This window comes from Bufo bufo, chromosome 5 (genome assembly GCF_905171765.1).
Source record: "Bufo bufo chromosome 5, aBufBuf1.1, whole genome shotgun sequence".
NCBI lineage: Eukaryota > Metazoa > Chordata > Amphibia > Anura > Bufonidae > Bufo > Bufo bufo.
The window spans coordinates 129,250,532-129,394,710 of NC_053393.1; the positions used below are offsets into that span (position 1 = coordinate 129,250,532).

Here is a 144,179-nt window from a genome sequence, read left to right on the forward strand (position 1 = left end):
AATCTATCCATGTTCCACTCATGAAGATGTCCATGAAGAATCTGCATGTCATCCGTATTCCACATACACTGCTCAGCTGAAAATACATTTCCAGAGCATCTCCTACCAATGTTCCATGAAAACCCACTGACAGAACACAGATGCCATCTATGTTGTGTCAGTGGTTTTTCACAAACCATGTGTGAACACGTTAAAAAATCGATGGGTACGTGTGCTGTTCATGGAGAACACGGACAGCACACACCTGTGATTCACTGGAGTGTGAACAAGGCCTAAGTTCCTATGCACATCTATGTGTCTCCAGTGGAAACAGGCTACAAGCAGGCCCTGATAAGCCATAACATTTTTTTCTGTGGCATCAAAAATAAACATATATGAAAATAAAACAATAGCTAAACGCTATATAAACCCAGTTTTTTCACCTATTGTATCTAATAAAATATGGTGCCCTAAATGATGTGAATTAAAATTACAATCCCTCTCAGTTAATTTATTATAGTAGTTAGTAATGGCCAAAACTATAATGTGGGTGGCAGGTATAACTGTTTATACCAATTGTGGCATTTATTTTGTCGTGATTACCAGTCATAAACAGTTTGTCGGTGGCTTTAAGTGATATATTTTTACTGTAAGTGTTCGTCCATCATAGATCAATCTCAAAGATTCTAATAGTGACATTTGACTCTCACTAAAATAGTTAAGCTGTTTTTTATATTGATAGTATATTCCCCTGTATACAGATTGTGTGAATATACACATATGTATAAATTCAGCCAGAATCATCTGGACCTCCTGACAAGTCATATACTGGGGTGGTCTTCCATGCTGCTTATACTGGTTATATCAAACCACCAATAGCGACATCTGTGATCTAATGAATTTGTGGAACAGACTGGTTATCAGAGCATCATGCTCATTCATATTTCAGGATTTTCACAATCCTTGATCCCAAGCAATGTGAAAACAAAATCATCATGTAAATGCAGCACTTAGTAAAACTAGTACAACATAAACTCTTCTTATAGCCCAGGTAGAAGTATACAAGCTTGTCTAGAATGTAAAGTGTATATATATATATATATATATACACTGCTCAAAAAAATAAAGGGAACACTTAAACAACACAATGTAACTCCAAGTCAATCACACTTCTGTGAAATCAAACTGTCCACTTAGGAAGCAACACTGAGTGACAATCAATTTCACATGCTGTTGTGCAAATGGGATAGACAACAGGTGGAAATTATAGGCAATTAGCAAGACACCCCCAATAAAGGAGTGGTTCTGCAGGTGGTGACCACAGACCACTTCTCAGTTCCTATGCTTCCTGGCTAATGTTTTGGTCACTTTTGAATGCTGGCGGTGCTTTCACTCTAGTGGTAGCATGAGACGGAGTCTACAACCCACACAAGTGGCTCAGGTAGTGCAGCTTATCCAGGATGGCACATCAATGCGAGCTGTGGCAAGGTTTGCTGTGTCTGTCAGCGTAGTGTCCAGAGCGTGGAGGCGCTACCAGGAGACAGGCCAGTACATCAGGAGACATTGAGGAAGCCGTAGGAGGGCAACAACCCAGCAGCAGGACTGCTACCTCAGCCTTTGTGCAAGGAGGAGCACTGCCAGAGCCCTGCAAAATGACCACCAGCAGGCCACAAATGTGCATGTGTCTGCTCAAACGGTCAGAAACAGACTCCATGAGGGTGATAGGAGGGCCCGACGTCCACAGGTGGGGGTTGTGCTTACAGCCCAACACCGTGCAGGACGTTTGGCATTTGCCAGAGAACACCAAGATTGGCAAATTCGCCACTGGCGCCCTGTGCTCTTCACAGATGAAAGCAGGTTCACACTGAGCACATGTGACAGACGTGACAGAGTCTTGAGACGCCGTAGAGAACGTTCTGCTGCCTGCAACATCCTCCAGCATGACCGGTTTGGCATTGGGTCAGTAATGGTGTGGGGTGGCATTTCTTTGGAGGGCCGCACAGCCCTCCATGTGCTCGCCAGACTGCCATTAGGTACCGAGATGAGATCCTCAGACCCCTTGTGAGACCATATGCTGGTGCGGTTGGCCCTGGGTTCCTCCTAATGCAAGACAATGCTAGACCTCATGTGGCTGGAGTGTGTCAGCAGTTCCTGCAAGACGAAGTCATTGATGCTATGGACTGGCCCGCCCGTTCCCCAGACCTGAATCCAATTGAGCACATCTGGGACATCATGTCTCGCTCTATCCACCAACGTCACGTTGCACCACAGACTGTCCAGGAGTTGGCAGATGCTTTAGTCCCGGTCTGGGAGGAGATCCCTCAGGAGACTGTCCACCACCTCATCAGGAGCATGCACAGGCGTTGTAGGGAGGTCATACAGGCACATGGAGGCCACACACACTACTGAGCCTCATTTTGACTTGTTTTAAGGACATTACATCAAAGTTGGATCAGCCTGTAGTGTGTTTTTCCACTTTAATTTTGAGCGTGACTCCAAATCCAGACCTCCATGGGTCGAAAAATTTGATTTCCATTTTTTTTATTTTTGAGTGATTTTGTTGTCAGCACATTCAACTATGTAAAGGACAAAGTATTTCAGAAGAATATTTTATTAATTCAGATCTAGGATGTGTTATTTTTGTGTTCCCTTTATTTTTTTGAGCAGTGTATATATATATATAAAAATCACCACATTGCATATTGTGCCTTTAATTCACGTTACAACTTTGCTCATACAAGGAATTTATTAAATAAAACAGGATAAAATACAAGCATGTAGGAAAGGTCCTTCAGTAGGGAAGATTTTCAAAAGACGCCAGTATGTGCTTTCTTTCTTCAGCAGTGGGCATTGCAGGATTCACGCCATCTGCTCTTCTTTTCAACATGATTGTTTGCTGGAATAAAAGAAGTCAGAGATTAACACTCTCAACAAGTATAAATGCACTAGCACCTAAGCCTCCGGCCTCTTCACATTTGCATATGTTGGTCAGTAATTTACATCAGTATTTGTAACCAAAAAATCTGAAGTAAATCTAAAACATGGCAAAGATGCAAGCCCTTTCATTATACCTTTTCTCTGCTTAAATGCCACTTCTGGTTTTGGCCTAAAAATACTGTACTGATGGTAAAATACACAATTATAAATGAAGCTTTAGGCTGTATTCACCTCCCTGTAATACAGGTGGGCTTAAAGGGCATCTGTCAGCGGATTTGCACCTGGCCGACCTGCTACATGTGCACTTGGCAGCTGAAGGCATCTGTGTTGGTCCCATGTTCATATGTGCCCGCATTGCTGGAGAAAAATGATGTTTTAATATATGCAAATGAGCCTCTAGGAGCAACGGGGGCGTTGCCGTTACACCTAGAGGCTCAGCTTTCTCTGCAACTGCTGCACTCTCTCCATATTGATTGGCAGGGCAGGAGGGATGTTTGTACTGAAGTTAGAACAAGATAGTGTGAAGATGGCGAGCTCAGACAGTACGGAAAAAAAATGCACTAAATATTTCCTCATCCCTACCCTGCAATGCACATTTTGTATATAATGTTGTTTTATCTTTTTAAGCACGGAGTCAGACTTATTAATGCTATATAATATTAAGGCAGCGCAAACTAAGAGGAGCCAGTCAGAGGATGCACCAAATCTATCACACAGTACGATCGATTTGCCACATCCTGCAAGGAGCAAGACAAGTTTCTATTCCTTAGACCAGCTTAAAGCTTGGGTTACTTCACAACATTATGTTGCACCAAAAACCATAATAATAATAAATATGGTGTATTTTTCAAAACCATATAGCCATGACACCTAGTCAGAATGACATAATACAAGATGGCAGACCCGGAGGGCACTGTTATGCCTACATCTGCCATGACAACCCCTTGGCACCCTGGTATCATGTCCGTGCGTGCGAGGGGTAGGGGAGCTGCGGAGAGACAAAACACCTTCCTTAAACCACTTGGATGGAATGATGTGGTCACTACTGATTGCAGCATTTAAGGCAGGGGTAGGCAACCTCTGACACTCCAGCTGTTGTAAAACGACAACTCCCAGCATGCATACTTGCTCTGCATTTCTCAGAACTCTCATAGAAAGGAATGGAGCATGCTGGGAACTGTAGTTTCACAAAAGCTAGAGTGCTTAAGGTTGCTGACCCTTGATCTTAGGGGTTAAACTGCTGGGGTCAGACTTCTCTCCAGTTCCTGCAGTTGCACCAGAAACAGGGTTATGCAATACAGCCCAGCTCCTGCCACTGATCTCATAGGTGTACTGACAGCACCTGCAAACTTAGCATGAGAAAAATGGATGGCAGAGAGTGGGATGCAGCACCCATTCATGAAGTTGATTTTCGTTGCTGGTCGGGAACCAGTTAATTCATGTTACACGTCCTCATTCGCAATAGAATCTTGCCAAAAACATCAGTGGAGTCTCACGAGCAGAGTCCAAAAAGCGTAAATTAACCTTACACACCCCAAAAATCTGTATGGTATAGTATCACATACATATGTCTCCATGTCTTACACATGTATTAGCATTTTCTGATGTCATCACGTATGCACTTCATATAATGAAGCACATGTCAGTATAATTGCTTGAAAAAGGTCCTGTGATAGGACTGAAGCGTTGTGTTTGTTAATATGGGTAAAACAAGGTTTTTTTTATACTTTTCATAATTTTGGAGTGCTGTGGATTTCCGTTCCGTGGCCCCGCAAAAAATATAGAGCATGTCCTATTCTTGTCCATTTTGCGGACAAGGATAGGCATTGTTACAATGAATCCGCAAAAAAAAAAAAGGATTCACACAGACATCATCTGTATTTGCAGACCACAAAACACATAAGGCATGTAGCCTTAGTGTGAAGATTTTACATCGAGATTTGTGAACATTGGCACCCATTACAGTGCTGCTTTTTTCACATTGCTATATTTCCATGCAGATAGCCAAAAAGGGAGGTCGCGTTATCGCAAAAACTGTAGCATAATTTCCAAACTGCTTCATACTTGGAGTAGGAGTGTAACTCCAGGTGGAAGAGCTCCAACCTGGACATCTGAGCTATATTCCGCAACCAGGTGATGGAGAAATGGTGGCGGCCCAGTAAAGTAGGATCAAAGATTTGGCCACAGTTAATGAATGGAACCACAGAGCTTTAAAGAACTTTCTAAGGAAGGTCGGCCATAAATTCAGGGATATTAGCCTGTGAGCGATAACTATTGTGGCTGGACATATATTGGCCATAACAGATTGAGTGGCAGGTTTCTTCAAGGTGGCTTGTGGTGGTTGCATACTAGTAGTGACTAGGGATGAGAGAACTTCTGTTTTCAAGTTCGGCGTACAAGGTTCGGGTTGGGGTTATCTAAGAATTCCATTATGGAATCTGTACCACGGACCATAAGTTATGGTCCGTGGTAGAGGAATCTAGAACAGAAACCTTAGATACCCCGAATCTTGTACGCCGAACTTAAAAACAGAAGTTCGCTCAACACTAGTAGTGACCTCTAATATGTGCAGGGCTCTCCATTGAGAAAACACCAACTAAAGTATAACAGATCCCTGGCACCATTTTCTAACATCTAAGCAGCCTGTAATTGCTGTTTTATACAAAATAGGACCTTATTTTTTTTTTTATCAAATATGTTTTTATGACGTTTTGGCAAAGTTAACGAGATAAAAATAGCGGCAAATCAGGCAAGCACCGTCTATGGGTATCTAAATACGACACGTCTGATGGTCACATTTTCATCACTTATTGGATTCAGAGTTTCTAGATGTTATTCATTCACATTTCTATTACCGTTAAAAGAGCTGAACTTACCCAAAACTTTCTGCACTGTTTATATCTGTAAAAGTATAAAGCACACATGTCTCTTTGGTAGTTGTTGACATCCAAGCATTTTGCTGCAGCATCACTTTCCTTTAAGAGAAAATGGAAATATTATTCTTATCCATAATGTATATGGGTCATTTCAGATAGTTAAAGGGGTTGTCCAGTTTTAAAAAAATTATCTTTACATGTGCTAAAATAGCAAGTTATAACACTCAAGAATATGCTTCAGTTATTCAAGGTGCCCTAATCCGAAGATATTCAATCTGGGCTTGGGACCTTCACTTCTGACAAGAGCTAACCGTAGGACTGCTGGCTCAGTGGCTAAGACAGTCCCATTCTTGGTCTAGTCATTGGATGGGACATATGACAGAGTTGGCTTAGCTGTTACTCTTCACACAGAGCACTGATGACAGGACAACAAAGGAAATGCTGTCCTCTGCCCAGCACATGCCAGGAAAGGTGTCGGGACCAGGACCAGAACAGATATCTCCAGATCGAGGCACCTTGGATAACTGAAGTATATTAGTATGCATAAGTATCTGTTCGGTGGAGGTATGACCACTGGGACCCCTGCCAGTCCCAAGATAGGTGGTCCCGTTCCCCCATATGAATGATGTGGCTGGTTGCACTCCATTATCTCCATTCATTCTTTATGGTACTATGAGAGATATGCCAGTGCAAGCACGACCTGCAGCTCCATATGGGGGAAAGGGACATTTTTTTTTATTTATCTGGACAGCCCTTTTATCTTTGTACATAGAAAATGTTAAGGCCATTCAGTAACTAAATAGGACACCTTCTATTGTATCCAACATCATTAACTACCTCGGATCTGAATTTTCCTAATACAATACGGGTCCAGCCATATGGTCTGGTTTCCTGATATTTTGGAGGCTAAAATCAGGAGTGGATCATAAAAGGAGAGAAAGTATTATAAGACGGATAAAATGTATTTTTATTTTTTTATTTCGATCCTGGTGAAGTCTGAGAGGAAATCTTACTGTGTGTCAGTCCCCTAACATTTCTTTAATCAGGCATCCATTGGGCCAGAAAATAAGATATTGTGGATTAAGGCTAGGGTTACAAGACAAAATGTGTCGCACCAATGTCACGCAACAATTTTTATAATGATAGTCTATGGTGTCGCACTGCGACATGCTGCGACTGCGACACAACAGTAGCAAAAAATCTATCCAAGATGGATTTTTCTGTGACTGTCGCGTCGCAGAATGTCGCATGGTGGCACCATAAACTATCATTATCAAAATTGTTGTGTGACATATGTTGCAGTGTAGTTGTGCGACTTACTGTCGTCGTGTAGCCCTAGCCTAAATAGTCAGTTAAAAAAAAATGCAAAAAAGTGAATTTTTCTGAAAACAGATTATACAAATTTCACTGCACACTTAGGCTTCATGCACCTGACCGTTCCGTTTATTGCGGTCTGATAATTGCTGATTCGCAAAACACGGAAGCCGTCCGTGTGCCTTCCGCAATTTGCGGAACGGAACAGGCGGCCCATGGTAGAAATGCAAAAGCATAACAGATACAAAAGGAGATTAATGAAATTTAGGGTATATGCAATAATCGATAATGTACTACTACTATGTGGAAGTCCCAGCATAAAGCATCTACAAGGATCTCAACATTGCACATGTAATCAACCAACCTCTAAACATGGATTGATATCAACATCTCTCATCTTCCTTTGTGGGGGCATCTTGTTTAAGAACTAGAACATATAAAACAAATATAAAATCACACTTTCAGTCATCACATCAATATCTATAAAGTTTTATTATATGGTATTATCCCACAAATTTAAATGTTTGTTTTTTGTTTACTCAATCTACTTAGGCAGAAGCTCAAAGTACCTGCATCTCCCAGGATGCACTGCAATTAGCTCATTCATAGAACATAGCCCCAGAGATAGATACTTGATGCAATGTCCTGACAATCTCCGCTTCAATGCATGAACTGCAGGAGGATATGCCTAATTTTGAAGAGGTGTGTGCCCCCGGCATAAAACCCTGCTCTATGATAAATTCACCACAATATTTTATTACATGTATACTGCAATAATACTTGATTTAAAATGCTCTATTTATGGTTAGTAATACCTTTCATGGGATAACTCCTTTAAAGAAATAAACACAACACAAAATAAAATAAAATAAAAATTAGGGATCGACCGATTATCGGTTTGGCCGATATTATCGGCCGATATTGAGGATTTTGAACGTTATCGGTATCGGCATCTATTTTGCCGATATACCGATAACGTATTGGGAACACAGAACGCGCTGCTCTCAGCGCGTTCTGTGTTCCCTCCGCAGCACAGGGGAGAAGGAAGCAGTGTCTCCTCCCCCTGTGATGCTGCTGCCGCTGCCGCCAATGACAGGAGAGAAGACAAGAGGAGGGGAGGGGCTGTGGCCGCTGCGCCACCAATGAAGATAAGCCTTTCATTCATTCATATACAGGAGGCGGGAGCTGGCTGCAGAATCACATAGCCGGCTCCCGACCTCTGAGCGATAGCTGCGATCCGCGGTAGTTAACTCCTCAGGTGCCGCGGATCGCAGCTATCGCTCATAGAGGTCGGGAGCCGGCTATGTGATTCTGCAGCCAGCTCCCGCCTCCTGTATATGAATGATTGAGAGACTTATCTTCATTGGTGGCGCAGTGCGCCCCCCCCCCCCAAGCCCCCCAGTATTAATCATTGGTGGCGCAGTGCGCCCCCCACCCCAATCCCGGCCAATAGTAAAAACATTGGTGGCGCAGTGCGCCCCCCCCCCCCCCCACCCACCCAGTATTACTCATTGGTGGCAGTGGCCACAGGATCCCCTCTCCCCTGCTCCTCCGATCGGAGCCCCAGCAGTGTAAGCCTGGGGCTCCGATCGGTTACCATGGCAGCCAGGACGCTATTGAAGCCCTGGCTGCCATGGTAAGCTCCATGCTGCTGTGTGCACTATGCACAGAGCAGCAGGGACAGTGTGAGATCCTATTCACCCTGATAGAGATCTATCAGGGTGAATAGGACAAGGGTTCTAGTCCCTAAGGGGGCTAAAAGTTAGTAAAAAAAAACACAAAAATATTAAGTATAAATGAAAAAGATTTATAAAAAAATACACATTAACAATAAACAAAAAAATACACATTAACAATAAACATATTAATTTTCAGCAGATTTGTGTAGGAAATTTTTTTTTTCTCAAAAATGAAAATTCCTAGAATATCGGTATAAATTATCGGCTATCGGCCTGAAAGTTCACAAATTATCGGTATCGGCCCTAAAAAATCAATATCGGTCGATCCCTAATAAAAATGCCATCATTTAAAAGGTGAAATCTACACAAATATGAAAATATTCAGTTTACACCAAAATTCCTCAGCCTATATCCCTCACTCACAGGGGTCCTGAAGGCGGAAGTATTTGAGCTGTGGAGCATTTCCTCAATGGCAGGCACAAGAACAGGTAAAAAAAGAAAAAAGAAAAGAAAATTTTTCATTGCGAGAATGGCGATATACCACAGATCATGGCTTTCAGGCTCCATTTGAGTGTGCATGTTGGGGCTTAAAGTGGTTGGCAGCGGTATACCAGGAAACAATACCAAGCATTCATTCATCTTTATTAGATGTTCAGGGCAGTTTTCATGCTTTTCCTGGCTTCTGTCAGGTCTAGACTGGGATGCCATCCATAGCTTGGCCGCTGATGGAGGGACATGTGACCAAAACATCATCATGTCTCCGCCACCGGAACGCAGCGCGCTTGACTCCCAATGCATGCACTCCCAATGCATGCGCAGATGGCAAGAGCATGAAGACTACCTAGAATTTGTAAGAAAGGTGATTGAGTAAGGCTGGGTTCACATTGTGATACATGAACAAAAAATAGAAATAAATTACTTTAAAGTTTAAAGGAGATCTCCAGGCCCCAGTCTTCTCACCTGTGGGCGAAAGATCCTTAGCTGCAGGCCGGCTGCACTCCAGAGTCCTCCTGTTTAGAGATACCGTGTATATATATATATATATATATATATATATATACACAGCTGAACAGAAAGATGGGAAGAAATCCAGTCAGGACCTGAACGGAAGAGCCTGCAGCCAGCCTGAGCACAGCAAAGATGGTGGCATCAACGATGCAATGGGCGGAAATGATCTTTCACCCACAGATGAAAAGATTCTGGAATTTTCTAAAAACAAAACCCCAAAAAACTCAGAGGACCCTTGTCTTTATAATAATTCTCCAATTGTAATAGTTTTTCTTAGGGCACCTGCACAGCAAATCTGCACAGATTTCTGTGCTTTTCCACACCAAAATGGAATGTGTTATTTGCAGTTTTTGTTGCCGATTTGCTGCAGATCTCACCTTTGCAGATTGTACAAAAATAAAAAATAAATTAATCGCACAAACAATGGACAAGTCAATTTAGCATTAAAGGAAAAAAGAGTGAGTGCTTATCGATATTTGTAAGCCAAAAGTCTTTCCATTATTGTATATTTTCGCTGTAGGTTCCTCTCCTGGTTTTGGCCTAAGCCTCATTCACATATCCGTGAGCAGTTGGTCAGTGATGTATCCGTGAAGGATCTATGTTTCACTGACACTGAACTGCTGAAAAATAAACACTGAAACACTGACGTGTGAATGAGGCTTTACAAATACTAATGAAAAATACTGACCAAATACTGACCATGGTCAAGTGGCCAAAGTAGGTAAATCTTTTCTAAACCCAAACCAAGTTGCATTTGCGCTGCTTTGAGGACCATACTCCTTTAAGCCTATCACAAAGTAAAGAAAACATTTTCTGGAAATCTATTCTGTGCCTCAACCACCTCGTCTTGGACCTGAAGTGGGACACTAGGGTTAAAGGGTTGTCTCAAAGTCAACCCCTTTACAGAATCTCAATTTGGGCATATGGATGTCATAGAGGGGAGTTTGTGGGACATGTCTCTATGGTACAGAATGGACAGGTGCTCCTCAAGAACAGCTCTCAACCAAACCACGCGTTACATAGACAACCATTCCAACATAAAAGAGTCCTAAGACTCCCAAGGCCTGGCCAGTAACCCTTCCCCATCAGAAAACATTCAGAGTATTCAAAAGAAGCTTTTGAGTACCTTGCTTTATCTTTCTGGCTGAACTGACTGAAGGTGCACTAGAGAAGAAGGCGCATTGGCCAAGTCTTGCCCAACAATGCAGTCACACAAATGGTGGCACCCATTTATGATAGATACTGAAAACACTCCTAAACGCACAACGCAACACTCGCCTACAACTCTTCCGCAAAATCACAGTTCTAATACAGCTGCACATATTTATGTGGCTTCAACTTCTCACACAGCGACCTATGACACTCCGATTGTGGTGAAACTACAACTCCCTACATCCATACTTGCTTGACTGTTCTCAGAACTTCCAGAGAAGTGAATGATGTATGCTGGAAGTTGAAGTTTCACAAGAGATGGAGTGCCAGAGGTTGCAGACTTCTGCATTAAAGGGGTTGTCCACCTTTTTCTTACTGATTATCCATCCTTTCTATGGGTCATCAGCAAGGTCCCCATGAAGTGAATGGTGCTGAGTTGCACCCAGGCCACGTGACCTATAGTCGTGATGTCACTGGCCTCTGGGGAGCTGCAAGAAGGCCACGGCACTACTGCGAGCCCCGCTGCCTTCTCAAATAGCTGATCAGCAGGGGTCCCGGGTTTCGGACCCTGCTGATCAGATGCTGATGACCTATCCAAAAGATAGATTATCATTAAGAAAAAGGTGGAGAACCTCTTTAAAGAGGACCTGTCGCCTCTCCTGACATCTCTGTTTTCGTAACTACTTGCATCCCCCATGTAATAATAATTCTGGAGCATCAGTTCTAATGAACCTATGTTGTGCCATTCTTCTACTATTCTTGCTAGTTTATGAATATTGGTACAGATGGGTGTTACCAACTGGGGGGTGTCCCTGCACAGTCTGACACTATACAATCAGTACTGCTAGTCTGAGACTGTGCAGGGACACAACCCCAACTGGTTACTCCCATCAGGTACCTTTTTCCATACATTTTTAGCAGGAATAAGAGAAGAATGGCACAACATAGAGTCATATGAATAGATGCTCCAGAAATGGTATTACATGGGGGATGCAAGTAGCTACAAAAAAAAACATTTTAATGAGAGGTGACATGCCCTCTTTAAAAAGGGTTTTCCGAGATTTTATAATCCTCTGGATAGGTCATCAGTATGTGATCGGTGGGGGTCCAACACCTGGGATCCCTGTCGATCAGCTATTTGAGACGGCACGGGCACTCGTGTGAGAGCCGCAGCCTTCTACGTGCTTACCAAGCACACTGTATAGCGTCGGTATCGCAGCTCAGCCACATTCACTTATATGGGACAGAGCTGCGCCTAGGCCACGTGATTGATGAACGTGTCATCATTCAGCCTAGGAAAAGCTGAGAGAAGGCTGCAGCGCTCCTGTAAGCACCGCTGCCTTCTCAAACAGCTGATAGGCGAGGGTCCCGGGTGTTGGACCCCCACAGATCAGTAATAAAATCTCAGAAAACCCTTATAAATGTATGGACTTAAAGGGAACCTGTCACCGGGATTTGGTGTATAGAGCTGAGGACATGGGTTGCTAGCACATCCGCAATACCCAGTACCCATAGCTCTGTGTGCTTTTATTGTGTAAAAAAAACTATTTGATACATATGCAAATTAACCTGACATGAGTCCTGTATGCGAGATGACTCAGGGACAGGACTCATCTCAGGGTAATTTGCATATGTATCAAATCGGTTTTTTACACAATAAAAGCACACAGAGCTATGGGGACTGGGTATTGCGGATGTGCTAGCGGCGATCTAGCAACCCATGTCCTCAGCTCTATACACAAAATCCCGGTGACAGGTTCCCTATAAGTCACATATTAAAGAAATAAGGACCCTTAAAACACAATACTTTATTTCTATTTGGATAAAAAAAAATATCCCAAACCTAAATGTCAGGCCTCATGCACACAACCGTTGTTTTGGTCCGCATCCGAGCCGCAGGTTTTGCAGCTTGGATGCGGACCCATTGCTCCGTTCCGTAGTCCGCAAAAAAATAACCTGTCCTATTTTTGTCCGTTTTGCAGACAAGAATAGGCAGTTATATCAAGGGCTGTCCATGCCGTTCTGGAACGCATACGGACGCCATCCGTGTTTTGCGGAGCCGCAATTTTCGGACCGCAAAACACCCAACGGTCGTGTGCATGAGGCCTTAGGCTAACCCCAGTGTTTACTGGAGTTAGCCTAACATTTAGGTTTGGGATATTTTTTTATCCAAATAGAAAGTATTGTGTTTTAAGGGTCCATATTTCTTTAGTATGTGATTTATATTCATATTTGGACACCGCGTTATTATTTCTGTATCATTATATATTCCTTCTCTGGTATGTATGGACTGCAGCAATTCATTCTCTGGGAGCCGGTATGGCACCGTGTGGGTGCCACACATGTACAAGTATGTGTACAGAAAGCAAGAGATGGGGGGACGCCAATGCCCCTGTAGAGACGGAAACCTGGGGCACATTACCAGGAGTGATCACGTCCAATGACCCTTCTTTACACTGTGCTCACACAGGTGCCTATGGGACGGCGGAAGGAAAATGCCATTTCTGATTCTCCTAGACTATGGCGACATGGTGGGAATTCTGCCCAAGGCTCCCTGACACAAGAACCCTGCAAAGTGGAAACAAGCAGTAAAGAGATCACAGTATCAGTTCTGCACTGGGGGCAGCAGCTTATCTCCTGATACAACCCCAATGTCTGCAGTCACCTGATGACTGGGCTGCAGGGCAAAGGTCAAGCAGTGGAAGAAAGCTCCTGTGCCGTGTGAACAGTGACAGGTCACCGCCTGAGTGACAAGCCATCAGTGCCACAACACCCAGGAGCCGTGACCCTGACACAGGCAGCAAGGGCAGCAGAGTGACTGAAGGAGACATGTGCGGCAGGCTGCACACATGGTCCGGCCGGGTGTCACGCTGTGTGCAGCTCGTGTGCTTGTTGTGGAGGAGCCGTGCAGAGGCGCGTCCGCACTCACCTCCCAGCGGCCGTGACACTAGGACAAGAATGGTGACAATACCGTCGGCCAGGAAGGTGACAACTACACCCTCTCACAAGCCGGACAAGTCCAATTCGAAATACGTCAACTTCTGGCCTCGCACACCTTTAAGTAGTTGGACAGACTAACCTGCTATCTAAGCCCCGCCCATGAAGTATCAACATATCAGCCACCCTATCACCGAACACGCTACCCTAGACTGACGGCAGCAACGTCCAATGAGTTTAGGCACCGCCCCCATCCTCTCTCCACCTCAGCACCGCCTCAAAACAGCGCTCACCGATGACTGACGTCCGCGTCGGCCAATCCAAGGCACCGACGGTGACAGCACTGCAAACTGGATTGGTGGACGCTCTGAAGACATCCAGCCAAGGGGCGTGGCGCGGGCGGAGAAAGAGGAGGGGATAGCGGTGGGCGCGTCTCCCGGGGCAAGTTGGGCTGCATCGCAGCGCATACACTACAATGGCTGCTGGAGAGAGGGGAAAGCAAACAATTTCCAGGCCCGCAGCGTCCAGGCAAAAATATGGGAAAAAAATTATTAAAAAATCGGAAAGGCACCTAAACCCCGGAAATCGACCGCAGGAAGGATGTTAAGGCTCCAGCGGTGAGTTTGCAGGGGGTTTGGACTGGCGCAGCCACCTCTGAAGCATAAAAAATCAGGGTTATTTAAATTATGGGAAAGGGGGGGACGAGGAAAGGAGGAGGAGGAGGAGGGGGGGGAGAGAGAGGAGAAAAAGTTATTGGAAATCACCCCCTCCTCTCCTTCTGGTGCAGGGACTTTATTGGGAGCAAAATCCGGGGGGAGAGGGGAAAGTTTCTGAAGAAAAGTCCCATTTATCTGTTGTAATCAATGTCTAAATAAATTAATGAGAGCTGGCATGCTGCTCTGGAGATAGGGCTCAGGTCTGGTCATCACTGTCGCTTTTTGGGGTCCCTTGCACTTTTTTGGGGGGGTTGTTGGAGTCAATTCAATGTCGTTTAGCAAAGTTTGCAAAAAAAAAAAAAAAGTTTGCTGGGAAGTTTTCGTTTTTCTTTCTTTCACTTAATATTGTGACAGGAGCAGAGCGGGGAGAGGAGGGAGGGAGAGCAGCCGGGCGAAAAAAAAATCACCAAAAATCACCCGTTCACCCCAAAGGCTCCCGACTTCCCCCCAGAGTAACCCCGGGGCTCCCACCGTCCCCCTGTGATGTCTCAGTCCAGATCCCACGGCTTCTTGCGTTATTTCCATGCTGTTGTAAGGAAGTGGGTATGTGGAGCTAAGGTCAGGAAAGTTGTCTCCCCCCCCCCCCCCCCCCCCCTTCATGTATAATAAGAGGGGGGTACGCTGATTTCAGTGATACCCCATAACCCCCCCTTGAAAGTGGATTTGTGCCTGGATTCTGGCAGAGGGGGGTGGGGGTGGAGACGGGTTACTGGGACAGCTTGTTGTCAGTATCATAAACAACCAAAATGGAGGGAGAATAGAGGCATAAACCAAAAAAAAAATCCTCAAAAATAGTTAGAACCCCCCCAGTCGGGCTCTGTGGGTGGTTTTGTGAATGGATCAGGGTCCTGAGTGATCCCATGTAGTTTAGGAGTCATTGGAGATTTTTCCTTTTTTTTAAAAAATATTTATTTGCTTTTTTTTTTCCCCCTCTCACTCTCTTGGCATACTTTATATAAGTTCCTGACCTGGCCAGCAAGTTGCTGTATTGGCTTGCTGGTTAGCTCTGAGGATCTGTTGTTTTTTTTTTTTATTGGTGTTTTTTTTAGTTTTTATTTTTCTTCTTTACAGTCTGTACCCAAGTGTTTTTTGTGTGTTCTTTTCTTTTTTTAAGTGGTTTTGGAGGTGATGTAAATTATCTCCCTTGTCACTTTTCTCCAGGCTTAAAATAAAAACAAAAAAAACTTATCTTTGCAATGCAAGCTCTTGCCTCCCCCCACCCCCCTGCTGCTGTGAAACACTCAGCCATTGCACTGCTGTGCTGCAGCCTGGCCTCTTGATAGTGGAGGACTGAGCTGATGTGAGCAAGGCTTTGAAAGTGGCATCTTGCTTCAGGGTTCTACCCCTGCTACATGTCACCTGCTGTAACCATCCTCTGCTGCTTGTGCCTTCCTGTGTCTGCAAGGAGATGGCGTGTTGCTGATGTTGCTCCCACATGGGGTGGGGGATCTGCTGCTGTGGCATACCAGATAAGTTACCTGGGTGCTCCAATGATGCCAGTGATTTCTGTGTCCCCAATGAGGGGGCAGCATACCCTGTGCCTGCTCACAGCATGATTCCATAGACTCTGAATAAAGTTCCATTGGACTATTTATTTATTTATTGTCCTTGTATTTTTAGGGGTTGCATTAATCATGGATTAGGTGCCACTTGAGGGATGCCCAGTTTGGGGGGGGGATGCTGTATTGTGGTGGGAGCCTGATGAGAAGAATATGGCCTCCATGTTTTAGAGAAAAGCATGCAAAACTAGTCAGATGTGCTGCTTATAATATTTCAAAGTAAAACTGCTGAAATCTGACCCTGTAGCTGTTAGGAGCCATGACATTGGTTAGCAGTGCTACCCTGGTGACTTCAATCACAGATCCATTGTACTTCCTATATATGTAAACAGCAGTGGGACTTTATTTTTTAGACCTTTTTTTTTTTTTTTTGTCCAAAAAAAGGAGTCTGACCTATACCCAGTAGTCAAGTCCATAATCATCTAAAAGTTGCTTGACTCCATAGTTTTAGTCCACTAGTTGTTGTCTATTATGCTATTCAGTAGCCCTTGCGCTGTGTTGGATGCCAGGGATTATAGTTCTGGGCACAGATTTGTTCATTTTTAATACTATAAAATTCTTATCGTTGTGATCAGTGCCTATAGTGACGGACTACGCTGGCTCCGCTCATTTTGTACATCCTACGTAGGACTGACAATAGCAGCCATTTCTATGTAAGGAATAGTCTATTTGCAAGGTCATTTTGTTTGTGTAACGATCTTGCTTTGAGTTTTTCTGCCGTTTTTAAACTTTTTTTTTTTTGCGTAGTCGTGGTGTGCACATGGGTCTCTTTTCTGAGCTTTGTGTTGACTGAGTGACATGTTTTAAATATCCATGTAAAGTTGGGCCTGTTCCAGTAAGTGTAATCCCATCCATTTATAGGCGACCTACATTATAGACACCATAGCCGATCAAGAACGTTGTTGCAAACCTTTTTGTTTTTATATTGTTGCAGAAAAAAAATACATTTGTTTTTGTGCTTTTATAAAAAAAAAAATATAAAGATTATTTTGCTGGAGGTTGATGCATTTCCTTTTGGTTTTCTGGGTAGGAAACTCATAAAGGAAATCTAGAATCGTGTCTATACTCTAGAACTTTGAATTGATCACAATAGTCTGCAGCAGTGACCACTTTGAAATCTGCAATCTTTGATCCTCTAACCATGTATGATTCCCATTATTCTAGGCAGTGTATGTAGGTTTTGAGATACTTTGCGAGTAAATGTTTATGGTTTATCCACTTCCTATGGAAAGGTTTAATACCTGCATCAGATAGTTTATGTATTTTGAATGGGGGGGGGGGGGGGGGGGGGTTCTCTTTATGCTATGCTTATAGTTGAAACAAATAGGATTTTTTTTTTTTTTTGTCGAATGTACACTTTTATTTTTTCATTTTAATCTTTATATCCCTTATATTCAAATTCACCTATAAGGGACATTTTTAAAGAATCTACATGTGATGGCTAAAGGGATCACATTAGTATAATAATACATTGAAGAAGGCGATTCATTGGCTTAATCAATTAGAAATGTGCCTAAATCTTTGAACATTTCTTTATGGACTTTTAAATAAATTTGTATCTAAACAATGTAATATGTAAAAATAAGACCTGGTTTGTGATAATGGATATGCAGTTTATCATGTGCTGCAAGTTATTCTTTGCCTTGAGCTCTTGTGTATTGCTTTCATTCAACATTTGAGGAAACCCCATTCCTTGTAAGTTCCCCTCTCATTGGTGCTTTGCCTAATTCAGATGAACTCCAACCTAGACCAATCGGGAAGAGGTGTGAGTATTGCAATCTGATACTGCTGCAAACATGGCAGAAGAAGAGAATTTCAGGGCTAATACACTGGAAGTAGATTCAGCACCATTGTACTTGTGTAAAGTTGTATTTCAGTCTTCCAGCAGAGACTTCAAACCAGATATGTGTTGCATGTGAAGCTTGTAATTGTCTCTTATTGTCCGTTGCTTGTTGCATTTTAATTAAAGTAATTTAACCAAATAAATGGAGCAGTCGCTTACCGCACACTATCATTATTCTGTGGTAAAGCATCTAATTATTGAGGTAAATATTCTTGTAAAGAAGACCGCTTGATCATTTATTGCCCTGTAAAAAAGCTCTGTGGCTTGTGCACCATTGATCATTCATTCTTAAATGATATATATAGAATTTCTTGTCTATTCCACTCTGTCATCTGTGATCCAGTGAGTTTAAGAACCTACAATCTAATGTAAAGGGATATTCCAGATTTATTATATTTGCGTCCTATACTGTGAAGTATGAATGTATTATTAAAAATAAAAAGTTAACTATTCTATATGCACTGTTTGAATTTGCCCAATCCATCAGAGTTGGTATAAACTATTGTAGTATATTAGTATTTTTTTATTGCTGTATTGCGCTTTTTGGTATTTAGACAGTGTCCTTTTGTTATTTACAGTAAGTTTGTGGCAAGCACATGCTATTTGTTAACAGGTTTATGACTATAATGCTCAGGACTAAGGAAAACTTCTAGACATAAGTGTCACCAATAGGACAAGTCATATGTTTAGGTACAGCGCCTAATATGACATGAAATAATTGAATAACTGCTCATAATTGGATATCAGTAAGTTTCCCAAAATTTAATTTTGGGTCTGATTCAGTGGAATCGGCTGTCCGATTCAATTTGCCCTAAATAAAGAACCCCAATTGCCCAGAAAAGTTAGGTATAACACTGGTGTCCCCTAGGACTGTATCCAACCCCTTTCAAGCTCTTTACCACCAGGACAGCATTAGTAATGTCAGTGACATGTTAGGGATATTCCAGATTTATTATATTTGCGTCTTATACTGTGAAGTAAAAAGAAAAAGGTAACTATTCTATGTGCGCTGTAGACAATACCTTTTGAATCTGCCTAATCCATCTAAGTTAATGTAGCCTGTAGATATTCCATGTAGTATATTAGTATTTTTTATTGCTGTATTGCGCTTTTTGTTATTTAGACAGTGTCCTTTTGTTATTGTCTATGCCTCTGGGTGCTGGATATTTGCGATCATGGTTGCATCCTATAGATTTGTTTAGATTATTGCAGGTGCAAGCGATTAAAAGACAGATAATTACTGAAGTACAAGTGTCTCTCTCTAGGCAAGATCCAACAGAGAACATATTTGTGTTAGGATGACACATTTGGAAAATATATAGATATGTTCTATCTTTCTGTTCCTGCTTTACCTTGAGAATGTTACAGCATTCAAGTGCACTCAATGGGAGGGCTGATAAAGTGCCCATATTTAGTGTGGAAAACAAATACAATTTTGACTGTGCCTCTATGTGAAATGGTGAAAATTATTTCCTCTGGCAGAAAAAAGCATCTTCACTATAATTTTAAGTCTAAAAATACAATATATGCAAGTAAAATAGTTTGTTCAGATGCATAATCAAGAATAGAAGGTCCTCTTGGGCGGCTTTGTTATTGATAAGAATGTTTTGTCGTAAAATAAAGTGGGTTTTATGGCTTTATTTCCATCCTTTTTGCAGTGGATGCCAAGACCTTGCAAGGGAACCCAAGCAGAGTAGTAGTTTCACGTGGAGATCCTGAAAGTTTGCATATGGTGCCCATAATAGTAAATCCATAAACTGTTGTGCAAAGCATGGATTTGTTTTGAAAATGGATATGCATCTGTAGTGGGTGATCAATGTGGAGAAGTAGGAATATAAATTTGCAAAATGCTGAAATTCTTAAAAATGATGTAAGAACTTTACAATACTACATGATGCTACTTACATAGAAAGAAATTATACAATTACTTTTCTGTATTATACCCTTTTAGTATGTGGTTTTGTTTCTGTTGGAAGTCATGTAGCTAAAACTTTTACACTGGTTGCTAATCAGAAACTGATACCGATTTTAGTTATTTTTTATTTTTACAAGATATATTAAAAATTTTATTATATCTTTTTTCTCTTAAATTTTTTTTTATTGAGAAGAAAGAAAAAGAACATACAAATTTATTTACTATACAATTTAGTCTTCATCCTTATTTTCTCATTTTAACCCCTATGCTTCCCCCACCCTTCCTTTTTTGTGATGTTTCTCCTATCTCGTCCGTGAAACAAGATGGAGTAGGGATAACGGTGATGTGAAGGCAGGGAATTTAAGGTTTCCAAATCCCCCATACCTTATTCCATTTCTCCTCCAATATTTTGTTTGTATATATATATATATATATATTTCATAGTTTTTAATCTTGTTGACCAGATTCAACCACATATACACACTAGGAGTATTTGGTGAAAACCAAACTTGCGTTAAGAGTCTTGCCAAAAAGAGTATTTTGATCAAAAGGAATCTCCTATACTTATCACAAATAATTCAGGAATATCTCCCAGGATCCAACATTCCACCGTATATGGAATCACTATATTCAGTTTTTGGGTAATAATTTTAGCTATTGACTCCCAATATTCTGTTAGTTGTGTACATAACCAAAACATGTGCAAATAGTCAGCACCAAGTGAATCACACCGTGGGCAATTGGCCATCCTTCTCAATCCACATTTATTAAGCCATACTGGTGTGACATATAATCTGTGTATAATATTAAATTGAACCAAAACATGATTAAAATTATGTGACTCTAACCTTAAATTAGTGATCATTTTCCCCCAATCATCTGGTTGGATCCTTAAAGAAGATTCCCAAGCCTTTTGTCCAGGGGAACGTATATTAAATAGTGCTCCAAGAATCAATTTTATAAAGTTGAGAAATTTTAAACTTCTGCCCCAGCTTACCCATTAAATCATTCAAAAGTGTATCTATCTGTAATAAAAATCTCCCCTTTACACTAGAAAGTGCCGAACGTAACTGTTATTATCTAAACCAAGATAGATTATTTATGTGCTCTTTGTGTCAACTCCAAAAAAGGAAAATCTCCATTATTCACCACTTGTGCAACATAGAATATTGTTTTTCTGCCAGAATTTATCTTCAGCGAAGTCATCCAACTCCTGTAGATGATAATTATTCCAAAGAGATGTACATTGGAGAGATCCCTTTATCCCCAACCAACCTCTAACAGTGCTCCACGTCTTGCTAAATAGTTTCCTAGATTCCCTATAATCCTGTTTGACTGAGTTTCCCAAAATAATTGACCAGACTCTAGTAATGTAAATATATTATCATAAGTGGATCTACTCAGCAATCTTCCCAGTGATTATAAAGCCAAAGCTGTGAAGCTATGAAATAACCCTTAAAATAGGGAAGGTTCAACCCTCCCTGTTAAATTGGCTTATAAAGGTATTCCAATTTTAGCCTCACACACTTTCTTCCCCACAGTAGATCATTAATAATTCTCTCAATTAACTTAAAAACTTATCCTCAATTCACATTGGAGAGTTCCTAAGAATATAGAGGAGTTGGGATAGTATCACCATCTTAAAGACGACGATGCAAATTATAAGGAGTACCTTTATTGGGAATAAATCCATTTTGATCAAGATGTATATCTGATGTAATAACCTTGGATAGCCTTGTAGCCAGAATTCTTGAGAGAAGCTTAATATCTGTATTAAGTAAGGGAATAGGCCCATATGACCCCCATATCTAAGGGATCAATTCCTTTTTTCAATATTAATGACCGATGAATTATTCTAAAATAAAACAAAGGAGATACTAGGGATTGCTATTATCGTACAAGTCGATGATCACAATAGCAAATATAATAAAGGGTGGGGGATTTATCGTCGGTGTATTTGAAGTTCGTTTTAAGATTGGAGTTTCTAGGCTAACTTGTGACAAATTTATGAACTTGGCACATGGACCAAATTTTATAAACAAACAAGTGTAATGTTGCACCTATTTCAATGAAAGCATGTCTTGGGGTTACCTGGCGTAAAGTTGCGACTGGATGCAACTTTTTTTTGCGACATGTTAAAAAGTTGCACATCATAAATGTGACATAAGTGATCTACTGACAACCTAACTGGCATAAAAGATTTTGTTAAATGTCCCCCTAAATGTTTTAAATAAAAGAATTGTGACTGTTGAGAATGTACATATTTGGTGGGACAGAGTAAATACTTGTCTGGAATCATACCTCTTTTCCTAATAACCAATAGTCTGTATAGAATTTACACATTATTTGCTTTTATTTAGAACACTTTGCGATTCAAAATTTAATTCTAAGTAATATGATGACCACTTGCATATCCTCATTCTTGAACATTGGTCCAAGTTAATTACATGCGCCTATAACAAAACCTTCTAGTTTTCTATTGATTACTGCATACAGAACTTCTCTAGAAGCTCCTACAAGGAGGTGTACTCTAGTGTCACCTTTGTGTTGCTCTTCTCAGTTGTAGAAGATCCTGGCACTTGATTTACTAGAATACACTTTGATCCTTAATAATCAGTTCTTTTAAGTGTACAATAGCTAAAGAATGATTAGGAACCTCCATGGGGACAAAGCTAGTTCAACAGTCAGGAGTTATTACATTGAGCTGCAAATAGCTTAGAAAAATCTGTTCCCTCAAATCTGACCTTGACAGGAGCTGGGTTTTAATTTTTCAGAGTATATGATTTGTTTTCTGTAATTTATTCCACTTCCTGGCTATACCCAGTCTCTTATACATTGCAGTTTTGTTACTGACAGTACACATTGTTTCGTGTGCCTCTAACAAACTCACGATTGCCATTTGTATCTACATCCTACTACTTTGTTCGGACGCATGGCAAGAAGGGTTGCAATTTTCTGCAATTACCTATAAACTTTACTAAAGGTCTTGCTACTCTATGAAAAATCTTTATTGCTGAGGACACTTGTCCGGATGGGCTCATCACCTACTGACTCTTCAGTTAAAGTCTTTGTTTTGTGTTTTATGAGGGCTAAGGGAGGTTTTACTAATTTGTTCAAGTATTCATTGAGCTATTGATTCCTGCCCTATTGGGGATTACCTAAACAACTGCTCTGTAGGGTCTGGAGACCATTTTTAAAAAGTTAAAAACTAAAAATTGTAAAATGAAGACACTGTAAACGGTCATTGTATTAGAAGGCAGTTATGAAGGTAGAAAGAAAGGTATGATGTAAGAAGAAAGCAGATTTGGAGTCTTACAGTAAGTCTGTGGCAAGCGCATGCTATTTGGTCACAGGTTTATGACTATATAATGCTCAGGACTAAGGAACTCCTTGAAACTCAACCTATAGACACAAGTGTCACCAATAGGACAAGTCATGTGTTTAGGTACAGCGCCTAATCTGACATATGAAATAATTGACTAACTGCTCATAATTAGAGATCAGCGAGTTTCCCAAAATTTTGATTCGGTGGAATCGGCTGTCCGATTCAATTTGCTCCAAATAAAGAGCTCCAATTGCCCTAAAAAGTTACGTATAACACTGGGGTCCCCTAGGACTGTATCCAACCCCTTTCAAGCTCTCTACCACCAGGACAGCATTAGTAATGTCAGTGACATGTCAGGGATATTCCAGATTTATCATATTTGCATCTTGCACTGTGAAGTATGAATGGTTTCTTTATGTACTGTAGACAATACCTTTTTGAATCTGCCTAATCCATCCATGTAGTATATTAGTATTTTTTTTTTTATTTTTTATTGCTATGTTGTGCTTTTTGTTGTCTGCACCTCTGGGTGCTGGATATTAACTGTGCTTGGTTGCATCCTAATACATTTTATTTAGGTTATTGCAGGTGCATAATCTGACATGAAATAATTGAATAATTAGATCAGTGAGTTTCGCAAAATTTGATTTGTGTCTGATGTGGTGGAATCGGCTGTCCGATTCAATTTGCTCCAAATAAAGAGCCCCAATTGCTCCAAAAATTTAGGTATAACACTGGGGTCCCCTAGGACTGTACCCAACCCCTTTTTAGGCGCTTTACTACCAAGACAGCATTAGTAATGTCAAAGTGACAGTGACATCTATTACTGTGGGTAAACTGATGGTATCGGGTGATAACAAACTGCACTGTCGGTCCAAAAATTAATTTCTTTTTGGTGGCAGATGCCTTCTTTTGACCTGTGAAATAGCGGTTGCCATTTTGTGGATTCATGTGGGAGGAATACCAAAAAGTTTGTTGGAAGTTGACGTTTTTGGGAAATTCCTAATAAATTTTCTTAGTTAAGAGATGAGTGAATAGATTCTTCTCAATCCTTTTTCTGCCTGATCAGCTCTTGTGACAATGGTTACCCCTCCTGTAAGTGGTCATGTCCTATAGAGACAGAAACATGCAATACCATGCCAAGTGCTGATTACAAGAGAAAGTCAGGTTTTCTTATGGTTAACGTCTATTACAGCTTTCCCGTATGTATGGACATTAGTCCTCTTCTAGTTATAGATTTTGCTTTGTTCAAGAAGTTGAAAACCTAGGCTAAATGGACCCATAGCAGTGCCATGCTTCAGCACCCTTTTTGTCATCTGATCACTTCAATCATTCACATATCATTAATGGGTTTTGGGATCCTAAGGCTAATTTCATTTGAGCATGTTCGGTCCAGGAAACATGTTCTGTGTGATGGCTGTATTTCTTGGACCAAACACTGCCCTTAAGATGCTATCAGTTCCTGCCTGACCATGGGTTTTCTTTATTGTACTCACGACATTATGTGAATACTATACAGTAGGGTCGTGGTCAGAGGAAAGGTGTCCCATCCGGCAGAGCATGTTTCCTGGACTGAACACGCTTCATGTTATATTAGCCTATCATGCCTTCTGTTCCCCACTCCACACATGCCTCTAGAGAAGGACTGGACAAATAATAAGAACCAGGAAGCCAATACACTTAGAAAATTGCTGCTATCTCATGATTTGCATGTTTTGGTGAAATATTTTCCGCTGCATTTTTCATTTGACATTCAAAGTACAAGCACAAAGAGGAAACTGAAATGGTATTCCAGACTTTTTGCTGCAAAAAACGTAATCTATTTATTCCGTCAGAGTTTCATGATCGTAACAGTATAATAATAGTAGCCGGTAGTGACATTTAAGGCCTAATGGTCCTTCAGGCTTGGCTATGTAGTAAAGAGGCTATGGGGCAATAGGTTTTTGAAGTGCTAGGAAGGTGGCGGTATGGCATCTCAGAAGTGAGTACTGTGCATGTTCTCAGCACTTGCTACCGTTATAATGTTATTATCGTGAAACGGAGATGGAGTAAACAGATTAAGCATTTTGCAGTAAAATGTGCTCTTTCGTTAATATTTTTTTTTTCTCTTGTATGTGAATTGTTCTTTGACAGCAAGGTCCACAACTAGCACCTACTCCTTTTACAGTTTGAGAGTTTGGCTTCTGTCATAGGTACAGTCCCTTTTTAAATAAGGAGAAGTAATGTTATACCAACCTCAAAACTGTTTCTGGTACCTGTTCAGATAATACAACACACTAAAATAAGATTCATGCTGGAAAGTAGACATCTTCTCATTGTCTTCTGGTGTGAAGTCTTTAATATCCTGTTCAGCTGTCTTTGAGATATCCTGGCCACCTACCAATACAGCACTTGTCCAGCATTTTCTTGATGACCTAGAAATTTGCATTGTTATAAGCTCAGTAGGACTTCTCCCAAATGTATCGGGGTCCCCACACACAGGAATTTTTACTGGTTAAAAAAATAAAAGTACGTACTTTTTTTTTTTTTTTTTTTTTTCTTGCTTTTAATATTTTTTTTTTATTATTATATTTAAAACGATTTGCCCACTAGCATTTTTTTTATGGCATTTTTCCCTTTTTATAGATAAGTCCACCTGTAGCAAAAAAAAAAAAGTTTGTGTCCTGCATTTCATATACATAGACTTTCAGCTAACATCTGTAACTGGTATCAGTACCATAAGAAACACAGGCGTAAAACATCCCAAACTTTTTTTTTTTATTATTATTTTTTATGAGGTAATACTATTAAAATCTGGTCTGGCAAACCATCCAGTGGTATGATCAGTCAAAGCTCAAGATGGCGTCTAGAGGCACAGGTTGTCAGGACAGCTGCGCGCATGCATTTCTGCTGTAACACAGATTTAATATATGTTTAGTTCTAGATCAGCTGTTTAGATGTCTGGTTAGCGTTCTCTTCTAGGTAGAGGACTGAGATGCCAGGCTTTATCTGACAATGCTACTGATGTAAAGTGTTTAAAACATTTGAAGCCGCATTGCTCAAGGCGTGCTTGCTCTGCTGATCTAGATTTATGTGATGTATTAAAAAGTTTTTTTGGTATTGCTTAATACAGTTATTGCTATTAGAATGCATTAACGCGTAGTTGTCTTTGTTCCGTTCCATTTTTGCCTCTAATTCAGCTGATTAAATGTATAAAAATGGTTCATCGGGTTTAGATTAAAAAGTGATTATGCTGAAAATGTGTTTATAAGTGAAAATGATTAGGATAAATAGAGCTTTGGTGGTTTTAAAAAAAGAAAAAATGAAATAATTGAATTTGGTCAAAACATAAGCCTCCTCTAGCACTGGTGAGTCCTGCTTCAAGGCTAGATATCCTTTTACTCTTTTACTTGTATAGCTGATGGTCACCACTTCTCTGGTTGCCACAAAATGTAATAAGTATAATTGTCCCTAAATAGGGTTTTCCTGCTTTCGTAAGAGTGCTAAAAATCTCCTTACCCTTTTAAATTATGCCTTCCCATGGTAGGACTTTTGAAAACGTGGCTATAGGATTGGGTATCTTAAAAGCGGCAACAGGGTGCCGCTTCTCACCGTTTATCTTCCATGGAGGGTAATATCCTCGTTGTATAGAACGTGTTAATGGGGTGAGAGGTGAATGACTAAGGTAATTTCTAAAAAATACAATAGATGCAAACATTATATATGGACTAAGCCCTCACTCTGATATGATAAAATCTGAGACTCTCAGCCAATATATTTTGATCAAAATACATCTGTGCCCGCCTACCCGCGCCAAGGTGGTCTCAGTCAGACGAGGCCTACTCTAAACCTACCTATGCTGTATCGGCAACTACATTCAGGAGAGCAGACCCTGCACATATAGTGTGCTGCTCCTAGTTACCTCTGTGTGCATCCAGCGCCTGATGAGAGGAGGAGCATGCACAGCTATATGTACCACGTTAATCAAGGTGGCCTATGGGATAGAAGGGGCAAAAGTGCACAAAAATGTAAGGTCATTTCTAGCCAAAAATTTATACATAGGAAGCAATTGCCAGACATGCTAAATGTTACAAAATGTCAATTATGAGTTATAATGATATTAAAAAAAGTTAGACACATCAATGATTTGTGGACATAAAATTAGACTACGTTGTGACTTGTTTTATACTACCTGAAATGTAGTATATTATTCATGTAAAAGCATTGAGTTTTTATTTTATTTAAAGCGGTATTGGAATAACTTTTTTTTTTTTTTCTGCATATTATGGAGCAGCATGGGTGAAATGTGAACTTAAAGGGGTTGTGTCATCTCATACATTAGGGGCATATTGCTACGATATGCACCTAACATCTGATAGATGCGGGTCCCACTTCTGGGACCTGCACTTTTCTCTAAAACATAGCCCACAAAGAGAAGGATAGTGGACCGCGAATGCGTGGCCACCTTCATTTATTTCTATGGGACTGCCAAAAAAGCCCAGCGGTGGCTCAGCTATTTCCCTAAGCTCCATAGAAGTGAATGGAGCGGTGGCCGCAGGGGCGTCGCTAGGTCAAAACATTTGAGGCTTGAGCCCCTGATGTTTTGTCCAGGGCCCCAACTGTTACGGCTGGTAGCTATACAACTGCCTCGCTGACCTAAGGACGGCGATAGTTGAATTACTGTGGCCGCTTGCTTGTAGAAAGGCATGGGCGGTTGCCAAGCAACTGCCTGTGCCGGGTCTCAGGCGGTGTGATGGGGTCATCGCGCACGCCTGAGCCAAGACACAGATGGCGCGGTGACTTCAACATGCCTATCTGAATCCAGAAGCCTGCAAGTTGGACCTCCGGCGGTGGGAAGTCGGGTGAGTGTATGTATGTGTGTGTGTGTAAAAAAAAAATAATAAAAAAAAAATATATATATATATATATATATATATATATATACACACATTATACCTGCTGGAGCCACTGAAAGATTAGTTATAACTACAGGGGCCTTTGCAAGTACTGGGGACACTGAAGAGGTCATTTTACATGGGGGCACTATGTGGAGGCCGTTATAACTGTTGGGGGGCACTATAAGTATTGCTGGAACTACAGGGGGCATTATACCTTCTGGGGCACTATAGGAGGGTATTATAAGGACCTCCTGTGGGTACCCTTATAGTTATAATACCCTCCTGTAGTGTCTTGGTAGTAATAAGGCCTTCCTGCGGTGCCCCAAATAGATATATCCTCCTACAGTGCCCCAGTAGTAAGTCTCTCCTGTTCTGACCACAATAGGTATAATATCCTCCTATAGTGCCCAAGTAGTTATAAGGCCCTCCTGTGGTTACCCTTATAGTTATAACTACTTGGGCACTATAGGAGGATATTATACCTATTGGGGTAAGAACAGGAGAGACTTACTACTGGGGCACTGTAAAAGGATATATCTATTTGGGGCACCGCAGGAAGGCCTTATTACTACCAAGACACTACAGGAGGGTATTATACCTATACGGGGCACCACAGAAAAGCCTTATTACTACTGGGGCACTACAGGAGGGTATTATACCTAATTGGGGCACCACAGGAGGGCCTTATTACTACTGGTGCACTACAGAAGGATATTATATCCATTGGGGCATTATTAGTACTGGGGCACTGCAGGAGAGCATTATTCATATAGAGGCACCACAGGAGGGCCTTCTTACTGCTAGGGCAGTACAGGAGGGTATTATACCTATTGGCGGCACCACAGGAGGGCATTAAACTACTGGGGCACTACAGTCGTGGCCAAAAGTTTTGAGAATTACATAAATATTGGAAAAGTTGCTGCTTAAGTTTTTATAATAGCAATTTGCATATACTCCAGAATGTTATGAAGAGTGATCAGATGAATTGCATAGTCCTTCTTTGCCATGAAAATTAACTTCATCCAAAAAAACCTTTTCCACTGCATTTCATTGCTGTCATTAAAGGACCTGCTGAGATCGTTTCAGTAATCGTCTTGTTAACTCTGGTGAGACTGTTGACGAGCACAAGGCTGGAGATCATTATGTCAGGCTGATTGGGTTAAAATGGCAGACTTGACATGTTAAAAGGAGGGTGATGCTTGAAATCATTGTTCTTCCATTGTTAACCATGGTGACCTGCAAAGAAACGCGTGCAGCCATCATTGCGTTGCATAAAAATGGCTTCACAGGCAAGGATATTGTGGCTACTAAGATTGCACCTCAATCAACAATTTATAGGATCATCAAGAACTTCAAGGAAAGAGGTTCAATTCTTGTTAAGAAGGCTTCAGGGCGTCCAAGAAAGTCCAGCAAGCGCCAGGATCGTCTCCTAAAGAGGATTCAGCTGCGGGATCGGAGAGCCACCAGTGCAGAGCTTGCTCAGGAATGGCAGCAGGCAGGTGTGAGCACATCTGCATGCACACTGAGGCGAAGACTTTTGGAAGATGGCCTGGTGTCAAGAAGGGCAGCAAAGAAGCCACTTCTCTCCAAAAAAAACATCAGGGACAGATTGATCATCTGCAGAAAGTATGGTGAATGGACTGCTGAGGACTGGGGCAAAGTCATATTCTCCGATGATTCCTCTTTCCGATTGTTTGGGGCATCTGGAAAAAGGCTTGTCCATCAGTCCTGTGTCATGCCAACAGTAAAGCATCCTGAGACCATTCATGTGTGGGGTTGCTTCTCATCCAAGGGAGTAGGCTCACTCACAATTTTGCCCAAAAACACAGCCATGAATAAAGAATGGTACCAAAACACCCTCCAACAGCAACTTCTTCAAACAATTCAACAACGGTTTGGTGAAGAACAATGCATTTTCCAGCACGATTGAGCACCGTGCCATAAGGCAAAAGTGATAACTAAGTGGCTCGGGGACCAAAACGTTGACATTTTGGGTCCATGGCCTGGAAACTCCCCAGATCTTAATCCCATTGAGAACTTGTGGACAAACTAAAACCCACTAATTCTGACAAACTCCAAGATGTGATTATGAAAGAATGGGTTGCTATCGATCAGGAATTGGCCCAGAAGTTGATTGAGAGCATGCCCAGTCGAATTGCAGAGGTCCTGAAAAAGAAGGGCCAACCAACACTGCAAATACTGACTCTTTGCATAAATGTCCTGTAATTGTCGATAAAAGCCTTTGAAACGTATGAAGTGCGTGTAATTATATTTTACTACATCACAGAAACAACTGAAACAAAGATCTAGAAGCAGTTTAGCAGAAAACTTTGTGAAAACTAATATTTGTTTCATTCTCAAAACTTTTGGCCACGACTGTACAGGGGAGCACTATAACTACAGGGGCACTATAGGGGCATTGGACAGTAACCACTGGGGGTCTTAAAGGGGACATTGTATGTTCTGCCCAGCAGACATGCCTATTCATGTAATCTCATGTACAGGCAGACATTTTAGCATGTGCTTCAGTGTTAATGTAATGTTATAGTACATGCTACGCTATGCTTAATACTTGTACAAACTACAAGAATACAAATAACATGTATAAGTGTGTGGCAAATCATTCACGTGCAGAGATGCCCTCCTGTGGTTCCCCCAACATTATAACTACTGGGGACACTATAATGGTGGATAAGTACTACAGGGGGTCTTATTAATATTATAGAGAGCCCTATTACTGCTGGGTGCACTATGGTGGCCATTATTATTGGGCACAATATGGAGGGCACTATCACTAACAAAGGCACTCTTGGGGAGTAGTATCATTATTGGGGGCATGGTAGGGGTCAGTATTACTAAGAAGGGCACTCTGGGAGGGAATTATTGCTATAAGTAGGACTTTTATATTACTATAGGTGGACTAATCTGTATAGCAGTATAATTTCTGTGGTATAGTATTTAGGGGCATTGGGGAGCACAGTATTCTGGGCAGCACCAGGATAATACTGTTGGGGTAGCAGGGTGGGGAGGATGATTTTAAAGTGAGGAACCTAAGATGACTGTTTGGTAAACTCTGCAGAGACTAGATGCAGTTGAAAGAGGCTGTCTGGCTCGAATGGAGAACATGGGGAAAGAAAACGTCTACATCAGAGGAGACATCACCTGGGAGGTACTGGATGTGAGAGGTATATAGTGCTGTATGTTAGTGTCCATGCAGCAAGCTAAATATGTCTTTAGTCCTAGGGCGAGCGCGCGTGTGTGTGTGTGTGTGTGTGTGTGTGTGTGTGTGTGTGTTTTTAGGGCAGATACTTTGAGAATATGGCACAGATGTATTGGGGCTTGGGCCCCGGATCTTTTGAGACCCTAGCAACGGCCCTGGGTGGCCATGCAGTGGTGCGCTTTCCATTAATTTCTATGGGACTTCTGAAAATAGCCGAGTATCGATTCACTTCTATGGGGCCGTCCCTATTCCCGTCCATTACTGCATAGCAACTCATGACATAAATGTACCTTTTTTTTTAAAAATATTTTTTTACTTAGTTTGAAAGCCACAGGTGACATCATTCACTCTTCACCGGCAGTTCAGTATGTTTATATTGCACATAACTGACAGCCCCACCCCACGGCAGCAGTCTAAGATTGCCCAAAGGTCACACTTCAAGCTAGAAAAACTGACACACACCAAATATAATGCCTATTGTGAAGTAAATCGTCCAAAGCTACTTGGTGACCACCGTGGAGACCCAGGTCTGCAGTCCAACAATACAGGAAGAAGCCTCCATCCAGAATTTTATTCAACAAGCTTAATTTCTGTAGGGGAGAGGAACAGTACTTGTGATGCCACACAGTGTACTGGCTTATGTGCCTTAAAGCGGTTTTCCGGGAATCCTAATATTGATGACCGGTCCTAAGGATAGGTCATCAATATCAGATAGGAGGGAGTCCGTCGACCCCATCCCTGCTGATCACCTGGGATAAGTGTGCGAGTGTAGCCTTTCCTTCATTGATTACCTGCTCGTCGTCGACATTGCAGTGGAGAACTGGTGTTAATTACAAGCCATCCCATTCACTTCTTCTATGGGACGGCTTGTTCCTATACACTTGAATAGGAAAGGGCCGTCTCATTGAAGTGAACGGGGCGACTTGTAATTACACCTGCTCACCGCTGCAATGTCGACGGCGAGCAGGTAAACAATGAAGGGAGGGCTGCATTCGCACAGAGCACGATCTTCTCTTCAACCACCTGATCGGCGGGGGTTCCGGGTTTTAGACCCCCGCTGATCTGATATTGATAACCTTTCCCGAGGATAGGTCATCAATATTAAAATCCCAGGAAACCCCTTTAAGTGGCACACAGGCCCAGAATTACGAGCTACTGTATAGTTTTGGCGGTCTGCTGGCCTCATGATTTCATAACCTAACCATCCCATCGGGACATCTTCCTGTAGAGTGAATGGACAATTCACCATTTGAGGTTGCCTTAGATGCTGAAACAGCATTACTGGATGTAAAATACTGCACCGAGGTTTTAGGCAGGTGTGGGAAAGCTAGAAGAGTATAGTAAATCCCGACAGGACACCTAGGAGGGAGAGTCATTACCCTCCCATACAGGATGATTGACAGAATGACAGACATCTGTGTACATACTGATCCAGGAGGGCTGTTAGCCACTCTGTGGACCATTGTATTCATCCCATTCGAGTGAGTGGAATAACGCTGCAATAAAAAGGACGGCATTCTGAGTCTGAACATTGGCCCACGTTGACTAATGTGATTGTCTGAAAACTCAGCGCAAATAGTATGTATGTTTGACACATGAATGTGGCTTGTGAATCAAAATGGGTCAACAAATGGCTTCACCTAACCCGCCGAGCATGTCTTGGGCTACTTTTACACTAGTGTTTAAGTTTTCCAGTATTGAGATCCGTCATAGGGGCTCAATACCCGAAAAAAGCCTTCGTTTTGTCGCCTTTCATTGTCAATGGGGACAGAACGGAAAACTCCAAAATGCATTTCGTTTTGTTTAGTTGCGTTCCCAGACCGGATAGCAAACGGCAACATGTTGTATTTTACTTTCTGTCCTGGGATGCGGAGCAAGAAGGATACTGTATATAAACAGTGACTTGATGCTCGCACAAGGCCCTTTTGAAGAGCAGATCGGAAGAGGAGTCGTGAGTTGGACCCACGACAATCTAATACTGGTAGGCCATACATTTTGCAAAGCTGTATAACCCATTTCATAAGGACCGGCATTATGGTAAAAGTTCTGTACATTCTCTTTTTTTTTTTTTTTTTTTTTTTTTTTTTTAAAAAAAAAAAAAAGCTAAGGTCCAGAAATAAGTTGCAGTAAAAATTCTGAAGATTTTTAAAAGGGGTTATCCAAGACTATAAAATGCACCCCCCCCCCCCAATTTACCCGGGCCCCTCACAATGAATATACTTACCTGGCTCCCGCATGGCCGCTGCTGCTTCTCTCCGTGCGCAGATGAAAACATCCTGTGTCGGCGGGAAGAGCAGCCAATAGTGTCACCTGTGATGCTAGGGAGGCTGATACCCACCCCCCGTCCCCGCCTGCCATTGGCTTCTCTCCCACCCACCCCTCCCGACACCAGCGGTTTTCATCTGCGCACGGTGAGAAGCAGCAGTGGCGGGGCGGGGACCAGGAGCGGCGTGGGGAGCCAGGTACGTAAATTCATTTTGAGACCCGGGCATATGGGGTGCATTTTATAGTCTTGGATAACTCCTTGTAAGTTTAGTGCTGAAGAATTTCTTCTTTCTATGCTGCTATTTATAATCTGTTGGTGGTGGGCTGGAAGCCTTTTTCTATATTCACTAATCACCTCTTTATGGGTGGCAGATACTCCGCTGATTGGCCATCGTGTAGTTTCGTCTAGCAAATCCACAGCATTTCCCAGTGCTAGCAAAGTGGATGAGATTTTAAGAAATCGCTTCTTTGTGCAGCTTATGTAGACCACTTCGCACCAATGTGTGCGATCACTTTGCACCAACCTTCGCTGTGCAATCTGTATTTTTTTTTCTCACTCCCATCACTAGAAATTACTATTCTTGTCCAAAAACCCTCATTTTGAAGGAAGAATTGTATCCATGACTATGACCTGTGATGAAACTACAGAATGTAAGAAAAAAAGAGAAGATGTGCAATAATCTCCAAAATATATAACTCAGGTGCCAGTGGAAATGGCAATTCCCAAATAATCTTAGAAAAAGTCCCCAGCACACTCAAGGAAATGTTTGTTATGCTAAATTTATTGTGAAAAACAAGTGTCCATAAAGACCGTGGTGTGAATTAAATATCCCAGTGTGCTGTGTAAATAACAGAGGAATTGGGATGATGTCCCATATTGTATTCGCCAGTTAGATTAATGCTACAGAGAATTCAGATGTTTCTGTTCGCTCTGGACCTTTTTCAATGGGTCGCAATGTAACTGGATGGCACAGTAAGGCCTCTCTCACACGGGCGTCACGTTTTGGCTCAGGATGCGTCCCGGGTGCATTGCGGCAAACCAGCGTGAGTAGGTACGCAATTGCGTTCCGTTGTTCAATTTTTATCGCGCATGTGCAATGCGTTTTGCACGCACGTGATAAAAAAAAAACTGAATGTGGTACCCAGACCCAAACTTCTCTGAAGTTCAAGTTTGGGTTCAAGGTTGTGTAGATGTAATTATTTTCCCTTATAACATGGTTATAAGGGAAAATAATAGCATTCTTAATACAGAATGCTTAGTACAAAAGGGCTGGAGGGGTTAAAAAAATAATTTAACTCCCCTTAATCCACTTGTTCGCGCAGCCGGCATCTCTTCTCCTCTTCTTTGAGGAAAAGAACCTGTGGTAACGTCACTGCGCTCCTCATATGGTCAATCACATGATCCATCACCATGGTGATGGACCATGTGATGAGCGCACTGATGTCGTCAAAGGTCCTTTACCCAGGTCCTGAAGACAAAAGAGATGCCGGGCTGCGCGAACAAGTGGATTAAGGTGAGTTAAATTATTTTTAATTTTTTAACCCCTCCAGCCCTATTTTACTAAGCATTCTGTATTAAGAATGCTATTATTTTTCCTTATTATAACCATGTTATAAGGGAAAATAATAATGATCCGGTCCCCATCCCGATCATCTCCTAGCAACCATGCGCGAAAATCGCACCACATCCGCACTTGCTTGCGGATGCTTGCGATTTTCACGCAACCCCATTAACTTCTATGGGGCCTGCGTTGCGTGAAAAACGCAGAATATAGAGCATGCTGCGATTTTCACGCAACGCACAAGTGATGCGTGAAACTCACCGCTCATGTGAACAGCCCCATAGAAATGAATGGGTCGGTATTCAGTGTGGGTGCAATGCGTTCACCTCACGCATTGCACCCGTGCGGAAATCTCGCCCGTGTGAAAGAGGCCTAAGGCTCTTAGTTATCCACAGCACGTTCAAGCTGGAACAGTGAATTTCCTGGTGAGATTCCCTTTAGGACTCGTGCACAAGACCAGATTCGCATGGATCCGCAAAATATGGATACCTTCCGTGTGTAATCTGTATTTTTCTCACTCCTATCACTAGAAATGACTATTCTTGTCCAAAAACGCTTGTTTTGAAGGGAGAAGTGTATCCATAATTATGACCTGTCATGAAACTAGATTTTCTAGGTCAGGAACTTCCTTCCGTTAGATCTACAATACTCCTTCATTGTATTGTATACTTAATACTGACACAATTGGACACCTTAAAATCATTTAAAATTCCATGCTGGTGGATGATGGTCACCACCAGTTTCAGTCAAAGGTATCCTATTAAACAGTATACAGTCATCTCTTCAAATGGGTAGTAAAAACAAGAATTAATCTGAAGCCCATTAACCCAATGTTAATTTGAGGGCAGTGCTGAAGGCCCCTCCACCAGGGCCATCTCCTTCATTGTCCTAGTACAGACCATGAAACTCCTTACAGCAGAGAGCAGGTAGGTTAGGACTCCTTAGAGCAGAGGACTTGGCAAGGAACAGTAGAATCCTTACAGCACAGTAGAGGCAGGCAGACAAGAAACAATCACTTGACTTCTTAGACCAGAGCAGGGACTCCTTACAGCAGAGAGCAGGTAGGTTAGGACTCCTTAGACCAGAGCAGGGACTCCTTACTGCAGAAAGGAGGTAAACAAAGAGACATGGGCCGGATTAGGTAGGTCTGAGTTTGGGTTTCAATTAATCACTCAACCCTAACCAGCAGTACCAGACACATTGTGGAAACAGAAGTCTAAAGCAAGACAGGACTTCATTAATAAACTGTAGTTTATTCTATTCAATTATATAAATGTATTTTCTTTCCTATTTGTTTTGATGCCTCCAAGATGAACTCTCGTTGATCACTTCTGCCAGGGAATTCTGCCCTATTTGTGTTATCACTTCACACAATCTACAAAAAAGAAATGCAAAAAAATTTTAAACAAGTTTCTTTGAGTGATTTTTGTTGCTTTTGTCTTTTAAAATATCCTACAGCTGCTTTACAGACCTGTGCCTCTGTATACTGTACATGCTACAAATAAACCCCATGTGGTCCGATGCAGCAGTTGTACTACCCCCTAATTCTTGGTAACAAACACTTCAAAGGAACAGTACCATCCCATTTTTTTTTAATCCTTTTAACAGCCTATATGTGAATATTCTATGCAATTTTTTTGTTTTTCTTAGGCTACTTTCACACCTGCGTTTGGTGCGGATCCGTCTGGTATCTGCACAGACGGATCCGCACCTATAATGCAAACGCTTGGATCCGTTCAGAACGGATCCGTTTGCATTATCATGAACAAAAAAAAAAAAAAAAAAAAAATTTTTTTTTTTTTTTTTGTTCATGATAATGCAAACGGATCCGTCCAGACTTTACATTGAAAGTCAATGGGGGACGGATCCGTTTGAAAATTGAGCCATACTGTGTCAACTTCAAACGGATCCGTCCCCATTGACTTACATTGTAAGTCTGGACGGATCCGTTCGCCTCCGCACGGCCAGGCGGACACCCGAACGCTGCAAGCAGCGTTCAGGTGTCCGTCTGCTGAGCGGAGCGGAGGACAAACGCTGCCAGACTGGTGCATTCAAACGGAACTCACAAGCGGAGCCCCGAACGCTAGTGTGAAAGTAGCCTTACAAAAAATGGTTAAAATTGCTTTCTGAATTTAATTTTTTTTGAAGTCTCGCTGTATTCCACTTCCTGTGACTGCTCTTTTAACTTCCTTCTTTGTTTGGACTTACAGCACAGCAGAGATTTGGAAATCCGCGCAGAAAAAAATGTTCAATCACATACCCATTGCTGGTACTATGGTTTTTCCACGTGGGAATCTGCGCATATTCCGTAACGTGTGCAGATAGCCTAAGGGGTAGACATTTCTGCAACTGGAAATCTATTCGACATACAGTGCCTTGCAAATGCATTCACCCCCCCCCTTGACTTTTTTTCGTGTTTTGTTACATTACAGCCTTAAGTTCAATGTTTTGTTAATCAGAATTTTATGTGATGGATCAGAACACAATAGTCTAAGGGCTGTTTCACACGAGCGGATGCCGTGCGTGACATCCGCTGCGTGAATGACAGCCAAGACCCGATGCAGACAGCAGAAGCAGGGAGCATTAACATGACTGATAATGCTCCGTGCCTCTCTGTGATCTCTTTACTACGAAATCACAGTGAGATTAAGTTGTCACTGTGATTTCGTAGTAAAGAGATCACAGACAGGCTTGGAGCATTATCAGTCATGTTAATGCTCCGTGCTTCTGCTGTCCGCATCGGGTCTTGGCTATCATTCACGCAGCGGATGTCACGCACGGCATCCGCTCGTGTGAAACAGCCCTAAGGCTACATGCACACTACAGTAAAAATAAGTCAGTTAAAAATGGACAAACTCCGTTTTTCATGGCCATTTTGCATCAGTGTATGCATCCATTTTCATGTCCGTTAAAAACAGACCTGAAAAATTGATGAATTTGATTGGCGGTTATTTCTAGACCCACCCTTCTGAGAACACCCAGAGAATGGTAGGCCTCCAGCTAAAATAATGTCCCCCATAGTGTAGTTTTTTTTTTTGCTGCCCCCAGCTTTAATAATGCCCTCTATTTTGGCCCCAGCTAAAAGTCTTCCAAGGTGTAAATAATTTTTTTATAGTGCCCCTAGCTTTAATAATACCCCCATGTAGGCCCCCTGGTAAAATAATGCCCCCCATAGTGTGTGATTTTAAAAAATAAACAACTAGCCCCATAGACTTTCATTGGTGCTAAAAATGGCCGTGTTACGGCCGTTATTCACTGTCGTGTGAATGAGGCCTAAGTTGGTGAAGTGAAATGAGAGAAATATATAAATAAATCTTGTTTAAAAATAGAAAATTGGCATGTGCGTATGTATTCACCCCCTTTGTTAGGAAGCCCATCAAAAGCTCTGGTGCAACCAATTACCTTCAGAAGTTACATAATTAGTGACATGATGTCCACCTGTGTGCAATCTAAGTGTCACATGATCTGTCATTACTTATACACACCTTTTTTTGAAAGGCCACAGAGGCTACAACACCTAAGCAAGAGGCATCACTAATCAAACACTGCCATCAAGACCAAGGAACTCTCCAAACAAGTAAGGGACAATGTTGTTGAGAAGTACAAGTCAGTGTTAGATTATAAAAAAAATATCCAAATCTTTGATGATCCCCAGGAGCAACATCAAATCTATCATAACCAAATGAAAAGAACATGGCACAACAGCAAACCTGCCAAGAGACGGCCGCCCACCAAAACTCACAGACCGGGCAAGGAGGGCATTAATCAGAGAGGCAGTACAGAGACCTAAGGTAACCCTGGAGGAGTTGCAGAGTTCCACAGCAGAGACTGGAGTATCTGTACATAGGATGACAATAAGCCGTACGCTCCATAGAGTTGGGCTTTATGGCAGAGTGGCCAGAAGAAAGCCATTACTTTCAGCAAAAAGGCGCGTTGTGAGTTTGTGAAAAAGGCATGTGGGAGACACCCAAAATGTATGGAGAAAGGTGCTTTGGTCTGATGAGACTAAAATTTAACTTTTCGGCCATCAAAGTAAACGCTATGTCTGGCGCAAACCTAACACATCACCCAAAGAACACAATCCCCACAGTAAGACGTGTTGGTGGCAGCATCATGCTGTGGGGATGGGACTGGGAAACTGGTCAGAGTTGAGGGAAAGATGGATGGTGCTAAATATAGGGATGTTCTTGAGAAAAACCTGTACCACTCTGTGCGTGATTTGAGGCTAGGACGAAGGTTCACCTTCCAACAGGACAATGACCCCATAGACACTGCTAAAGCAACACTTGAGTGGTTTAAGGGGAAACATGTAAATGTGTTGGAATGGCCTAGTCAAAGCCCAGATCTCAATGTAATAAAAAATCTGGGGTCAGACTTAAAGATTGCTGTTCACAAGCGCAAACCATCCAACTTGAAGGAGCTGGAGCAGTTTTGCGAAGAGGAATGGGCAAAAATCCCCGCGGTAAGTTGTGGCAAGCTCATAGAGACTTATCCAAAGCGACTTGGAGCTGTGATTGCCGCAAAAGGTGGCTCTACAAAGTATTGACTTTAGGGGGGGTGAATAGTTATGCACGTTGACTTTTTCTGTTATTTAGTCCTATTTCTTGTTTGCTTCACAATAAAAAAAAAAGTCAAAGTTGTGGGCATGTTCTGTAAATGAAATTATGCAAATCCTCAAACAATCCATGTTAATTCCAGGTTGAGGCACCAAAACACTAAAAAGTCAGGAGGTGAATACTTTTGCAAGGCACTGTATCTGAATGGGATTGTGCCTGGAGTACAGACATGGATTTCAATTGGAAAGTCACAAAAATGTTTGCAACAAATCTGCTGTGTGTCCAGATAGTCTGAGTTATGTGTAGGGAATTTCCTGTCTATTCTGCAATGCAAATTACAGTACAATACATGGGGGTGGGGTTTAATAGAAAATTGACCATGATGCGGCAAGTGTCCGAGCTTTATACCTGACGTTCCACCATATTTAAGAAGGACTGTTCTGAAGAACTGGATTGTTCTTGAAATCCAGTCTAGGGGGGCGTTCCATGTGGTAGCAACTTTAACTCTTTAACACGAACCATTACAATAAAAGGCCATATTAATGTATTAGTGTAATAAACCTATATAATGGCACCCTAACAAGCATTTAGGACTTAATCGCCACTGAAGAACAGCTTTTTTTTGTGTGTGCTAGTTCCTACTGATTATAATGCATACATGGAACGCTACAGCTTTCTTTATTGGTTCCTTGCCCTCATACAGCAAGTGTACTGGAGTAAGGCTGGGTTCACACCTGAGCGTTTTACGGCGCGTTCCTACGCGCCGTAAAACGCTCAACAGGCAAAAACCAATGATTCCCTATGGGCATGGTTCTCACCTGAGCGTTTTTACAGCACGTACGAACGCGCTGTAAAACGCCCTACGCCCCAAGAAGTACAGGAGCTTCTTTGGGGTGTATTGTCGCGCGTTCCCGCTCATAGATTAGCGGCAACGTGCCTAATTGGGCGTTTGTTTGTTTCCTTGCGCGTATGTAAACGCCCGATTAAAAACGCCTGTAAAAAGCGCATACAGAATACGCTCAGGTGTGAACCCAGCGTTACAGTAACACATAGGGGCACATACATTGGCATCCCACCATGCATTAATAAATCTCCATGTGGGTTATCCTTTTTAGCGGTCTCCCAGTTTTGATTAAATTTTTTTTTATTTCTGATGAGAAATCGGAGATGGATAGCTTGATCTAAACTATTCATAGCAGAGAAGGGCTGAGAAATTATCCTGGGAGGGCATTGTAAGCACTACGAACACAATGTACGCAATAAAGGTTCCAGTATTTCCAGACTTTTTAAAATATGCACATACTTTAACACGTGCTAACTATAGAATTGCATCGCTATCGTAAACATGACAGATGAGCGATGTAGCTGTTAACCTGCTCTTAAATTGGCTTTGACTCTTGTTCCTCTTTGCTCTAGATCCAGTTGTGTTATGTCATAAAGAGGCAGCGGCATTTTCATTGCCACGCTTTTTTTTTTTTTTTGGATAGGCCAATAAAATTAACGCTCTAGTGATACTTTTGTGTGGATTTTGCTCTGAATGTAGGTAAAATCTGCATGTGTTACATGCACATTTTTGGTGTGGATTCACCTTTTGCATTGCAGACCTATTTGAAAGTCTATTTCACTTGATTGTATTAATGATGTAGACATACTAATCCAAAATATGTTTACTGCCTATATAAAGTACGCTAAAAACTGTTTATTAATTACTATAAAAATCTCCACACAAATAGGCTTGATAGGGTGAATTGGAATGTCTCAGACTATATTATGCTGATTCCTAAAGACACCCTATCACTGAAACTCCTTTGTTTTTAGGAGTATAAATAGTTGGTATAGTTCCTCTATTGATCAACAGGAGCGTGATACACATAACACCTAACAGGGCTGTGAACCCTTAAGGGCCATGTGATATCAAACCTAATGCCTGGATAATCAATCCCAAGTGTATGTCACTGAATACAACCTCCTTTATATTAGGAGGATATACACTAAATGTGGTAATCCAGGGAAGATCACAGGTGGCGCTGTGTATATTGGGCAAACCCTAAACAGATCGCCTCCTTAAGAGGAACAACCTAAAGGGCTCTAGATGTAACGACGAGAGTCAGTCTGCATATGTGTCACTGCAGATATGCTTTGCTCGACGCGTTTCCCTATCCAACTGTCTGTTGGTTCATCAGGAGCAAATTTCTAAGTCCACTGCTAACACTAAATATTGCCACCCTAATGCTGGGTGTGCAATAAGTGGCAAAAGACTTAGAGATATTACTGACTAAGAGTGCTGCACGCCACTGATATCGTGCGTGCAGCGATGAGCCTCCGGCATGTATTGGCCGTGACGCGCGCGTAATGCGAGCTTGTTTAAATGGAGGGGGCTCCTCCCATCTGTATACCAAACCTCCAGCAAACGTCCAATAGAAGGTAGACACGCCGCGTGGCTACACCCACTACTCACGTCATCACCGGGTGACACGCAATCCATTGTATCGTCAGACTAACAAAAATCTGGCGCCGCCCCCCGTTGACGTCACTGCAAGGAGTTAAACCGCCCATTACTCGTAATCGATATGAATCCGCCCATTCACCAGCGTCCTCAATCAATATGGTAAGTGGGAGGATGAGTAAGTGACGTGTACTCCGTCTGCTTCCAGGGTATTGGTCAATACAGTGAAGGGGAGGAGAGAAGGACTGTGACGCACGCTTGAGTCACCAAATAGGCGGGGACAAAAGGCTGAACGGATACACTTAGCAGTCAGATGTATATAGTGATACCAGAAGAGACCATAAAGGTTCCCCATGATTAATCGCGATAGAACTAATACAGAGAGATATAAAAGATGTATATTAGAGTAGCACTTAGAAAATGTAAATAGAGGGATAGAGGACCCATTAGGCACTCGTATAATACACATGGGTACCATGGATATCAAAACTAAGAAAGAGGGATATTAATATTCGATAGACGGTATGTCATATAGGAGCAAAGAGTCACATTGAACAAAGATGATATAGATGGCTATTACTAGACGGGAAATGTTTATTCAATGAAGCATGCATATGAAATCGCATTATTGAGGCCCTTAGGCTTTACAGTTTTTAAGGTGAAAATCCACTGTGCCTCTTTCCTGAGGAGCAGTGTATCAATGTCACCTCCCCTGGGTGGTGGTCTGACATGTTCTATTCCTTGGAATTTAAAGCAGTCCATGACACCCGGGTGACAGATGGCCACATGTTGTGCAATAGGGGTATCTCCAGAATTTTTGATTTTCAAAAGATGCTCTCCTATGCGCCTCCTAAATTCCCGTTTCGTTTTCCCTACATATTGTGAGCCACAAACGCAGGTCGCCAGGTATACCACCCCAACTGTCTTACAGTTGGTGAAGGATTTTTAGCGTACTTTATATAGGCAGTAAACACTATTTGAAAGTCTGCAGCATGTCATCAAGGCCACGGTGGAAGAATACGCTGTGAATGAATGAGAGTTTATTAGACTTCTCACTATTATTCTACTGTACATTTTTTGTGGGTTCCCAAGTTTACCCTAACTTGTACCAAAACATACCCTAAGGGTACCTGCAAACAATGCGGATTTTCATGTGGAAAAAAAGTAGCGTAATACAGTATCAGCAAAGTGTATGAGATTAGACAAATATCATGTACACTTTTTTTCCTTAAATCTGCATCGTGTGCCACCCTAAGTCTGTCTATCGCATGCAAGGGATGCAAGATCCACTCTCTTTAAAAGTGGCTGCACACACTGAAGATTTATGTTCAGAAAATCTGCATGAGATTCGCACCAAAACTGCACAAAAGAAAGCACATAATTCCACGCTATTTATCACGTTTTTGGTGCAGATTTCTAGCAGGTTTTCTGCAGATCTCACCCTTAGGGCTCGTTCACACGACCATGCCTTTTTTGCGGTTCGCAAATTGCGGATCCGTAAAAAAAGGATGCCGCCTGTGTCTGCCCAATTGCGGAACAGCACAGGAGGCCCATTATAGACATGCCTATTGTCCACAAAACGGACAAGAATAGGACAGGCGGAAAATGCAAATGTGATCGCACACTGCATCCAGCACTCTGCCCTCCATGCTGGATGAGACATTGGTTTATATTTTGGCCAAAGCATAGTAAGCCACTCACCGCGTCAAGGTCGTCTCAATTGAGTGGTCCCTAACTCTCGTTCCTACCTGTTCATGGGCCATGACAGCCACACAAAATCCAGGGAATGCAGGTCAGCATGCAAGCCAAGTACACTTTGCTTGTAACCAATACGCCTTAGACTTTTTCCCCACATTCATCAGCGCAGTGAGCGCTGTGAACAGCACAGGCAGCGCAGCGATGCTGCCTGTGCCTGAAATAACCAATAACAAAGGTCCTTACAGCAAGGAGCTTTGTTTATTGGTTGGTATGAGCGCACCAGAGCAATACAAGTCGGGTCGGGCAGGGGAAGCAGACGGGAGCTGGAAGGAGGAGGGGAGGGCTCCTGTGGCCACTGTAGTAAGGAGAGCGGAGCACGCTGCCCGAGGACCTTGGGCAACGTGACGGCCATTGGAGAGGTTACGAGCATGGACTCGTGTCTGGTCCCCGGTGACCCTTCTCCCCACTCCTCCTGTCACCTCACTAGTGACCCTGCTTCCCTCTTTCTCCTGTCACCCCACTAGTGACCCTGCTCCCCCTCCTCCTATCACCCCAAAGGGAAGAAGCTGAACAGACTCCACCATGATGGGGTCCGTACAGTTTCCATTCGTGATCCTGTCTTTTTACCGGACACAAGTGCTACATGCAAGGCTTTTTTTTTGTCTGGTCTTTCGACAGAATCTGCAACAGATGCTCCAAACGCAGCCTCCAACGCAGATTTGAAGGCCTACGTATTATGTATTTTAGTAATGCTCACACATGCCCCCTCACAGTGTTTGCATTTCTTTCTGGCAAAGCTACCTGGTTCTGGCCCGCAAAATTTATACCATGTCCTAGTGCGGCCCTCAAGACGAAAAATGGTTGGGCACCACTGTCCTAGACCAATATTTCTTCCACTATAGTGCATAGAATACATGTCAGATATTGAAAGTGAGACATTTTACAATTTCATGAAAAAAAATTTACTCATTTAGAACTTGATAGCAGCAACGCATCGCAAAAAATTGTCTAAGGATTTTAGCTGCTCAGCAGTCCTGGGTTTTCTTGGAATTTGCATTGTAGAAAATGATACTAACCTGTGAGACTACCAAATGACTATCAAACATGGATCCCTTAGTTTTAGCAGTATATTTCAAGGAAAACATAAATTTGGACTGTACTCTCATTATCTTGGTCTGTTCCACCTTTTTTCCGATGTACACATCCATTTTACGTTCCTTGTGGAAACTATCTTCATGGATGCCCTACTGGTGTTTTATATGGCAGCCTATATTCTAAGTGCATTTGCAGTGGGGGGTGAACAGACATCACAACAGGCACTGTTGGAATATCTCTGTGCCATATGACAAAAGCATGTTACATTCTAGAGGACATATTAGTCTCTTTAAACATCCTCATGTTTTATATTTGGGTTTATTTTACATTCATAGCCTAAAAAATGTTTCTGGGCCATAACTAGGAGCCTTTTGGGCATGCACGTAGCTAGAGGTGGTGAAGAGGTAGCAATTACACCCGGGTCCTGGTGTCTGAAGATGGGATCGACCGATATTGATTTCTTAGGGCCGATACCGATAATCTGTGAACTTTCAGGCCGATAGCCGATAATTTATACCGATTATTCTGCAAATTTTTATTTAAAAAAATAAATAATTCCTACACAAATCTGCTGAAAATGTTAACGTGTTCTTCTTCTTCTTTTTTTTTTTTTAAACGAACAGCCCCCTTAGGGACTAGAATCCTTGTCCTATTCACCGTGATAGATCTCTATCGGGGTGAATAGGACCTCACACTGTCCCTGCTGCTCTGTGCACACAGCATCAGGGATGTTACCATGGCAGCCAGGGCTTCAATAGCATCCTGGCTGCCATGGTAACAGATCGGAGGCCCAGCATTACACTGCTGAGGCTCCGATCAGAACTGCCAGTGAGGAGGGGAGAGGGGACCCTGTGGCCACTGCCACCAATTATTAATACTGGGGGGCTTGGGTGGGGAGGTGCACTGCGCCACCAATGAAGATAACTCAATAATTCATATACAGGAGGTGGAAGCTGGCTGCAGAATCACACAGCCGGCTCCCGACCTCTATGAGCGGTAGCTGCGATCCGTGGAAGTTAACACCTCAGGTGCGACACCTGAGGGGTTAACTACCGCAGATCGCAGCTACCGCTCATAGAGGTCGGGAGCCGGTTGTGTGATTCTGCAGCCAGCTTCCACCTCCTGTATATGAATTTGAATGAATGAGAGAGTAATCTTAATTGGTGGCGCAGTGGCCACAGCCCCTCCCCTTCACTTGTCCTCCCTGCTCTGATTGGTGGCAGCAGCAGCACAGGGGGGAGGGAGACACTGCTTCCTTCTCCCCTGTGCTGCTGAGGGAACACGGAGAGCGCTGAGAGCAGCGCGATCCTTGTTCCCAATAAGTTATCGGTATATCGGCAAAATAGATGCCGATACCGATAACGTCCAAAATCCTGCATATTGGCCGATAATATCGGTAAAACCGATAATCGGTCGATCCCTACTGAAGAGGTCCTTTAAAGGGGTTGTGCAGCCATTACATATTGATGATCTATCCTCAGGATAGGTTGTCAATATCTGATCAGTGGAGGTCTGACCTTCGTCACCCCCACCGATCAGCTATTTGAAGAGGAGGTGGCGCTCCATGCGAGCACTGGTTCCTCTTCAAGATTATACTACGCGTCATCTAGCTTGCGGCGGTGCAGTATAATTACAAGTGCTCATCTCGTTAAAGTGAATGGAACAAGCACTGTAATTACACAGCGCCGCCGAGACTTCCAAGATAACGCACAGTGTAATGTTGAAGAGAAGTAGCGCTCGCATGACCGCCACCTCCTCTAAAAACAGTTGATCAAAGAGGATGCCGGGAGTCGGACCCCCACCGATCAGATATTGATGATCTTTCCTGAGACAAACCCCTTTAAAGTCTATGTGCACTTTCATGGGCAGTTTTTTTTATATTTTACTCATTTTACTGTTTTTCTAGCTGTGTGACTGGTACCCCCCCCCCCCCCCCCCCCCCCATAACAGTGCCATCCACAGATCCCCCGTAACGGATGGTCTCAAACCAAATTCAAAACTATGCATAATCTATAGCAGTGTGGTGGTGAAAATTTACGTCAAACATAAAACATGATGGTTTTTGTTTTTTTTCCAGATTTTCACCACCACACTGCTATAGATTATGCATAGTTTTGAATTTGGTTTGAGACCATGTCAAAATAATGTTAAAATTGGGGTAGGAAGTAGGAGTGTAACCTGACTTCTTCCCAACGGCTTGTTTTGATGGCCAATGCGCTATTATATGACCTGAAATGGCCCTCTTTTGTGATAAACAACTTTTTAAAATTAAAAGGAACAGGTAGGATAATGTTGTTTGAAGATGATCACTAAATTCACATATTGCACTCTGTAAGGTTTTGCTTTAATATGTTGCTTAAATAATATGCCATCATTGTGCTTTCACAGATCTAAGAAAATGGGAACTTCTACCGTCTGGTCTCCTCCAAGAAGTAATAGCGGGACAGGTTAAGACCAGAAACCAGCTAAAGTGAGTCCAGGTGTAAATCCATCGGAATCTAGCCAAAATAAGTTTTAAGTGTGATTTTTCTTTTTCTTAATAGGCTAGTATTTCATAACCATTGAGGACTTTATTTTGCTCTGCCATAAGGATTAAAACCGATTAAAAAATTAGCCAATTCAAATGACTTGAAAGTTGATCTGCATTACAGATTTTGATATCCCCAGCATGTCAATTGTCCGTGCAAATTTTCAAGATCTGAGGCAAATCCATGTCAGAATCTGCAAGTAACAAATGCAGATTTTGGTGCAGAAGTGCAGCAAAAACCAAACAAAAATCCACATACACTGCATCAACATACCTGCACCATGTGTGGGTACCCTTCTATCATATGGAGATGCTTTATTCTGAGGTCATGGTAATTTTATTTGCTTCAGGTCTTTATCTTTGCTTTTCTTTTTTCAAATTATTATAATTTTTTTTTACTGCACCCAGTGTTTTCTGGATCACACATTTTTAAATTGTAATATATAAAAAATGCAAGAAGTCAGAACTGTAGTTAAATTCCTGTGATGTGAAAGAAATGCCATGAAGATGTTTGATGCAGTTTTTTGAGCCAAAGCTAGAAGTAGATACAGCAGGTAGGAGAAGTACAAGTTCTTTTTCATTTCCATTCCTTTTGAATCCACTTTTCTTGGGTTCAAAACAGCTGTATTAAAAAAAATAATAATAATAAAAAAAAAATGTGAGAAACCACCAGAATACTATGTATTTGGTTGTAATTACCTTCAATATGAAATTCATCTTTAGAATATATTAAGTCCACCCAAAATATATGTATTTAAAGGTAGTCTGTCACCTTTAAAATGTGTTTTCAAGTTAAGTATACTGCGAAGTAGGGTAGGTGCCCTGAAACATGACATAGTAACATAGAGGGAGATTTATCAAACTGGTGGAAAGTAGAACTGACTTAGTTGCCCATAGCAACCAATCAGATTCCTCCTTTCATTTATCATAGCTCCTTTAAAAAAATGAAAGGATGAATCCGATTGGTTGCTATGGGATACTAAGCCAGTTCTACTTTACACCAGTTTGATAAATGACCCCTTAAGACTGAAAAAAGACATCTGTCCGTCTAGTTCAGCCTGTTATCCTGCAAGTTGATCAAGAGGAAGGTAAAAAAACCCCATGAGGTGGAAGCCAATTTTCTTCATTTTAGGGTACTTTCACACTTTTGTGTTGGATTCCAGCAGGCATTTTCATCGCAGGAGCTGCCTGCCGGCAATCTGTATGCAAACGGACATCATTTGTAGACGGATGCGGATCTGTCTCACAAATGCATTGCAATACTGGATCCGTCTCTCCGGTTGTCATCCGGAAAAAAGGATTCGGTATTTATCTTTTTCACATTTTTAAAGGTCTGTGCATGCGCAGACCGCAAAACCGGTTCTGTTTTTCCGGAACACTTGGGGCCGGATCCGCATTAATGCATTTCAATGGAAAATGACAGATCCGGCATTCCGGCAAATGTTCCGGAATTTTGGACTGCGAAAATACTGCAGCATGCTGCGGTATTTTCTCTGTCCAAAAACCGTACAGTGACTGAACTTAAGACATCCCGATGCATACTGAACGGATTGCTCTCCATTCAGAATGCATTAGGATAAAACAGATTTATTTTATTTTTTTCGGTATTGAGACCCTAGGACGGAACTCAATACCGTAAAAGTTTAACGCAAGTGTGAAAGTACCCTAAGGAGGGAAAATTCCTTCCCAACGCCAATCAGGAAATGAGAATAACCCCTAGATCAGCGACCCCTCTCTAGTAACTATAACCTGTAATATTATTACACTCCAGAAATACATCCAGGCACCTTGTGAACTATTTTTGTGAACTCACCATCACCACCTCCTCAGGCAGAGAGTTCCATAGTCTCACTGCTCTACTGTAGTCCACCCATTCCAGTTATTACTTTAGTTGCCTTTCTCTGAATCCTCTTCACCTCTGATGTCTTCCTTGTTCACAGGAGCCCAGAACTGTGCACAATACTCCATTTGTGGTATGACTAGTGATTATGCCCCTTTTGATGCTACCCATTATCTCATTTGCCTTGGCAGCAGCTGCCTGCCACTGGTTTCTAGAGTTAAACTTGCTGTCAAGTCCTTTTCCATGTCAGTGTTACCCAGTGTTTTACCATTTAGTATGTACGGGTGACTTGCATTATTCCTTCCCATGTGCATAACCTTACATTTGTCAGTGCTAAACCTTATCTGCCACTTCTCTGCCGAAGCCTCCAATCTATCCAGATCCCTCTGTAGTAGTATACTGTCCTCTTCAGTGTTTATTACTTTACACAGTTTAGTATTGCAAAAATAAAATGTGTTTTTTTTACTGTGCAAGCCTTCTACAAGACCATTAATAAATATATTGAAGAGCATAGGACCCAATACTGACCCCTGTTGTACCCCACTAGTGACAGTGGCCCAATCTGAGTGTGTACCACTAATAACCACCCTCTGTTTTCTATCACTGAGCCAGTTACTTACCCACATACAGACATTTTCCCCCAATCCAAGCATTCACATTTTATATACTAACCTTTTATGTGGTACAGTATCAAATGCTTTGGAGAAGTCAAGATATACGACATCCAGGGGTGTAACTACCATAGCGGCAGACCATGCGACTTCTGTGGGGCCCAGAGCAAGAGGGGGCCAAGTCTTAGTTGGGATTATATCCTCTTCTACTGGAGGTGAAAACTTGGTCAGATCTCTACCCTCTAAAGGAATAACTTTTAGCAAATGAAGCAGTGGAAAAATGGCCCAAGAGTCATTGAAAGGGGTTTAGGCAGAAACCCTTCTGTCCTGTGTGGGGGGCCCTGGTTTGATCCTTGCTATGGGGCCCGTACTTCTCTATGTACACCATTGACTCACCCCCGTCAAGTCTAGAACTTGCGTCCTCATAGAAACTGATTAAATTAGCTTGACATGATGGATCCTATAGGAAGCCATGCTGATGGGGCGTTATACACTTCTTTTCGTTGAGGTACTCCAGGATAGCATTTCTTAGACTACCTTCAAGCAGTTTATCGTTGACAGATGACAAACCATAGGTTTTATTTTTTAAATGGAAAGAAGTTTTGGTGCACCATTGTTCTGCCATAAAGAAAGCAGCCACTCCCCTTCTTGTTTGATTTACAGCCCCTAACAGTTTATAGTCCGTAGTGATGACGCAGGGGAAGCCATGTGCACCGAAAACCTTATTTGAATAAAAAAGAAGCATTTTTAAGAGGACCGGGTTTTCACAAGACATGTATGTATAGGTTTCTGGGCACCTACTGTAAATGGTGGTATCCTTACTTTGAAACTTTGGAGGTGACCGGTTCATTTTAAGGATAGTTTCATACTAACCTTTGTGAGATCCGAAATGCTGTTCCGACAGTGCAGTGGTTTTAGTCCGGGCGAGTCTCAGCATATCTGAAGGGTTGCAGCTGGATCTCCGGGTGTCCATTATAATTGGGTAGCACGGCATTCATGTAGTTTCTGGTAATGCTGGATCCAGAGAGCACCCTGCCAGATCTCACTAACGCTAGTCTAAAACTAGCCTAAACATGCCGGAGAGGTGTTTTACTAAATCGCATCATAGACTACTGGTTTTTCAAAGCTATGATGACCTCCGACTTATGTGAGCACTCTGAGATTCTCTGCAGGGAATATTTGAATGGCCCTTTTGCTTAGAATATTGGGGTGCTTCTACTGCCATTTGTTGTCCATAGCAGCCACTCGCTGAGCAGCTTTCATTATTCAAGAGCACAATACAAAAAGAAAGCTAAGCTGTGACTGGTTACAATAAGCGGAAAAGACAGATGGGGTAACTTATCAAACTGGTGTAAAGTAGAACCAATCAGATTCCACCTTTCGTTTTCCAAAGGAGCTGTCAAAAATGAAAGGTGGATCTAATTGGTTGCAATGGGCGACTAAGCCAGTTCTACTTTACACCAGTTTGATAAATGACCCCAAGATTTTCTTAGTTTAATAAATTTGCACCATGGTGTCAATGGTTTTGAGTAACCGAAACCTCTGAGTAGTGCTGAATTGTTTTGAACAGGTCTAAAAAGTGTGGCTTCCTTTTTGTTCTAAAAATCACTGGCGGTCCTAGCTCATGGACTCCTCGAATCTTGTGACTCCTATATATGACATCTCAGTTGATCAATGTTATAGAGACACTTCCATCTGAAAGGAGTATCTTTTTAACTTATTAATAGAAAACCTATTTTTTTTAAAGAATTTCTTTTTTTTCTCCCCTTTTTCTTTTCTAAAAGTACTGTGCCAATTAAAAAATGAAATGCAAAATCATGTCCTCCTGTAGCAGACAAAGATAAAACTCCTATATAGATCATTTAGGCTGCTACTGTAAGACATATGTTATCTGTTAGTAAAATAGTAGATTAGTAGATTTGGGATGACAGGATGACCACTCATTATTTTCCTAGGCCTGGAAAAAAAAAAGCCCACAGAAGTGAATTTTACTTATCCGTGTAGTGCGAGAGTCACTAATTGAGTCACTCTCTTTTTTCTAGTCAATGTGAATAGTCTGATAGTTGAGTAAGGCTATTTATTATGATAAAAATTCAGTCAAAGTAGGAGGTTAAGAGCCAAGACAGGAAGTACAATACATGGTGTGACTTAAAAAAAATATATATCCCAAAAACCATCCACCTGTTCTTTGTGTAAAAAAGAAAAAAAAATTGATAGCAAATCTACATGCAGGCTGTTAAAGGGGTTGTGTAGTCTTTATATTGATGACCTATCCTCAGGATAGGTCATCAATATCTGGCAGGGGCCCAGCACCCCACGCAATCAGTTTTTTTGCAGAGCTCCATGTGAGTGCTACTTCCTCTTTATTACTCATTCTCTCACATGGAGCACCGCTTTCTCTTCAAACAGCTGATTGTTGGGTGTGCCAGGTGTCAGACCCCCACCGATTAGATATTGATGACCTATCTTGAGGATCGGTCATCAGGATAAACAGGCTGCACAACCCCTTTAATATGTGATTAGAAGTGTTGATGGTATTGTCTGTTTAAAGGGGACCTGTCATCAACTTTATGCTTCCCATACTAAAGGCAGCATAAAGTAGAGACAGTTGAGTTGATTTCAGCAGTTTTTAATTTAAAAGTTAAAAGTGGTTGCCGAGAACAAACATCACAGTCGTTGCAGACTAGGCCTGGAAAAAAGTCATGGCCACCTGAGAAGAGTCTTGGTTATTCATGATCTCCTGCTCTCCTGCTGATGACTGACCGTCTTCTACCTAGTTTTCTCCCTCTCTCTCTCTAGGAGAGAACTGCCAATCATCAGCAGATGGGTGAGAGTGAAGGAGATTATAATAACCAGGACTCTTCTCAGGTAGATTTGACTCTTTTCAAGGCCTGGGCTGTAATGATTATAAAGCTGGTTCTTTGCAACCACTTACTATTAGCTCATGAGTGACACACCAATGAAATCAGCATTTCTGTCGCTATTTTATGTTGTCCTCAGTGAGGTCAGGATTAAGTTGATGACTGGTTCCTTTTAAGTAATTTTTCACCTTTTAAAAAGGTATTCCCACTTAGACATTTAGGGGCCCTGTCAGAACAGAGAGAGCAACACGTGCATGGCCACCTCTCTACTCCTTGCAGTCAAAAGGCTGAGCCGTGTTCTTGCGATGACTATGGTTCCCACGTCTGGAACCCGCACCTATTGGACACTTATGGCATATCCTGTGGATATTCCATAAATATCCAGATGGAATAACCCATAAAGGGACTAATATAGTGTTATATAGTAGCAGCTACAGCAGTCCAAAAATGGAGCAGCTGGTTAATATTCATCTTCAAGCAGTAGACTGTCTTTTGTGTGTGTCACAACTGCATATCTACCACCAATGGCATTTTCATTTTTCTGGGTAAATATGGAAATGAGTTGGTATACATTTGAATAAATTGTGCCCTAGAAAAAAGGTTGGCTTGCAGTATTTTAAGGGTTCCTGCTATAACAGATAACTAGAGACCTGGGGCTTTTGGCAGTTTACCAATTTTGAGCTGTTAGATGAACTAGTGTTTGTCCGACTGCAAAAAATGCTACAGAACTGTATGAGAACAATATATGCGTGTTGACACAAAATATTAAAGGGAGTCTGTCAGCAGTCTGTCGGCAAAACTGCTTACAGTGCTAGGTAGTGGCTGTGGAGAGATGGGTAAACGTACCTTTGTGTATTTATTAGCGGCATCACTGTTTGGCCCCTTTCATACGAGCGAGTTCAACGCATCGGGCTCGCAGCATGAGTATGCAGCAGCTCCCGTCCTGACCTCCCAACACTGACTGGGTCACATAGCATTATATTGATTTTATGATGCTATGTAACCCTTACAGTTCTGTCAGTGCTATCCAATACATTCCAGAACTGTAAGGGTTACATAGCATCATAAATCAATATAATGCTATGCGACCCCGTCAGTGCTGGGAGGTCAGGATGGATGCTCTAACTGACACACGCTGTGAGTCCAATGCGTGGAACTCGCTCATGTGAAACCAGACTTACTAGACCTTTTTATTCCACTTGCTGCTCCCCACGCAAATGCCCTGATGACATTGAATTGCTCTCTGCAGTGGGACGTTCCACAACCCTTACCCTCTGTTTTAAGTGGTGTCCAAAGCGTTCTCCTGGTTGGATGCTACAACAGGCACTCAGAGCAGAGGGTCAGAACTGCCAACAGACTCCCTAATCCTTCTTATAAATACATTACTAAGTTTTGCTTGCAACCAAATATTCTGCTTTGTGTGTGTGTGTGCGTTTTTTTTTTTTTCTTTTTTTTGTTAATGCTTACAGTGGCAGTGCTTAATTTATTTAGATTGCAACTCCATTGCATCATAGTTATTTTATATCATTTTTCTTTTTTCAGTCCCCTTTTGATTTTTTTCCGACCACATGGAACTTGCGAAGCCACCAAAAACGCTGTCACTTAGTGGAGTTGGGCAGTTGCCAATTGTCCAACAAGAAGGCCTGGTTTAGGCTGCGATGGCCACTGTCATTCCCGGTGATTTGTCAGAAGTAAGAGATACCCAGAAAGTCCCTTCAGGGAAGCGTAAGCGTGGTGAAACAAAACCAAGAAAAAACTTCCCTTGCCAACTGTGTGACAAGGCATTTAACAGTGTTGAAAAATTAAAAGTCCATTCATACACTCACACAGGAGAGAGGCCCTACAAGTGCACGCAGCAAGACTGCACCAAGGCCTTTGTTTCTAAATACAAATTATTAAGGTATACCTTCTAATTTATTTTATTGCTTACATTAAAGAAAATTCAGATTTACCTAGAGTGCTGGGACAGGTGCTTTCTGCACCCCCAAACTCCTATCATATTTTGGTGCCCTGTTTTGTGCCTGTTATTAATGCATTGCCTATGTCATGTGCCAACATATAGGGGCGTAGCAATAGAGGGTATAGCGGTAGCTGTTTCATCCAGGCCCTGGTACTTGAGTCCTAAGGGCAGCTTTGCCATATAAGAAGACATGTAAGTATTATAAATGGACACTTTTGTGTGGAGTCCCGGCTACTAAAACTGTTATCCAGTGTAGCAATTTTTTTTTGGCAAAGTGCTCAGAGTGTTTTAAAACAAATAATGTATACTCACCCTTACGATCCCCCACTGCTGCCGTACGTATGCTTGCTGGGGTCCCTGCTGGTCCCTCCTTTCTGGCCTGGTCTTGACAGGCAGGAAAGACCCAATTGGAACATCAGAACAAGAGCAGCATGGATCAATGAAGGTAACCACTAAGGCCTCTTTCACACGGGCGTTGCGGAAAAATGTGCGGGTACGTTCCGGGAACACCCGCGATTTTTTTCCGTGCAAGTGCAAAACATTGTAATGCGTTTTGCACTCGCATGAGAAAAATCACGCGTGTTTGGTACCCGAACTTCTTCACAGAAGTTCGGGCTTGGGATCGGTGTTCTGGAAATAGTATTATTTTCCCTTATAACATGGTTATAAGGGAAAATAATAGCATTCTGAATACAGAATGCATAGTAAAACATCGCTGGAGGGGTTAAAAAAAATTAAACTCACCTTAGTCCACTTGTTCGCCGCCCGCCATCTCCTTCTGGCTTCAGCTGATCTCTGTGCAGCAACAGGACCTGTGGCGACGTCATTCCGGTCATCACATGGTACGTCACATGATCTTTTACCATGGTGATTCACCATGGTAAAAGATCATGTGACGTACCATGTGATGACCGGAGTGACGTCATCAAAGGTCCTTGACCTATAATTAATGCTCACCACAGGTCCTATTCAGTAAAGGGGACAGAAGTGATACCGGGCTACGCGATCAAGTGGATTAAGGTGAGTTAAATGATTTTTATTTTATTTTTTAACCCCTCCAGCGCTGTTTTACTATGCATTCTGTATTCAGAATGCTATTATTTTCCCTTATAACCATGTCATAAGGGGAAATAATAATGATCGGGTCTCCATCCCGATCGTCTCCTAGCAACCATGCGTGAAAAACGCACCGCATCCGCACTTGCTTGCGGATGCTTGCGATTTTCACGCAACCCCATTCATTTCTATGGGGCTTGCGTTACGTGAAAAACGCACAAAGAGGAGCATGCTGCGATTTTCACGCAACGCACAAGTGATGCGTGAAAATCACCGCTCATGTGAACAGCCCCATAGAAATGAATGGGTCAGGATTCCGTGCGGATGCAATGCGTTCACCTCCCGCAACGCATCCGCGCGAAAAACTTGCTCGTGTGAAAGGGGCCTAATTCTTTTAAACCACTCTGAGCCTTCGCAAAAAAAAATTCCCCACCAGGCAGAAGCCCCCAAGGAGAAAAGCAGTGTGTCAGGATGATTAGTCATATGATCCTGCTACAACTTCAGAATGTGGTACCAGAATGAATTAGGCATTTGGGGGTGAGGGAAGCTCCCAGTACTCTTGGCCAAAATCAGTTTGTTTGCCCACATTTTTTTTTTTCCTGTACATTGCTACCAATTTACCATCATTATTATTATTATTATTAATTTGGAAAAACTCAATGTACAAGATTTTATTGCCATCATTATTGAAATTTAAATGCAAAGCCACACGACTAGGTGCTGAAGGGTAAAGCAGTGCACCTTAGTAAGCTTATGTATGTTTTTTTTATTTATTATTCTTTTTTTGATTTACAATTGTTTGTGTTTTTATCTGTATTTAAAGGCATATGGCTACACATTCTCCAGAGAAAACCCACAAGTGTAATTATTGCGAGAAAATGTTTCACCGGAAAGATCATCTAAAGAATCACCTTCATACGCATGATCCCAATAAAGAAGCATTTAAGTGTGATGAATGTGGAAAGAACTACAATACCAAGCTGGGGTTTAAACGTCACTTGGCCTTGCATGCTGCTACAAGTGGAGACCTGACATGTAAAGTATGCTTGCAGACTTTTGAAAGCACAATGGTGCTGCTAGAGCACCTAAAGACCCATGCAGGCAAATCTTCCAGTGGTGTTAAGGAGAAAAAACACCAATGTGAGCATTGTGATCGTCGCTTTTACACCCGCAAAGACGTCCGCAGACACATGGTAGTGCACACTGGGAGAAAAGACTTCCTTTGTCAGTATTGTGCACAGAGGTTTGGACGCAAGGATCATCTAACCCGTCATATGAAGAAAAGCCACAATCAAGAACTGCTGAAAGTGAAAACGGAACCTATGGATCTGTTGGATCATTTCACCTGCAGTGTTCCTATTAAAGATGAGCTGCTTCCCGTGATGTCCTTATCTTCCAATGAGCTGACATCAAAGCCATTTACAAATAGTTTGCAGTTGAACCTCTATAACACACAAATTCAGTCCATGCAGAGTTCTGCAGCAACACACCAAATGGTCGCTCCACCATTGTCTTTGGGCATGCCATGCCATATAGATATGGATTCTGTCCATCCTTCTCACCAGCTTTCGCTGAAATACCCACTCAATTCTACCTCATATGCAGTTTCAATGCCTGATAAGGAACAACCATTGAAAGTGGAGATCGAAAGTTACCTTATGGAATTGCAAAGTGGAATGACTCCCTCCTCCCAGGAGTCTCCTTCGTCTAAGTTAGGTCTGGATCCTCAAGTAGGGCCATTAGATGACGGTGCTGATGGAGTATCCCTCTCTAAAAGTTCTGTTTCGATTGGCGAACCTCTAAACGCATCTTCATTAGACTTTAACCAGCTGTTTAATTTTATACCAGCCAATGGTCCACCGTACAGCACACCTGTATCGCTTGGAAGTTTAGGGATGGGCTACTCTCAAGAAGAGGCCAGTTCATCGATGGCCCAGCTCCCCCAACAATCACAGGATCCTCAAGACCCTAGCAATATGTGTTTTGGTTCTTTACACTCATTATCCGCTGCTTTTACAAGCAACCTCAATACAACCACAACATTGCCACGATTTCATCAAGCTTTCCAGTAGGATTTATTACAATGGATTGCCTTAGATAGCTGTTTTTTTTTAAAAATCTTAGTGCCAATGAAAAGGCTTTTGGAACACCTGATAGTCTATTCATTAACAATCTCATTAAGCCAGTACATTGTTAGCTCTTCACAAGTGTCTTAATTGTTTACTTGGGTATTAGATGCCTTACTATATGTGGTCGTATTTTATACTGCCAGCTGTGTCTTGGTTTAATTTTTGTTCCTACCTTTAGAAATAGATCTTCTTGGCTCAGCTTCCTATGAAATTCCACTTAAAAGAAGAATCAGGGGCTGAAATACTCCGATGATGGTTTTATGTGAACATATAACCTACATTACTATGAACTGTGATGAGTCAAATCTATTCCTTATTCGGTTGGCAAATCGATGAAATGTAACACACCTATGTGCACCAGCCTGCATCCGACTGGCAAGCAAATTTCAGTATTACGCAATGCAATAATTTGTAAAATGTTGGTTGCACCTTTGCATGAATCTGGATTAAGAATTGAGTTCACTGAAAAGTAGTTAACTTCAGCCCCTTGTTTGGCATTTTAAATTGCTGTGCTTCCCCACCCCCGAAGATTGTATAGAATTGCCTTAACCCGTAGTATTTGACTACTACACATGTGCCTTCAATAAGCCAGTGTCCTATATATCTATATGTATGTTATTCTATGCGACTATCTGTTTGAATGGTTCTGTACTGCCGTTCATTAGATATACGCTGCCAGCACTTGCAAAGATATGTACTTGGTTAGGAATGAATTTTTTTGCCATTACCAAGATTTCAAATCGGGACTCTATGGAGTTGCATAAAAGCATATTGCTTATACCACTTTGCTTGGTAACCGTTATATCTTGCCCCATCAACATGCTCTGCTATCTGTTAGGCATTAGGAAGAAAAACAGAGTCTATAGCCGAAGAGTTACATGGTTTAATATATATAAAAATATATATAAATAAATTAGTTATAATAATGCGTACCAGATGAAATGTGGCAGGGCATAAATATAAACATTATGGGAATTAAGTTTCCATTTTATTTTCTTAGTAAAACTTTTAGTTATTTTTTTTTCCTGTAACTTGTAAATATTCATGGTATGTTTTAACAGTATTTTCTTTTAAAGGCATTATATAGTAGAAATAGTATTTTTAAAATGCAAACTGCTTTTATGTTTCAGAGTTAAAGGAAAAAACGAGAGAAAAAAACAAAAATAAGAAATCTGTGCTTATGAATTGCACACACGGCTCTGATTAAAACTTCATCGTATAGTTTCTATGAAACCAATTACTGGCTTTCATTGAGCATCTATTGTTCGGTGTTGCCTTTTTTTATTTTTTTTTTCTTCAAGTAAAAATATAATAGAAGGGAAAATCTGAAATGTTAGGAACCATTTTGTGGGAGGGTACTGGTTTTTCTTTCCATTTCTACATACTCAACATCGATGTGTAATTTGTATTTCTGTGTTCAAAATTAACAAATGTTTGGTGTTTTTTTTTTTTTTTTTTTTTTTTTCACAGGATGGTTAATCACAGCAGATATTTCTGAATTTCAGACTCTCTTCCTTCCCATTTTATTTCTATCCAAATAGGCCTCGTAAACGCATCTGAATATAATTAAAATATTGCCACATCTCCTACATCATGGCCTTATATTTAGTTCTTGGGGGTAAAGAAAAAAGTGCCATATATTTATATTATAATAGTATACTATGTTTCAGTTACTGTTTGGATATAGAACATTTTATGTATGTGAATGTGTATATAATATATATATACACACAAAAAAACTTTCGCTGCGGCCCTTAAAGGAATAAATAGCCAAACTGTTGCATTTTATTCAGAGAATTTTTATTTTTTCAAAGAATTATATTCCATTCAGAAATAAGACAATATGTTGAACCTTACTAGGTCATCATGGCTTCAGATGGGCTATAATGTAACAGTTGTCTTACCCTAATTGTAAAATATATAAGCAATTAAGTTCTTAATACCTTGATAATTAGCCCCACTCTGTGTATACTATCCTTATTTTATTACCCAATTCCTATCGGCCACCTAGGCCCTATCAGTAGTGGGCATGCATTCAAATACCTACAGGAGCACTGGATGAGTCCATTACTGAGAGGGTTGATGTTTCATTTCCGGAAATATGCTGTTTAATTTTCACCACATTTTCTTCTTTACTTAGTACATTCTTTTGTTTGTTGCATGTCTAACCTCTAATTTCTGGATTACATTGATGTGTTAATTTAGCCAGTACTTAATTTTTTTTTTCTTTTTTGGCGTCATATATGCTGACTGATACATGAGCCAGAGCTTGTTTGCATTGAGGAAATGAATGTTCAGAAGACCTAATTTCAGGATCATTTACTAGTTAGCTTGATGTGTGTCATAGGCCAATATTTAGTAAAAATTTAAGCTTGGTTGACCTTTTTATGTTACACTTTTCTTTTTTTTTTTCTTTTTTTTTTTTGAGATATAGCACTTTTGGGAAAAATTTTAAAAAAAAAAGCTAAAAACAATGAAACCTTTTTATGAGAAAATAAAGGTAATGCTTTTTATGATAGACTCTTTCTTAATGTGTTCAATTTCCATTAGATAAAGTATGTAGGACTTTAGTAATAATGCTTTGTGTACAAAATGATAAACCCTAGTTTTAAACAGGTACAACTTATTTACAGTATTTGCTTAACAGTTTGCTATATTGCACAAACCAGTGTCTCTATCTGTTTATCTTTTTTTTTGTTTTTTACATTTTTGCTGCCAGAGATACTTGTGGAGTATTGCAGAATTTCACAATGGATTCCAATCACACAAATGTTATCGCTATCTTTTTTATTTTTTTGTGGTTACTGATCAGGTTTACATATTTCAAGACACGCTGCCTTCTTTTTCAGCCATATAAACCTATAATTAGTCCTATAAAATATATATAATACAATATAAACCGGTATGCACAAGAGATTTTTGAATGTAATGTTTTGGATCTATAGCACTCTTCAAATTTCACCCATTGCCTGTTGTTGGCCAGCTGCTGCTTCTGCACTGCAAATCCAAGTGGGCCTTTCTTTTATCTAATACCGTTTTTCATGGACCACATGAACTTGGTTCATTAGTGGCTCTTATTTGAGAAACCTGACTCATTACAAGAAGAAAAAAAGATACGATTTTCACATGCTAAAATGGTGAGATTTGTTCATTTTTCACGATAATCACTTGCATATGTCATTAAAGGGAGTGGTCAGTGATGTCATAATGATGACCTGTTTTTAGGATAAGAGATCATCAATATCAGATTGGTGGAGGTTCGACTCCCAACACCCCTGCTGATCTTGCAAGCACTGCATCCTCTTCATTGTTGACCCTGTACACTGTCTAACTTGTAGTTGTGGTGCAGCATAATTAAAACTTCTCCCATCCACTTGAATGGGAGAGAAAGCTCTAATTACACAGCATCGCTGCTACAATCTAGTTTGGGGGCAGGTAAACACTGAAGAGAATGCAGTGCTCTCATCCGCACCACACTCTCTTCCAAATATTGATGGCCTATCTTCAGGATAGACAGCACCCCCACCAATCGGCTGTTTCAGATTAGCTTTGGCGCTGAAATTACACAGCTCCGTCCATTGTGTAGTGGATGGAGCTCATGACTGCAGTGTTTCTCCCGTTCACTTCAATGGTCACAGGGCTGCAGTAAAGTAAACTGTTAAATGCTGTTTCCATCAGGACTATGTATACAATGACCAAATACGGACAGATGTCAATGGACTGGTAAGTTATCTGCTCATCTAGGGATAGGGGAAATGGAGGCTAGTTAGTCTCTCCCACCAATGAGAAGAGCTGACAGCAGATTATTCTGACAGTGAGCCCTTTCTACAATGATCACCTTGTTAGGGGGCTTTCATATGTGGCAGACTTTGTTACGGAAAATGTCTGCGACTGAAAAGCCCTTCCATTCATCTGAATGAGGTTGTTTTGGTAGGAAGCAAATGAATTTCTGCAAGTCCCATTCAGGTGAATGGACTTGATTTTCAGTTTCAGACATTTTCTGCCACAAAATCCATCACGTCTGAAGGCACCCTTATGGAAGGTCATGGTTTGTCTGAACTAGACAATCACTATAAATCTAATCTATTCTTATAAAGAATATTCCATTCCACGTATTTGTATATTCTCCTGGATGAGTTGACAATGACATCTGTCTACTATACAGTACAGTGAAAACTTTTAGGCAGGTGTGGTAAAAATGCTACAAGGTAAGAATGCTTTCAAAAATAGTTAATACTTTATTTTTATCTATTAATAAAATGCAAAATGAATGAACAAAAAAGAGAAATCATTAGTTGGTGTGATCACCCTTAGCCTTCAAAACGGCAACAATTCTTCTAGGTACACTTGCACACAGTTTTTAAAGGGACTCAGCAGGGAGAACTAACCACAGGTCTTCTCTACATGTAGGCTTGCTCAAATCCTTTGTCTTTTCATGCAATCCCAGACACTCTGTGATGTTGAGATCAGGGCTCTGTGGAGGTCATATCATCACTTCTAGGACTCCTTGTTCTTCTTTACGCTAATGATTGTTCTTAATGACTTTGGCTGTATGTTTCGGGTCATTGTCCTGCTGCAGAATACATTTTTAAAATTAAAGGATTCGCACTTTTTGAAAGCATTCTTAGGGTACTTTCACACTAGCGTTTTTGATTTCCGGTATTGAGTTCCGTCACAGGAGCTCAATACCGGAAAAGAACTGATCAGTTTTACCCTAATGCATTCTGAATGGAGAGCATTCCGTTCAGGATGCATCAGTTCAGTCCCTCTTGTGTCTTTTGGACGAAGAAAATGCCGCAGCATGCTGCAGTTTTATCTCCGGCCAAAAAATACTGATCACTTGCCGTATCCGGCATTCATTTACATTGAAGTGAATTAGTGCCGGACGCATAAAGTGTTCCGGCAAAACGGATCCGGCTTTCCTGTCTGCGCATGCTCAAACCTATAAAATGACACCGGAGAGATGGATCCGGTATTTCGATGCATTTGTCAGTACAGATCCGTATCCGTCTGACAAATGCCATCAGTTTTGCGCCCGGATTGCCGGATTCGGCAGGCAGTTCTGGCGAAGGAACTGCCTGCTGGAATCCTCTGCCGCAAGTGTGCAAGTACCCTTACTCTGCCACATTTTTTCTACACCTGCCTAAAACATTTGCACAGTACTGTATCTTTCAAGCCCTACTTCTGTAAGCACTTATTTATAGCATGCTATATTAAAAAATAAAATATATATATATATACCGTATGGAGAGTTCTTAACTTTTTGTGCAGAAAAGTTCTCTGTACAAAGGATAGAACCTGTTTATCCCAGGTAATTGCATGCCACATAATGTTCGAAAGCTTTTATTCACTTAGAAACAAAATGCTGCTTTACTCAAAAAGTCGCACCAAGTTTTTTTTTTTTTTTAAAGAAAGGCTGTTCTCCACCTAATGGACAAGGACCACCATTTGCTAATGCAATGAGTTTTGTATATTTGGTAATCACCAAAACAGTATATTGCTTGTCCATTGGTACGTGTTGACTTTTACTGAACATCAGGCAAAGGGCAAATTTACTTTCAAAAATATAAAAAATAGTGCCCTTTAAAGGCTAGGTCTTGGTCGAAGGCAATGTGTCTTGGTGTGTTTTCTTGCCATGAAAGTGACCATACTGTTACTACTTGTCAGTATAAGCTTCAGTGGTACAAACCAACCAGAATGAATGTTTATCCTCTCAAAAACACTCCTGCAATATTGTTCTATTGGATCATCATGCTGCTAATGTAACTAGGGAAACCGTTCTTTAATGGTGCTACAACCTTCCTGTCACTTACAGATGTAATTTTTACCATAGAAAAAGGACTATTTTATTATAGCAATAGTTGTATGATATATTTTTATACTGTGATCTAGTTTACCCTTTTATGGAACTTTATACAACACCACAGCGTATTAATATGCACTTGCAGAAAAAAAAGAGCAAAAAAAAATAAAATAAAAGATGGTGAACATGCCTTTTTTATATATTTTTTTTTTCTCAAACACACCCAGAATTTTGTTCATTTAAGTAAATATACAATAAATGAATGAAATGGGCGTAATATATAGTGTAGAGTGAAGATCACACTGTATATTAGGATTTGGCATTTACATTTCTGTATTACTTTTGAAACTTTTTTTTTTTTTTTTTCGACGGATAAATCTCTTCTGACTTTTTGATGAAATTTGTTGTCCGTCGGTGGGAGAAAAAAAAATGTTTGGATTTACAAGTGCTTAAAAAAATTTACTTTATACAATAAAAGGTTTTAAAAGTCAAAGTGGAAGAAATAGCATTCCAGACTGAATTTTATTGTATCTTGCATTAAAAAAAAAGTTATCCAGAAATATGGGAATATGTGTTGCTTATCATGTAAATGTACTTACAATGTATTCACAAACTACTGTTGTATTTGTATAAATATAGACAAAGATTGCATATATATTTTTGTGTATAAGCTCTGTAAAATAGCAATCACGATACGAAGCTGCAGCGGGTTATGTTGAGCATTTACATCCAAAGAGACAGACTATTTATTGTCCAGATTCTCTGATACTAAAAGATACCTTGCTGCTATTTTAAAGAATAGAGCTGCAGCTTCTCGAGGCCTACAGTGTTTGCTGTACAAAATATGTGAACTCCACAAAATCAATAAAATTGCAGAATGGTTTAGATAACATCTACATGTGCCTGGCTGATTTAATGTTTCTTTTTTATTCTGTGTGTTTTGTGGTTCTTGTCCTTCGGCTATGATCTCGCTAGCATCGTGGCTTCCATTTAGGCTAAGACGACGTGTCCCGCGACACATAGGGCACAACTACTCTGCAACGTGTTTTTTGTCGCACAGCAATTTTTATAATGATAGTCTATGGTGTTGCACTGCGACGTGTGACATGCTGTGACGCAACAGTCGCAGAAAAATCCATCTTGGATGCATTTTTTGCTACTGTTGTGTCGCAGTGCCATAGACTATATCATTATAAAATGGTCGCGCGACACGTCGTCGTGTAGCCCTAGCCTTATAGTGTTGGGCGGATCTACCAGATCCCAACGGTCATTGGTGGCCCCTTTGGACCTTAAGGCCCCTTTCACACAGGCGAGTATTCCGCGCGGATGCGATGCGTGAGGTGAACGCATTGCACCCGCACTGAATTGCGTTGCGTGAAAATCGCAGTATGCTCTATATTCTATATTTTATATTTATATTCTATATTTTTCACGCAACGCAGGCCCCATAGAAGTGAATAGGGTTGCGTGAAAATCGCAAGCAAGTGCGGATGCGGTGCGATTTTCACGCATGGTTGCTAGGTGACAGTCTATTCATTGTATTATTTTCCCTTTATAACCTGGTTATAAGGGAAAATAATAGCATTCTGAATACAGAATGCTTAGTAGGTGATCAATTGAGGGTTAAAAAAAAACAATAAAATTAACTCCCCTTCTCCTCTTGTTCGCGTAGTTCCCGGTCTCTTCTTTACTTCTTAAAAGATGAAAATACCGGCTAGGACCTGTGGTGACGTCAGATCACATGCTCCAATCACATGGTCCATCACCACGGTGGACCATGTGATTGGAGCATGTGATCTGACGTCACCAAAGGTCCTTTAGCCCACAGCTCATCATTAAAGAAGTAAAGAAGAGACCGGGAACTACGCGAACAAGAGGAGAAGGTGAGTTAATTATTATATTTTTTTTTTTAACCCTCAATTGATCACCTACTAAGCATTCTGTCTTCAGAATGCTATTATTTTCCCTTATAACCATGTTATAAGGGAAAATAATAACATCTACACAACACCTAACCCAAGCTCGAACTTCTGTGAAGAAGTTCGGGTTTGGGTACCAAACATGCGTGATTTTTCTCATGCGAGTGCAAAACGCATTACAATGTCCCGCAACGCACCCGCACATTTTCCCGCAACGCCCCTGTGAAAGAGGCCTAAGGCCCCTTGCAGATGACTGTCACGCTGCGAGTCCGCTGCGCAGCTCCCGGCCTGACCTCCCAGCACTGACCGGGTCACATAGCATTATATTGATTTATGATGCTATGTAACCCTTACAGTTCTGGAATGTATTGGATAAAACTGGCGCTGGGAGTACAGGCCAGGAACTGTGCTGAGTGACAAACACTCGTCTGCAAGGGGCCTAAAGGTAAATGCAGACGCTCAGGATTAGTGCAAATCCGCAGGTGTTGGCAGGGAAATCCATGCGGTCAATCCGCATCCATTGGTGCGGATTTTACTCTCCCCATTGAAGTGAATGGAGAAAATCCGGTCAGGAAAAATAAAATGACATGCAGATTTTGAAATCTGTTCTGTAGGTCAAAATCCACATGGAAAAAATCTGCATTGTGTACATGAGAATTTCAAATTCTCATAGAATACAATATACATGACCTATGGTGCGGCCTTTTTGTGCGCAATCCTGATCGTGTGCATTTACCCTTAAGGGCATCCATCAGAAAAAAAAATGCGAATTTGACGCGTACCGAAACCACAGTCATGTGAATATAGCTTTATAGCTACCTTTTCATCAGCCCATGCAACAAAATCAAAAAATATTAAATTGTTTTGTCCCAAAGTTGGATGCTCAACTAAGGCTACTTTCACACTTGCGTTTTTCTTTTCCGGCGCTGAGTTCCGTCCTAGGGGCTCAAATCCGGAAAAGAACTGATCAGTTTTATCCTAATGCATTCTGAATGGAGAGTAATCCGTTCAGGATGTCTTCAGTTCAGTCTTTTTGACTGATCAGGCTTTTCAGAAAAACGTAGCATGTTGTATTTTTTTACCTCCGGCCAAAAATCCTGAACACTTTGACTGAACGCCGGATCCGGTCTTTTTCCCATTGACTTGCAAAAGCCGGATCCGGTTTGACTGAACACACAGCGCCGGATCCGGCGTTAATGCATGTTAAACCTGAAAAAGGTGAAAAAAAAGTCCATAAATGGCGGATCCGTTTTTTTCCAATGCATTTTTTCATTGTGATCAAAATCCTGATCAGGATTCAAATGTAATCCGTTTTCACACGTTTTTCAGGATCCGGCGGGCAGTTCCGGTGTCGGAATTGAACGCCGGATTTAAACAACGCTAGTGTGAAAGTAGCCTTAGATGCAAATGGGAGTCTCCTTAAGACTATTTTCTTTAAAACTATAGTGATTTATTTATTTTTCACAGTTTAATATTAAGTGGGACTCTAGTCTTTGCATACATCTTAAACCTGTCTATAAACGACTTACATCAGTTACTTTTATTCCTGAATAAAATACTCAAACTGCTCCTTACACTATTAATGCGATGTACAGAATGACTTGTAGGTGGTCTACCTCCCACCAAGGTTAACATGTCAGAAGGAATGTTAATGCCTTGTGTATCTTCCTTGTTAGGTTCTTGGCATTGATCATTAGTTGTTTAAAAAAAACAATAAGCGAAGAGACAGCCATAAGTTGTGAGAAACCAAGCGCAACTTGGCTAAACAATGTGTGAAACAACAAAAAGAAGCATTTTGTGAACACCAGTTAGTTATCAACTGCAAAAGTGGGTGACATTTCATAAGTAAAAAGCCAGTGAATAAAAAGTGCAAAAAGAATCCTATCACCCAGTTCAGTTATTCATACATTTCAATGATTAATAATAGAGGAATGACACAAAGATGAGGGGATCTACTTGCAACAAAATTTGTGACTTTTCTACACCAAAAAACTGGCGTGGAACGTGAGCAAAAGTTAGGAGACAAACACACACATATATATATATATAGGTGATGGACACGTCTGATGGTAACAGAAGGCGGGCATAACAGTATGGAGACCAAATAAACTGGCCCTATTGCCTCCCTGCTTGTCCTAAGTCACCCTATAGACTATGTCCTAAGGACGGGGTCCAAAAAGCCCCGCAAGGGGTGGCCCAGACAGGAACTCTCTCCGTGTTAAATGACCCTGATCAGGCCCTAGCAGAGGGGAGAGTATCCGTCCGAAGGAATGGCATATACAGCAGAATGCAAAAAAATGAGTAAAAATACCCCACTCAGTCACCCCAGGAAGGGAAAGGAGGGTGGGAGAATACTCATGTGTCCCGACGCGTTTCCTCACTGGATGCCCCAAGATTCATCAGGGGACACGGGGCAAGAATGGCAGTTATCCTATTCAGGCTGGATAGCCCAGGAGCAGGGAAATGGCCTGCGTAAATACTTCAGTCCTGGTGTGGCTGAGTGTGTATGGTTGGCAGCGGTCAGCGTACAGCTGTGTATCGTTAGTACATGACCCCCAATGTGTTTCAGGCATATTTTTTTTTTCCCCGCCAGGCTCAACAAGGGAGCTTTGTTTAGTGGGAATGGAGGCATGGTCTAAAGTGCTCCTTTTTGTAGTAAAATACACCTAAATTTCTGTAGTAAATATCTGATACTGACGCACATCAGTGTTTTGTTCAGTGATTTCGAGCCAAAACCAGGTGCTGCTCTAAACACAGAACAGGTGCAGATCTTTCACTTAGGGCTCATGCACACGAACGTATTTTCTTTACGTGTCCATTCCGATTTTTTTTTCGGACCGTATGCGGAACCATTCACTTCAATGTGTCCACACAAAAAAACGAAGGTACTTCCATATTTCCGTTCCGCAAAAAAATAGAACATGTCCTATTATTGTCCGCATTATGGACAACGATAGTACTGTTCTATTAGGGGCCGGCTGTTCCGTTCTGCAAAATACGGAATGCACACGGATGTCATCCGTATTTTTTGCGGACCGCAAAATACATACGGTTGTGTGCATGAGCCCTTGCACCTTATGTCTGTGGAGGCTCCAATCCTGGTTTTGGCTATAATCACTGATGGAAATCACTGACTGAACACAGACGTGTGAATGAGGCATAAGACGACTAAAAGTTAGCTTAAAATTTTAGACGGGCAGTATATAAATGCACCAGATTTATCACACATCCTCAACCACTATGATAATTGGGGTGCACTTAAATACACCCTGTCTAATAGTAAATCTAGGTCTTAGGGTCCATTCACACGTCCGCAATTTTGTTCCGCATTTTGCGGAATGGAATTGCGGGCCCATTCATTTTTATGGGGCCGCACGATGTGCCGCCTGGCTCCGGAAATGCGGACCTGCACTTCCGGGTCTACATTTTCTTTCCCGAGAATAGGCCTATTCTATTAGTGCCGGCAAAATGCGGAACGCACATTGCCGCTGTCCGTGTTTTGCGAATCCGCAAAACACGTTACGGACGTGTGAATGGAGCCTTACGGTTTGCCTATATGCAGCCTTGAAATTCCCGATGGCAGCCCTGGATCTAAACCTGCTTGAAGCCCTTCTGTAAGGCTGGGTTCACACCTGAGCGTTCCTACGCGCTGTAAAACGCTCAACAGGCAAAAAGCAATGTTTCCCTATGGGCATGGTTCTTACCTGAGCGTTTTACAGCGCGTACGAACGCGCTGTAAAATGCCCTACACCCCAAGAAGTACAGGAGCTTTTTCATTGGATCAATCACAAAAGAGCGCGTACTACGCGCGTTTCCAAAATACAAAAACGCCCCAAAATACGCCTCAAAAATGCCCGATAAAAACGCCTGTAAAAAGCGCTTATCGAATACGCTCAGGCGTGAACCCAGCCTAAGACACAGCATCACTGCAGACATCAAGTCTACAGGCCAGGGTCCAGGAGAATGTGCAGAACACCACCCTTAGAAGGAAAATCAAAGATGACGTTGTCTATAGGGCACAGCCTCACAGATCTTGCCACACCTCAAATGTAGATGTGATGTCCTTGGGAACCAACACAGTAGAAAATTCCATGTGACCACAATGGACTGCAGGAGAATTGGGAATTACAGATAAACAATCACTATTAGCAAGTGATAACCGTTTCTTATAAATTGCCGCAGAAAATTGCAAAACCGGAATATCCCTTTCAAACCATTTAAGTAGTTGAGATGTCAGCTAAGGAGGAGAGGGTGGGCCAATGGAGGAAGTGCTGACAGGCTGCACTAGCAAAGTCAGAACTTGTCTCTACCTGTTTGACTGTACATGTCCTCAGGGGGAGGATAATATGGACTTCTGTGCAGGTTATCAACCCCCTTCACCCACCAGTCAGAGAACATACATGCTCTCTTACGTCACATATGGGTGTTTGTTCTAGAAAAGGAGTGAGAAAACACTTGCTCATCTAATCACCTCTCTGTGCCTAATTAGGCAGTTTATTGATGTCTTTACCCAGACATTTACCAGTATCCGGATCATGGCACCAAATACACCACAACCACACGTGTGTTTACATTTTACACTGTCTCTATCCTGTCCGTACCCAACCTATAAAATATACAGACTATTATCTCCCTTAGCCACTCCCCTTGAGTGAAAGGGCCAAGCATCCTCACGGTCTTCCTGTCTGGCCATTTAATCCCATGCATGTGCCAGTAAATGTTGAATCGGCATATGCGCTCTGAGGGGCTAGGCTGAACACCCTATTAGCATCTGCAATAAAGTGCAGGTTTCTTAATGGACCACCTATTTAAAATACAGAGGGACTGTCTCACTCTGTATGATCAAGCCTAAGAGGCATTTTTCCTGGTTTAATAGAATTGATCAGATGCTCTTAAGGGCTCATTCAGATGACCGTCGTATTTTGCGTAACGGGTGTGGACCCATTCATTTCAATGGGGCAGCAAAAGATGCGGACAGCACACCGTTTGCTAGTTCCGTTCACGGCCCCACAAGAAAGATAGAGCAAGTCCTATTCTCGTCCGCAAGCAGGGACAAGAATAGTTATTTCTATCATAGTGCCGGCCATGTGCAGAATGCACACAGCTGGTATCGGTGTTTTGCGGACTGCAAAACACTACAGCCACCTTAATGAGCCCTTAAGGAACTACTAGTTGTATATATATATATATATATATATATATATATATATATACACACAGAAAAGCAGAATGAGGAAGAAATATTTATACTCATATAATACATAATATCATTCCTTTTGCAATTACACTATTTTTTTAGGAACAATTTTTTAAAATAAAATCCCATCAAAAAAGTGCCACTAAAAACACAGGTGTAAAAAACACCACCAAAAACACAAAAGTGCAGAAAAATGTCACTGAAAACTGTGTGAAAGCACTGTAAGGCTGATTTCACACGAGCGGGGTTTATACTCTGGAATCGCAGCGCCAGTATGCAGCAGTTTCCGTCCTGACCCCCCAGCCCTGACGGGGTCATATAGCATTATATTGATTTATGATGCTATGTAACCCTTACTGTTCTGGAATGTATTAGATAACACTGACATAATGCTGTCAGTGTTATCCAATACATTCCAGACCTCTAAGGGTTACATAGCATAAATCACTATAATGCTATGCGATCCCGTCTGTGCTGGGGGGTCAGGACGGGAGCTGCTGCATACTCGCGTTGCGAATCCGGAGTGTGACACTCGCTTGTGTGAAACCAGCCTAAGGGTCCTTATACACACACTTTTGCTCAGGCATTTTTTACCATTATTTTTTAAGGGAGCCTGCTTTTTTTGCTGGGGTTTTTGTGGTGATTTTGTATTAACTTTTTATTGTAAATGCATGATGCTTTTTTTGTTTATTTTTCCCTATAATGAAAGAGATGTGAAAACATCCCTTAAAAAATGCTAGCACTACAACGTGTTTTTCAAAAGAAGCCAGAAAGACAAAAACACCACCCAATGAACAAAAACACCAGTAGTCACAAAAAAATGCTTGTTTGTCCTTATTGTTTTTGTTTTTGCTTGTTTTTCATATTTCCCATCGACCTTCAGATAACATCTGAAGCTGGTGTTTTTACCACTGAAAACAGCAGTCACTAGAAATTCAAAAGTGCACAAAAATATCAGCAAAAAACTACATTATGTGTGAAAGCAGCCTAAAGGTTCTACACTATGGAGCACAGGTATTGTTTTGTTTAGTTTCCAGATGTCAACTAGCATTGTCCTACAAAACAGCATGTACATTTTAGATCTACTGGATTCCGTTGTATCAGTAAAGATGGCTGAACCAGTTTAGTCACTTGTAATTGGCCAGTTCAAGGTTAAACTTTCATTTTAGCACTCATGACAGTCTATATAACACATTACTGTCCTATCTTGATACTACAGAAAATACTAAGAAAACTTAACATAATATTTAGCATGGAGCACAATATATGAAAAGTGAGCATGTTAAAGGGCATCTGTCAGCAGATTTGTCCCTATGACACTGGCTGACCTGTTACATGTGCGCTTGGCATCTGAAGGCCTCTGTGTTGGTCCCATGTTCCTATGTGCCCTCATTGCTGAGCAAAATTATATTTTAATATAAGAAAATGAGCCTCTAGGAACAACGGGGAAGTTGTCATTACTCCTTTAGGGCCGTTTTACACGAGCGGATGCCGTGCGTGACATCCGCTCCGTGAATGACAGCCAAGACCCGATGCAGACTGCAGAGGCACGGAGCAGTAACATGATTGATAATGCTCCGTGCCTCTCTGTGATCTCTTTACTACGAAATCACAGTGACAACTTTATCTCACTGTGATTTCGTAGTAAAGAGATCACAGAGAGGCAAAGAGCATTATCAGTCATGTTACTGCTCCGTGCTTCTGCTGTCCGCATCGGGTCTTGGCTGTCATTCACGGAGCGGATGTCACGCACGGCATCCGCTCGTGTGAAACAGCCCTTAGGCTCTGCTCTCTCTACAAATACTCTTCACTTAGACAGTGCCAGATATGATGAGCATGGGACCAAGCGCACATGCAATATGTCAGCCAGTTTCATAGGTACAAGTCTCCTGATACCCTTTAACTTTCCGGACCCAGCCAATTTTCGCTTATTTTGTTTAGTTTGTTGTTTGCCTTCCAAGAAGAGGCATAACTTTTTACTTTTCTGTTCACATAGTTGAATGAGGGCTTGCTTTTTCTAGACATGTATTTTTTAATAGCACCATTTTATTTACTACATCATGTATAGAAAAATGGGGGGGAAATTCTTTGTGGCGTTTAAGTTGAAAAAAAAACACACAGACACCCCATTGCTTTTTGTGGATTTATTTTTACAGCATTAGGGCTCATGCACACGACAGTATGCCTTCCGAGACATACGGTCCATGAGCGGGCCATATGTCCCGGAGCGGCATACATCGTGTGCACGGGAGCGCACAGCATCATAGGTTACTATGATGCTGTGTGCATCGGGCCGCCCGCGGGACTATTGTGATATTATGAGTGCTGGACAATAGCCCCACAGGCAGCCCGATGCGCACAGCATCATAGTAACCTATGATGCTGTGCGCTCCCGTGCACACGATGTATGCCGCTCCGGGACATATGGCCCGCTCACGGACCGTATGACTCGGAGGACATACGGTCGTGTGCATGAGCCCTTACCCTGTGCTGCAAATTACATTACATTACAACCTTATTCTGCTGGTGAGTATGATTATCAGACCAAAGTCATATAGTTTTTTTAACTTTTAACCATTGGAAAAAAAATCTAAAATGTATTTGATCTCCAAATTTTTACTCCCATTATTCTTTACATTTCTATCTACAGAGCAGTGGGAGGGCTTGATTTTTCGCAGGTCGAGTTTATTTTATTGGTAGCACATGCAACTTATTGATCACTCTTTTTTATTCATTTTTATCTAAAAATATTACATGAAACGAAATGGTGCACATAGCTAACAGAAAAGTATAAAAAATATCCCGCTCTGTGCTTGTCACGAGGGTATCGAGAACCACGCCTGACTCCGTTATATCCGGGGTCAGGAAGTTGCAGCGGTTGGCTGCACGCTCTATTTAAGATAGGGCTGTTTTCCTTATGGTAGCTTTCTGGGTTTGCTTTGCAAACCCTTTTGGCTCACTCAGGGATCCGTAGCTCCTTCTCCTCAGCTGTTCCTTGTCCAGCACTCCCAAACCTCCTTATATTCCTCTCTCACACTTCTCTGGTTGCCAGAGATAGAACTTCCTGCCTGGACATCTATTCTGACCTTCTGGAGCTGTGTTGCTGCGTTCTCTGGTAGTTGGTCCAGAACGCTACCCTCCGGATCCCTGTTGGACCTTTGTGGTCTATTGTGATCGCCCACCTGGGTGTATGTGTTTGTCTGTTTTGTCTGTCCTCTCCCTGGTGTTTCCCTCTTAGTGATAGTGGTGCGGACTAGCGATCCCACCGGCCCGTTCACTATCTAGGGCTCATTTTAGGGAAAGCCAGGGTTTAGGCACGTGATCGCCGCACGGGTGAGGAACCCGTCTAGGGACGTCAGGGCAGTCAGGTGCCAGCCGCAAGGTGAGTTAGGGGTCACCACCTTTCCCTCTCCCTTGGGCAGGGCTTTCCCTTTTATCCTCCCTGTGCGTGACGTCGGTCATTACATTATCTCTGGCCCTTATTTTGTGTAGGTAAAAAAAAAAATAATAATAATTTTTTACCTACTTAGAATCCAGTATGGATCAAATTGCTGCTCTGTCCAAACAATTTCATGGCCTGTCTTTTGAGGTGGCAGGATTGAAGGCGTCGGTCCTCCAGCAACAGCAGCGATTACAACTGACCGCAAGCCCAGCGGTTGCTACTGGTAACCAGGTTGTTGCGGAACCCAAGGTCCCTCTCCCTGACAGATTTTCTGGGGGAAGGGACAAGTTTTTGACATTCCGTGAGGCCTGTAAGTTATATTTTAAACTGCGCCCTTACTCCTCTGGTAATGAAGATCAGCGGGTGGGGGTTGTTATTTCCCTGCTGCAGGGGGACCCGCAGTCCTGGGCGTTCTCTTTACCTACTGATTCCCAGGCTCTCCGGTCAGTGGATGAGTTTTTCGGGGCTTTGGGTCTCATATATGATGACCCTGACCGAGTCGCACTGGCTGAATCAAGATTACGGAGACTCTTACAAGGAGAGCGGCCGGTAGAGGAGTATTGCTCTGAATTCCGTAGGTGGGCTACGGATACCCAATGGAACGACCCGGCTCTCAGGAGTCAGTTCTGCTCTGGGTTATCCGAAAGGGTTAAGGATGCGCTTGCATTATATGAGACCCCCTTTTCCCTTGATGCGGTTATGTCCCTTTCTATCCGTATAGAGAGACGCCTTAGGGACAGGTTGAAAAAACCGGAGCAATTGGTAACCCCTCCCAAGCAGCAGTTAGTCTGTACGGACTTAGACGATCCTATGCAGCTAGGAGGAACTACTCGTCAGGTCCGTCCTCCTGAGTATCGCCGTAGGCGTGGGGTTTGTTTTTTTTGTGGGGAGAGGGGTCATTTCATTAATGTCTGTCCTTCTTTCCTCAGAAACAAAAGACCGTCGGAAAAACTACTAACCCCAGGCTGTGTGGAGGATGTCAGCCGGGGGGTATACGTTTCCTCCATACGTACATCGCAATTTGTGTTGCCAGCGGTTATTATTTTTGGTGATAAGACGGAGACTATTTCTTTCTTTCTAGACAGTGGAGCAGGGGTAAATTTGATAGATGCCCATTTTGCCCGCACTATGGGTTTGTCTCTCTGTACGTTACAGAGACCCATTCCCATATTCGCTATTGATTCTGCTCCCCTGTCTCAGAGAAACCTCACCAACATTGTTCATAATTTGCACCTTCGGGTAGGGGACCACCATAACGAGATGCTTTCAGGTTATGTTCTGGAGGGGCTTCCCACTCCGGTAGTGCTGGGTCTTCCCTGGTTGGTAGCGCACAATCCAGTGGTGGATTGGCAGGCCAGGGAGATATTGGAGTGGAGTGAGCAGTGCAGAGAAAATTGCTTAAATAGCAATTGCTTAGTCGCCTCCATAACTACCCTACCTACATTTATTTCGGATTTTGAGGATGTATTTTCTGAAAAGGGTTGTCAGAAGTTACCACCTCATCGTCCTTATGATTGCCCGGTTAACCTTATTCCCGGCGCAAAATTACCCAAGACCAGGTTATATAATCTTTCGGGTCCAGAGAGACAAGCCATGAAAGATTATATCTCCAAGAGCTTGGCTAAGGGACACATCAGACCCTCTTCTTCACCCGTGGCTGCAGGGTTTTTCTTCGTTAAAAAGAAAGATGGGGGCCTGCGTCCTTGCCTAGATTTTCGCGAATTAAATCGGATAACCATCCGAGACCCATACCCTCTTCCTCTCATTCCTGACCTGTTTAACCAGATTGCGGGTGCTAGGTGGTTCTCCAAACTTGATCTTAGGGGGGCCTACAATCTGATTCGTATTAAGGAGGGGGATGAGTGGAAGACAGCGTTTAACACCCCTGAGGGGCATTATGAAAATCTAGTTATGCCTTTCGGTCTGACCAATGCTCCTGCCGTCTTTCAACATTTCGTTAATGACATTTTTAGTCATCTAATCGGCAGGTTTGTGGTAATATACCTAGATGATATTTTAATTTATTCGTCTGATCTGAAAACACATGAGGTGCATGTCAGACAAGTACTGCAGGTCCTACGGACGAATGAATTATATGCTAAAATTGAAAAATGTGTCTTCGCCGTTCAGGAGATACAATTCCTAGGTTATTTTTTATCTGCTTCAGGTTTCCGTATGGATCCTAGGAAGGTCCAGGCAATTTTAGATTGGGATCTTCCTGAGAACCTCAAAGCACTACAACGGTTCTTGGGCTTCGCGAATTTCTACAGGAAATTCATAAAAAATTATTCACTTATTGTAAAACCGCTTACTGACATGACTAGGAAGGGGACTGATTTTTCTAAATGGTCTGACGCCGCTAAAGTTGCTTTTTCCTCTCTAAAAGAGAGGTTTACCTCAGCACCTGTACTAATGCAACCTAATGTCTCTCAGCCTTTTATTGTTGAAGTAGATGCGTCAGAGGTCGGAGTGGGGGCGGTGCTGTCTCAGGGTCCGTCTCCTGGCAAATGGCGTCCTTGTGCTTTCTTTTCTAAAAAACTATCTGCAGCAGAAAAGAACTACGATATTGGCAATAGGGAACTATTAGCTATTAAAATTGCGTTTGAGGAGTGGCGTCACTTCTTAGAGGGGGCAGTCCACCCCGTCACTGTGATTACGGACCACAAAAATCTTCTGTACCTCGAATCAGCTAAGCGTCTCACCCCTAGACAGGCTAGGTGGTCGCTATTTTTTACCAGGTTTAACTTTGTGATTACCTATCGTCCTGGGGCAAAGAACACCAAGGCTGATGCACTATCTCGTTGTTTCCCTGGAGGGGGTAATGTGAGTGATCCGGTGCCCATTTTTCAAAGAGGAGTGGTTGCTTCTGCGGTACACTCTGTTTTGGAGGGGAAGGTGTTAGAGGCCCAGGGGGACGCCCCGGTCTCTTGCCCCTCAGAGAAATTGTTTGTACCGTTGAACCTACGTTTTGAATTATTAAAGGAAAATCATAGTTCGGCACTTGCTGGGCACCCGGGTAGTAAAGCAACCTTGGAGCTATTGTCTCGTCGTTTTTGGTGGCCAAGGTTGCGTCAGGATGTATTGGATTTTGTGTCTTCTTGTTCTACCTGTGTGCGCGCAAAAGTTTCACATACACATCCTGCAGGGTCTCTATTACCACTCGTCATTCCCAATAGACAGTGGACACATCTGTCAATGGATTTTATCACTGACTTACCTTTGTCTGCGGGTAAAACAGTTATTTTGGTAGTAGTGGACAGGTTTAGCAAAATGGTACACTTCATTGCGTTACCCGCACTACCTAATGCTAAGACTCTTGCTCAGGTATTCGTCAGTGAAATCGTGAAGCTTCACGGGGTCCCCTCCGATGTTGTTTCGGATCGGGGTACCCAGTTTATTTCTAAATTTTGGAAAGCTTTTTGTTCCGGTTTGGGGGTACACTTGTCCTTTTCCTCAGCTTTCCATCCTCAGTCGAATGGACAGACTGAGCGTACCAACCAAAACCTTGAGACATATCTAAGATGTTTTGTGTCTGAAAACCAAGAGTTGTGGTCATCATATTTACCGTTAGCTGAGTTTGCCATAAATAATCGTCGTCAGGAATCCACTGGCAAGTCACCATTTCTTGGTGCATATGGTTTTCATCCCCAATTCTGTACTTTCAAAGAGGGGGGGTCTTCTGGGGTTCCCGAAGAGGAACGGTTTTCGTCATCTCTTTCATCGGTATGGCAGAAGGTGCAAGCTAACTTGAAAAATATGGGAGGTAAATACAAATGCATGGCTGATAAGAGACGGTCGCCAAGTCCGGACCTAGGAGTGAATGACTATGTGTGGTTGTCTACTAGGAATATTAAATTGAAGGTTCCCTCTTGGAAACTGGGTCCTAGGTTTATTGGCCCTTACAAAATTGTAGCCATCATCAACCCCGTGGCTTTTCGCCTGGAGTTACCGCAGACTTTTAAAATTCATAATGTTTTTCATAAGTTGTTACTCAAAAAATATGTTCCACCTCTAGAACCGTCACCGCTGCCACCCCCTCCTGTTGTCGTGGATGGTAATCTAGAATTTCAGATATCCAAAATTGTTAATTCTCGTCGGGTCCGCCGCTCTCTTCAATATCTGGTGCATTGGAGAGGTTACGGTCCCGAGGAAAGAATGTGGGTTCCTGCGTCTGAGGTAAACGCCGACAGGCTAGTTCGGGTTTTTACATGCCTCTCATCCTGAGAGACCTGGTCCTGAGTGTCCGGAGGCCCCTCGTAGAGAGGGGGGTACTGTCACGAGGGTATCGAGAACCACGCCTGACTCCGTTATACCCGGGGTCAGGAAGTCGCAGCGGTTGGCTGCACGCTCTATTTAAGATAGGGCTGTTTTCCTTATGGTAGCTTTCTGGGTTTGCTTTGCAAACCCTTTTGGCTCACTCAGGGATCCGTAGCTCCTTCTCCTCAGCTGTTCCTTGTCCAGCACTCCCAAACCTCCTTATATTCCTCTCTCACACTTCTCTGGTTGCCAGAGATAGAACTTCCTGCCTGGACATCTATTCTGACCTTCTGGAGCTGTGTTGCTGCGTTCTCTGGTAGTTGGTCCAGAACGCTACCCTCCAGATCCCTGTTGGACCTTTGTGGTCTATTGTGATCGCCCACCTGGGTGTATGTGTTTGTCTGTTTTGTCTGTCCTCTCCCTGGTGTTTCCCTCTTAGTGATAGTGGTGCGGACTAGTGATCCCACCGGCCCGTTCACTATCTAGGGCTCATTTTAGGGAAAGCCAGGGTTTAGGCACGTGATCGCCGCACGGGTGAGGAACCCGTCTAGGGACGTCAGGGCAGTCAGGTGCCAGCCGCAAGGTGAGTTAGGGGTCACCACCTTTCCCTCTCCCTTGGGCAGGGCTTTCCCTTTTATCCTCCCTGTGCGTGACGTCGGTCATTACAGTGCTGCCAGAGGACAAAGAGCAAACAGCTTTATTGGAGACCCTAAAAAGAGTTTACTGACAAAAAAATCGACAAGTAAACCAACCACCACAGCGCAGCCCCTAATGGGGCAGAAATATCAGACCAGTCACAATAATTCAAAGAGAATGGTATAAAACAGACAGTAATACCATTAATGATTCTCGTCCAATCATCAAATATGTATAAGTAATTCATATATAGGCTCTAAAATTAGAGCTATCAGAAAATAAATGCAAATATGTGACAACAACAAATAGACCATTTAATAAGTCTAGCAATACATACATATAATACTAAAGGGCTCAAAAGGTGTAAAGGTACCACAAAAATGAAATAACATTCATTAGCCAAAAAGTGTAAGTGCCAATATGTGCAAAAATAGTAATAAAGGTTGATATTAATTAGTAAACATAAAACCCAAAAAATAATCTAATCAGTGACCACAAGCACTGTGGAGTAACATCCCACACGTATCGCTGCCTTAGCAATTCAGCCCCATTAGCGGCCCTTTTATGAGAATCTTCCATTTTGATTTGTTATCCATTATGGTAGTCACCTTGCAAGATAAATCATTTTATAGTTTAAAGAGGACCTTTCACTACTGTACAAACTAAAAACTAACTATATCAGTGGGCAGAGCGGCGCCCAGGGGTCCCCCTGCACTTACTAGTATGTCTGGGCGCCGCTCCGTTCGCCCGGTATAGGCTCCGGTGTCTGCGCTCCCTCTGACTGATTTTTTGTTTGAGGCGTGTCCCTTGCTGCAGGGCTGGCCAATCGCAGCGCACAGCTCAGCCGCTCTGCCCACTGATATAGTTAGTTTTTAGTTTGTACAGTAGTGAAAGGTCCTCTTTAATACTTCAGACATTTTTGTAAGTGGTCACACCAATTATGCATCATTCTTTTACTGTTTATTTTTATACAGCCATGGCTGAAAGTGTTCGCACCCCTGAATTTTTTCTAGAAAATGAAAATTATTGTAATTACACATTTTGTTACACACATTATTTCCTTTGTGTGTACTGGAACAATACAAAAAAGGCAAATTGGACATAATTTCACACAAAACTCCAAAAATGGGCCAGACAAAATTGTTGGCACCTTTTCAAAATTGTGGGTAAACAACTTTGTTTCAAGCATGTAATGCTCATTCAAACTCACCTGTGGCAAGTAACAGGTGTGGGAAATATAAAAATCACACCTGAAACCAGATAAAAGGGGAGAAGTTGACTCAATCTTTGCATTGTGTGTTTGTGTGGGCTACACTAAGCATGGAGAACAGAAAGAGGAGAAGAGAACTGTCTGAGGGCTTGAGAATCAAAATTATGAAAAAATATCAACAATCTCAAGGTTACAAGTCCGTCTCCAGAGATATTGATGTTCATTTGTCCACAGTACGCAACATAATCAAGAAGTTTACACCCCATGGCACCGTAGCTAATCTCCCTGGACATGGATGGAAGAGAAAAATTTATGAAAGGTTGCAATGCAGGATAGTCTGGATGGTGGATAAGCAGACCCAACCAAGTTCCAAAGAAATTCAAGCTGTCCTGCAGGCTCAGGGTGCATCAGTGTCAGCACAAACTGTCCGTCGACATTTGAATGAAATGAAACGCCTTGGCAGCAGACCCAGGAGGACCCCAATGTTGACACAGATACATAAAAAAGCTAGACTGCTGTTTGCCAAAATATACGTGAGTAAGCCAAAATCCTTCCAGGAAAACGTCTTGTGGACAGATGAGAACAAGATAGAGCTGTTTGGAAAAGCACATCATTCTACTGTTTACCAAAAATGGAATGAGGCCTACAAAGAAATGAACACAGTACCTACAGTCAAATATGGTGGAGGTTCAAAGATGTCTTGGGGTTGTTTTGCTGCCTCTGGCAATGGGTGCCTTGACTGTGTGTAAGGCATCTGTCACCGCCAGTTCTGTGAGAAGGTCTGGCAGACGTTCTTCTCTACCTCTTGTATGATTTGTTTTGGTTTCACTTTCTCATCTCTTTTCCTTATTTAGGCTAATTGTCTTCCTTTATATTCCCTCCCATACTGCCTCACTTTGCGGTTTATACTACTTCCTGGATGAAGTGTTCACTGCTGGAGGCTGCTTCTGCTGTTTGCTCAGATAAGTCCTTTACTTTATTGTGTTTCCTTGCTGGCTTGATTCTAGGTGACCCTGACTCCGTCCGTATTAAGTGCAGGGAGCCGGTGGTCCTGTCCCCTCACTATTATAGGGTTTTCAGGTGTCACACAGACTTATGGGCATGCAATCGTCTACCATCGAGACCCTTACATGTGCATAGCAGTCAGGGAGAGCTCTTAGGGTTTTATAGGGCTCACCTATAAGCTCCTTAGTTTAGGATCAAGACAATCGCTCGTTTATTCATAAGTTCCAGCTATCTGTAAACTTCACCCGTAACATTATAAACCGCCATAACCAGCATGCAAGGTCTTTCGCTGGAGGTAGCAGATCTCCGTAAAACTGTGTCTCAGTTTCAGGTGACCGGTTCTACTGGCGTTCATGGAGTTTGTTCTGAGCCTAAGATCTCGCTTCCGGATACGTTCTCCGGGGGTAGTGAGAATTTTGTTCGCTTTGGAGAGGCTTACAAACTCCATTTTCGCCTACTTCTCCATTCCTCTGGTGATGAGGAGCAGAGGGTGGGGATCATCATCTCGCTGCTCAGGGATAACGCTCAGTCTTGGGCCTTTTCGCTGCCGGTGGGGGCACGGCCCCTCCGATCGGTGGATGAATTTTTTGTAGCCCTGCGGCAGATATATGATGACCCGGATCGTATTGCTCTGGCTGAATCTAAGCTGCGTTTTTTATGCCAGGGTAAACACTCCGCATAGATATATTGTTCTGAATTTTGGAGATGGGCAGCTGATACTGGTTGGAATGATGCTGCACTCCGAAGTCAATTTTGCAATGGTCTTTCGGAAAGATTGAAAGATGCATTCGCTTTTCATGAGAGACCAGCGTCGTTAGAGTCAGCCCCATGTCTCTAGCTGTTCGTATTGACAGGCGTCTTAGAGAGAGAGAGGAGACTATTCTTTCCTGTCATATTCAGCCCAAGGACAGTGGGGCTGTCTCATTCAGTGCGCAGAGGGGTCTCAGTCTGTCTCAATCCCCTCTGAGGAGGAGGCCATGCAGCTGGGTTTGCTTGCCTCTGATAGTACAGTCGTGGCCAAAAGTTTTGAGAATGACACAAATATTAGTTTTCACAAAGTTTGCTGCTAAACTGCTTTTAGATCTTTGTTTCAGTTGTTTCTGTGCTGTAGTAAAATATAATTACACGCACTTCATACGTTTCAAAGGCTTTTATCGACAATTACATGATATTTATGCAAAGAGTCAGTATTTGCGGCCCTTCTTTTTCAGGACCTCTGCAATTCGACTGGGCATGCTCTCAATCAACTTCTGGGCCAATTCCTGACTGATAGCAACCCATTCTTTCATAATCACTTCTTGGAGTTTGTCAGAATTAGTGGGTTTTTGTTTGTCCACCCGCCTCTTGAGGATTGACCACAAGTTCTCAATGGGATTAAGATCTGGGGAGTTTCCAGGCCATGGACCCAAAATGTCAACGTTTTGGTCCCCGAGCCACTTAGTTATCACTTTTGCCTTATGGCACGGTGCTCTATCGTGCTGGAAAATGCATTGTTCTTCACCAAACTGTTGTTGGATTGTTGGAAGAAGTTGCTGTTGGAGGGTGTTTTGGTACCATTCTTAATTCATGGCTGTGTTTTTGGGCAAAATTGTGAGTGAGCCCACTCCCTTGGATGAGAAGCAACCCTACACATGAATGGTCTCAGGATGCTTTACTGTTGGCATGACACAGGACTGATGGTAGCGCTCACCTTTTCTTCTCCGGACAAGCCTTTTACCAGATGCCCCAAACAATTGGAAAGAGGCTTCATCGGAGAATATGACTTTGCCCTATTCCTCAGCAGTCCATTCACCATACTTTCTGCAGAAGATCAATCTGTCCCTGATGTTTTTTTTTGGAGAGAAGTGGCTTCTTTGCTGTCCTTCTTGACACCAGGCCATCTTCCAAAAGTCTTCGCCTCACTGTGCGTGCAGATGCGCTCACACCTGCCTGCTGCCATTCCTGAGCAAACTCTGCACTGGTGGCACTCCGATCCCGCAGCTGAATCCTCTTTAGGAGACGATCCTGGCGCTTGCTGGACTTTCTTGGACGCCCTGAAGCCTTCTTAACAAGAATTGAACCTCTTTCCTTGAAGTTCTTGATGATCCTATAAATTGTTGATTGAGGTGCAATCTTAGTAGCCACAATATCCTTGCCTGTGAAGCCATTTTTATGCAACGCAATGATGGCTGCACACGTTTCATTGCAGGTCACCATGGTTAACAATGGAAGAACAATGATTTCAAGCATCACCCTCCTTTTAACATGTCAAGTCTGCCATTTTAACCCAATCAGCTTGACATAATGATCTCCAGCCTTGTGCTCGTCAACATTCTCACCTGAGTTAACAAAACGATTACTGAAATGATCTCAGCAGGTCCTTTAATGACAGCAATGAGATGCAGTAGAAAGTTTTTTTTGGGATTAAGTTAATTTTCATGGCAAAGAAGGACTATGCAATTCATCTGATCACTCTTCATAACATTCTGGATTATATGCAAATTGCTATTATAAAAACTTAAGCAGCAACTTTTCCAATTTCCAATATTTATGTAATTCTCAAAACTTTTGGCCACGACTGTAGAGGATTCAGCTCTCAGAGGAGGGTTTGTTTCTGTTGTGGGGGTATAAATCATTTAGCTAATGTTTGCCCCTCTAGGAGATTCATTAAGTTTTCTGAGGGTAATAAAAACAAAACAAAAAAAACCCTCTAAAACCTTTCCATTTGCTACAATTGGCAAGGTTGATGCGGAAATTGAAGGTTTGCCGTTTGCTTGTAGTTCCCGTTTTCTCCTACCTGCCAGGGTGGCGCTAGACAGCAAGAACATTGTTTGTGAGATTTTTGTAGATAGTGGAGCAGCTGTCATTCTCATTGATAATCAATTTGCAACAACGCATGGTTTCCAGGTATGCACTTTGGAAAAGGATATACCTGTTTTTGCTATCGATTCCGCTCCACTTTCTCAAAGATCGTTAAAGGGCATAGTTCACAATATCCGTATGACTGTGGGTGACGCTCATGTTGAGGATATGTCATGTTTCGTCTTAAGCGGATTACCTACTCCTCTAGTGTTGGGGCTACCCTGGCTCACTAAACATAACCCCACCATTGATTGGCAAGCAAGGCAAATAAATGGTTGGAGTGAGTTTTAAAGAGAGAATTGCTTCACGGCATCTCTTTCAGAGGTTTCTACCAAGACTGTGCCATCTTTTCTCTCTGAATTTTCGGATGTGTCTTCCGAGACTGGTGTCTAGGAGTTGCGCCCTCACCGGGAGTACGACTGCCCTATTAATCTCATCACAGGCGCCAAGCTGCCAAAATCACGACTATACAATCTCTCCCAACCTGAAAGGGTCGCTATGCGTACTTATATCTCTGAGAGCCTGAGAAAGGGACACATCAGACCCTCGAAGTCATCTGTTGACGCTGTTTTTTTTTTTTGTTAATAAAAAAGATGCTTCTTTAAAGGGTTTCTACCACCAGAAATACTGTTATGTAGCTGACTGACATTAGCGATGCGCTAATGTCAGCACTACATAACAGTATGTTTCTAAGAACAGTCCCTGCAGCCGTTTTTGTTAAAAAAGCACTTTTATTATATGCTAATGAGCCTCTAGGTGCTATGTGGGCATAAAATCAGCACCTAGAGGCTCCGTCCACTCACCCATTATCCCGCCCAGGTCCAGTGTTGTGCCCGCCCAGCTCCTCTTGATTGATGCCACTGTTCCCTGCATCGTTGGCGCAATCCCGCGCCTGCGCCGTTCACTTCTGTCTTCGGCGCAGGCGCAGTGAGTGAAGGCCGCTCTCCTGATGCCGGCTTCCTCACTGTGACGTAGTCGGCACAGGCGCAGTGAGGAATCCGGCACCAGGATCGCATCATTCACTCACTACGCCTGCGCCAATGACAGAAGTGAACGGCGCAGGCGCGGGATTTTGCCAACGATGCAGGGAACAGTGGCATCAATCAAGAGGAGCTGGGCGGGCACAACACTGGACCTGGGCGGGATAATGGGTGAGTGGACGGAGCCTCTAGGTGCTGATTTTACGCCCACATAGCACCTAGAGGCTCATTAGCATATAATAAAAGTGCTTTTTTTACAAAAACGGCTGCAGGGACTAATGTTAGTAACATACTGTTATGTAGTGCTGACATTAGCGCATCGCTAATGTCAGTCAGCTACATAACAGTATTTCTGGTGGTAGAAACCCTTTAAGACCTTGTCTGGATTTCAGGGAGCTGAACCGTATCACGATTCGTGACCCATATCCGCTTCCTCTGATCCCGGCCCTGTTTAACCAGATTGTTGGGGCTAAAGTTTTTTCTAAGTTGGATTTAAGAGGGGCATACAACCTAGTCAGGGTCAGGGTCAGGGAAGGGGACGAATGGAAGACGGCCTTCAATACCCCTGAGGGTCATTTCGAGAATTTGGTTATGCCCTTTGGTTTGATGAATGCTCCGGCCGTCTTCCAACATTTTGTGAACAGCATTTTTTATCATTTAATGGGGAAATTTGTACTGGTGTATCTATATGACATTTTGATTTTTTCTCCTGATTTCAAAACTCATCGGGACCACCTATGTCAGGTCTTGCTGATTCTGCGGGAGAATAAATTGTACGCTAAACTGGAAAAATGTGTGTTTGCGGTTCCGGAGATTAAATTTCTTGGTTTTCTTCTCTCCGCTTCAGTTTTTCGGATGGACCCTGAGAAGGTCCGCGCTGTGCTTGATTGGGAGCTTCCTGAGAATCAGAAGGCGCTGATGCGGTTTTTGGGTTTTGCCAATTATTACAGAAAGTTCATTTTGAATTATTCCTCTGTTGTTAAGCCACTCACTGATATGACAAAAAATTACGATGTGGGAGATAGGGAGCTGTTGGCCATCAAATTAGCTTTTGAGGAATGGCGCCATTGGTTAGAGGGAGACAGACACCCTATTACCGTGTTTACCAACCATAAGAATCTGGCCTACTTGGAATCGGCCAAGCGTCTGAACCCGAGACAGGCCAGATGGTCTTTGTTCTTTTCTAGGTTTAATTTTGTTGTTACGTTCCGCCCTGGGGTTAAAAATGTGAAGGAGGATGCCCTGTCACGTTGTTTTCCGGGAGGGGGGAACTTTGAAGACCCGGGTCCCATTTTGGTTGAAGGGGTGGTCGTCTCTGCTCTTTATCCTGATTTGGAGGCAGAGGTTCAGGCAGCCCAGGTAGAGGTTCCTGATCTTTGTCCTCCAGGGAGGTTGTTTGTGCCTCTCGCTTTACGACACAGGGTTTTTAAGGAGCACCACGATACTGTCCTTGCTGGGCACCCAGGGAGTAGAGCCACAGTGGATCTCATTGCTCGGAGATTCTGGTGGCCGGCTCTTCGTAAGACAGTTGAGGGTTTTGTTGCAGCCTGCGAGACCTGCGCTCGTGCCAAGGTCCCTCATTCACGGCCATCTGGTTCTCTCCTCCCGTTACCCATTCCTTCCCGCCCTTGGCCGCATCTGTCCATGGACTTCATTACGGACCTGCCTCGTTCCTCGGGGAAGACTGTGATTCTGGTGGTAGTGGACCGTTTTTGCAAAATGGCACATTTCATCCCCTTTCCTGGGTTACCCAATGCCAAGACGCTGGCGCAAGCGTTTGTTGATCATATTGTTAAATTGCATGGCATTCCTTCAGACATCGTTTCTGATAGGGGCACGCAATTTGTTTCCAGATTCTGGAAGGCCTTCTGTTCTCGCTTGGGGGTTCGGTTGTCGTTCTCTTCTGCTTTTCACCCGCAGTCGAATGGTCAGACCGAACGCGTCAATCAGAATCTGGAGACATATCTGCGCTGTTTTGTGGCGGAGAATCAGGAGGATTGGTATTCTTTTTTGTCCCTTGCTGAGTTTGCTTTAAATAACCGTCGCCAGGAGTCCTCTGATAAGTCACCATTTTTTGGTGCATATGGGTTTCATCCGCAGTTTGGGACATTCTCTCGAGAGGGCTCTTCTGTTTTACCTGATGAGGAGAGATTTTCCTCGTCTTTGTCATTTATTTGGCAAAAGATTCAGAGTAATCTGAAGAGGATGAGTGAGAGATATAAGCGTGTGGCGTATAAGAGACGTGTGCCTGGTCCGGACCTGAATGTGGGTGATCTGGCGTGGTTGTCTACAAAGAATATCAAACTGAAGGTTCCCTCCTGGAAGTTGGGTCCTACGTTTATTGGGCCTTACAAGATCTTGTCCGTCATCAATCCCGTCCCATTTAGACTAATCGTCTTCCTTTATATTCCCTCTTATACTGCCTCACTTTGCTGTTTATACTACTTCCTGGATGAAGTGTTCACTGCTGGAGGCTGCTTCTGCTGTTTGCTCAGATAAGTCCTTTACTTTATTGTGTTTCCTTGCTGGCTTGATTCTAGGTGACCCTGACTCCGTCCGTATTAAGTGCAGGGAGCCGGTGGTCCTGTCCCCTCACTATTATAGGGTTTTCAGGTGTCACACAGACTTAGGTACGTAGGCATGCAATCGTCTACCATCGAGACCCTTGCATGTGCATAGCAGTCAGGGAGAGCTCTTAGGGTTTTATAGGGCTCACCTATAAGCTCCTTAGTTTGGGATCAAGCCAGTCGCTCGTTTATTCATAAGTTCCAGCTATATGCAAACTTCACCCGTGACAGCATCATGAAATCTGAAGATTACTAAAGGACTTTGAGTCACAATGTAGGGCCCAGTGTCAGAAAGCTGGGTTTGCATCCTAGTTCATGGGTCTTCAAGCAGGACAATGACTCCAAACATACTTCAAGAAGCCGGATCTAAATCCCATTGAACACCTCTAGAGAGATCTTAACCCCTTCCTGACCAGCGCCGTACTAGTATGGCGCTGGCCGGGTCTTTAAAGATCGGGCGCCATAGCCATGAGCGGGCACCATAGCCATGGGGTGCCTGCTATTTCTTATAGCAGACACCTGCGCCTAATGTCCACAAGTGGCGGTAATGCTGGCCGCAGACATTCTACACTTCAGATGTCAATCCTGACCATGACATCTGAGCGCGCGAAACACTGGAAGCGCACGCTTCCTGTGATGCTCTGGCTCCCCCTTGCGGCGATCGGAGGAGCCGGAGCTTGTGTGCAGCAGCCCCTGTCTTTGTGAATGACAGAAGGCTGCTGCATACTATTTTCTATGGAGCCTTGTTTGTAAAAGGGCTCCATAGGAAACTAGCAATTTTCTCATAGACTCCAATGCTAGTGCATTGGGGTCTAAGAGAATAGCAATTTAATGACTGCTTGTTATAGTTCCCTATGGGAACTATAAAAAAAAGTGTAAAAAAAATGTGGTTTTTAAAAATAAAAAAAACATAGAAATTCTAATCCCCCCCTTTCCCCAAAATAAAAATAACAGAACTAAAAAATTAAAAATAAAATACACCATCCTGGGTATCGATTTGCGAAAACGCCCATACTATAAAAATATAAAAATATATTCCCCATACGGCAAACAGCGAAATGGAAAAAAACATCAAAATAATTTGCTGTTTTTGGTTGCTTCATTTTCCAAAAATTTTTTTTTATAAAAAGTGATCAAAAAGTCATACACACCCCAGAATGGTATCAATAAAATGTTAAGATTGCCCCGCAAAAAATTATATATTACATACCGCTCTGTACACATAATTACTAAAAAGTTATAGGGGTCAAAATATGGCGACAAAAAATGGAACTGATTTTTTTCCAACTTTTTAATTAATTCATCACTATCAAAACGCAAGAAAAACTATACATATTTGTGGCAGGGGCTGAGGTGTACATTGGCGTGGAGTCGGGAGGGATGCCTATCACCCTCCATGATCTATCTGGCTGAACTGTGCCCGGAGCCAGTGCGGGGTAGGCCTGAATAAGTGGGCCACCCAAGAGAGTGGGATGAAAGAAAGAAGGGTCGGGAGGGTGGGGCCTGAAGCGACCGTCCACAGGGTGAGGTCGCGTGACAAGATATAGTCAGCAGCCCCGCCCACAAATACAGGCTGTAACCAGCCTTAATACTTGTGGCAGGGGCTGAGGTGTACATTGGCGTGGAGTCGGGAGGGATGCCTATCACCCTCCATGATCTATCTGGCTGAACTGTGCCCGGAGCCAGTGCGGGGTAGGCCTGAATAAGTGGGCAAAAAGACTACCCTCGCTGTAGGAGGGAAATAGTTAATTGAACCGAACAACACGGGAGGCATTAAGGGCCTGAGTGATTCAGGCAGGAGCTGGGCTGTTAAATGACCTGAGCGCTTCGGGAAGGCACTGGGTATTTAATGAAGTGACTGTCCAGGATGACAGTGGAAGCGCAGGCTTGGGTGATCCAGGATGAGAGAGGCAACGTGGGCCTGGGCGATCTAGGATGAGAGAGGCAACGTGGGCCTGGGCGATCCAGGAAGACTGAGGTAGAGCGAGCCTGGGTGATCCAGGATGACGGAGGCAGAGCGAGCCTGGGCGATCCAGAATGACAGAGACAGAGCAAGCCTGGGCAATCTAGAATAACCGAAACGGAGCGAGCCTGGGCGATCCAGGATGACCGAGGTAGGCGAGCCTGGGAGATCCTGGATGACGGAGGCAGAGCGAGCCTGGGCGAACCAGGATAACAGGAGCAGCGCGAGCCTGGGCGATCCAGGATGACAGGAGCAGCGCGAGCCTGGGCGATCCAGGATGACAGGAGCAGCGCAAGCCTGGGCGATCCAGGATGACAGGAGCAGCGCGAGCCTGGGTGATCCAGGATGACAGGAGCAGCGCGAGCCTGGGCGATCCAGGATGACAGGAGCAGTGCGAGCCTGGGCGATCCGGGATGACAGGAGCAGCGCGAGCCTGGCGATCCGGGATGACCGGAGCAGCGCGAGCCTGGGCGATCCGGGATGACAAGAGCAGAGCGGGCCTGGGCGATGCAGGATGACAGGAGCAGTGCGAGCCTGGGCGATCCAGGATGACAGGAACAGCGCGAGCCTGGGCGATCCAGGATGACAGGAGCAGAGCGAGCCTGGGCGATCCAGGACGACAGAACGAGCCAGGGCGATCCTGGATGACAGGGGTAGAGCGAGCCTGGGTGAACCAGGATGATAGAGACAGAGCGAGCCTGGGCCAGCCAGGAAACCGAGACAGAGAGAGCCTGGGCGATCCAGGAAGACAGAGGCAGAGCGAACCTGGGCGATCCAGGACGACCGAGGCTGTGCGAGCCTGGATGATCCTGGATGGCAGAGGCAGAGCGAGCCTGGGCGAACCAGGATGACAGAGACCGGACGAGCCAGGGGACCTCAGACGACGTGAGAGTATGTCAAGAAGCAGGGAAGACAGACAGAAGACGTATGCATGATACCTGAAGAATTCGGGAAGCTGATGAGCAGCTACTTGGCCGATCGGGAGGACTGAAATGTCAGACGGTGCCGCAGCCCTGTTTGTTAAGAAAAGATGCCCAAAATGGTACATTAGGAACCGGGAAATGGCATGGCAACAAAACCCCACTACTAAGACACTATTCATGGAGTTAGCTACACTAGAGGGGATAACTTGTACTACATCTGGTAGCAGCAGTGGACGATGGAGTTTCTGGCCCCAGTCGAGGAGGCATAGGGCGATTGTGCAGCAATTGTTTGGCACTGTGGGTATAGAGGTCCACTGGAGGTTCCAACTTAACTTAACCTGGGCTAGTGGTAGTATAAGTGATGGGAATCAGAGCAGCAGTCCCTGACCCCGCAGCAGTGTGCACAAAGCAGTACCGCTGCATTCACGAAGCTCTTTTTTTTAATCTCATTTTCTGTTCCCAGGGATAGAAGCTCTGGCATACGCTCCCTTCCCTCTCTGTCTCTATACTTGAACACCCCCTCTAGCAGAAGCAGGACCAGCCCACTCCCACCGGAATGGAGAAACAGGCCGGCTGGCCCTGTGCCTGCCAACTGATGCCAACCATGGCTTCTCGGCTGGAATGTACTGCAAAATAAATAAAAATAGAAAACAATACATGCAATTATACCTAATTACAGTTCAAGATACCCCCAGGTCCGGTGTACTGAAGAAGTACTTGTACCAATTAGATTTTATTATTTTAATAAACACTGCTTTAGGAGAGGCGGGAAGAGAAGGAAGATGAGGGAACGGATGACCGTGGACGGGGAGCAAGGAAAGATGACAGAGGCAGAACGGGCCTGGGCGATCCAGGATGACAGAGGCAGAACGGGCCTGGGCGATCCAGGATGACAGAGGCAGAACGGGCCTGGGCGATCCAGGGTGACAGAGGCAGAACGGGCCTGGGCGATCCAGGATGACAGAGGCAGAACGGGCCTGGGCGATCCAGGATGACAGAGGCAGAACGGGCCTAGGCGATCCAGGGTGACAGAGGCAGAACGGGCCTGGGCGATCCAGGGTGACAGAGGCAGAACGGGCCTGGGCGATCCAGGATGACAGAGGCAGAACGGGCCTGGGCGATCCAGGATGACAGAGGCAGAACGGGCCTGGGCGATCCAGGATGACAGAGGCAGAACGGGCCTGGGCGATCCAGGAAGACAGAGGCAGAACGGGCCTGGGCGATCCAGTATGACAGAGGCACAACGGGCCTGGGCGATCCAGGATGACAGAGGCACAACGGGCCTGGGTGATCCAGGATGACAGAGGCAGAACGAGCCTGGGTGATCCAGGATGACAGAAACAGCGTATACCTGGGGGATCCAGGATGACAGAGATGGAACGAGCCTGGGCGATCCATGGAGACTGGCTGAACAGGAAGACTGGATATCCGGCGGTACTGCAGCCCTGTTCATTTTGGAAAATTTATCGGCACCTAGGTAAAGACAACAAGCTCATAAAGACCGCCCTGAGCCCTAAATGGCACATAAGACAGCCGGAAAACAACATCTCCACCTGGGAAAGGAAGGGCCCGGTTAAGGGTTATCCCGCCCACCCTCATACATGCGTCAGGGCGGTAACACGGCGGTGCCACACACATGAGCACGGGAGGGCGGCACGGGACAGCTGTGCCAGGTACCCGGCATGGAGGGTGGCACAACACCGCTAAGCTGTGTAATGTGCCCAGAAGGGTGGCACAAAACAGCGGCACTAAACACGTGTGCACAGGAGGGCGGCATCACACCCCTGCGCTATCAACAAGTGCACAGGAGGGCGGGATGACATGCGGTGTAATGAACCTGTGCACAGGAGGGCGGCATACCAGGTGTCACTGGCATGGCATAAGAGGGCAGCACAACACGGCCGTGCCGTATAAAATGTGGTGCGATGCACATGCCTGCTTGGTAGAATACCAATTCATACCGGCACATTCAGAAATAAGAATGATTCAAGGGGAACCTGTCACACATCTTTGTTTTTATAAATCTGTCTTTTTTCTTAAAACACTTTGTTGCTATGTCATTATACCTGTTAGAAATGTATGATGATTACTACACAATCTCACAATGTACAACAGGGGCTCATAGTGCTGCAATGTTTAGAGTCGCATCCGTTTTTCAAGGAGAATGACAACACTGAGTTGTCAATTTAGTAATGGAAATATCATACAGTAGCGGGAAAAACATCAAAAAGTATCAGGTAATAACATCACATAGTATCAGGAATAACATCACGCCCGGCGGAACGGCCTGCCCCACCTGAAGTGCTGTGGATGCCACACCCGCCGAACCCTAGCCCCGGACAAAAACATACCGGAGGGGAGAGGAAGGCCGGCCGGAGCCGGCCCGACGCTGCCCCTCGCTGGGGAAGCCTAGAGAGGCGAGACCTTACCCGGAAGTGACGTGGCGGCAAAACCGGAAGTGACGGAACGGGCCGAGGAAAGCCTGAAGCGACCGTCCACAGGGTGAGGTCGCGTGACAAGATATAGTCAGCAGCCCCGCCCACAAATACAGGCTGTAACCAGCCTTAATACAAGGTACCATAAGGTATTGCCGGATTCATACTGACCTGTAGAATGAAAGTTACTGGTCAGTTTTATCTCACATCAAACGTCGTAAATTAAAAACCCATAAACCAGTGGCTTTTTTTTTTGCAATTTCACTGCATTTGGAATTTTTTCCCTACTTTCCACTACATCATATGCAATATTAAATGGTAGCGTTGGAAAGTACAACTTGTCCCACAAAAAATAAGCCTTCATACGGCTATGTGAACAGAAAAATAAAAAAGTTATGGCTCTGGGAAGGCAGGGAGTGCAAAACAAAAACGCAAAAACAAAAAACCTCTGCCGTAGAAAGGGTTAAAATTGCTAATAGGAAAAGGCACCCTTTAAATATGAGAGACCTGGAGCAGTTTGCAAAAGAAGAGTGTTCCAAAATTCCAGTTGAGAGTTGTAAGAAGCTTGTTGATTGTTATAGGAAGCGATTGGTTTCAATTATTTCTTCCAAAGGGTGTACAACCAAATATTAAGTTTAGGGTGCCAGTAAATTTGTCCGGCCCACTTTTGGAGTTTTGCGTGAAATAGTATCATTTTTGGCTTTTTATTTTTTTCTCAGTTTTTTTGTGTTGTTCCAATACACACAAAGGAAATAAACATGTGTATAACAAAACATGTGTAATTGCAATAATTTTCAGGGAGAGATACTTCATTTTCTAGAGAAACGGGTGCCAACACTTTCAGCCATGACTGTATGTAAAATAGTGAAGGAGATGTTTTGAATTTTTATATTTCTTTTAGTATCTAAAAATGGTGTTTACATTTTTTTCTCTCTTTTTTTTCCTATTAGGGTACCTGAACATGAAATAGAGTATACTTCTGGCACCCTAGTAAGGGTATAATAGGCAGTTGTTGCGAAAATGGTTCGTGCCCAACTCTGCTCAGCTGCTTCAGGTGGGCATGGGTACCACATGACTTACCCTGCTTCCTCCTCTGTCCCAGTGGCCTAACTGCCGATGCCCTACATGTCTGCAGGTCTCCCAGCTCTGCCTCTAGGACATGCTCATGTTCCCCAGCTCCTAAAGGGCCAGCACGTGCATACCCTAATCTCCACCCAATGGCTGGTAACCTTGTAGGATTTAAGACACTTACCCACTGTACCCACTTACTGAGTTTTAGGTGGTCTAGATTGCTAGTTTCCTGCTAAAGTCCTGTTCTGTTTGTCTGCCCATGTACCGATCTTTGTGTACTTACCGATTTTGATTCTCCCCTGTCTGACCAGGCCTTTGCTTGTTTACCGTACTGACTCTTTGCTGTCTGTCCCGACCTCAGACTAGTTTCACAAATTCAAACATACTCTGCCTGCCCTGACCTCTGTCTGTTTCCTAATTACACTTATTGCCTGAACCCATGGTGCTTCATGCCAGTGTCTCTGAACCCTGTGGGTCAGCAGTCAACCTGTCATGGGTAGTACGGGGAAGGAAAGACAACCAAAGGGAACTGATGGGATATATGTGACTCCATTTTGTCTTATTTAGCCACGTGTATTATATTTGGTTAGTGCACTACAAAACCTCCCTCCCCCCTATGGAATGTGAGACACTTCCTTAAACTGTTTCATGGAATCCATACATGTTGAAAGTATGAACAGCCTTCTAGCCATAAAAGGACATCTCGTTCAACTGTATGCTAGCCTATGTGTATATACCTGATTGGTCAAATGCTGTTACTATGAGTCAGCTATTATGTTAAAGCAGAAGTTTATGTGTGACCATACTATTGGTCAAATACTAATGCTAACATATGATTGGATGTAAAGGAAGCTCAACCCCCTCTTTTAAAACTGTTTGCCAGCTGTGAATAAACCAGAATGGGTTAGAACTACACACTCTTCAGTGTTATCTTATTCATTCTCCTGGTACCAGTTAGGGTTAATTCAAGCTGATCACCGATAATCTGAAGACAGGGACAAGTTAGGTAAAAGAGAGTAAATTCTCCTAACAGGAACCACAACAGAACAACAACAGACTAGGCCCCAAACCTAGGGAACAAAGAGGTCACCTCCTAGCAATCCCTGATTCTCTCCCTAATCTGCTAACAACATGTGCAAATTTCAAATTTAGAAATGCACATGCACAGGAACCTGAGACTGCTGAAACACTGCACCAAACCATCAGCTTAGGGAACAGGGAAAGAGGCAACCGGGTCCTTCCAAACTGAAGGAGCTAGTGTCTCCCTGAGGCCTAGTCAGAACAGACACACCAATAAAAGGGAAAAGGACTTAGCTTGAGAAGCAACTGGAACAGGAGAACCACCACACAAGCAGAGCACTCCACAGAAGAACTGCACTCCACAGAAGAACCGCAGGGAAAAAAAGAGCCACCTGACTGATAATGAGCAGCATCTGCGAAGGGGTGGAAACCAGTCAGCAACAATGAAAACAAGAGACATCTGTCAGATAGACTCCTGAGTCTTTCGTCTATCTGAACTTCTAAGATCTCTCCCAGGGACGGCGGTGACAGTACCCCCCCTTCTACATGTGACCTCCGGCACCCAGGACCAACTTTATCAGGGTGGGCTCTGTGAAAGGCCTTCAGAAGCCGACTGGCATTCACATCGGTTGCCGGGACCCACATTCTCTCCTCCGGACCGTAACCCTTCCAATGAACGAGGTATTGAAGGGAAGCCCGAAGGACACGAGAGTCAACAACTCTGGAAATTTGTTATAGGAAAAGCTTCAAGCGGCTCACCCACCAAAGTAGAGATGAAATAGGTGCACACTCCTCTGGCTCACCCACAGCCTGTACATATATCAAAAATTTAAATAATGTGTGAGGGGGGCACTCAGTTATCAGGGCCACATGGACCATCAATCATAGATAACGTAGATAAAGCTTGATAAAAATTTATTTATTATGATTGTAAATACTAAAGACTAAAAAATCAGCAGCAACAGTTATATTATGTATATGAACCATTAAATCCACAAATCCAGGTCAACAGCAAATATCAAGCAACAATAGAAAGAGTGCAAATGTATTGGCAGCAATATATCAGCAGCACCCAAACAATGCTATATATATTAGCAGCAATAAATCAGCAGCAATGGAAAAGTGCTATGTGCAGTAGCAGCAATATACATCAGCAGCAATATCAATGAATCAGCGGCAGTCTCATGTGCATCAAGATAGGAGAACCAGCAGCATCAAAGTCCCAATATAAAAATCTTTAATATATTAAAAAATCGTGATATAGACAAAATCGTAGTAAAAACTGTCCAGCAATGGCTAAGGTGCAATGATCATCTGTATTATAACTATGTATTAAATCAATATATAAATAGCATTCTCTATTCTATATTCTCATCCAGAGTTATATTGCACAATTTGTGTGTACTTTACCACTCCACGTCGTATGAAGCTTCTCCGATATCTTTCTAACTTTTCAGCCTGCTAGGACCTCCGCGGCGTCCCACGTGATCCAGCCGTCTTCTCGTGGCGTCCCACGTGACGGCAGCAGGAAGCAGGGCGTGTTTTAAATATCTTGAAAGCTTCTCCGCTCCGCTATAGCGGATCGATTGTTAAGCTTCGATTGATTGTTAATCGCTCCTGTATCTGAGCTGTATATCGTGGAGTGTAAATTCGATTGCTGTCCTTTACCAAACACGTTTCGGGGTCAACAGAACGCCCCTTTCTCAGTGGAAATTTGAGGTGGAGGTGGCAAGGAAGCTGGTACAGCAGGTTCCACATAACTCTTTAACAAAGCTTTATGGAAGACATTATGGATCTTCCAAGCCTGCGGAAGTTCAAGGGGAAAAGAAACCGGATTAATAATGGCAGAGATCTTGTATAGACCAATAAATCTTGGACCTAACTTCCAGGATGGCACCTTCAACTTGATGTTCTTAGTGGACAACCACACCAAATCATCCACATTCAGGTCCGGACCAGACACACGTTTCTTGTCACGTGTATACCTATCGCCCATCTTTTTTAAATTGATTTGAATTTTCCGCCAGATAGATAACAAGGAAGAAGCAAATCTCTCCTCATCAGGTATACCAGAGGAACTATTCCCAGAGAACTTACCAAACTGAGGGTGAAACCCATATGCACCAAAAAATTACTTATCAGTGGACTCCTGACGACGGTTATTCAAAGCAAATTCAGCCAAAGACAAAAATGAGGACCACTCCTCTTGATTCTCAGCGACAAAACACCTCAAATATGTCTCCAAATTCTGGTTAGTGTGTTCAGTTTGTCCTTTCGACTGAGGGTGAGTATAGAAAGCCTTCTAGAATCTGGACACAAATTGAGTCCCTCTATCAGACACCACATCAGAGGGAATGCCGTGTAATTCACAATGTTATCAACAAATGTCCGAGCCAGAGTTTTGGCATTGGGTAAACCAGAAAATGGAATAAAGTGTGCCATCTTACTGAAGCGGTCGACCACTACCAAAATCACTGTCATCCCAGAAGAACTGGGCAAATTGGTGATAAAGTCCATGGACAAGTGCGTCCAGGGACGGGATGGGATGGACAAAGGAAGAAGAAATCTTGAGGGCTGAGTATGAGTCACCTTGGCACGTGCACAGGTCTCACAAGCTGCCACATAGCCCTTAACACTCTTACGTAAACCCGGCCACCAGAATCTCCGAGAAATAAGATCAACAGTGGATCTGCACCCAGGGTGTCCAGCAAGGACAGTATCATCATGTTCCTTAAACACCTTGTGATGAAGCTCAGAAGGAACAAACAAACTCCCTGGGGGACAGGAATCAGGTGCCTCTCCCTGAACTTCCAACACCTCCGCCTCCAGTTCAGGATAGAGGGCGGATACAACCACCCCATCAGCCAAAATCGGACCAGGATCCTCAGTATCACCCCCCCAGGGAAGCTACGTGACATGGCATGCCTTGGGTTCAAATGTTTAGCCAACTCCAGGTAGGCCAGATTTTTATGATCGGTAAATACAGTAATGGGATGAATCGCTCCTTCTAACCAATGATGCCATTCCTCAAAGGCCAACTTAATGACCATCAACTCTCTAGAACATCATAATTTCTCTCGGCAGAAGAGAGTTTTTTTTAAAAAAAAGCACAAGGGCGCCATTTGCCAGGAGAAGGACCCTGCGACAGAACTGCACCAACTCCCACTTCTGATGCGTCCACCTCAACAATAAATGGCTGAGACACATCAGGCTGCACCAAAATGGGAGCAGAAGAGAAACATTTCTTTATAGTGGAAAAAGCATGTAACGCCTCTTCCGACTAGACAGAGAAATCCACCCCTTTCTTAGTCATGTCAGTCAGTAGTTTGAGGAACAGTGGAATAATTCAAGATACATTTTCTGTAGTAATTGGTAAACCCCAAAAACCTCATAAGCGCTTTCTGATAATCGGGCAGATCCCATTCCATGACCGCACTGACTTTTGAGGGAACCATGCGAAAGCCCGAAGCAGAAAGTAGGTAACCTAGAAAAGGAATCTCTTGAACAGCAAACACACATTTTTCTATCTTTGCATATAACTTATTCTTCCGGAGGATCAGCAAGACTTGTCTCAAATTATCCTGATGACTCTCCATCTCAGGCGAGTAAATCAATATGTCATCCAGGTATATGACAACAAACCTTCCCACCAAATGATGAAAAATGTCATTGATGAAATGTTGAAATACTGCCGGAGCATTGGTCAAACCAAAAGGCATGACCAAGTTCTCAAAATGACCCACAGGAGTATTAAAAGCTGTTTTCCATTCATCCCCCCTCTCTGATTCTTACCAGATTATATGCCCCTCTTAAGTCTAATTTAGAAAACACCTTAGCTCCAACAATCTGGTTGAACAAATCTGGGATCAGGGGAAGGGGATAAGGATCACGGATAGTGATGCGATTCAACTCTCGGAAATCTAGACACGGTCTCAATGTCCCATCTTTTTTCTTTACAAAAAAGAAACCCGCCACCATAGGTGACTTAGATGGTCTGATGTGTCCCTTTGCCAAACTCTCAGTAATATACTTTCTCATAACAAGTCTTTCGGGTTCAGAAAGGTTATACAACCGAGACTTTGGCAACTTAGCTCTGGGAATCCGATTGACAGGGCAATCATATTCTCTATGAGGGGCAAATCCTGATCCATACTCTCACTGAACACATCAGAAAAATCTGAGAGAAACGGGGGTAACATCTTAGTGGATATCCCAGCAAGAGATGTGACGAGACAGTTGTCCATAGAGTACTTACTCCAGCCCTTGATCTGTCTCGCTTGCCAATCAATGGTAGGGTTATGTTTGGTCAACCATGGCAACCCTAGCACTAGAGGAGCCGGCAGACCCTTCATTATAAAACAAGAAATACCCTCAACATGAGAATCCCCCACCCTTAAATGGATATCCTGCACCATGTGAGTCAAAGATTTTTGAGAAAGGGGAGCAGAATCAATAGCGAGCACTGAGATCTCTTTGTCCAGTGCATTAGATTTAAAACCATGCATTAGAACAAACTAGTAATCCACAAGGTTAACCCGTGCCCCGCTGTCCAAAAATACCTCCACATCAATATTTTTGGAATCTAGCGCCACCCTGGCAGGCAGGAGAAAATGGGTATTACCGGTAAAAGACAAGAGCATGTTCTCATATTCCCAAACTACTCTGCCAAGAGTTAGAGAACAAATTTATTGGTAACTCCTCTTTTCTTTTTATTCTCGCCTTGATATTTTACATAGGGACAAACATTAACAAAATGACCCCCTTTACCACAAAAAAACCAGAGTCTCTTTCTAGCCCTGAAGTTCTTATCACCAGGGTCTGGAGAGACCCGTCCCAATTGCATAGGTTCATCTCCAAACATGGGCTCAGGTGTCTCAGTACCCCGAGTGTCAGAGGGGACCGAACTCCCTTCCGGTAATACGTCTTGCACCTTTCCCTCAGACATCTATCAATTCGTACCGCAAGAGACATGGCAGCTCTAATGAAACAGGATTTTCATGGAGTGGCTAGGGCATCTTTTAGTCTCTCAGATAGCCCCTGACAGAACTGACTCCGGAAAGCAGGGTCATTCCACTCAAAATCAGTTGCCCACCTCCTGAATTCAGAGCAATAGGACTCGGCAGCCCGATTTCCCTGTTGCAAGCCGCGCAACATAGATTCAGCCAGAGAAATCCGGTCTGGGTCGTCATAATCCCAGGGCTCTGAAAAAATCATCCACCGACCGGAGGGATTGGGATACGGTCGGCAAAGAAAAGGCCCAGGATTGAGCGTCACCTTTCAATAAAGAAATAACGATCCCCACCTTTTGACTCTTGTCACCAGAGGAGTGAGAGCATAAGCGAAAATAAAGTTTACAAGCCTCCCTGAACCGAACGAAGTTGGCACTTCCTCCTTTGAGAGGGCAATCTTGGGTTCAGAGCAGGGCTGGACCCCACTGGCAGAGACAGATGCCTGACACCTTGCAGATTCACGGAGGTCTGCTACCTCCAGCAATAACCCCTGCATGCGCTCCACCAATGCAGAGACAGGATCCATGACAACACAGAGCAGGGGAAACAGTAACGGTATTCGGCGGCTGATAATGTCACGGGTAGTACGGGGAAGGAAAGACAACCAAAGAGAACCACAACAAAACAACAACAGACTAGCCCCCAAACCTAAGGAACAAAGAGGTCACCTCCTAGCAATCCCTGATTATCTCCCTAAGCTGCTAACAACATGTGCAAATCTCAAAGGTAGAAATGCACATGCACAGGAACCTGAGACTGCTGAAACACTGCACCAAACCATCAGCTTAGGGAACAGGGAAAGAGGCAACTGGCTCCTTCCAAGCTGAAGAAGCTAGTGTCTCCCTGAGGACTAGTCAGAACAGACACACCAATAAAAGGGAAAAGGACTTAGCTTGAGAAGCAACTGGCACAGGAGAACCATCACACAAGTAGAGCACTCCACAGAAGAACTATCAGCCGCAGGGAAACAAGTGAGAGGCGGAACATATAAAGAGCCACCTGACTAATAATGAGCAGCATCTGTGAAGGGGTGGAAACCTGTCAGCAACAATGAAAACAAGAGAGATCTGTCAGATAGACTCCTGAGTCTTCCGTCTATCTAAACTTCTAAGATCCCTCCCAGGGCCAGCGGTGACACAACCACATTGGGACAATTCCATAAAGTAGCAGCCTGGTGGTTTCCCTGTAGCGAAGTTAAGATCCCTGTATAGTGGTTTCAGGTCGAATACCAGGGGACTGCCAGGATAATGCCCTTAGAACTAGCCCTATGTCAAACAGGTTGGTTGGCGCAGTGGTTCCACACCCACTGCCCCTAACAGCAGTCTGCTATGGCAGACCTGGGACCCTTCACAAAGCAGGTTCAAACTGGAGGGTAAAGGGAGCCTCCTCTCTCTGACCAACCTTTCAGATTCTGCAATCTCTATTGACCATGGAATCTGAAAGGTTAAATGACCGGGATCAGAGATATCAGGTACTTACTATGTATAGAGCAGACCCCACTCCATACACCCCTCATGTAGCTCAGACATACAGTTGAATGTGGTGGTGTAAAGGAAGGGGTGCACCTAGTCTTTGTGCTCCCTGAGGCAAAAACTGAAACAGTGCCTTCCCCCCCACCCCATGCCAATTTATTAACCCCTTCCCTCCTGCCCTACTGTTAAAGACATACTTGGAAAAAATTACATACAGCGCTACAAAACATACAGGGTAATACAGCACCACATACCTCTTATACCCAGTGATGTCTCCTCTGATGTAGATGTTCTCTTTCTTTATCTTCTCCTTTCACACCAGACCGCCATGATGATTTCTTTCAGTTATCTCTTGTCTCTTCAGAGTTTGACAACTACTTTTCCATCCTCCTCCCCACCTTCTGAATACCCCATGCTGCCACTTCTAATACTGTGCCCACTCTGATTCCCAGTACCATACTGCAGAAACAGATAATCCTCCTGAAAATACTATTACCACACAGATAGTTCCCCTCCAATAATTATTGCCACGCAGTGCCATAAAAAATAAATGCTCCCAGCAAATAGTGTCCCTGAAACTTATAGTGCCGTAAACATAGTGTCCTCCAAAAATAATTTTGCTAAGCTGATACTGTGCAGTCCTCCCAAAAGTCTCACCAATAGTATTAAATGTGGTAACAGCGCACCCAATAGTAATAATGTCTCTAATTTTTCCCCCAGAAGTAATAGTGCCTCTATAGTGCCCTCATTAGTAATAATCCCCCTATAATGTGTGCTTGTACAAAAAATACCCCCTTATAATGTGTGCCAGTACAAAAAAATGACTCCTTATAATGTTTGGTAGTAAAATAATTCTCCCTTGCAATGTGTGCCAGTACAAAAAATGCTCCCTTATAATGTGTGGCAGTACAAAAAAAAACTCTTATGTGTGCCAATACAAAAAATGCTCCCTTATGATGTGTGCCAGTACAAAAAAAAAGCAAAAAATCTCTTTTCTGCCCTCAGTAGACCGGATGTCCTCACAGTGGCCCACTTATAATGTGTGCCAGTACAAAACGGCTCCTTTTTACAGCCGCAATGTACCTATAGTGCTTTCTCCAGTTACAAAATAATTACCCCCACCCCATGCCCAACAGCATGCTGCCAAATAAAAATAATACATTTAAATACTTACCTCCATTCTGCTGTCACCGATGTAATGCAAGACACAGACCTCTTCCGGTCTGTTCCCTGAGCTCTATGCAGCCTGGTTCAGGCAGTGTGATAATGATGACACCTGCCTCTGATAGGCTACAGGAACTAGTGCTAGACCTCAACCAGTCCTACTCCAGCCACCAGAGAGTTTGTGCCGCTTTAAGTGCGGATAAGTTTTACTATCATCACATACTTTGAGAGGGTGTGTTTGGCAAAGTCATCTTGGCGACGGATGTCGTCTGTAGAGAGCAGGTGGCAATTAAGATACAGCCAAAATCCAAGACATTAAAAAGTCTCACCTTACCGAGAGATACATCCTAGAGCTGTCCAACGAGAGTCCCTTCCAAGTCCATGGGTATGGCGTCTTCCACACAACCAGCTACGTGTTCTATGTCATGAAACTGGCTAGAGGTGGAAACCTTGCTTAAGAAGACGCCAAAGGTGGACATTCTCACCATCAAGTTCTTGGCTGTGGAAATCGTTTGTGGAATTCAGTTTCTACACTCCAAGGGGATTGTCCACCGTGACATCAAACCGGGAAACATCCTCCTCAGCCATGATGGTCACGTGAAGGTTACCGATTTGAGATGAGCATTTCCACAATGGAAGTGCTCATTGCCCATGGTCCTTCTGCTGCCCCCCCCCCCCCCATCCCCCACTTGTCCCTACCTGGCGCCTCACCTCGCCTCATTGGTGGTGCACCCCTGTGTGAAGGGGTTATAAAGCAATAGCATGGATTCTAATGATTCTTTGACATCTGGGAGGTGGATGCAATTTCCATTTTTATTCTGGTATCCATAGACAGATTCAAATACGATCTACTGAATGTTCCAACAGCTGTCTGTAAACCACACGCATGTAAAAATGCTCTGATTACCTAAACTGTCTACCAATGGGAAGAAAACACATAAGTTCATCTTAACCCCTTTCCCTTGGCATTCTGGGCCTTAACCCCCTTCCCGACATATGAGCGGTAAGTGATATTCCTGCAAATTGACGTTCTATTACATCATGATGATCGGGTGGGCACAGGAGCTGTGTGCGCCTGATCAATACAGGGGCTCAACTGTGACTGACAGCTGGGTCCCTGCTTTATCCACCATCATCGCTGTAAAAGCCAATGACGGTGGATTAACCTCTTATATTCTGCAATCAACGCTGACTGCAGCATATAAGAGGATTGCAGAGGGAAGGGGCTCCCTCTGCCTCTACTTCGCCCCCTGCGCTGTGGTGGCAGGAGCCCAATGGCTGCCATGGCAACCCCCCAGGCCTGGCAAAGCCTTTGAGGTCTGCCGTGTACGGAAGCCTGTGAGGATCCAACCCCAGGCTGGGTGTCTTAAACACACTGTCAGTGTGAAACTGACAATTTTAATGTAGTACAATACAGCATGTATTGTACAACATGGAAACAGGGAACAGACCCTGAAATGTTGAAGTCCCTGTACTAGGACAAAAATAAAAAGTAAAAAATTTTTTTTACATAAAAGTGTAAAAAATTAAATAAAAGTTTACAGTAAAAAAAAAAAAAATGCCCCTTTCCCTTCAAGTGATTTTTAATAAAAAATTAAATAAAAAAATTAAAATAGACATAAATAGCCACGTCCGTAATGACCGGCTTTATAAAAATATCACATGATTTAACCCCCTCAGGTGAACACCTTAAAAAAATATATATAATTTGTCCCAAAAAGTGTAATATTGAAGGATCAAAAAAGGTATACATAAAAAACGTCAATTCTTCTTGCAAAAAAACAAGCTCCTTCACAGGACGATCGCAAAAAAATAAAAATGTGGCTTTCAGAAAACGGAGACACAAAAAACTTTCAAAGATGCTTTATTATGTAAAACTGAAAAAAAAAATGTAAATAGACATATTCGGTACTGTCGTGTCCATAACAATTTCAAAGTAAGACATGATCTAACCTGTTAGGTGAATGACGTCAAAAAATAAAAACTGTGCCAGAACAGAGATTACACTGCCTCACAAAAAGCATAATATAGAACAATCAAAAATCATATGTACCCCATAATAGTACCCACAAAACAGTCACCTTATCCTGTAGTTTGAAAAATGGCGTCACTTTTTGGAAGTTTCTACTGTAGAGGTGCATCAGGGGGTCTTCAAATGTGACATGGCAACTTAAACTTATGTAAATCAAATCTTCCCTCCAAAATCCATATGATGCTCTCTCCCTTCTGCGCCCTTCTGTGTACCCAAACAGCAGTTTACCACCACATGTGGGGTGTTTCTGTAAACTGCAGAATCAGGGTAATTAATATTACATTTTTTTCTGTTAACCCTTGCTGCCTTATAGGAAAAAATGGCTCAAAATGGAAAATTTTCAAAAAAGAAGTGACATTTTGAAATTTCTCCTCTATTTTCCTATTCTTGTGGAACACCTAAAGCAGGGGTACTTAAGTACTTTTTTAGTTTCAAAAATCATTTATTTGAAGTTTTGTGGTACAGGTAAGGAAGTTACAGTGTAGAATACATTATAGATCAATAATGTAATACAAAACATTATCATAAAGTTTTGTCAGAAAAAAAAGTAAAAGAAAATAAACATGTAAAAGCAATAAAAAAAAAAAACATACAAACGATTCGGATCAATTGTTCTAGGTATGAGTAAATACAGTATACAACTGTACAAATTTGTACAAACACTTTATAGCGTGAAGGTGTATCTGAGGTCTACAGAGAAAGAAGACAACATCCACGGGTTCCCATACCTTCTCAAAGACACTGACCGTGTCCGTCCTGATTGCTATGAGTCTTTCGGAAAGAAGCAATTTGTTAATCCTATCTATGACCGCTTGTTTGTTAAGTGAGGGAGTGCGCCACTTGAAAGCGACATAGATTCTTGCCGCTAGTAAGATAAATTGCGACAATTTAAAGTTGGGCATGGACAATCCTGAGGGTTTATCGCCCAATAAACAGAGAGAAATCGTAGCCAAATACCTACAACCTAAGACAGAAGCAATCAGTGAACAGATCTGGTCCCAAAACCGCCTCACTACTGGGCAACCCCACCAAATGTGTAGCATCGTACCATCAGCATCACATCCTCTAAAGCATTTCTGGGAAACCTCTGGATACATCTGATGTAACCTTGCTGGTACCATGTATGTCCTATGTAGAATTTTTATAGAGGTTTCTGCTAAGGTGACCTGCCAGGAACCTTTAGTTAGTGTTTGTGATCTTTGGAACCATGTAGGGACAGAGGATTCAAGACCCATATCACTTTCCCAAGCCAACATATAGGGTAATTTTATCCCTTCTGGGTGAACGTCAAGATATCTGTATATTCTAGACAGAAGGCCTTGTTTGTATAGGGAATATGTGATCATTCTCTCAAAGGGGGCAAATTCTAGGTTTTGGGCTGATCCAGCCAAAGACCTTAAGAATGAGAATATTCTATTGACGTTAAAAAGTTCTCCATCAGGAGGAGAATGCTTTCCCAAAAAATCACTTTTAGACTCTAGGGTGCCTCTACGGAGGAATTTATGTAGTATACAGAGATTCTTACTGGTCCACCAATGGAAGGACAGGGGATGTAAGCCTGGACGAAACAGCGGATTGCCAAAAATCGGGGTCAGTGGTGATGGTGTAGATTGCATCTTATACTTGAACCGAACTGACCTCCAGAGTAACAATGAATAATGTAATAAAAGAGATGTGCTACGGACAGTCGACGGCAGAGATGGAGCCATCCATATCAAGGCGGTCCAAGTATAAGGCGCCATGTTAGCCATCTCTAAAGAAACCCATAGTGGTTGTTTTTTCCTATCTAGGTGTGTTAGAAAGAGTTGAGCCAGTCTCGCTGCTCTGTAATATTTCAGAAAGTCCGGTACAGATAGGCCCCCTTGGGATTTATGTTTACACATGATGGACTTAGAAATGCGTGGTCTTTTGTTAGCCCATATAAACTTCATGACGTCTTTTTGTAGGGATTTTAGGTCGGCCGAAGGACTGGGACAGGAAGAGTCCTAAATAAATACAAGAGTCTTGGGAGTACTACCATTTTAATTATATGAATCTTGCCTACCCAAGATACCGGCAAAGAGGTCCAAGATTTCAAATCTTGTCTAATCTTAGTATACATCGGGGGAAAATTAAATTTGTAGACTAGTATCAGGTTGGGTCGGCAGTAATGTCCCTAGGTAGGAAATGTATTGCAATTTAAGCTGGAATGGGAAGTATATATCAGTTGGTCTTTCAGCTGGGAGGGACATTGCAGGGAAGAGAGTTCAGATTTACTGTGGTTGATTCTGAGGCCCGAGATTTCTGAAAAGGATTTTAGCAATTGTAACAGGTTGGGGAGGACACTATGGGATTGGTGATGGACATCAACAGATCATCAGCAAATAGGCTCAGTTTGTACTCTCCGTCCACCTATAGTCCACTCCGCTAATGTCAGGGTTGTTTCTGATGTGAATAGCTAAAGGCTCCATTGCTATGGCAAAGAGAGCAGGGGATAAGGGACAACCCTGTCGTGTACCTCTGTGGATCCGTATAGGGGAGGGACTAGAGCTTAAGTACCACATACCTGTGTCTGCTGTAGGATGAAGGTCCGAGCTGTAAAAAAAAAAATATATATATATATATATAAGGAGGGACAACACAATTGGCGTGTAGCACTGCATTATTATTATTTTTTTTACCATAATCCACACCTCCAAGCCCACCTAATCTTCTTTCTGCCGACCAAACATTAAGAATGTCCTTTCAGTGCCCCTTACAATAATGATGCCCCTTTAATTCCCCTCAGACAGTTTGACATCCCTTTAGTGCTCCACAGAGTATGATACCTCTAAGTTGCACCCTCACAGCAGTTGTGATCCCTTATGCCCCTGACACATTCTGATGATTCCTTAGTTCCTCCCCACAGAGTATGGATACCCTAAGTGCCCCCTCACAGTAGTAATGCCTCTCTGTGCCCTTTCACAGTTGTAATGTCCTCTTTTGCGCCCCTTCACAGTAATAATCCCCATTGTGCCCCCTTCATAGTATAATCCCCATTGTGTCCCCTTCATAGTAATAATCCCCATTGTGCTCCTTCCTAGTAATAATGCCCCTCAATAGTAATAATGCCCATTGTAACCCCTTCAAAGTAATAATGCCCCATTATGCCCCTCCATAGTAGAAATCCCTATTGTTGCCCCCTTAATAGTGAGTAATGGCCCTCTGTGCTAGTAATGCAGATTGTGCCCCCTTCACAGTAATAAAGCCCTCTGTGCCCCCTTCATAGTAGTAATTGCCCTCTGTGCACTATGCCCCCCTCCATAGTAGAAATGCCCATTGTGCCCCTCCAGATTAGAAATGCCATGTTGCCTGATAAGCTGGGTGGATTAGCTCTTCCCCAATGTTTTTATATTTTTGTGGTCACAGTTGTGGGGGATATTAAAGAGATTGAAATAAGTACTTTTCTGAGAGGATAATTAATGGAAATGGGGATTACATTTAAACGAAATAGCTTACTGAGTTGTTGAAATTGGTTTATTGGGTAGATTAGCACGGATAATCGGATATTAAATCTGATGGATTATATTTGAAGAGAGGTAAAAAAAAATAATGGGCATAAAAGGTTATTTGGAATTCACCCCACTCTGGGATAATACACTGCGTGCAGAATATTAGGCAAATGAGTATTTTGACCACATCATCCTCTTTATGCATGTTGTCTTACTCCAAGCTGTATAGGCTCGAAAGCCTACTACCAATTAAGCATATTAGGTGATGTGCATCTCTGTAATGAGAAGGGGTGTGGTCTAATGACATCAACACCCTATATTAGGTGTGCATAATTATTAGGCAACTTCCTTTCCTTTTGGCAAAATGGGTCAAAAGAAGGACTTGACAGGCTCAGAAAAGTCAAAAATAGTGAGATATCTTGCCGAGGGATGCAGCACTCTTATAATTGCAAAGCTTCTGAAGCGTGATCATCGAATAATCAAGCGTTTCATTCAAAATAGTCAACAGGGTCGCAAGAAGCGTGTGGAAAAACCAGGCGCAAAATAACTGCCCATGAACTGAGAAAAGTCGAGCGTGCAGCTGCCAAGATGCCACTTGCCACCAGTTTGGCCATATTCAGAGCTGCAACATCACTGGAGTGCCCAAAAGCACAAGGTGTGCAATACTCAGAGACATGGCCAAGGTAAGAAAGGCGAAAGACGACCACCACTGAACAAGACACACAAGCTGAAACGTCAAGACTGGGCCAAGAATATCTCAAGGACTGATTTTTCTAAGGTTTTATGACTGATGAAATGAGAGTGAGTCTTGATGACCAGTTGGATGGCCCGTGGCTGGATTGGTAAAGGGCAGAGAGCTCCAGTCCGACTCAGACGCCAGCAAGTGGAGGTGGAGTACTGGTTTGGGCTGGTATCATCAAAGATGAGCTTTGTGGGGTTGAGGATGGAGTCAAGCTCAACTCCCAGTCCTACTGCCAGTTTCTGGAAGACATCTTCTTCAAGCAGTGGTACAGAAGAAGTCTGCATCCTTCAAGAAAAACATGATTTTCATGCAGGACAATGCTCCATCACACGCGTCCAAGTACTCCACAGCGTGGCTGGCAAGAAAGGGTATAAAAGAAGAAAATCTAATGACATGGCCTCCTTGTTCACCTGATCTGAACCCCATTTAGAACCTGTGGTCCATCATCAAATGTGAGATTTACAAGGAGGGAAAACAGTAGACCTCTCTGAACAGTGTCTGGGAGGCTGTGTTGCTGCTGCACGCAATGTTGATAGTGAACAGATCAAAACACTGACAGAATCCATGGATGGCAGGCTTTTGAGTGTCCTTGCAAAGAAAGGTGGCTATATTGGTCACTGATTTGTTTTTGTTTGTTTTTGAATGTCAGAAATGTATATTTGTGAATGTTGAGATGTTATATTGGTTTCACTGGAAAAAATAAATAATTGAAATGGGTATATATTTGTTTTTTGTTAAGTTGCCTAATAATTATGCACAGTAATAGTCACCTGCACACACAGATATCCCCCTAAAATAGCAAAACTAAAAACAAACTAAAAACTACTTCCAAAAATATTCAGCTTTGATATTAATGAGTTTTTTTGGGTTCATTGAGAACATGGTTGTTGTTCAATAATAAAATTTATCCTCAAAAATACAACTTGCCTAATAATTCTGCACTCCCTGTATAAATTTATGGGAGGTTTATAAGATTAAACAATATATAGATTGGGAGTGTAGAGGGGTAAGTTTGGTAGCACATATATTTGAAGGTGATAGATTGAAGGATTTTGAGACCTTGTCCGGTGAGTTTGGGATCCCAAATAAAGATCGATTTAAATACTTGCAAATGAGGGCGGCAATTAAGTCGGTAGTCGATATCGAGAGCTATAAAAAGATATTCTCAGAGGAGGTTGGTCAGTTTCTCAGGGATGGAAAGGTCAGGGGTTTCTGTGTCAAGGAGATTATAAACTTCTGATGAAAGTATTACAACAAAAGAATAAAATTAAAAGTAAAAGAGAAATGGAAAAAAGATATTCCAAATCTATCAAATGAGCAATGGGAGGATGTTCTTAATAGTAGGTCTCTGGTTTTGTTGAAAGCCTCAGATAGGGTTTCCCAATTTTTTTTGATTCATAGATTACATCGTATCCCTGTCATTCTGAAAAAAATGGGACTAAGAGCGACAGATTAATGTTCGAGATGCAGGGAAGAACAGGCAAGGCTGGTCCATTTGGTTTGGAGATGTCCAAAATTATTTAAATATTGGACTAACATAGCAAACGTTATCGAGAAAGTTATGGAACTGCGGATATACAGGGATTTTGTGGCCTGTATTTTGGGGGGTGTTAGTCATTTGAGACTAAGGAAAGTGGACAAGCAGGCTTTGTGCCTATTATTATTTCAAGCTAGGATGCTTATTTTTAAAAAATCAACCGCTTGTAAGTGAATGGAAGAGAGCGGTGAGTCAAATCATAAAAATGGAAAGGACTATCAAGGATAATAGGGGAATAAAAGATGGCTGTAGAGAAATATGGAATAATTGGTTTATTACTGTTTAAATTTTTATTTTTTATTTGTTTTCTCCTCTCTCAGTCTGGGTTGGGGGGTAGCGATAAAATAATGTTTTTGATTACTGAAACTTTTTTATATTGGCCTGTATTTAAAAAATGTTAAATAAAAAAAATTTAATAAAAAAGAAATGCCCATTGTGCCGCCTTCATTTTAGCAATGCCCATTGTGCCCCCTCCAGAGTAGAAATTTCCACTGTGCCCCCCTCTCAAGTAGAAATGCCCATTGTGCCCCCTCCAGAGTAGAAATGCCCATTGTGCACCTCCCAGAGTAGAAATGCCTATTGTGCCCCCTTCACATTAGCAATGCCTATTGTGCCCCCTCCAGACTAGAAATGCCCATTTTGCCCCCTCCAGAGTAGAAAATGATGATTACACTTACCGGTAATCTGATTTTCTAGACCCCACGACAGCACCACAGAGAGAGGGGATCCACCCCAGGGACAGGAAACCTGCAGAAATAAAAGGGTGGAGCCCCTCTCCTCCCACCTCAGTGGTTTACAGAGCATTAGAGTGACTCCAACCCAAGTTAGTTTATCCAATATACATATACATTTTTTTATTTTATTTTTTGCTACACCAGTGCATGAGAAAAGAACCAGGAAAAACCCAAAGGGAAGGAATAAGGTAGGGTGCTGTCGTGGGGTCTGGAAAATCCAATTACCGGTAAGTGTAATCATCATTTTTCCTTTCCCCCGCGACAGCACCACAGAGAGAGATTACAGAGAACACCCCTTCCTTATGGGTGGGACACCACCTGAGGAACCCTGGTACCAAACAGGAGATCAGAGGAAGAATTTAGTTGAAGACCATAGTGCCTGTAGAAGGAGAGGACCACGTGGCAGCTTTAAAAATCTGCTCAATGGAAACATCAGATCTTTCAGCCCAAGAGGTAGAGACAGATCTCGTAGAATGTGCCTTAAGAGAGCTAGGAGGAGGAATACCAGACAAAGTGTAAGCTAGAGAGATAACACATCTAATCCATCTAGCCAAAGAACACTTAGAGGCTACCTTTCCTTTGTTTCTCCTTGAAAAGAGGACAAAAAGAGAAGGGGGATCTCCTCCACTCCTTAGTCACTTCTAGGCAGGGGCATTGTTAGGTCAAAACATTTGGGGCTTGAATGTTTATGCTGGTGGGATTTTTTTATTTTATTAGGCTATTCCTAGCCGTCTGGGCAATCCCACAGATCATCCCCCAACCCCCCTTGTACTTGTTTCGCTACTTGCAGGCTGCGCAGGCATGAGTTCAGAATATCAGTCACTTTGGTCTGCAATGCTGTTTTGGACTTTAGGAGAGAGAACCAGACTCTCTTTGGCCAAAGAGGGGGCTATTAGTATAAATCCTTGCTCCCTCGCCCCGTCTCAGCAGATAACGGCTCAGATAGTCTGCCTGGACATTGTCTTTTCCAGTTATATGGAGAGCGGAGATCTGACCAATCCTCCCTTCCAGAAACTGAAACAAAAGGGAACTCTCCCTCATGAGGGACCTGGATCTTGTGCCCCCCTGGTGATTTATATACGCCACTGCAGCTCGATTGTCCGACAACATCCTTATGTGATCTGCATAGATTAGGGGAATTGCTTTCTGTAAGGCTAGCCTCACCGCTAACAACTCTTTCCTGTTCAAAGAGAAAGTCTTCTGAATTGTGAATTGGGGTCCATGTCCCCTGAATGACCTGGTCTAGAAAGTGAGCCCCCCATCCAAAGGGACTGGCATCCTTGGTCAACACCACTGGGCTGGAGACATTCTAGGGAATTCCTTGATCTAAATTTAACTTTTTCTCCCACCATCTCAGACTTCTCAAAGTCTCTTTCGAGATTTTTATTTTTGTCTCTAAAGAGCTTTCCCATTTTCTCACGGCGGAAAGGATCTCCATCTGTAAGGCACGGGTGTGGAACTGAGCAAATGCTACTGATGGAATACAAGACATTAGGGACCCCAGCACAGACATGGCCTTCTGGATGGACAGATAATCTGATGTCCTCAACATCTGAAGCCTCCCCTGTATCTTTGTAATCTTCGTTTCTGTTAGAAAACCCTTAGACCCAGGAATAACTGATGAGTCTCTAGGTTTAACCGGGACTTTTCCAGATTTATCATCCATCCTAAACGTTTCAAGATGTCCGACACTTTCTGTACGGCTGATACACAATTTAGATGAGAGTCTGCAATGATCAGGAAATCGTCTAGGTATGGTAGGAATAAAATGTCCTCTTTCCTTAAATAGGATGCCACTTCTGAAATAATCTTTGTGAATATCCTCGGGGCCATGGAAAGACCAAATGGGAGTGCCTGATATTGGAAATGGTGAATATGACACCTGATTCGTACAGCCACTCTGAGGAACTGCTGGTGAGATGGGTGAATGGGGACGTGATAATATGCGTCTTTCAAGTCGAGGACAGCCATGTAACAACCTGGGAATAGTAGTTTCCATGTAGAATTTTCTCAGGACAAGGTGTTTGTTTAATAGTTTGAGGTTTATAATAGTGCGAAAAGAGGGGGGAATAGTACCCCTTTCCTTGTTCCTCCAATGGTACCGGTATTAGGACTTGCTTTTCCTCTCAACTCAAAACCTCTGTTTCCATTGCAGATAGACCCGAAGACGAGGCCTGAGGATTTGTGATCATGAATCTCTGAGGGGGGTAGAGCAGAAATCTAGTTTCAGTCCTTCTTTTATTATTCTCTGAACCCAACCCCCCCCCCCCCCCCCAACTTCTTCCCATGCGGAAAGGAAGAAACTCAGTCTTCATCCCACAGGGCTTCTGGCGTCATTGTTGTTGTTGGGATGGCTTTTTAAGCTGAGATGAGGAATTTCCGAAACAGGAAACCCCTGCTCCCAAACCCTCTAGATCTAGAGTTCTGGCTTTTCTCGCTACCACGGCTTCTTCCTTTAAAACCAGAGGAGCGAAAGGAACGCCTGGATCTGGAAAAGGAATTAGAGGAAAAACCTATAGAGACACCTGGAAAATTTATTTTATGGTCTGCTGCTTTTTCTAGAAGGGAGTCTAAATCTGGGCCAAACAAAAATTCTCCCTCACAAGGGATACCACATAAGCGTTGTTTTGATGACAGGTCTCCTCCCCTCTAATTCTTCAACCACAGAGCTCTGCGAGCTGAGTTGGAAAGAGAGGAGGCCTGAGCTAACAGTCTAATAGAATCTACTGAGGCATCAGCCAAAAAATCTGCCGCTTTCTGTAAGGTAGGTATAGATGGCCAAGATCTGTTCTCAGGGGCATTTTTCACGAATCTGGGTCTCCAATCTATCCAACCAAATGACCATGAATCTGGCTGCCACTGTAGAAGCTATACAAGGTCTAAAAGCAGAGGTGGATGCTTCCCAGGTATATTTTAGGCTACTTTCACACTTGCGGCAGAGAGATCCGGCAAGCAGTTCCGTCGCCGGAACTGCCTGCCGGATCAGGCAAAATGTATGCTAACTGATGGCATTAGTAAGACTGATCAGGATCCTGATCAGTCTTAAAAATGCCTGATCAGTCGAAAAAATGCATTGAAATGCCGGATCCGTCTTTCCGGTGTCATCCGGCAAAAACGGATCCGGCATTTATTTTTTCACCTTTTTTTCAGTCTGCGCATGCGCATACCGGAAGGACGGATCCGGCATTCCGGTATTCTGAATGCCGGATCCGGCACTAATACATTCCTATGGGAAAAAATGCCTGATCCGGCATTCAGGCAAGTCTTCAGTTTTTTTAGCCGGAGATAAAACCGTAGCATGCTACGGTTTTCTCTTTTGCCTGATCAGTCAAACGACTGAACTGAAGACATACTGATGCAAACTGAACGGATTACTCTCCATTCAGAATGCATGGGGACATACCTGATCAGTTCTTTTCCGGTATAGAGCCCCTGTGACGGAACTCTATGCCGGAAAAGAACAACGCAAGTGTGAAAGTAGCCTAAGGCAGGGTCAACTTTTTTATCTAATGGATCTCTTAAAGATCCCAGGTCCTCAAATGGAAAAGAGGATTTTCTAGATATTTTGGAAATGGCAAAATCTATCTTTTGCGCCTTATCCCAGGAAGAAGAAGCCTCTTCCTCAAAGGGAGGTTTTTCTCCACCTCTTTATTAATGAGGGCCATAACACTCTTATGTAATGGAAAACATCTTCGTTTTTTCTTTTGAAGACCCTCATAAACTGAATCTACCACTGATTTATCATCTTTTATATCTTCCAATTCTAATGTATCGCTTTCAATAGCTTGTCGCTATCTTCGGCTGGAAACAACTTGGTCTTATCTTATTCACCCCCAGAGGATGAGGAATACGCAGAGTTAAATTCCTCCTGCTCCTGATTACTGTCTGAGGAATCCGCGTCTGACGACCAAATCTCTGCAGATCTTTTCTGTTTTTTACAGGACTTCAAGAAAGATCTAACCTCCGATCTAATGAGAGATTTTATGTTTTTTAGGAAACAATGGAATTCTTCAGAGACTGTCTTGTCTATGCATTGCTGGCACAATTTTTTAGTGCAGGAGGAGGACAAAGGGAATCTACACAGAGCACAGTCCTTGTTTTTCCATTCAGTCAAAACTTTACTGGGTCTTGTCTAGAAACAAATAGATAAATTACCCCATCAATATCACAAAAAATCGGCTTGGGCACTTACCCCTTACGATTTCAGAATCTGAGTTGAAATACCGGCTCAGGGGTGTCTCCTGCCGCCAGGTCGGGTCTTTTCTCTTCTTCCTAGGAAAAATAATTAAAAATGATACAGAATATATGCAGCGAAAATATGGACCAGAAGAACCCGACACTCAGATTTTTACCAGAAGCACAGAGGTACCTGGCAGGAGGGCAGACAGCTTACAGGAGGCAGCAGACTAGGACCTTACTTTGTCCAGCTGGCGGACGCTCATTTAAGAGAAGTCCCGCCAGGAAGACCGGCCAACAGGCGTAATCACCGACCGGAAACAAGGCAGTGGAACGCACACCACTGGAAATGCGTCACCTGGAACGCACATGCCTTCCGGTGGCATCCCAGTGAAACGCACGCCACCGGAAGCGTGTCACATGGAACGCATCTGCTTACCGGAAGTCATTCTGAAGTGTCTTCCGTCAAGCCCTCGAATTCCCCCCTGGGGCTGCTTCTTCTTCCCCTGATGTTTGCATGGGCCTTACTCCAACCGAAGGGGCACAGGCACCTGCTGCACCTCCACCGGCACTAGGGTCCTGCCAAACCCAACCTATGGGCGATAGACCCAGCAGGTTAGTTACCAACTAGCCCTCCAGAACCTCTGGGACTTGCAGACTAGTGGTACCTGAAAGAAAGCAGGTTCCCAGCTCCAGGGACAGGAAACCACTGAGGTGGGAGAGGGGCTCCACTCTTTTATTTCTGCAGGTTTCCTGTACATGGGGGCGGATCCCCTCTCTCTGTGGTGCTGTTGTGTGGGAAGAGAAAATGCCCATTGTGCCTCCTTCACATTTCCAATGCCCATTGTGCCCCCTCCAGAGTACAAATGCCGTTATGCCCCCTTTGTGTTAAAAAACAAAAAAGCAACACAGTAGCTACTCACCTTGTCTCATTCCTAAAGCTCACAGTCCTCTTTCCCCTGCAGACACAGATCGCTCTGCAGCACTGTGTGGGTGGAGCTTATACAGATTCACACATGCTGGGAGCGCGATCAATGCTGAATGGTGGAGCAGGGAGAAGTCTTCAAAGCCAGCAGATGGCAGAGGACCTCTAGCAGTCCACCAGTGTTTACAACTTTTTACACTTCCATTCAGCCAGCCAGGAACCCAGCTACTGAAACAGGAAAAGCGTCCTTGCAGGGGCTTTAGTCCATTCCCCAGTTCAATCAAATCTAGCAGATAGCATGGAACTGGCGATTAATAAGGAATTATGAATTGCCTGGCCATCACAGGCACAAACTGTATACATATTCATGTGGTCACGATAAACAGGCCCATGGTCATAGTCTGGCGGTGGGATGCCAGGGAAGGGAGATATACATATCTCCCTACAGACACTAAATAACGGTACCATGCTTGGACTTTACTTGTAGCCGGAACCCAGGGGGGGGGGCGGGGTCTGTTGGTCCCCAGAACCATCTTCCTGTGACTTTCTGTTTTGAAGCTATATACCCTAAAGAGTTTTTGTGGGTCATTGAGCTGCAGGATCAGCAGGGAGGGAGGGGACCCTTCCCAGAGCGGGAAGAGGAGGGGCCGGCTACAGTTTAAAAGGCTTTGTGCCAGCAAGCGGGGCGTGGTCTTTTCTCTGAAGGAGGGTCACATCGTGCCATGTGTTTAAAGGGACCTGCACCCTGCTGTACAATCACTGCCCTCCATGTGAATACAGCTAAGAACTCATCACCACCCATCTGGTAAACTGACTTTTACCCTGATTAACCCTGTTTGTACCATACCACCTGTATTTGTAACCTCAGACCACTGTATATATTCCTTGTGTGTATAGTATTATTTCTAGTGAGCCCGTAAGGTGATTAAATATATAATTTAATCTTGTGCTGTCTTGTATCTCGATCACAAATCCCCACGTCCGTGTTTCGGTCTAGTTATACGCTACTGCGGGTTGTTTTCTTACCATATATAATCCTGTTCCGGACCGGGCTTATATCAAACAAGAAACTGGTGGCAGTCTTCCCGGGTTGGGAACATGCTGTTTCACTGGGGCAGTGAAAAGGCTCTCTCAACCTGTTGCATCTCTGTGCCTGTGTGGACAGGAGGAGTCTGTGAAAACTGTACCAAGACTGACCTTACCCACTCCTCCAGGAGGGCGTAACGTCACGCCTTGGTAACCAGTGACCATACCGTATCTCGTGAGCTCGATGTAGTTGACGTCCGACGTCAGTCAGGGCACGAGGGGTACGATATTTGTCACATATTGGTGGCAGCAAAGTGGGATCAAGATACTAGTGTGTGTGAGTGTGGGACCCATACTCCCAGACACTAAAGACTACCAGCAGTAGCTTTTGCCGCTGGAGTCTTAAGATCAGCTCAACACTAGACAGTCTGAGTGCAAATACCATAAGGTGTGTATGTGCATCAGGTTGCAGTCTGTGTCAGTAATCATCAGTTGCAATGATTGCCAGTATCACAATGAGCAAAGCTAAGGAGATAGCCGATGCTATGAATGGTGGCGGGGAGGATGCAGTCCAGATAGGGGGCCCAGAGGAGGTGGAAGGCAACTTTATTCAAGGCGAGGGGGAGCACTGCCAAAGCTCTCCTAGGAGCCAGTTGCCGGGGGTGAGGCCCGCGGAGGGCCGCACCCCACCTGCCCATCCCTTCAGCCAGGCAGGCTCGGCTGCTCTCCTACAGCCTGCCCTAGACCGTCTCCAGGCCGGAGACCAGGCTTCCTACGAGATCCTCATGGCAGCTGTAGAGTGTCACGAGCAAGCAGAGGCCTTAGAGCGTTGCGAGCAAACAGAGGCTGCAGAGCGGCGTTAGCATGAGGATCAGCTGCAAGTGCTCCAGCTCCAACTCCAGCAGCCCTCCTCACCCCTATGTGAGTCTCCAGAGATCCGGAGTCCAAAACTGCGGGCAAAGGACTTCCCCCTGCTGGACAAACATGGGGACTTGGACACTTTCTTGTTGGCGTTTGAGACGGCCTGCCATCAGTACCAGCTGCCGGAGGACCAGTGGGTCCGATTCCTAACAGCACATCTCAGGGCAAAAGCCCTTGAAATCTTTGGGTACCTGCCCAGCGAGACTATGCTGAGCTATGAGGACATCAAGCAGGCTCTGGTACGGCAGTACAACTTAACCCCTGAGTCGTACCGGAAAAAGCTCAGAAGTTTGCAGCGGAGTCCTACCCAAAGCTGGGCCAACCACATGCGGGCCTTGCTGAGAGCGGTCGACCAATGGACCACAAGATTGGAGCTCACCACCGTCCAGCAGCTAAAGGAGCTCATTGCCACAGAGCAGTTCTTGTGGAATTGCCCGGAGGACCTCCAGCAGTACCTCCGTGACCGAAAGCCAAAGAGGGCCTCTGCACAGCAGCCCTGGCCGACGAGACTGGACTTCAGAGGCCCGGAAACCTGTCGGCTGGAGAGGGGGTAAGACGCACTCTGCCCCTGCTGCCCCTAGGCCCAACTGGGCACCGGCCCCGGCTTCACTTTCCACGTCGGTGGGGGAACACCGACTTTGCCACCTGTGTAAGCAGCCAGGACATTTCAAGGCCATGTGTCCCCAGCGCCTGAGGGACCCATCCCAGTCATCGACCCGGAAACCGTCCACTGTGTTGTGTGTGGGTGGGGGTGGTGGGAGGTCCCTTGACAATTTTCAACAAGTCACCGTGGGCCAGGCCGTGGCCATGGGACTTAGAGACACCGGCGCTGAGATGACTCTGGTACGGCCTGAACTGGTGGCACCCCATGATTTATTGCCCGGAAGATCCCTTACTGTCTCCGGGATTGGAGGAGTAGAATCGGCGCTGTCCGTCGCCATGGTCTATTTGGACTGCGGCGCCGGTTCAGGAGTAAGGGAGGTGGGGGTATCCTCAAATATCCCTGCAGTGTTTTGCTGGGGACGGACCTGGGGCGGCTTGTGTCTAAGTATGTGTCCGCTGACACCCCGAGGTCCGATCGCCCAGAATGTGATGTCATGTCCACCCCTGTTGATACTGTTAATGTACCCAACATGCCTGTTGATGGCAATGTGGGGGTGGGGGATGTAATGTGTGCCTCTCCCCTCAGTGGGGAGGGGGTCATTCACGCCAGCTGTGCTGAGGCCCCAGGGTGTGGCCAGCAAGCATGCTGGAACCTGTTGTCCTCAGGTGTGGCTACTGAGAGGACAAGCACAAGTTAGCGGAAAATGATGATTCCATTTATTTTTATTTTTTTTCTTACAAAGTCTCATATTCCACAAACTTGTGACCAAAAATTTTTTTTGACATGAACTCACCATACCCCTCGCAGAATACCTTGGCGTGTCTTCTTTCCAAAATGGGGTCACTTGTCAGGTATTTATACTGCCCTGCCATTTTAGGGGCCCTAAAGCGTGAGAAGAAGTCTGGAATCCAAATGCGTAAAAAATGCCCTGTGAAATCGTAAAGATACTCTTTGGAATTTGGGCCCCTTTGCGCACCTAGGCTGCAAAAAAGTGGTCACACAGTGGGTATCTCCATACTCAGGAGATGTAGGGCAATGTGTTTTGGGTGTATTTTTACATATACCCATGCTGGGTGAGAGAATTATCTCTGTAAAAGTCAACTTTTCCCATTTCTTATACAAAATTGTCATTTTAGAGAGACATTTCTCTCACCCAGCAGGGTATATGTAAAAAGACACTCCAAAACACATGGCCCAACTTCTCCTGAGTACGGGTAAACCACATGTGTGACACTTTTTGCAGCCTAGGTGCGCAAAGGGCCAAATTCCAATGAGTACCTTTAGGAGGGCATTTTTAGGCATTTGGATTCCAGACTTCTTCTCACGCTTTAGGGCCCCTAAAATGCCAGGGCAGTATAAATACCCCACAAGGGACTCCATTTTGGAAAGAAGACACCCCAAGGTATTCCGTGAGGGACATGGCGAGTTCATAGAAGTTGTTTTTTTTTGGGCACAAGTTAGCGGAAATAGATTTTTTTTTGTTTTTTCTCACAAAGTCTCCCTTTCCGCTAACTTGTGACAAAAAGTTCAATCTTTCATGGACTCAATATGCCCCTCAGCGAATACCTTGGGGTGTCTACTTTCCAAAATGGGGTCATTTGTGGGGTGTGTTTACTGTTCTGGCATTTTGGGCGGGGCTAAATTGTGAGCAACCCTGTAAAGCCTAAAGGTACTTGTTGGACTTTCGGCCCCTTTACGCACCTAGGCTGCAAAAAAGTGTCACACATGTGGTATCGCTGTACTCAGGAGAAGTAGGGCAATGTGTTTTGGGGTGTATTTTTACATATACCCATTCTGGGTGAGAGGAATATCTCTGTAAATTGATAACTTTGTATAAAAATTTTTTTAAAAGTTGTCATTTACAGAGATATTTCTCTCACCCAGCATGGGTATATGTAAAAATACACCCCAAAACATTGCCCTACTTCTCCTGAGTACGGCGATACCACATGTGTGACACTTTTTTGCAGCCTAGGTCCGCAAAGGGGCCCAAATTCCAATGAGAATCTTTACGATTTCACAGGGCATTTTTTACGCATTTGGATTCCAAACTACTTCTCACGCTTTAGGTCCCCTAAAATACCAGGGCAGTATAAATACCCCACAAGTGACCCCATTTTGGAAAGAAGACACCCCAAGGTATTCCGTGAGGGGCATGGAGAGTTCCTATAAAAAAAAAATTTGGCACAAGTTAGCGGGAAATGATTTTTTGTTTCATTTTTTATTTTTATTTTTTCTCTTACAAAGTCTCATATTCCACTAACTTGTGACAAAAAATTACATTTTACATGAACTCGCCATGCCCCTCATGAAATACCTTGGGGTGTCTTCTTTCCAAAATGGGGTCACATGTGGGGTATTTATACTGCCCTGGCATTTTAGGGGCCAAAAAAAATAAAAATCTTCTATGAACTCGCCATGCCCCTCAAAAGTGATCTTTCTATAGCGCCGCAGTGATTTTACAGTGTTTTTGCAGTGATCAGGAAAAAAAAAATTCTGTCACTGCGGTGGGGCGGACTGAACGCAAGTGTGCGCACAAGATCAGGCCTGATCGGGCGAACACTGCATTTTTTGTAGAGCCTATAGAACATGTCCTATTCTTGTCCGCAATTGCGGACAAGAAAAGGCATTTTCTATATAGTTCTGGCAATGTACGGATCCGCAAAATGCGGAAAGCACATTGCCGGTGTCCGTGTTTTGCGGATCCGCGGTGTCCGTGTTTTGCGGATCCACAAAACACATACGGGCGTCTGAATGGAGCCTTACAGGGGGGTGATCAATGACAGGGGGGTGATCAGGAAGTCTATATGGGGTGATCACCCCCCTGTAAGGCTCCATTCAGACGTCCGTATGTGTTTTGCGGATCCGTGGATCCGCGGATCCATAAAACACATACGGACGTCTGACTGGAGCCTTACAGGGGGGTGATCAATGACAGGGGGGTGATCAGGGAGTCTATATGGGGTGATCACCCCCCTGTAAGGCTCCATTCAGACGTCTGTATGTGTTTTGCCATCCGTAAAACACATACGGACGTCTGAATGGAGCCTTACAGGGGGGTGATCAATGACCGGGGGGGCGATCAGGGAGTCTATATGGGGTGATCACCCCCCTGTCATTGATCACCCCCCTGTAAGGCTCCATTCAGATGTCCGTATGTGTTTTGCGGATCCGTGGATCCGCGGATCCGCAAAACACATACGGACGTCTGAATGGAGCCTTACAGGGGGGTGATCAATGACAGGGGGGTGATCACCTCTAATATGGGGTGATCAGGGGTTAATAAGTGACGGGGGGGTGTAGTGTAGTGGTGTTTGGTGCTACTTTACAGAGCTGCCTGTGTCCTCTGGTGGTCGATCCAAGCAAAAGGGACCACCAGAGGACCAGGTAGCAGGTATATTAGACGCTGTTAACAAAACAGCGTCTAATATACCTTTCAGGGGTTAAAAAATCGGATCTACAGCCTGCCAGCGAATGATCGCCGCTGGCAGGCTGTAGATCAGCTAGTTTACCTGCAGTTCCTGTGAACGCACGCTCCTGTGTGCGTGCGTACATAAGGAAATCTCGCGTCTCACGAGATGACGCGCCAGCGCGTCTAGGACGAATGAATCGACCGCCTCCGGAACGCAATCCTGCGTTAGGCGGTCCGGAGGCAGTTAAGGACCAGTCCAGGTCTGAAGTCACTTTGTGAGGCTAAGGGCTCTTTCACACTTGCGTTCTTGTCTTCCGGCATAGAGTTCCGTCGTCGGGGCTCTATGCTGGAAGAATCCTGATCAGGATTATCCTAATGCATTCTGAATGGAGAGAAATCCGTTCAGGATGCATCAGGATGTCTTCAGTTCCGGAACGGAACGTTTTTTGGCCGGAGAAAATACCGCAGCATGCTGCGCTTTTTGCTCCGGCCAAAAATCCGGAACACTTGCTGCAAGGCCGGATCCGGAATTAATGCCCATTGAAAGGCATTGATCCGGATCCGGCCTTAAGCTAAACGTCGTTTCGGCGCATTGCCGGAGCCGACATTTAGCTTTTTCAGAGTGGTTACCATGGCTGCCGGGACGCTAAAGTCCTGGCAGCCATGGTAAAGTGTAGCGGGGAGCGGGGGAGCAGCATACTTACCGTCCGTGCGGCTCCCCGGGCGCTCCAGAGTGACGTCAGGGCGCCCCAAGCGCATGGATCATGTGATCACATGGATCACGTCATCCATGCGCATGGGGCGCTCTGACGTCATTCTGGAGCGCCCCGGGAGCCGCACGGACTGTAAGTATACCGCTCCCCCGCTCCCCGCTCCTACTATGGCAACCAGGACTTTAATAGCGTCCTGGGTGCCATAGTAACACTGAACGCATTTGGAAGACGGTTCCGTCTTCAAATGCTTTCAGTACACTTGCGTTTTTCCGGATCCGGCGTGTAATTCCGGCAAGTGGAGTACACGCCGGATCCGGACAACGCAAGTGTGAAAGAGGCCTTACATAATAGAAACCACCCATAAATCGCCCCATTTTAGAAACTAAACTCCTCAAGGTATTCATAACTTATTTTACAAACTTTCTTAACCTTTTAGGTATCCCACAAGAATTAAAGGAAAATGTAGATGAAATTTCAGAATTTCACTTTTTTGGCAGATTTTACATTTTAATAATTTTTTTCCAGTAACAAAGCAAGGTTTAACAGTCAAACTAAATTCAATATTTATTACCATGATTCTGTAGTTTACAGAAACACCCCATATGTGGTCGTAAACTGCTGTAGGGGCACACAGCAGGGCGCAGACGGAAAGGAGCGTCATGTGGTTTTTGGAAGGCAGATTTTACTGGGATAATTTTAAGTTGCCATGTCACAAATGAAGACCTTCTGATGCACCCCTAGAGTAGAAACTCCAAAAAAAGACCCCATTTTGGAAACTATGGGATAAGGTGGCAGTTTTGTTGGTACTATTTTAGGGTACATATGATTTTTGTTATTTACAATGTTCATCTGACAGGTTAGATCATGTGGTATTTTTATAGAGCAGGTTGTTACGGATGCGACAATACCAAATAGGACTAAAAAAAAATATTTTTGGGCATCTCCACATTCTGAAAGCCATAGTTTTCTTAATTTTTTGGGCGACTGTCTTATGTAGAGGCTCATTTTTTTTGGTATGAGATGACGGTTTGATTGGTACTATTTTAGGGTCATATGACTTTTTGATCGCTTGGTATTACACTTTTTGTGATGTAAGGTGACAAAATATGGCTTTTTTACACCGTTTTTATTCTATTTTTTTTACAGTTTTCACCTGAGGGGTTAGGTCATGTGATATTTTTGTACAGCAGGTTCTTACGGACGCGGCGATGCCTAATATGTATCCTTTTTTTTATTTATTTAAGTTTTACACAATAATAGCATTTTTGAAACCCCAAAAATCATGTTTTAGTGTCTCCATATTTTGAGAGCCATAGTTTTTTTTTATTTTTATGCGATTGTCTGAGGTATGGTCTAATTTTTTGCGGGATGAGATGACGGTTTGATTGGTATGATTTTGGGGTGCGTATGATTTTTTGATCGCTTGGTATAACACTTTTTATGATGTAAGGTGACAAAAAATGGCTTTTCTTGCTCAGTTTTTTTTCTCAGTAGATTATGTGACATTTTTATAGAGCACATCGTTACAGATGCAGCGATACCTAATATGTATGTTTTTTATTTATTTTATTTTTTTAACTATTTTATTGTGAGGGACCTTTTTTTTTTTACTTGAAACTTACATTTTTTTATTATAAAAAAACCTTTTTTTCCTCTTTTTTTTTTACTTTTTATATTTGTCCCTCTGTGGGTTTGATCCCTGTTTCATTCATTCTGTATTGTAATGATTTGAACTGTCAGCGTCTTACACAGTAACACTCTGACAGTTGCCTAGGAGTCGCAGCCCTCAGGCCATGGCAACCATCGGCCCCCTGTCAGCGCAGCTTGGGGGGCCAATGGAGTCAGAGGAAGCCCCCTCCCTCTGTAAACCCAGAGGGAGCACCCTCCCTCTGTAAACCCTGCACATGCCGTGGTCAGCACTCACCGCGGCATGTAAAAGGGTTAATCCGCCAGCATCATCGCATACAGCGATGGCGGTGGATGCAGAAGGGGCCCGTGCTGTGGACGTAGGAATGCATTAAGGCACCACATTCCCCCACGTATATGTAAGTGATATTGTGGGAAGGGGTTAAAAAGCGGGTTTTGGGAATTTTCTTAAAAATTGCATCTAAAATTGTACTCTATCTACCATCCCAAAAAAATAAAATGACCTTTACAAAATGCTGCCAACATAAAGTAAAGTAGACATATGGGAAATGTAAAGTAATAACTATTTTATGAGGTATCACTATATGTCTTAAATGGGAAAATGGGATTTCTTTACTGTCAGAATGAAAAAAGAATTGGAGTAGTCACCCACCCAGCACTTTGGCTACTCCCAGTAGGAGCCGTCCCAGATCAGCTATTACAGCTATACTAAATAGCAAGGTGTCAAACAGCAACTGCTGCTGACACATGAAAACTGGCTCTTAACTCCACCAAGAACAGGAACCTCGGTGACACATACCTTCCGTCAACGACGGTCCCTTGCACCTTCCTACATAATGTAAAAAAAATCTTTAATTTACTCAGTAAATGAATCCCCTGGCTTTTTTTACTTCAGTAGTTCAATAGTGGGTGGTCACACAGTCCTGGTATTGAAAGGCAAAAATAAAAATAAAACATGTACCCTTTCTTTGTCCTTTCTTGGTCTGGCATCTCTTCTGTGGGTTTTTCTGGGTTTCAGTAGAAGGGGAGTCTATTGACTCATGGAGTCCGACTTCCCCTCCTTCAAAAAAAAAATGCTCTAAATATGTCATTCTTCCCTGGGCCTTTTTGTAAGTGACATAGGAATTAAAAGCAGTACCCTGCTTTTACTCAAATAAAGCTGGAGAGCCTGGTCAGAGAGGCCCACTCCACCCGTGAAACTGCTGATTTCGGTAATACATAGCGGCTTCTGTCTGTGCGCAGTAGCACCATTTTCTCTTACGGTGTCCATGGCGCAATCATATAAAGTATTTAGCGTAAAACCCTTTGTCTGATCATTGCACTTAAGTTCAAGACGTTCATCACTTGCAAAAGCAAATGATTTACCCTTTGTTAGGCGCACTGACACTGGCGCTACAGGCTGTGGCTACACGATGACACGTGTCACAAGATAGGAATTCTAAGAAAAGGCGAGTCACAGGTCACATGTGAATTACATTAAAGTCAATAGAGTAAAAGTCGCCTTGTGACCTGCAACACAAAATCATCAGGTCTGGTCATCACAGTTGGAGCATGTCACGTCTCACAATGAGACACCATTGACAGTCATTAGACATAATGTCACCGCCCCTGCCTTACAGTTTGTGTGAACTGTCCTGTAGGCCCTTGTTTAGCAGTGTGAAAGTTTTCAAATGAAGGCACACTACAATAAAAGTTGTCCATATATACTGTACTATGTAGCATTTGTTAAAGAGGTTCTCTGGGAATTAATCAAATACTTAAATATTACTTTATTATAAATATATTCCCAGATAACTTTCAGTAGTTATAAAGGCTAATTTTCTCTGGGGAGAAATCATTAGGAGAAATAAGATTGCCTCCATCCTATTAGTACACAAAAAACCTGTCCTAATCACATAGCAGGACAAGTTACTTCAGAGCAGTGAGCTAAAGAGCTGCCTCATCCTCCTCTCTGTTCTACTTGTGATCCTGAATACATCTGATAAGATCTTCATCTGAATCTCTAGGAATGGATTTGTATGGGGTAAAATTTGTGGTCAGTTCTAATGACTTAAGTTGCTGCAAATCGGGGCTCCTGAGGGGTAATGTTTGCTGCAGGATCTCCAAAAATATTTAGCAGTACAATATGATGGATTATTTGTTCACCAGTGGCTTCCTCCATAGGGCTATTGGGTTTTATGATGGAAGCAACTCAAGCTATACTGAGTGTCATCATCACTGCATAAATTTCAAGATCGTTATATATATATATGTGTGTATATATACACACACACATTCCTGGCCCAGAAAATGAACGCACCCAGATAGAAATGTTGGATTGCTGCAAAACTCAGCATGTCTTAGGCCACTTTCACACTAGCTTTTTTTGCGGATCCCTCATGGATCTGCAAAAATGCTCCCGCTACAATAATACAACCGCATGCATTCGTCATGAACGGATCCGGTTGTATTATGTCTTCTATAGCCATGTCATGAACACCATTGAAAGTCAATGGGGGAGGGATCCGTTTTCTATTATGTCAGAGAAAACTGATCCGCCCCCATTGACTTACATTGTGTGTCAGGACGGATCCGTCTTGCTCTGTACCACATCGCGGACAGAAAAACGCTGCTTGCAGATTTATTCTGTACGCAATGGGAGCGCAACTAAACGGAACGGAATGCATTTCGGAGCATTCCGTTTCATTCAATTCAGTTTTGTCCCCATTGATAATGAATGGGGACAAAGCGGAAGCGTTTTCCACCGCTATTGAGATCCTAGTGGAAAGGGAAACCACTGGTGTGAAAGTAGCCTTAGGCAGATACGGAAATGACTACAGGTATGGTCAGATTAGACACTAGATCTTGACACAAGAGGGCATAAAAGTTCTTCTCCCACTGTTCTATAAAAAAGGGCTCTCAGAGGCTACTTTTGAGTAGTGTACCTCTTGGTTACAGATCGTTGACCGCTGGTCATGCTTCTATAAAGCACACAAAGATATTTTGGCCAGTTGATGGACCTTGAGAGAGGGAGCATCATTGGATTGAGAGAAACATGATCGTTTTGACAAACTGCCCACCATCTAGGCTGTTCTGATTTTGTTGTTAGGAGGTGTTGGGAGCAGTAGTTACATGAGGGCGGACATAAATGGCGAATGGGCTCAGGATGCCCCAGACAGACAATCAGTACAGAGGATCTATTGATCTGCCTACAAGCACAAGCAGCAACCACAATTTCGTTACCCACCGTACAGATACAGGAGGCACTTTCATTACATCATTTCCAGGTGCTTAGAAGAAGGAAATTCGGTGTCATGGTGCCCCTTACATGTCCTACTATTTATAGCCACCCATCGCCTGAGTTTGTGGGGGTGTGGTGAATGAGAAAACTGGACTGCTGTGGACTGAAACCATATCATAGTTACCAACGAATCTATGTTTTTTTTGGGATGGGATGATGATCGGATTCAAGTATGGAGGCCTTGTGGTGAGCACCTCAAACCTGCCTTTGCTGGGGAACAACACTGGGGAACTGCCTCAACTGCTGGTGTGATGATCTGAGCAGCCATCACATATGACAGTCAGTCACCCATAGTAGTGACACAAGGGACACTAACAGCTCAGCAATATATATAGGACATCCTGCTTCCTCATGTGTTGCCTCTCATGGCAGGGCTTCCAACTGGAATTTTTTAGCAGGATAAGGCTCAACCACATACAGCAAGGGTTTCCCAGAAATGATTCCTCCAAATTGCAAAACTTCGTTGTCCTGCCTGGTTGCCATATTTAGCACCAATCATGCATTTATTGGACTAGCTGGGACATCAGCTTTGGAACCCTATGAGTGTGCAGGATTTTACAAGTCCAGCTGCAACATCTGTGGGCAAATGTACCGCAGGATACCATATGGAACCTATATGCCTCCATGCCCACTGAATCTCATCTTGTATCCTGGTTAGAGGTGGCTCAACAGCGTACTAGAGCCTCCTTCCAAATGTACAGTTTTCCCCAATAAACAACTTACACTTCTACTGTAATCACTTACATACATCATCATTCACACACAAATTTTCATTCAATTCTAACTCCTTCTTGGTGCATTATTTTCTTCTTGTCAATAAATGTATAAAATAAAACCTCTTTGGTGACATACTCCTTAATATTACTACATTTATCATTGCTTGTATCCAAATAATATAAATCATGAAAATAATAAAACCTGAATAATGTAGTTGATATTCTTTTATTAGTTTATATAATAGGCAATCATATAATTTTCTAATATACCTGTATTTAAAATTCTGCATACATGCTTTTCTTATATCAGTTGGTTGACCCTTATATGCAGTAGAATGGTATGGCCCATGTATCAGTCCTGTGTAATGTATCCAATGTCTAAATAAAACATGGCAATCAGGCATGTGACACTCTTTACACCCTGACATTCAATAAACATGTGCGGGGTCAGCACACAGGACACATTCATGTGATAACTAAATAGGACTAGTAGTGGAATAATGTTTTTTTTTTTTTTTTTTAGGTATTACAGTAACTACATTGGTGTAATAGTTTCACACTTGCATTCCGTTCTGTTTGGTTGCGTTGTAAGCTGCAGTTTTCTGTCCGGCATGGGACGTGGAACAAAACTGATCCGGCATGACACACAATACAAGTCAATGGTGCCGGATCCGTTTTCTCTGACACAATAGAAAACGGATCAACAACCTATTGACTTACAATGGTTTTAATGCTGTCATTGCTATTTTAAAGATAATACAACCGGATCCGTTCCTAACGGATGCAGCCGGTTGTATTATCAATAACGGAAGCGTTTTTGCTGATCCCTGCCGGATCAGGCAAAAACGCAAGTGTGAAACTAGCCTTACATGGTTGATTGTCTGTAGGTGATGTTGTGAAATGGTTGCTAGTCTCTAGATGTTGTCATGTTGTTAATAAAGTTTAGTGTAAAAAACACACACACACACAGATCTGTTTCTACACAGTCCCTGACAAACATGATGTTGAGGTGCTGCTGCAGGTAGTAATTCTGTATATACTGTACATGTTCTGCTCCTCAATACACTACTACTGACCTGTTAGATACCTGGGCAGTTAACTGAAAGCCAATTCACATGATGGCTCACATGACTGACTCCATGTTTAGTCTAACCCAGCTCTCCTAGGGATTCATTTTACAGGACTAAAATGGGCTGCACCGTTTCATGTATTTTAGGGAGGTATAGATATAATAAAGGTCTGCAAGCAAATTTTTTTATCATGTATATTATTAAAGTGTTCAACATCCTATTCTCTAAATATATAAATGTAATAATTAAAAACGTTATGACGCTAATTATTTATGCAGTTTTTCTACAGAGTTTCATATTCTGCTTTGCTGTGCAATGTAACTAAATTTCAGTGTAATGTACAATTTTTTGATATCAGAAATTTTTCATAAATTTTATTTATTGCGACCAGATCCGTCCCTAGGCTAGTTTTAAACTCCAGACCACACCAAAATATCTATTTTTACTTTCAAGTCAACACTAAGTCAAATTAACGTATTTGGCATTCCTACCGTTTTACCATCTGCCGCCTCTAATGGAAGTTTATTCTTGGGAGGTAACCCCCTATTAATCATGTAGTAGCTCAGGACCTCTTACTTACAATAAGTCTCCTCCCAACATCGTACTTCTGTCTAAATTCGGCAGTGAACTGCATCAGGTTGCAGAGCGTGTGTCTGTTTGCACTATTTAAGTGAATATTGAATGTGAGCTTCTTAATGACCATACAATCTATACAAATCTATGTCCTGAGTTCCTACTAAGAACACAAAGCTAGAATAAATAGTTCAGGCGTATTTCATTCCCCTCCCCCAAAAATGTAACTAGAAACCATGGGAAGGTATTTTCTACACAGTTCATAAACTTCAAGTTAGGATCTAAGAAGGAATGTAGAATAGGGTTAGTGGATCTATTCAGAGCACATTAGCAGATGTTAAATACCTTAGTAAACCTACAAAGTATGACTTTGTCTCACAGCACCCAACAACCAAGTTGGTGCGTCGATTCCTGATCATCAAATAGGCTATAGAGCCATAAAGTGAAGTGAGCATTTCTATATCTAGAGAAAACATATAGATAAGGGAATCAATTCTACTTGAATCATTCATGAGTTATTATAAGGGTACGGCCACGCTGAGACTTTGGGCAAGATACGTCTTGCGCGTCCAAGTATTGTAGTGTAGCGGGGCAGCCATGGAAATGAATGGGGTCGCAGCGTGACCAAGAATTGCAAAAAATCCCAAAGAATTTACACTGCTGGATTTTTTGTTATTCTGGGGTTGCAGTTGTGGCAAACGCTGCCCTTCTATACTTAGGAGCGCAACAATACAGAAAATCGCAGTATAGCCATACCCTTAGAAGACCAGTAAAATGCGTATATTTGTAACATGAAAAAGAGTATAATTTTAAACCTAAAAAATTGGGAGTATGTATTTGAACTTTACCTGGGTGATTTGTTTTACATTTTTCTAATGATTTTTTTTTAAAAGTAATTTATAATAAATATGTAGCCTTATCTTATATAAACTGGTATAACTCAAAATTTAATAGCAATATTCAAAAACACAGAGAGCTTTTAATATTCCCCATAAAAATAAAATGTTATTAATATCTTTTAAAACTGATCATAAATATTTGGTAGTTTCATGCACAGTTTAGTATGAAAAAAAATATTTTTTTTTCTAGAATAGTTAATCATTAGAGATGTCACGAACATAAAATTTTCCGTTCGCAAATGTTCGCGAACCGCCATAGACTTCAATAGGCAGGCGAATTTTAAAACCCACAGGGACTCTTTCTGGCCACAATAGTGATGGAAAAGTTGTTTCAAGGGGACTAACACCTGAACTGTGGCATGCCGGAGGGGGATCCATGGAAAAAAACTCCCATGGAATATTACATAGTTGACGCAGAGTCTGGTTTTAAGCCATAAAGGGCATAAATCACCTAACATTCCTAAATTGTTTGGAATAACGTGCTTTAAAACATCAGGTATGATGTTGTATCGATCAGGTAGTGTAAGGGTTACGCCCGCTTCACAGTGACAGACCAAACTCCCCGTTTAACGCACCGCAAACAGTCCATTTGCACAACCGCAAACTCCCCATTTGCACAAGGTTGGATACCAAGCTAGCCATGTCCCGTTCCTTGTCCTCACTGACATCATTGAAGGTCTCTTCCTCCACCCAGCCACGTACAACACTAAGGGTCCCCGAAAGGTGACAACAAGCCCCCTGGGACGTCTGCTGTGGTTGGTCTTCCACCTCCTCAAAGCCACCTTCCTCCTCTGACTCCTCTTCTTCAAACTCCTCTCTCTGCATTATTATAAGGTGTGTTAAGTACAGTCGTGGAAAAGTTGCTGCTTAAGTTTTTATAATAGCAATTTGCATATACTCCAGAATGTTATGAAGAGTGATAAGATGAATTGCATAGTCCTTCTTTGCCATGAAAATTAACTTAATCCCAAAAAAACCTTTCCACTGCATTTCATTGCTGTCATTAAAGGACCTGCTGAGATCATTTCAGTAATCGTCTTGTTAACTCAGGTGAGAATGTTGATGAGCACACGGCTGGAGATCATTATGTCAGGCTGATTGGGTTAAAATGGAAGACTTGACATGTAAAAAGGAGGGTGATGCTTCAAATCATTGTTCTTCCATTGTTAACCATGGTGACCTGCAAAGAAACGCGTGCAGCCATCATTGTGTTGCATAAAAATGGCTTCACAGGCAAGGATATTGTGGCTACTAAGTTTGCACCTCAATCAACAATTTATAGGATCATCAAGAACTTCAAGGAAAGAGGTTCAATTCTGGTTAAGAAGGCTTCAGGGCGTCCAAGAAAGACCAGCAAGCGCCAGGATCGTCTGCTAAAGAGGATTCAGCTGCGGGATCAGAGTGCCACCAGTGCAGAGCTTGCTCAGGAATGGCAGCAGGCAGGTGTGAGCGCATCTGCACGCACAGTGAGGCGAAGACTTTTGGAAGATGGCCTGGTGTCAAGAAGGCCAGCAAAGAAGCCACTTCTCTCCAAAAAAACCATTAGGGACAGATTGATCTTCTGCAGAAAGTATGGTGAATGGACTGCTGAGGACTGGGGCAAAGTCATATTCTCCGATGAAGCCTCTTTCCGATTGTTTGGGGCATCTGGAAAAAGGCTTGTCCGGAGTAGAAAAGGTGAGCGCTACCATCAGTCCTGTGTCATGCCAACAGTAAAGCATCCTGAGACCATTCATGTGTGGGGTTGCTTCTCATCCAAAAGAGTGGGCTCACTCACAATTTTGGCCAAAAACACAGCCATGAATAAAGAATGGTACCAAAACACCCTCCAACAGCAACTTCTTCCAACAATCCAACAACAGTTTGGTGAAGAACAATGCATTTTCCAGCACGATGGAGCACCGTGCCATAAGGCAAAAGTGATAACTAAGTGGCTCGGGGACCAAAACATTGACATTTTGGGTCCATGGCCTGGAAACTCCCCAGATCTTAATCCCATTGAGAACTTGTGGTCAATCCTCAAGAGGCGGGGGGACAAACAAAAACCCACTAATTCTGACAAACTCCAAGAAGTGATTATGAAAGAATGGGTTGCTATCAGTCAGGAATTGGCCCAGAAGTTGATTGAGAGCATGCCCGGTCGAATTGCAGAGGTCCTGAAAAAGAAGGGTGTCACGGGGTTCCGAAGGTGCACTCGGTCCCCCATTGCCCGCAGAACTGTTGCTTAGCTTTTGGAATGAGGTTCTGTGTTTGACCTCATTCCCAGGGCGGCTTTACTAGCTGGGTGGCTCCTTGCTCCTAAGTCTGCCTTGAGCACCGAGCTGATCACTCGGTGCTCGACTGGTTGGTCTGTCGGTCATGTGACGCTGGCCACGTCACATGACCCTCACTCCCCACTATAAATACAGGCAGCCTGCTGGCTACAGGTTGCCTGTTAATTTCTAGGTTCCTGGCTATTTGTTGGACTGCTGAATACTTACCTGATCCTGTTCCTTGACCATCCTTTTGCCTGATCCTCCTGTACTGCGCATCCTCGGCTCCCACCTGACTACTCTCTTAGGACTCCTCTTGTACTTCTCTGCTCTCCTGGTATTTATGACCCCGGCTTCTCCTGACAATTCTCTGCTTGCTCCATTTGTACTTTGCAGCTTCCTCGGCTCCCACCTGACTACTCTCTTAGGACTCCTCTTGTACTTCTCTGCTCTCCTGGTATTTATGACCCCGGCTTCTCCTGACAATTCTCTGATTCTCCATTTGTACTTTGCAGCTTTCCTGGTATTGACTCGGTCCGTTCACGTCCTGTTGTTTGTCTGTCTGTCATCCCTGCACTTACTCCAAGTTAGGGATTGCCGTCCAGTTGTCCCCTGTCATTAGGACTCGCGAGGCAAGTAGGCAGGGCCAGGGGTAAGGGTGGAGCGCAGTGGTCACTTCCCTCCCCCCTGTGTGTGTGTGTACGCGACCGTTACAGATTAACAGGCCCAATAACCACTGTATTATGAATCCTCTGGTGACCCTGACTGACTATGTCTCTAATCTGACGCAGATGGTGCAGGAGTTAGGGGAAAAACTCAGCTCTTTTGAGTTAGGGCAAGGCTCTTCCACTCCTCAGGCCTCCAGTCCGCATTTTGAGCCCCAGATTAAGCTCCCAGAAACCTTTTCTGGAGACCGGAAGAAGTTTCTCTCTTTTAAGGAGAGTTGCAAACTTTACTTCCGTTTGCGCCCCGTGTCCTCTGGCCCCGAGAGTTAACGCGTGGGCATTATCATTTCCCGATTACAGGGTGATCCCCAGGACTGGGCGTTCTCTTTACCTGCTGGCGCCAGTTGTTTATATTCTGTGGAGGGGTTCTTTCAAGCCCTAGGTACCCTCTATGATGAACCAGACAGGGCTCTAGTAGCCGAGATGGCTCTAAAGGCACTGGTTCAGGGCAATTTACCAGCGGAGGATTATTGCACCCAATTCAGAAGGTGGTGTGTCCCCTCAGGATGGAACGAACCAGCCCTGAAGAGTCAGTTCAGGTCAGGTCTGTCTGATAAATTAAAGGATCTTCTGGTCAGTTATCAACTTCCAGAGACCTTAGAGGAGATGATGACCCTTGTTGTCCGACTTGACCGATGGGTTAGAGAGAGACGACAGGAACAACAGTTCTCTTCCCAGATGGTGGTCCAGCCAGAGGCCTATCCCAGAAACAATGCTGAGGTCTCCACCGAGGAACCCATGCAGGTTGGCATGACCGAGGGAATCTTCGCCGCAGACGTGGAGAATGCTTTTACTGTGGAGATTCTGACCATTGGATCAACCAGTGTCCTAAGAAGGTCCTCTCTGTCAAGTCTCCTAAGGCAAGGCAACCTAAAGACCAGGTACACCCTGAATTTTCTAAATGTAAGCTTTCGGTACCCATTACGATTTCTCTGGGAGTAGATAAATGGCCGGGTAAGGCCTTTGTTGATTCTGGCTCAGCGGCTAGCTTTATTGACTCTGAGTATGCTGTTAGATTGGGTATTCCTATGTTTGCCTTACCAACTCCTATCCATGTCATGGCTATTGATGCTACTCCTCTTATTGGTGGTACGGTGAGCTTATGTACCTCGGAGATTTCTCTAACCGTGGGTGTGTGCCACTCAGAGAGATGTTCGCTTCTAGTCCTGGAGAACCTACCTGCTGAGGTGGTACTAGGGTTGCCTTGGCTCCGACTACATAACCCCACTATAGATTGGTCCAATGGGGAGTTGGTGAGATGGGGGCCTAAGTGTGACTCGTGCCTGTCCGTGGTACAGGCTGGGGTCTCAGTAAAGTCTGATACTTTACCCTCTGTTGTTAGAGAATATTCTGATGTATTCTCATCACCAACCCCGGAGGTTCTACCCCCCCATAGACCTTATGATTGTACCATAGAGCTAGTAGAGGGGGCCAAGTTTCCTAAAGGACGAATTTATAATCTTTCTATGCCCGAACGCAAGGCCATGGAAGATTATATTAAGGAGAGCCTTGGTAAAGGGCATATTAGACATTCTGTCTCTCCTATGGGGGCGGGGTTTTTCTTCGTTAAGAAAAAAGATGGTGGTCTTAGGCCATGTATCGATTACCGGAGATTAAATAAAATCACTGTCCAGAATAGATACTCCCTCCCATTGATTCCGGATTTATTTAACCAGGTCCTGGGGGCAACCTGGTTTTCCAAAATTGACCTGAAAGGGGCATACAATCTAATCCGAATCAAGGAGGGAGACGAATGGAAGACGGCGTTCAATACTCCGGTAGGACACTTTGAATATCAGGTGATGCCTTTTGGACTCAGCAATGCCCCAGCTGTGTTCCAAAACTTCATGAATGACATTCTTAGGGAGTTCTTAGGTAAATTTGTTATTGTCTATCTTGACGACATTTTGATATTCTCTCCTGACTTCGAATCCCATGTGTCTCATGTTAGACAAGTATTAGAGGTGTTGAGGGAGAATCAGCTATCCGCTAAACAAGAGAAATGTGTCTTTGGTGTGCAGGAGATTCTGTTTCTAGGGCATGTTCTGACTCCTCACGCCTTCAAGATGGATCCTGGTAAGGTACTAGCAATTAAGGAATGGGTAAGACCTTCATCCTTAAAGGCCTTACAACGGTTCTTAGGTTTCGGCAATTACTATCGTAAATTTATTATGAATTTTTCCGTAATTGCTAAACCGTTGACCGACCTTACTAAGAAAGGAGCGGATTTGGAGAATTGGTCTACTGAGGCCATTTCTTCATTTGAAAAATTAAAAAAGGCATTCAGTAGCGCTCCCATTCTGATCCAGCCTGATCAGGAGAAACCTTTTATTGTGGAGGTGGATGCGTCCGAGGACGGCGCAGGAGCAGTCCTTTCACAAGGTCCTGCCAGCCTCACTAATCTGAGACCATGTGCCTTCTTCTCCAGGAAATTCTCTCCCACGGAGAGAAACTACGACATAGGGAATAGGGAGCTGCTGGCCATTAAATGGGCATTTGAGGAGTGGAGGCATTTTCTGGAGGGGGCAAGGCATTGTGTAACTGTTGTCACTGACCATAAAAACCTTATGTTTCTCGAGTCTGCTAAGAGGTTGAATCCCCGTCAAGCCAGATGGGCTCTGTTTTTTACTCGTTTTGATTTTTCCATCACGTTCAGGCCGGGAAGTAAAAATGTGAAGGCGGACACATTATCTCGGAGCTTCCAGGCTTTTCAACCTACTGAGGTACCACCTGAATCCATCCTACCAGCAAAAATCTTCTTAGCAGCTCTTACCCAGGATATCTCGGCTCGCATTAGGTCGGAACAACATCTGGCACCGGTATCCACCCGAACAGATAAGTTGTTTGTTCCCGTACAATTTCGTCTCCAGCTGTTGGGTGAGTGTCACGATTCTGCCTTTTGTGGACATCCGGGTGTTGAGGGCACTAAGGATCTGGTTTCTAGATCTTATTGGTGGCCCACTCTAACTAGGGATGTCAAGTCCTGTGTGTCAGCCTGTGAGGTTTGTGCCAGGTCCAAGACACCTAGGACTCGCCCTGCTGGTAACCTACGACCCCTACCCATTCCCAGTAGACCCTGGTCCCATATCTCGATGGACTTTATAACTGACCTACCGCTGGCGGAGGGTAAGACTGTAGTGTGGGTAGTGGTGGATAGGTTTAGCAAGATGGTCCATTTCATTCCCCTGTCTAAACTCCCGAATGCCAAAACCCTGGCGTCTATTTTTGTGAAAGAAATTGTTCGATTGCATGGTATCCCGGAAAATATTGTTTCGGACAGGGGTGTGCAGTTTGTGTCCAAATTCTGGAGGGCCTTCTGTCAAAGATGTAAAATTTTGTTGTCTTTTTCTTCCGCCTACCATCCTGAGAGTAATGGGCAGACTCAACGCCTTAATCAGTCCGTGGAACAATTCCTGAGGTTGTATGTTGCTGATGACCAGCAATTATGGGTCAAATTCCTTCCGTTGGCTGAATTTGCTCTGAATAACCGTGTCAATTCTTCTGCTGGGGTCTCCCCTTTCTTTTGTAACCATGGTTTTCATCCCCGTTTTCATTCTGGGTCGTCCGTCTCCTCCTCTAACCCTGAAGCTGATAAACTCTCCTCCGAACTGTGCACAGTTTGGGCCCGGGTTCAATCGAACCTAGAAAAGGCTCAATGTTCTCAAAAACTCAAGGCCGATAGGAGACGTTCAAGGGGGGTAAACTTTCAGGTTGGGGATAAAGTATGGTTGTCCTCCAAGAATCTATCTCTCAAGGTAACTTCTAAAAAATTTGCTCCTCGTTTTATTGGACCATATAAGATCACGGAAGTGATTAACCCGGTATCTTTTAGGTTGGAGCTGCCTGAGTCATTCCACATTCATAATGTGTTCCATAAATCTCTGCTTAAAAAATATTTTGAACCGGTAGTACCATCAAAAGCCTCGCCTCCGCCAGTTCTTGTTAATGATGCTGTCGAGTATGTGGTGTCTAAAATAGTGGATGTCAGGAAGGTGCGTAATTCCTTGCAGTACCTGATTCACTGGAAGGGGTATGGACCTGAAGAGAGATCTTGGGTACCTGCCAGGGAGGTTCATGCTCCTAGACTTGTTCGTAAATTTCATTTAGAACACCCTGAAAAGCCATCGCCTGAAGTCTTGGGTCCGGTGGCCCCTCGTAAAAGGGGGGGTACTGTCACGGGGTTCCGAAGGTGCACTCGGTCCCCCATTGCCCGCAGAACTGTTGCTTAGCTTTTGGAATGAGGTTCTGTGTTTGACCTCATTCCCAGGGCGGCTTTACTAGCTGGGTGGCTCCTTGCTCCTAAGTCTGCCTTGAGCGCCGAGCTGATCACTCGGTGCTCGACTGGTTGGTCTGTCGGTCATGTGACGCTGGCCACGTCACATGACCCTCACTCCCCACTATAAATACAGGCAGCCTGCTGGCTACAGGTTGCCTGTTAATTTCTAGGTTCCTGGCTATTTGTTGGACTGCTGAATACTTACCTGATCCTGTTCCTTGACCATCCTTTTGCCTGATCCTCCTGTACTGCGCATCCGTCCTGGTATTGTGACCTCGGCTCCCACCTGACTACTCTCTTAGGACTCCTCTTGTACTTCTCTGCTCTCCTGGTATTTATGACCCCGGCTTCTCCTGACAATTCTCTGCTTGCTCCATTTGTACTTTGCAGCTTTCCTGGTATTGACTCGATCCGTTCACGTCCTGTTGTTTGTCTGTCTGTCATCCCTGCACTTACTCCAAGTTAGGGATTGCCGTCCAGTTGTCCCCTGTCATTAGGACTCGCGAGGCAAGTAGGCAGGGCCAGGGGTAAGGGTGGAGCGCAGTGGTCACTTCCCTCTCCCCTGTGTGTGTGTGTACGCGACCGTTACAAAGGGCCAACACTGCAAATACTGACTCTTTGCATAAATGTCATGTAATTGTCGATAAATGCCTTTGAAACGTATGAAGTGCGTGTAATTATATTTCACTATATCACAGAAACAACTGAAACAATGATCTAAAAGCAGTTTAGCAGCAAACTTTGTGAAAACTAATATTTTTGTCATTCTCAAAACTTTTGGCCACGACTGTAGTACTATTCCTCTCAGTTTAATCCCTGTTACGTCCCCTATCAGGGGACGTGTATATGGAATCGATTTTAGGAACCGGGAGATGGAAAAAGATGCTTGGTCAGTCCTCCTACGTCTAATTTGGGGCACTGCGCGTGCAAACTACTGTGCCACCAGATAGGAGCGGTGTGTTAAGTAGTACTATTCTTATCAGTTTAATCCCTGTTACGTCCCCTATCAGGGGACGTGTATATGGAATCGATTTTAGGAACCGGGAGATGGAAAAAGATGCTTGGTCGGTCCTCCTACGTCCAATTTGGGGCACTGCGCGTGCAATCTACTGTGCCACCAGATAGAAGTGGTGTGTTAAGTAGTACTATTCCTATCTAGTTTAATCCTGTTATCGTCCACAAATATTATTATTATTATTATTATTATATGTGTGTTAAGTAGTACTATTCCTATCAGTTTAATCCCTGTTACGTCCCTATCAGGGGACGTGCTATGGAATAGATTTTAGACGACCGCAAAGAGTTGTCAATATAGTTGACACACTCATGACATAAATTTTATACCTCTTTGCGTCACACTTGGTGTATTGATGACTGTGCTCGTGCGCACGTTTGGGAGATTGCAGGCGATGGGGTTTTTCAAAGCCTATTCTCGTGCTGTGGTAGTTCAGTGACAGTTAAGCTGACCCAGAAAACAATGATTCTGCAGTGTGGGCCCATTGTTGGCCTATTAGGCTTTAATGATCACCTTAGATGATCACAAAGAAAATTTATGTTTTTTCTATGCAAAATTATCCAGCCGATCGCTTTTGGTCTGTTCACAATGAAGCAACACCTATCATCTGGGGTGTGCCAACATTGCCATTGCCAACACACTCATAGAGGTGGTCGCTTCATTGTGATACGCAAGCCCCATCACCACAACAAGGTAACGATCACGAAGGGGAATTGACACATGTATGTCCTTTTTTTTTTTGGGTTTTTGAAGCCGACAGTGCAGCACCAGAGGCCAGAAAATTAGGCATGTACACATGCCTGAAAAAATTCCGGTATTGTTGCAGCCGCTGATGTAGCAGCGGCCAGAAAAATTGATGTTTCCAAGGCAGAAAGTGCCCTAAAACATTGCGGCTTGGACCCTCAGTTGGTGGCGGATAAGTCAGCAAGTCATCCGGCATTCAGAGATAAAATACAGCAGCTTGGGGACCATTTTTAGCCCAAGGCAGCTCATCTCATCAGGCCTTTTTTAGTCAAATGTATTGCCCACTGTCAGTCCCTTCGGGATCCATCCCTCATTCATCTTAATAAAGGTGAGGTAATCTAGACTTTTTTTGACCTAGGCGACTTCTCTTCTCAGTGACAATACCTCCTGCTGCACTGAAGGTCCTTTCTGACAGGACACTAGAAGCGGGGCAGGCCAGAAGTTCTATTGCAAATTGGGATAGCTCGGGCCACAGGTCAAGCCTGCACACCCAGTAGTCAAAGGGTTCATCGCTCCTCAGAGTGTCGATATCTGCAGTTAAGGCGAGGTAGTCTGCTACCTGTCGGTCGAGTCGTTCTCTGAGGGTGGACCCGAAGGGCTGTGGCGATGCGTAGGACTTAAAAAGCTCCTGCATGTCCTCCATCAACAAACGTCTGTAAGCGTCCTGTCCTTGCCGGCGTGGGTGGTGAGGGGGGTACTTTCACCTCTTCCCTGTTAGATTCCCTTTGTGCTGTGACATCACCCTTATACGCTGTGTAAAGCATACTTTTAATTTATTTTGGAACTGCTGCATCCTTTCCGACTTGCCGGTAATTCTGTAACATTTCAGGCACTTTCTGCTTATACCGGGGGTCTAGTAGCGTGGCCACCCAGTACAGGTCGTTCTCCTTCAGCCTTTTTATACGAGGGTCCCTCAACAGGCACGACAGCATGAAAGACCCCATTTGCACAAGGTTAGATGCCGAGCTACTCATGTCTCATCCTCAGTGATCTCACTGAAGGTATGTTCTTCCCCCCAGCCACGTACAACATCACGGGTACCAGATAGGTGGCAACGAGCACCCTGGGATGCCTGCTGTGGTTGGTCTTCCTCCTCCTACTCAAAGCCACATTCCTCCTCTGACTCCTCTTCCTCACACTCCTCTTCCAGCGTTGCCGCAGGTCCAGCAAGCGATGCTGATAAGGCTGTTTCTGGTGGTGATGGTGACCACAACTTCTGTCCTCTTCACGCTCATCTACGGCCTGATCCAGCACTCTTCGCAGGGCACGCCTCAGGAAGAAAATCAAATGGTATGATGTCGCTGATGGTGCCCTTCGGTGTCGACTGACTAGGTTTGTCACCTCCTCAAAAGGACGCATGAGCCTAGCAGGCATTGCTGCATGAGCGTCCAGTAACGTGGCAAAATATTCCCAGCTCGCAGAGGCTGTCCTAGCACCCCGGTCATACAAATACTCGTTGACGGCTTTTTCTTGTTGGAGCAGGCGGTCGAACATTAGGAGTGTTGAATTCCAACGTGTCGGGCTGTCGCAAATCAAGTGCCTCACTGGCTATGTTGTTTCGCCGCTAAATATCAGAAAAGTGCGCCATGGCCGTGTAGGAACGCCTGAAATGGCCACAAACCTTCCTGGCTTGCTTGAGGACGTCCTGTAAGCCTGGGTACTTATGCACAAAGCGTTGTACGATCAGATTACACACATGTGCCATGCACGGCACATGTGTCAACTTGCCCAAATTCAATGCCGCCAACAAATTGCTTCCGTTGTCACACACCACTTTGCCGATCTCCAGTTGGTGCGGAGTCAGCCACTGATCCACCTGTGCGTTCAGAGCGGACAGGAGTGCTGGTCCGGTGTGACTCTCTGCTTTCAGGCAAGTCAACCCCAAGATGGCGTGACACTGTCGTATCCGGGATGTGGAATAGCCCCTGTGGAGCTGGGGGGGGGGGGTGCCGTTGATGTGGAGCAAGACGCAGCAGCAGAAGAGGACTCAGCCGAGGAGGTTATGGAAGAGGATGGAGTAGGAGGATTAGAGGAGGTGGCAGCAGGCCTGCTTGCAGAGCCACGCATTCTCCATGCTTGGCAGCCGTCAGCAAGGTTTACCCAATGCGCAGTGTAGGTGATTATACCTGCACTGACCCGTGCTTTGAAGACCAAGGTATCAGTGGTCAGATGGACCCTTGCCCCAACACTGTGTGCCAGACATGCCATTACTTCCTTTTGCACTTTCGAGTACAGGTTGGGGATTGCCTTTTGTGCAAAGAAATTTCGGCCGGGTACCTTCCACTGCGGTGTCCCAATGCTACAAATTTTTGAACGCCTCAGACACCACCAGCTTGTATGGTAAAACTGGTGGCTAATAGTTCAGACAAGCAGCTGTCAGACGCCGGGCAAGGGGGGGGCCTTTGTGACATTGGCTTCTTACGCTCAAACATGTCCTTGACAGACACCTGACTGTGGGCAGATGAGCAGGAACTGCTCAAGGCGAGAGACGAGTGGCGGAATGGTTGAGAGGGGGCAAGAGGACAGCAGTGGTTGACGTGGCTGAAGATGCTGGACCAGGAGGAGGATGGCGGCTTTGAGTTTGTGTGCTGCTTGTACTCATGTGTTGATCCCATAGGCGTTTGTGATGTGCGAGCATGTGCCTTCGCAAAGCAGTTGTACCTAGGTGGGTGTTGGACTTCCCGCGACTCAGTTTCTTTTGGCACAGGTTGCAAATAGCATCGCTGTTGTCAGAGGCAGACACACACAAAAAATGCCACACTGCTGAGCTCTGCAATGACGGCATTCTGGTGGTGGCAACAGCATGCGTTGATTGGTGTGCTGTCTGGCTGACCCCGGGTGCCGATGCATGCTGTCTACTGTGCCACTCCTTGCTGACGACCTCCCCCTGCTTCCAACTCGTCTCCTCCTCCTCTCTGTCTCCCCATCAGAACTTTCCCCCTGTTCTTCTTCTCTTCGAGCAGGCCACCCTACGTGACATCCACGGACACATCGTCATCATCAACCGCTTCAACTTGTATCTGACAACTCAGCAAAGGAAGCAGCTGGGGTACAACATCATCATCATCACACCGTACGTCCATGTGTGTAATGCTGCCTGACTGAGACATATCCCTGTTATCTACATCCTCTGGCAATAATGGTGCGCATCACTCATTTCTTCCAACTGATGTGTAAATAACTCCTCTGACAGATCAAGTGAAGCGGCTGTTGTGCTAGTGTTGGTGGTGGCGGCAGGCGTGCGAGTGGTATACTTGAGAGGTGCCCGAAGCTGAGCTGGAGAGAGATGGTGCGTCAAGGTTCCTGAGCGGAGCTGTAGAAGATTGGTGTCTGTGTTAGCCAGTCAACTATGTCCTCAGAACTTTTGAGTTCAGGGTACGTGGCCTCCTGAACACTGGGCATTATTCTAGGGCCAAAGGGAATCACAGCACCACGACCACGACGGCCTTGCGGGGTGGCCTGCCTCTGACTGTCATTTTTTTTATATTAGTTAAGTTGTACTATGCGTGCATGCTACTGTGACACCAGATATGAGTTGCGCTCAGGTGACACTATGACTTGCAGCTGGGCCTTAAACACACAAACACGTGTGTGCAACTGACTGCTATTTATTCACAGTCAAAATTGTTGTTTTTCTTTAAATGGAATCGAATGTAACACCAGATATGAATGGCGCTGAAGTGACACTATGCGCTTGCAGCTGGGCCTTAAACACACAAACACGTGTGTGCAACTGACCTGCTATTTATTCAGTCAAAATTGTTGTTTTTCTTTAAATGGAATTGAATGTGACACCAGATATGAGTTGCGCTGGTGACACTGTGCACTTGCAG

The 144,179-nt window shown here is 43.6% G+C and overlaps 2 protein-coding genes across 4 annotated transcripts; one reads left to right on the top strand and one right to left on the bottom strand.

Annotated features, from left to right (window-relative positions):
• Nucleotides 1–2,674: 2,674 nt before the first annotated feature.
• On the bottom strand, nt 2,675–14,010 carry CHCHD7 (coiled-coil-helix-coiled-coil-helix domain containing 7). The gene is made up of 4 exons (XM_040432438.1): nt 13,875–14,010; nt 7,471–7,533; nt 5,793–5,891; nt 2,675–2,875 (listed from the first exon to the last, which is right to left on the bottom strand). Exons 2-4 carry the CDS (start codon nt 7,519–7,521, stop codon nt 2,771–2,773), a joined length of 255 nt encoding a protein of 84 aa, XP_040288372.1. The 5' UTR covers nt 7,522–7,533; nt 13,875–14,010; the 3' UTR covers nt 2,675–2,770.
• A 363-nt stretch (nt 14,011–14,373) lies between these two features.
• On the top strand, nt 14,374–59,235 carry PLAG1 (PLAG1 zinc finger). 3 transcript variants are annotated; one of them, XM_040432307.1, is made up of 4 exons: nt 14,374–14,499; nt 47,348–47,429; nt 54,341–54,698; nt 56,638–59,235. In XM_040432307.1, exons 3-4 carry the CDS (start codon nt 54,457–54,459, stop codon nt 57,884–57,886), a joined length of 1,491 nt encoding a protein of 496 aa, XP_040288241.1. In that variant the 5' UTR covers nt 14,374–14,499; nt 47,348–47,429; nt 54,341–54,456; the 3' UTR covers nt 57,887–59,235. The 3 variants fall into 3 exon arrangements, with proteins under 3 accessions (XP_040288241.1, XP_040288243.1, XP_040288242.1); XM_040432309.1 differs by lacking the exon at nt 54,341–54,698; XM_040432308.1 differs by lacking the exon at nt 14,374–14,499 and having other exon boundaries at nt 47,130–47,429.
• Nucleotides 59,236–144,179: the final 84,944 nt, after the last annotated feature.

Excerpts from the sequence above, each read along its gene's own strand:
- CHCHD7 (XM_040432438.1), bottom strand. The coding sequence starts at position 7,521 with ATGCCCCCACAAAGGAAGATGAGAGATGTTGATATCAATCCATGTTTA. Across the intron at positions 5,892-7,470 it reads ATATCAATCCATGTTTAGAG|GAAAGTGATGCTGCAGCAAA; the intron begins GTTGGTTGATTA and ends TTTCTCTTAAAG. Across the intron at positions 2,876-5,792 it reads AACAGTGCAGAAAGTTTTGG|CAAACAATCATGTTGAAAAG; the intron begins GTAAGTTCAGCT and ends CTTTTATTCCAG.
- PLAG1 (XM_040432307.1), top strand. The coding sequence starts at position 54,457 with ATGGCCACTGTCATTCCCGGTGATTTGTCAGAAGTAAGAGATACCCAG. Across the intron at positions 54,699-56,637 it reads TCTAAATACAAATTATTAAG|GCATATGGCTACACATTCTC; the intron begins GTATACCTTCTA and ends CTGTATTTAAAG.